General features: G+C 30.9%; 2 protein-coding genes across 2 annotated transcripts; one reads left to right on the forward strand and one right to left on the reverse strand.

Moving 5' to 3' along the window:
• Positions 1-48,589: 48,589 nt before the first annotated feature.
• Positions 48,590-52,515, reverse strand: LOC139426402 (uncharacterized). Its single transcript, XM_071185180.2, has 2 exons — positions 52,453-52,515; positions 48,590-50,536 (listed from the first exon to the last, which is right to left on the reverse strand). Exon 2 carries the CDS (start codon positions 50,479-50,481, stop codon positions 48,775-48,777), a length of 1,707 nt encoding a protein of 568 aa, XP_071041281.2. The 5' UTR covers positions 50,482-50,536; positions 52,453-52,515; the 3' UTR covers positions 48,590-48,774.
• Positions 52,516-60,000: 7,485 nt separating this feature from the next.
• Positions 60,001-121,552, forward strand: LOC107454369 (8-oxo-dGDP phosphatase NUDT18). Its single transcript, XM_087163907.1, has 6 exons — positions 60,001-60,293; positions 109,076-109,266; positions 109,843-109,963; positions 111,504-111,735; positions 120,418-120,523; positions 120,763-121,552. Exons 1-6 carry the CDS (start codon positions 60,182-60,184, stop codon positions 121,006-121,008), a joined length of 1,008 nt encoding a protein of 335 aa, XP_087020033.1. The 5' UTR covers positions 60,001-60,181; the 3' UTR covers positions 121,009-121,552.
• The last annotated feature ends 344 nt before the right edge of the window (positions 121,553-121,896 follow it).

Below are 121,896 nucleotides of genomic sequence, written 5' to 3' on the forward strand. Positions count from 1 at the left end.
TATACAAAAAAAAATATGATTTCGGATAATTTTACTGTATACGAAAAAAAATTATATAATTTCGGATAATTTTACTGTATACAGAAAAATTAGATAATTTCGGATAATTTTACTGTATACAAAAAAAATTTGATAATTTCGGATAATTTTACTGTATACAAAAACAATTATATAATTTCGGATAATTTTACTGTATACAAGAAAAATTATATAATTTCGGATAATTTTACTGTATGCAAAAACAATTATATAATTTCGGATAATTTTACTGTATACAAAAAAATTTGATAATTTCGGATAATTTTATTGTATACAAAAAAAAAATTAGATAATTTTGGAGAAATTCGAGAAATTTCGAGGACACATATTAAAAAATGAGAACATTCTCTGCCCTCAAAGAATTCAGTTTTTGCTGACAATTAATGAAATTAGAGGACTATTCCTAAAATTCAAAGACGTTTGTCGCCTTACTTTAACTTATTGTCATAATTTTATAACATAACAATTTATTTTTATAAAAAAATATCTAAAAATAGATAAAGATAAGGCAATACAGTCATTGCAAAAGCAAAAACGTTTCGAAACATATAATAGAAACGTTCATTTTACTTGCTTTGCACGTGATGCTGTCAGTTTGTCAAAGGCCTCGCGTATGCATGATCTGAGTGTTTTGGGTAACACGTGCGCGTTGGACAGTTTCTGACTTACCTCTTTTTACGACATATTTGTGGGAGATGACATTTTCCTCTTTTTCCACCATAAAAATGGAAGTGTCGATCAAATCTAAAGAAAATTTAAAAAGTGCACCGTTTTCCAGCATGGACAATTTTATCAAGATTTGATAGTATAATTATTTTATTTTATAGTCATCGTTAAACAACCGACCCAATTTTGAGTTTACGGCTACTAATGTTCAATGCCGTAGCCGGGTAATTTTGAACCCAATCCAGAAGACAAGGGAACTGCAGGATCAAGTCTTGGAAGATATTTTGCCATCGTGGAGGATTTTTTGATGGAACTAACCCGCATTTGCGTTACATGGAGAGGAAAACCACGAAAACTTCCCACGGTTAGCCTAACGGTACACTGTAAAAAATCTCGGTTAATGTTTATCCAATACTTGGTGCAAAGTTTGCTAATTGCACCATAAGTAGGATAAATCAAAAATTATTTTATCTAGGTTGCACCATAAATTGGAAAATATGATCAAGAAATGCGCTTATGGCACAATCGATTGCACCAAACTTTCGTACTATGACAGGCACGTGACCGATGACTTATTACGAAGTTGTTGACAAGATGGACGATTTTGTTGCTGAATCTTGATATAATTTCATAAAAGTTGTCTTTGAAATTGTCAATTTCTTTTGAAGGTAAGTAAACTTTTCTTAATTATTTGCATTAATTACAGTTCATTTCTTTAATATCAACTTTAAAAATTTTGTTGTCTGTTCTGAAAGTGTTAGATTCAAATTTCTTATAGGAAACTGTTTCGTTGTATGAATAATTAAATATTTTAAAATCTGTATTAGCTCTTTTTCAGTAAATACGGAGATATAACGATTTTATGTGCACAGAAAGTGCATTTACAGTTTATTTGGCTAAAGGAGCATAGCTTTCCGCCAAATTCATTGCCGGTGAAAATTTTCTAGGTTTGTGTTTTTATTTCATTCTACCGATCAAAAAAAATTCGTATGTGCTTTCTGTTAGGATTAAAACTTTTTATCAATATATCTGCTTTTGTTTTGATTTTTATGTTCTATTTTGCTCATTTTCGTTTGTAATGTCACATAATTACACGAATTTTGGTCGATACATTCTAAAGTGCTTCTGTTGTAAAATTTTCAATGCGAATTATTCACCTCAAATTAATACTAACCGTTGTCATGGAAACTAGATTTCTCTTTACGTTCTCTGAGCGCACGAGGTAGGAGAAAAACATAGTGGGTAATATTGGCGTTAAAGAAAACAAAGCGATATTTTTTTTTTAATTCGCCAAGAATACCTTACTGAAATTTAGAACAAAACACCGGCAAGAATAAGATTTGTTTTAGAACATTTAGAAATTAACTGATTTCTTATTATAATTTTTTCTTAAAATTTATTTTATTATTAATATTTTTTAACTAAGAGAAAAAAAATTTCAATGAAACAAAGTATTGTGTTTAAAAAGATAATAAATATATCTTTTTTATTAAATACATATAAAAAAATACTTTGATACTCATAGATACTCTGCTTTTGATACTTATTTTTCTATGTTTGTTTTATTTTTACTTATTTATTTTATTTTTTGTAGCTTTAAATATATTAATTTAGCCCACATTTGTGTTTTGCGGGTGAGGAGAAGGATAATATAGCCATGAAATTGAACGTTTTCATTGATCCTCAAAAATGTCATACGTATTCTTCATAATATTGGCGGATATTTACAGTTGTTTTTGTTTTTTTAAATAATTTTTTTTGAAAAGTTTCATTTTAATTATAAAAGTGAATTTTTTTATTCTGAAATATATGTGCTTCTATGAAACAAAAGACCTTTAGTTAAAAAGGCAATCCTCACAAACAGTATACATGTGGAGCTTTCATACTATCCACATGACTACTGCTCGTGTGTTAATCATCAGCCAGATTCCACCCTCTTAGACTCAACACGAACTCTTTTATCTATACAAGTGATGATCAATTTGTTCATTTATTATTTTAACTGTTAACAGTTCCTTCAGTAAATTTTTAACTGTGCCGCTCTGCATGAAATTCAATTCACAATTTTTCAAGTCGAGGAATTCTATTTTGGTGATTTAGCGCATTTTAACAAAAATAATAATAATAATATTTTAAAATATCAATATCTTTCATTCCTTTCCGGGATCTTTGTGGGTAAAAGGAGGCTTAAGATAAAAATCCTCCCCCCTGTATAAATAGTTGGTTTCGAAATTTTTGTTTCTTATGGTAGTGAAATGCTTGAAATTTTTTTTACATGAGAACTACAATTTCTCAATTTTCTTTACATTGTATTTTAAAAATAGTAATTAAAATATGACTTGCTTTGATTTATCTTTCCATGTTTTAAAAAAGTAAGGATTCAAATTTTATTTCTGCTGTACATTTTTTTAGCATAAATTACATAATTTTTAATCTTCTTTCATTAGCATAAAGATACCAACAACTTCAATGATTTTAATTGAGAAAGAGACACAGGAAAAAATATTGTTATACCCAATGCCGAACCAATTGATAAAAATATTTATTCTGCCAAAATCACCAGAATTCCAGAAGGTTATAAACAGTTTTTTCACACTTGAAAAATACTAGTTTCAAGAACAGCTTACAAACAAGGAATGTGTATAGTTTCAAGTTTTGAGAATGAAGAACCTGTGCTTGGAAAAACAATTATTCTTTTGTAAATTGGCTCCAAAATTTTATTTGTGTGTAATCTTTTTAAAACTTGTTGTGTTTTTACAATCAACTAAAAAGTGTGGTATAGTTAAAGTAATAGCACCAGAAAATCTATAATAATGAATATGTAATAAAAATATTGTTTTTTCTCAAATACTTACCATCATTTACTAATTTATTAAAAAAAATTACAGTATTTTTTTCCAAACTGTGGGAAATTTTACTCTTTTTATCAAGTAGTAAATTATGCTTGTAAAAAAGTAATTTAGCTATATTGTAGATTTTAATTCAGATGAGGCAGAATATATCAAGAAATTTAGTATCTTATTAAAATATAGAAAATTACTTTCAGATGATCCCAAATTTCAAAACTCCAAACATTGAGGCATAACATAATTTTTATTTTAAATTACTGTAAATTTAAAATAAGTTTGAATTGAATGCACTCTCTTAGTAACAAAAACATACTATCGATCATATTTCTGAGTGAATATTTTATATTTTTTTTAATGAATGCTGTGATATGTATAAAAAGTATAATATATTAAAATTTTAAGATTTTGCTTAAAAATTATTACATTCTGTCTATGTATACAAATATCAAAGTGATTGTAAATGAATAAATTATGTTTAAATATTGATCTGTATATTTTTTGTTAATATTTCCAAGTTGTTTCATTATTTTCACATTTCTTGATTTACTTCAAATTTAATGTTTCCATACGCCAATGTAATTAATATTGGAATGTTTCCTTAATTAGAGATTGGGGGTTGATCAATACAATATTCGTCTACTTTTTAATATAAATTTTTACTTGTGAAAGAAATATATTTTCATTTTTAAATAATAAAATAATTTCAAAATACATAGTAATAAAAATTTGATTCACCCTAAAATTAAAATTCTTTGTATTTACATGCGGTATTAACTCTATAGCATCTGTTCGTGCTTTAAATGAAATGTAAAAAATGATTCAAATTTTACATATATCAATTTGAAGAAAGAAAAAGTTTTTATATGAACGAAAATATTTTTAAAGCGCCAAAAAGCAGATAAAGTTAGCATCATTAATAAATATTTATAAAAAAAAGAGAAGATAATTTAATTCAAATTATAATTTAATTATTTAAATACATAAAAATTCAAAAAGCTATTTTTATTTTAGATGTATTATTTATATATATATATATATATATATATATATATATATATATATATATATATATATATATATATATATATATATATATATATATATATATATATATATATATTACATAACACATCTAAAATAAAAATAGTTTTATTAATATTTATAGATTTAAATAATTTAGTTATAATTTGATTTAAATTATCTTCTCTTTTTTCAGTAAATATTTATTAATGATGCTAACTTTATCTGCTTTTCGGCGCTTTAAAAATATTTAATAATGGTGCAACCTTCCTCGCCTTTAGTTCCCTTCTAAAATACCAAATCATGGTGCAACCTTCCTCCATTTTTAGTTCCCTTCAAAACACTTATTTTTGGTGTAACCTTTCGCCGCTTTTAGGCTCTTTCAAAATTCCGATTTTTGGTGCAACCTTCTCTCGTTGTTTGGAACTAGTGAAAGCACCAGTATATAGTAAAACTGAGCACGACTTAATGTAGCCAGCAAATGAATACCTATATTTGGTGCCGCATAGCTCGAAATTTTTTACAGTGTAGCGGGATTCTATAATAGAATAATTAAAAATAAACAGACCCACCCTTTCCATTGTCACTTAATACTCGTACATGTGCTGTTAGAAGTGGGTTTTCTTTGTAGTGGAAAGAAGCCCAAAGAAACATCCGGAAAAAAAGGACACGGGAAAAAGGCCCTAATAATCATTTCTTAGGAAATATTATTAATAAACTCTCGGTCCTTCTATTATATCTGTTTGACTAACGCCGTTTTAGAACATTTGAAAGAGAATGCTTTGTTCTACTGGAATAAATTTTTTTTCTTCATTTATTTAATTTTTGTAAAATTTTCTATCTCTAAAATGGAATGTTAGGTTGTGAAAAATGAGCATTTTTGATACTCCTTCTTTTTGGTTTTAATTACAGTTCTGTGGTCACAAAAGCTGCTCGTGATATTTGTGCTGTGTATGTAGATGTAGCCATAGCTGAAAGAACAGATCGTGATTGTTATGCAAAGTAGAAAAATGAAATTTTCAAACACGCTTCAAAAACGCTCTTCTGTTCTAGTTGTCCAGTTGGATTGATAAAAAAAATTCATTAATTCCATTTTTGCGAAAAAGTTCGCCAATGATGACAAGCCGGCATTATGCAAACGATTTATTTTTGAATTTACGACTATTAATAATAATATCTCCGTAGTCTCGTAATTTTGAACCCACCTAGTTGACAAGGGAACACCAGGATCAATCATCGGGACAATCTAGCCCTGGTGAAAGTCTTTTGATGATACCGACCCGTCTTTACATTACCACGAAAACCTCTCAGGGTTAACCCAACGACAAGGAGATTCTAACCCGTGATCCACCGATGCGAGGTAGGGGCTCTTATCTAAGAGCATACGGAGCCAAACTTGTCGCTAATTTAAATATTTCATTTATTAATTTTAACTTATCTTATTTATAAGTTAACATTCTTTTATGATCGCATAACATAATATTACACGTTTAAAAGGCTTGTTTCCGTTAATATTTTTGTTGTTTTAATTTCGTAAAAAAAAGTTAATTGTCACACAAGAGGTGTTTCATCAATCTTTGATACTTTCCCCCCATTTCAAAACTATTCTTTCTCGATAGTATCAAGAATAAAAACTTCTTTACCCAAGCAATTCCGAGTCGGAACAATTCAATCAAGGCCCTCTTTGCATAATCCCCTATTTAACAACAATCACTATCAACCATCGGTTGTTTGCTTTCCTTTTGAAAAAGAAACCAGCGAATCAAATCAGACACGAATTAGGCATTCAACACCAATCAGTGAAATAACTTCGAGAGCTTACTTGATCAAAAAGAACTTCCCGCCCATATCAAATCAGGCAGCTGATAAACCTTAGGGAAATCTAGTGGGAGCAAAAGAAAAAAGCTCGGAATCTAAACACAAAAATAACTTCCATAAAAAAAATCTCAGCCCTAAAAATAAAAAAAAAAGGAATTAATGAACATGGAAAGCACTCTCCTAAAAACTCACGCTGTTAGGTCTGTTTTTGGCGACTATCTTAAGAAAACAAATCTTGAAGCGAAAGCGATTTTTGTTATTCAAATAAATGGAAATCACATTTCCTCGCGCCTTAAGAACGACGACAAGATGAGACTACTAGCGATCTTTTTAGGAATTATGGCTTTTTTTGTTTTTGTTCTTCTCGCCGGCGGAGTATGTTAATGGCTCAAAAAAATGAAGGCGGTTAACGGGCTTGTTCTGCCATCTGTTGAGTTATTTCGTAACAAACTGGAAATAAAATTATTATCTTTATATTAATTAGAATAGAAATATTAAACACATTAAGAATTCTGAAATAAGAGTGCATTGAATAGAATAATTCCCCAGAATGATCTTTTACTGGTAATTTTCAATGACAAAACAAACTATAATCTAATAGTATAACTTAATCATTTTAACCCTATAAAGTCAACTGAACTTTTCAATTATAATATTGATTACTTTATAACGTAATAAATAATAGTCGATTAAAGCAATATAAAATTGTAACAAATGAGTTTTTCCAATTAAATATTATCACTTATTAAATGGTAATTTACCATAACTGATTTTTAAAAAAAATCGAAATTTGTTAATCGCATAAAATGAGTCTTGAGCGTTTATTCCATGTTCTAAAATGTGATGATAAATTAAAAAAAGAACTAATAACGTGCATTTTTCCCCCAATTCAAAATATATTTTATATAAACCTACAAATTGTGTTACGTCAGTCGACGACAACAATTTTTCATTACTTTCAGATCCCCCTAATATTTAACTAAGTACTACTCATTTACTTGGTTCCGCTTCTTTTAGTTCTTAAACAGTACCGTAATTACAAATTAAAATGTAACAGCAATTACAGATAAACTAACTAACAAATTAAACAGTGCCATTAAACTAAATTTTTTTAAAGTTTATTTTTGCTATAAATTATACTCTTTACTGTTTACCGTGTATTCTTTTAACTTAAAGAAATTTGTAACAGTTAACGTTCGTTTCGTTTTGGCGGGAAAAAACCTTACAAATGAAATTCATTGGTTCATAACTAATAATATCAAATAAATGCACTTGATTTTCACTAAGTTGCTAGTTTGATTTATTATCCAACAAAGGCACTATTGATATAATTAGCATATTTTTTTCATTTAATGTTAGCATAGGTTGTACTAAACATTTTAATTATAAATTCACTTCGTTGCCATACGAACATGTAAAATCCAAAAATTAAATTCACTCTAACTTGAATAATATGAGTTTATTATATTTATTGTCTTAATTTTTGACTGAACGGTTTTAAATCTCAAAATATTTGAAATTATAAAGTTTTAAAAAGGCAGACCAGTTGGTCACCGGAGACGTACGTTACAAAATTTAAAAACAAGAATTTTAAAATATTGAAATAAATCTCAACCTCAATTTAAGTAGTGCTCTTTTCATTATTTGTCTGTTTGAGACTATTTTAACTGTATTTTTTTTTCCAACGCGGGTAAACATATGGAACTTTTTCTACTAAAATAATTGAGCTATCTTTTTATTAAGGATGTTAGGCCTTTAGTTTCAGTTTATGAACGTATACAACTGTACAGAAAGCATAAAATTCACAGTTTAATAACATTTCGTATTTAATTTTTAAAATTTCTTACAAAATAATCTGAAATTAAATAAATGTATAGTATTTGCATTTCGGATTTTAGAATGGGGCAGGGATGTGTTCTTCTAACCATGATGAAAGAAATACAGAGAGCAAACCATAATGAGAATTATTGCTCTAATATGTTAAAACATCTCGATGTTTACGACCACGTGTATTATTATACACAATGACTCAAGATGGACAAAATTCTTTGGCTTCTATCAAAAACAGTTGTTGTTGTTGTTGACGTATGCCTCTTTAGGCAGAGGAGGTGCGATTGTTCCTGTTTTTCAGTGGCGCCATCTATGGCCAAGAATTTCAAAAACAGTTGATTTTGAGAAGTCTAAAACTGTTTATGTCTGCTAAAGCATGAAAAAATAAATGTTAATGTTTATACTTTTATACTTGATTGTCTTAAAGATTATGCTCAGTAAAAATATTACCTATAATAAATAAATTTCAGAACGTTTGAGGTGATATTCTCATTAATTAAACTAACGATCTTCTTTTTTAACTCAAATTCCATTTCTGAAGGGCGCTGTTTTCAGCATCGCCCGGGGCGCGAAAATGTCATTCACCCGTATTGGATAAATGTATAATATTCAATATCTTACATCAAAGAATTACATTCAAATTATATTTTGCACCTAAAATATGGAGTTATCATTTTTTTAAAGCTTTATTTTAGGAAATTAAACTTTAAAATTGTACCATTTCTTACCTAATATTTGCTTTTTTATAGTTGAAATTTTTGAGGATGATACAAACAGGAAATTTCTTTCAACTTTCTTCTAGAAATTCTTTCTTCTTTACCCCCTATCTTTTGCGTTGATTTTTTCCCCCAACAAAATTTCTGAAATTATTACTCCTCTCTCAGGGTATTTATCTTTTTCAAAAAGTTACGCTACAAAGAGTACTGCTTCCGCAACCCCGAGTGCCCCCCCCCCCCGACTGTTTTTAATCTTTTTTTTTTTTTCCTCTCCTTGCAAACGATTATTATTCTTATATACATTAAGTTTAATTTTGATCAGTGCCTATGTGTCTTCATGCGCCTATTACACCTTCAAACTCTACATTTGATTCTATACAATCAATTTCTTCGCAATTTTAACATTTTTAACGAAGATTAAAAAAAAATCTATTCATTAGAAAACAGTGTTACAAAATCTATTTGCCATTGTTTAATTTAATTGCGAAAAAACAAATTTCTGAAAAATTTCGTTTTAAATTAAGGTAAGGGTGTAAAATATAAACAAATTTTAAGTGCTATATAAATTATATTCTGTATATTTTTCACTTGTTATTTAATCGAATTATCATTCGATTGTAGTAATACTAGGATATACATAATATATTTTTATTTTAATTTAAGGAAAACTAAAAACGCTGATGGTTATGTTGGAATGAATTAATACTCGGCTTTACTTGTGTGTTTTCAAAAATCTCTTAAATAATTCCTCCATAGATTTTTAATTTCTCTCTCTTTCGGCGAGAACTTGATCTTCAAGTATTTCGTAACAATATACATTTTAAAAAGTTATATTTTCATGAATAGAGACACATACAAAAAATTTCCACTCATAAATGTCTATTTGTATATAAAAATTTATTCTGATTGGCAAGTGACAATCCGGGTACTTTCCTTGATAGAAACGAAGAAAAAAAATTTTATAAAAAAAAATGAAGTAATTTCTTTATATTTTTTTTAAGATCTTTTTTATAAACTACTTGACGAAAATTTATTTCCTGATATGAAGTCATTTTTCAACCCTCTAAATTACAAAGGGTAAAAGGATACTGTAAATTTCTCTGAATTATTTTTACCCCAAAACGATAACTGTCACAACACATTAAGGTCGCTGACCATCTAATTCGCCCATAGTAAAAAAAAAAAAGTGTTTTTTTGTTATTTCATGAAACGCGGAAATAAGTCCAAAATATCATATAGCTTTCTTTCTCATTTATTTTATTCCAGTTCATCACGGCTTTCCGCAAAGAACTTTTTTCGAAACTGCAAATCATATGTTCCAGTAATCACAATTCCATGACAAGGTCAAAGGTTATGACTCAAGGTCATTTACTTACAAACTCTCCCCTCTCTTCTACTCGTCGGCTTAAATCCGTTGTTATAAACCTATGGTTTTGTTCTTTCCAACCAACTTGCATCTCATCATTCAAGAAAGAAAAAGAAAAAACATTTTCGCTGTTGCCATTTTTACACGCTAAACTCTGAAACGTATTATCGTTTGCGGACGTGTAACAGCTTGTTTGCTCGAGAGCATTTCATTCAAGCAAATTAAGCAAATATAAAGTGGTTTTGAGAATATTTTTTTTTCTTTTTTCATGTCTAACTCCTAAGCTAGTTAAAATGAAAAGGAATTTAGTATTCTCAGAATTTTTATGCTTTCAGAAATGTTTATTATTGCCTCTTTCGATTGCAAATTCCATAATTGCTTAATTAGGGTTTTATGTTCTTACTCGGTAAACATTTTTCGCCGAGATTATCGTCATTTTCTTTTATATATCTTTGAATTATTAAGGATGTGCAAATAAGTTTTGAAACTTTGATTAAATTCGAGCACCTCAATTAAATTATTTTCGCAAATTATGAAAAGATTATACTTTTTTTTTTCTTGTTAAAATTGAGAGGTAGTTCTTATTATCTTAATCATTTCATTAATTATTTTGTCAATAATATAATCTCTAGTGATACGTATTAAAAAGAATTCCTTTTAGTTAAATATGTTTTGTTTATAAAAGAATTTAAAGCACTGCTTTTTTTTTATTTTAAGCGCAATTATTTCGTTATTTTATTCGAAAACTATGTTAGCGAAAATTTATTTAAATGTATTTTTTTAAGCGTGCAATGTTTAACTAAATTAAGTAAATACTAAGTATGTTTGTAATATTTGCTGAACAGTTTAGTTTTTATTTTATTCACAAATGATTGTCATGCTTGTTGAGTAAAATTGTGAAAGCTGGTGACAAGGTGATATATATTACGCGTTTCGGTTTAATAAAAGCATTTAAAATGAGCAATACAAATATTTTCATATTATTTATATTGCATATTTTTTATCTAATATTTTTCTTAAAAAAAAGATGAAAATGCTGTATTCTTCTGATCAGGGATTCGAGTCAGTGAGCTTCGGTGCTGTGTTTTCCCTGAAGATGTGCTTTCCCTGGAGCTGTGTTTTCCCTGAAGCTATGTTTTCCCTGAAGCTGTGTTTTCCCTGGAGCTGTGTTTTCCCTGAAGCTGTGTTAGTTTTCCCTGAAGCTATGTTTGTTTTCCCTGAAGCTGTGTTTTCCCTGGAGCTGTGTTTTCCCTGAAGCTGTGTTTTCCCTGGAGCTGTATTTTCCCTGAAGCTGTTTTTGTTTTCCCTGGAGCTGTGTTTTCCCTGGAGCTGTGTTTTCCCTGAAGCTGTGTTTGTTTTCCCTGAAGCTGTGTTTGTTTTCCCTGGAGCTGTGTTTTCCCTGGAGCTGAGATCGGAGCTGTTCATGTTCCCATGTTTCAAGGCAGCATTGCCCGTTAGCCAGGTTGCTGCAAGTAGACTATTTTCGACATTAAAATACATAAGAATATAAAATATGAAATTTAAAAGCATGCAAAAATGTAAAGTAAAATTCCCAAAAACTCAGCTGTGCTGTTGCTTTACCTTATTATCTGGAAGTAGAGCTGGAGCATCGACTCCGGGTCCCAGCCCTGATAATAGTTAACGATAGTTTAAAAATAAAATTTGTTTATATTGATAGCTAAAAAAGGAAATTTTAAATCAGGTTATGCCTTGTTCCTAAACTGCGAGTATATGTTTTTGTAATATAGCGAAACGTATTATAAAGTGAGTAAGTTAAATTACCCTATTTTGTACACTGGGTAATGGTGAAGTGAGACACTTTTTACAAAGGAAGGGATCAAAAGTACTGAAACATGTGTGACAGACCCTTAATAACTTATATAGACTTCATATTTTTAAATAAAATATTTCGAGTAAATTATTAGAATATAATTTGTGTCAAATAGTTCTTTTCAAAAATATATTGTTTTCATTTTATTAATTTTCTTAAAAGTTTTTATTGCGAGAGTTCGATTTTTTTTTTTTATGAAGACACAGTTTTTATACTATTGATGTACTGCGTTAGGAATAAATAATTAAATAAGTTCTAGGTTTAAAAACTAGGGAAAAGAAGCGTTTCTAAATAGGTAATTTCCATGAGATTTTGTCATTCTTCCCAAAATATCCTACGTAAATTTTTAATGCTTGGTATAAACTCCGGGATTTCTTAGGTATATTTCATTTTATAACCGTCGTTGAACTGACACAATTTATGGGTTTACGACTACTAATGTTCAATGGGGCCGGGATAGCCTGGTTGGTAGGGCACTAGGCCCATGTCCAAGAGGTCATGCTTTCGATCCCCTCCGATCGAAGATGGTGACTGATGCATGTTAAATCTGTCGAGTCTCAAAGTCCTCCATGTTCCCATAACAAATTATACCTTTGGGGGTACTGATCCAGGAGTTTTCTTGTCTTCTGGATTGGTTCAAAATTACTAGGCTACGGAGTTAAACATTAGTAGTCGCAAACCCAAAATTGGGTCGGCTGTTAAACGACAGTTATAATAATAATACTAAGGCTCAACAGCCGGGATAGCCTGGTTGCTAGGGCATTGGGCTCATGTCCAAGAGATCGTGTGTTCGATCCCCTCCGACCGATGACTTCCCGTGTAGTATATGGTTACTGATGTACGTTAAATCTCTCGAGTCTCAAAGTCCTCCATGTTCCCATAGCAAATCATACCTCTGGGGGTTACTGATCCAGGAGTTTCCTTGTCTTCTGGATTGATTCGAAATTACAAGGCTACGGCGTTGAACATTAGTAGTCGTAAGCCCAAAATTGGGTTGACTGTTCAACGACGGTTATAAAATAAAATAAAATGCTAATGTTCAACGCCGTAGCCTTGTAATTTTGAACCCCATCCAGCAGACAAGGCAACTCTTGGATCAAGTATTTGGAAAAATTCGCCCTCGTGGAGGACTTTTTGATGGAACTAACCCGCATTTGCGTTATATGGAGGGGAAAACTACGAAAACCTCCCATGGTTAGCCTGACGGCAAGGGGACTCTAACCCATGATCCGTTTACCACTGAAGATATTTTACGTCAGCACAGTGGTCGGTGCAAGCCGAATGCGGAATTCGTATCAACCAGCTTTTCTGGGATTCGAACCCAGTTCACCTTATTGGAAGGCGAACGCTCTATCACCTGGGCCATCACTGCTCTTTTAAGTATATTAAACCAATTTTTGTTGCCTACAGGTATCAAGTTGTGTTCAGATTAATTCCGGCAGATAAATTAGCGGCGACTCGAGACGCTGGTATTTGAAAAATTTATTTTTAATAAATATGAAATATCTCATTTTTTGCAAAAATTAATTTTAGAATTAATCTTCCAAACCTTCTCTTCTCACTTTATTACGTAAATGAAATAGAATAGAAGGGAGTAATCTTTATAATTCAAAAGGATTATATGCAAAATTTAAAATTTAATATGAGCCAAAATTATTAATCAAATTTAATATTAATAAAATTAGATGATAATATTCATCTAACCATTAAATGATTACTACAGGCCTTCTAGGGCTAATGTTGTTATATGAAATATAAAAATTAAACGACAGTTAAAATTTTAATAAAAACGTGAATTTTTTGTTTGTTTTTAGAAATTAAATTTGAAAAAGAAAATAAAATCCTCTTAATTTCAAGAACATAGGCATAAATCTAAAGTGTAGAGATTCATTTTCTAAGGAGCCTCGTAAAATTTTATGCCTGGGACCCCGAAAAGCCTTGCGATGATTCTGATTGTATTGTTAGGTTAAAACATTCCAGTCAATGCAAACGAATTTTAATTTTAAATCCAAATCCGATCTTTTTATATTTCGCTTCATTCCCTACTAACCAATATTCTCCCACCATTTTTTTTCATCCCACTCGCATTTTTTTTACTTTTTTCTGGGAAAAAGGAAAGTAAGTACTAAACTAGAGCGTCACGCAAAAACGTGTAAATGAGTTGTTATCGTGCGGATAGAAACCATAATAGGGCTTCTTGCATTCAGAGCGCCGTCTATGGCAGCTGCATGAAGGTGAAAACAAGAGCTTCATTTCCCACTGGGATGACACGCTGATTGGCTCCTTGAGGGGTTTCTATATTAATCATCTTCACCGAAATAATCTTATTATTACTACCTTTTGTTCTCGGTAATAGTTCTATAATTATGATTTGTCGAAAATGGGTTTTCAGAAAAATATAACTAGACATCTGAGAATCCTATTGATGCTCCGTTCTTAAACTATTTTTAGAACGTATTTTCAGGAAGACTATTTTTACAAAGAATATTAACTACTTTTGTTGTCATCGTTAAAGTCATCAGGGGATGAATAAAAAACGAAACACGCTTCAGAACTTTTCATCTAATTATCAGTATTTAGGTGCATTCCTAATGGATCTGAGGAATGCCTGATTTAGTAACCTAATTAATTTTTTTAAAACGATAATTTATAAAAATGATATCAGAAACGCAAACGTTCTTTTTTTGGATAAACATACCTTCTTTTCAACATATTAAGATTCTTTGGTATGAAAATAGGAGGGGGTATCCGAAACCTGGAAGATATCAAAGAAAGCGGTCAATCGCTTGGTCATGTTATTTATTTATTTTATCACTTTTCATAGTATTTTTTATCGTTTTTAGGCTGCAAATACGTGAAAGCACTCTGACAATCGGTTACAGCAGCCAAAATTGATTCGATGCTAAAGCGATTCTGCGAAAAGGCAAATTGAAAATGTTCCATTCTTGCTACTGGTTTGTTTAAAACCAAATTATATTTCGCAATAGCTAATACCGTGTATGGATGTATTTTAGTGTTTGACATTTGTCCTGCTATTTTGAGCAGTAATATTCTATTTATAGAGTAGAGAAATTTAGTAATATTTCTTTATTGTGGTTGGACATGACAACAAAAGAAAAGCCCCGTGTTCCAGATAAAGGGAATGTTTATAACTTATGAGGCAACCATATAAACTTTCAAGTAAAAACCTTGGTGTATGTATGCGCCCACAAATGTTTAACGTGCAAAATGAAAAGTTCACTTAAAAAAAATGACTGAACTTATTATAATATTCATCTTACAATGCCAAATCAAACTTATACGCTTTTGTGTGAATTTAAGAAAAAAATACAACTATCATGTAAACCATCCAAAACATGCAGCTATTTTTTAACAACTTTATGATAAAGCGGTAATCAAGACAATTAACCTTTCAGAGAAAAATCCAGTTAAAAGCACAAAGAACGCACATTTGACAAAATATACTTTAGTTCAATAAATAAAAGGAGTCATAACATATCAAAAAGCATTTAATAAGGCTGGAAAATATTCTAAAACTTCTACAAACCACGATCTTTTGTCAATTTTAGATGGTAAAAAAATCCCATGCTATCCTTCTTTTTATATTCTAGAATTTTTCAAGATCGCTTTTTTAATCAACCCCTTCCTTCTCGCTCCCGTGAAAATGACAGGGTGAGGTTTCGCCCTCTATTTCTCGTTCCCGTGATATTGACGGGCTGGAGTGTTCAGTTGTAACGCGCCAATAAGAATAAAACTAATTAATTTTTTAGCCCAGAAAACATTTTATTCCTCATTTTACACACTAGATGGCAGTACCAGGATATTTTTAAGGTAATTGTAGATAGTTAGTTTATTTTAAACTAGATGCACTAATCATATACGTTATGCAAATACAAAAGCCAAAAAAAATAGGCACTTTTATGACCGTTTTCTTGAAAATTAACCAATTGTTAAGGGGTTAACTGTGGTTTAAAAGTTACGAAGCTCGTTACGCTTTTGTATAACGTTTTTAAACCTACCATTCCTATTATCCGAACGTAAGCAGAAAAAATAGACTAGACTTTACTCGCCATTTTCTTATTAATCGCCAAATAACAATTCCCTCATGCAAATCACGTAACTGGATGTCCTTTGATGTTAGACATACGTCCTTGCTCTCTTTAACCGCAAAATGCTCTCTCTAATAACATCTCTGATCTCAGGTAAGTCAAAATTTACAAGATTGCCAATGATTGATAAGATAAATAATGATTTCATTTCCGAGAAAAAGAAATCAATGGACTTATTACCATACTATTATTCAAACAAAGCAAAAATTTAATTTATTCGCTTTTGTGCGAATTTTCAAAAACGCTTATCAACTGCAGCCATCATGTAAACCGTTCAAAAACACGGTGCTATACAGAAAAACAACATGATAATCACAGCAATTTCCCATTTAAGAAAAGATCCAATCAAAAGCAACAAGGAAAACAACCCCTGCCAAAACAAATTTCAATAGATAAAAAGAGGCATCACGTATCCAAGAAGCGTTTTATAAGGCTGGAAGAATATTCTACTTTTAACAAATCACGATCTTTCGCCAATTTTGGGTGGAAAAAAAAATCGCCAAGATATCCTTTAATCTTATAAACATATTCTAGCATATTTCACGATCACTTTTCAAATTAACTGTGAACGGCTTAAAGGTTACGAAGCTAGTTACACCTTTAGATATGCTTTTGAACCTATCATTTCTGGTATCTGAACCTAGACTAAAAAAGAGGTTTAACCTTCGAACGCTTAGAATCTTTTTTTTTTTTTTTTTTACTTTTCTTTTCGTTGGCGTCTGACAGAATCGAAATGATTTTCGAACTTCACGCTTTCTGAGCATTTTTTTCTTGGACATCTTTTTCGAATTATAGCTTTCTGGAATTATTCTATTCAGATTTAAACACGAAAGGGTTATTGTCCAGCCCCTCTTGGAAAGTTTTCATCACATTTTAATCTATTTGTCCATGTGGGTGCCAGCATAAGTTAGTTTTTTTTTTCTTTCTTCTTATACCTTGTTATTTGTTCAATGATGCTCGAATGATGATTCGGTGAGTTATGGTAATTATTAGGGTTATGATTGTTTCGGTTTATTTGATTTGAAATACCCATAATAGGATCGGAGATATTTGAAAAAGTAATAGTCTTGCGTGAGGGAGAAAGTAATACGTTTTTAATATATACTTACTTTTGTTTCGAATATTTCAATGATAAATAACATTCATCATCCTATGATATCCGTACCTTCAAGGGGTCTGCGCAAGTTCAAAATCGCTTGGAGTCCAAACCAAGATTTTAGAAGCCAGTGCATTATGTGATGGAAAGTAATATAATCATGTTTCCAAGTGTTTCGTGTTTTATGAAATCACGTCCAGTACAATATAATTATTTATGATTTAATATTATCTAAAAATAAATCAGTTTCAATCAAATTAAGTTTGATTGAAAAAAATGATAGTTTTGATGTGATTTTATTAAATTACACCACGCATGCATGTAATTACCGTAGAAGAATGTGATTTCTACGAATTGGAAAGAATCGATTACGAAACACAATAAAAGTTTTTATATCTTTAAGCCGTTTTCAAATTTAGGAAATTCGAAACTATTTATAGATTTAAAATTATTTTTTCAGAGTGTGCTGAAAAAAATAACTAGTTAAAAAAATTTGAAAGTTTTAAACTTTTTTTTTATATATCTTTAAAAAGAGGTCTACAATTGTTCTAATTCGTTTAGATTCAGGACAAATATTTCAGAATTTAGTATAATATGCTATGAAAAGTAGCATAATCGCGTTTTGCTTTTATGTTGATAAAAATACACAGAGACTATTATTATTTTTAATTTAATTTTCTTAAAATTGAAAAAAATAACTAAAGAAGTCAATGACCTATTTTGAATTAATACCAATAAAATTATATTTTTAATGGGCTTAATATGTTTTGTAAGAATCGTGGTGGCTCAGGGGTTAGAGTGTTCGTCTCCCAGAAAAGTGCCCCAGGTTAAAATGCCAGCGGTGGCTGGTTGATAAAAATTCTGCTCCCTGCTTGCACCAACCACGGTACTGACGTAAAATATCCTCTGTGGTAGACGGATCATGGGTTAGAATCCCATTGTCGTTGAAGGATTTCGTGGTTTTCTTCTATATGTAACGCTAATACGGGTTAGTTTCATCTAAATATCCTCCGCGAAGACTAGTTTGTCAGAATGCTTGATCCAGAAGTTCCCTTGTTTTCTGGGTTAGGTTCAAAAATAGAAGGCTACGGAGTTGGACATTGATAGTTATAAAATTATTCAGCCGGCTGTTCAACGCCGGTTTGAAAATAAAATAAGTTTTGTATGCATTTTTATTTATAATTTAGCAGAATCTACAAAAGTATTGTTGTGTATGGGTTAAATCAGAAATTCCGAACATCAGCTTACCGACATGCAATGTGTACACTTCCAGACGCGATGCGTTGCTCAATGGCATCACTTCAGTGGAGCAGACTGCCGTAACGAAAGGGTTAAGAAGAGGAATCTCTAAACATTTTTGATCATGATATAATTTTATCGTCCTCAATTGAAAACATTTCACAAAATCAAAAAATTTTTAAAACGTGTAATTTTTTTTTCAAAATTATTTTTTTAATACTCAAGAATGGGTACACTAAAACTATTGCTCACGAATGAAAATGGGGAGAAGTAGTACTTAAATTTGGGGTCAACAGAATCATACATCATAACCTATTTTGTGTTCCATAAAACAGTTTATTTTATAACCGTCGTTGAACAGCCGACCCAATTTTGGGTTTGCGACTCCTAATGTTCAACTCCGTAGCCTTGTAATTTTGAACCCAATTCAGAAGACAAGGGAACTGCTATTGGGGGAAATTTGCCTTCGTGGTGAGCATTTTATGGAACTAACCCGCATTTACGTTACATGGAGAGGAAAACCACTGAAATTTACCACAGTTAGCCTGATGGCAAGGGGACTCTAACCTACGATCCGTCTAAAACTAAACTCAGTGGCGCAGCAGCCCATAGAGGACCAGGGCCTACTGTGCCCATCTCAGTTTTCTTGACCTTGGGCTCTGGGGTGCAGAGGCAGATATTCCGGTCAGGTGGTCAGGCAAACGCGGAACTTCCAGTGTTTAGTTCCCAAGCAGGCTTGGTACTCATTTATCGACCCACTTAAGGGATGAAAGGCTGAGTCAACCTTGCCCAGCCCGAGGATCGAACCCAGGACCTGTGGCACGGGAGCACGAAGCGCTACCACTCAGCCACCGAGAGTAGACGATCCGTCTACAACTGAGAATGTTTTACATCAGCATTGTGGTTGGTGCGAGCCGGGTGCGGAATTCGAATTGACAGCCATCCCTGGGAGTCGAACCCGATTCACCTCACTAGAAGGAAAGTGCTCTATCACCTGAGCCACCGCGGTTTTCCATAAAACATTGGAAATAAAAGAAAAATTTAGATACGATAAATAAGAAATCAATAGTTTTGTTTTCAAAATTTTTATCTTTCTCTAAAGAATTTAGCCTTAAAAATTTCTGTTTCCCAACAAAGGATTTTTGTTTTTTTGCAAAATTTTCTTTGCTTTTTTTTTTCTTTCTTTAATCATCAGAATCATCTAGTTAAGCAGTTATTCCTCTAATCAGCATACTCATCTACTCCTTTAATAGTTAAGTCATCTAGTTTATCTATTTAAACTACGGTTTCAAATTTAACGACCTAAACTCATTTTCAAGATAATTACTTAGTATTTCATTTTGTTATGTACAATATTAATAATAATGAAACTGTATAATATTAATGATAATGAAACTCATATGTGTACTAATTAAAACCTAATAACCTAAATCCTGATAAAAATTTCGGAATTAACTATTTATGGAAGCGGTAGTTTTGCAGAACGATGAAGATTAAGTGATTTTACTCTACTTTAATAGTTAATCTACTCCTTTAATAGTTAATATAGTTTAACTATTTAAACTACGGTTTCAAATTTAACGACATAAACTCACTTTTAAAATAATTACTTAGCATTTCATTTTGCTATGTAATAATAAAACATTAATAATAATGAAACTGTATAATATTAATGATAATGAAACTCATATGTGTACTAATTAAAACCTAATAATCCTGATAAAAATTTCGGAATTAACTATTTATTGAAGCGGTAGTATTGCAGGAGGATGAAGCTTAAGTGATTAGCACCAGTTTGCCAAACAAATTACTTTTCGGTAACAATACAAATTGCCCACATTAATCACGTGAGCATAAGTGAATCTCAAACTCTTTTACCTAAAAGAGTTATTTTAGAAGAAACACTATCTATAGCTAAATGTTTATCTTAAGTTCCCTTAATTGTTTACATCAAGTTTCGTGTTTAAATGAGCTTCATTTCTTCGCCGGAGCTACTTTTCTTATTTTTGCAGACACTTTGGTTAGGGGTAATTAAGGAGTTAACTTGATGAAAGGGGAGGTTGCGGGAAAGGTAGCTCAGATTTTATCGGAAATCGTTCTTACTTTCTTTCCGAACTGCTTCTTTTTGTTTCGTGAATTATTTTTATTAGTGGAGTGACAATTACATTATCTTTCATTTTAGATTTGAGTAAAGATAAATGGTTTGGAAACGAAGATTCTCATCGGTGATGGAAGGAACGATTAAAGGTTGGAATTTATCGGTAATTTTATTTATTTATTTATAAATAAATATGCACCTGCGAAGGGAGCTCATCAGACTTTTAGAACAAAAGTGTAATCATCTAGTGGATATATGCCAACGAGCAGGCTGATTTTCTTGCAAGAAAGGGTACTCATCTACTTCAACCAAATTGCTCTGGTCTGCCCTGCCACTCTATAAGACTCTCTGTAAAATGTAGAACGAAAATTAGACTTCTTTCCAACTTTACGAGAAAGTATAAAGAATAAGAATTGGAGTAAGGCAGAAATCGACGCAATACTAGATAAGCTTCACCAAAATGTAGTAGCCTTTTTTCGACTTGTAACAGATCATGACTGCCTACGATGGTAGAAGACATATATTGTATGACCTAATCATAGATCGACCTGACAGTCTGTCTATGTCGGCGGTTCCCAAATGGTGCTCCACGGAACCCTAAAATTAGGCTTAGAGGTGAAGAAGTTCTACGAGTTAGTACTTTTTATAACCAGCGGTGATTTTTGAAACCTATGATTATATTTAGATCCAAAATAATTCATAATTTATTTATTTTTTCGGTTGCCTTTATGAAATTAATTCGCGTAAACTGCCAATGAAATGACGTTTCGTAAAGAAAATATAATATTTCTAATAACAATATATGGAACAAATTATGAACAGAACAAACATTTATAAACTATTGCATTAGTATTTCCCATTGCTCTTTTCAAATCAAAATGAAACAACTATGTTCTTTAATGAAGAAACATGTTTCCGTAATAACATTTATAGTACCTTTTTTTTTTTAGTTTTCATTTTGAAGTAAGCCATAATTTGGTTTATTCATTTTCAGCTACTGTATATACACCAAAAATAAATTTTTATAACTAGACTAGATACAGCGCAAGAATTGCAAATTTAACTGTCGGTCATAAAATGTAATTTAAGATCATGAATGATATAACGATGAAAAATCTTCATTCCTCTATTTAAATGTTTTAAAATTAATAGATTAATGCGTTCACAATTACCTTAATAAGCTTTATTTATAAAGTCAAGGTTCCGCTGAAAGAAGTTTGATTATTTAGGGTTCCATAGCCAAAAAAAAAAATTAGAAATTGCTGCTTTAAAGAACGTATGAATCGAAAACACGTCCATTGCTACAAAACACTCCACGAAGTTTATTGAGAGACGGCAAAAATTTAACGTCTGAGAGAGCTTCTGGAGCTATGACTTCTGTTTATCTTCTGTTGTTATTGTCGTAGGCCATTAAGGTAAGGGGTGTAATTGTTCTTGTTTTCCAGTAGTGCCATCTATGGCCAAAAATTCGACTTCGGCCACACCCATACGTCCCACCCGTTTATAGGGTGGACCCATTCATACATCAATTCATTCAAGTATTATGGGAACATGGAGGATTTTGTGAACCTACAGATTTAACACTCACCAGTCATCATTTACTACTCGGGAAATCTTCGGCCCGCTGTATTGGCTCTCTTGAACGTGGGTCCAGCACCCTGCCAACCAGACTATCCCGGCCTTCTGTTTTTCTTCTAAGTCTTGTGTTTGAATGCTTATTGTTCTTTCCTTGTTGTATTTGTTTGTATTTAACACTTCTTCTTCTTCTTCGTCAGCACCACAGCCTAGGGCAGGCCAAGGCTTTCTCAATTAGCTGCCTCCAGCTTCCACCTGTTTATTCCCAACAATTTTAAGTCCTTCTCAACACTGCCCAACCATCTTGTAGCTGGTCTCCCTCTTCTTCTAGTTCCTTCAATTTTCGAAAAAGTAAGTTTTTTTTTAACTAGATCCAAATCTTCACGCCGAAAAACGTGCCCCAGCCATCTGATCCTGTAATCCTTAATAACCCTCAAAATATTAGGTAATCTATATTTATTGTATATCTCATGATTATATAAACTTCTCCAAATATTATTTTCCTTATCTGCTCCAAAGATTGATCGAAGGATCTTTCTTTCAAAAATGAATAGTCAAAAATGAGTATTTAACACTATTGGAAAAAAGTATTCATTTATCATTTAAAAAGTCGAAAATATTTTTTTATCTCTAAATCACTTCCTGGTTAATCTTTTAAAGGGGTTTTTGAGTTTTCTTAGAAACACGAGGTGGGGGGGGGGGTTCAGTTAAATTTTAGAGACTAAATAAAAAGGAATTTTTAAAGTGTTATTATAACCAGTCTGAAAAAAACCCAACTCTCCCCTCCCCTTCATTCGGAAAAAAACGTCTCATGGAAATAATTATTTCCATCCTTTCTGTTAATTCAGACTATTAGTCCAATAAATAATTTATTTTTATTAGTTAAAAAACGAAAAACTAACAAAATCCATTTTAATTTTTCCTTTTTAATCTATTTAGAAAACATAATTTTAATTTTTTTTACAGCTTTTATTACTAACAATCGTGTTTAAATTTACATAGAGTTAAAAGTAACTAAACTTCTCTAGTATTTGCCTTTATTGTTACTTTTACCATCACTTTTATTTTTATTAGTTCCGAATTTATTTTAAATAAAAAAATTAAAAAAATTCCAACTCCGCCACAATTCATAACTCTAAGAAAGTTTCATCTTGACTCGACATTCGAGATTAATAGTATTTAAGGCAACTCTGATATGGGCTGAAGTTATCTACTAAACTATAGCAGAGCAGTGCATTGTGGGAGCCGAGCTTTTTCCCGATTTACTCAAATGAGATAAAGCTAAACAATAAAAATAGAATGCTCTACGAGATGGATGAAATTCGATTAAAGAAACAAGAAGAAACGGAAGAAAAAGGAACCATAGAACATTTCTACAACTCTTCGAAGATTACCATTCATCCGTCCTTCCATTACTATTCCAATCCTTTATAAACCTCAAACGTGATCTCGTTCTTTTGGTCGATGAAAATCGTTCTAAAACTCGATTGCGAATTCTTTTTTTCCCCCGATTGTAATGTAGGTCGCTTGAATTTGTATTAAGTTTATTGTTGTAGCCTGTTTACAACTACCCGGAATAATAGAACACTATTTCGGTTATTGATGCATCTGGCAATGTAAAGAAGGAGTCGTGTTTTATTGATTTTGATATTGACTTTTCAGCGATGCGTCAACATCGATGAAAATGTAATACTAGATAGAATCAACAGAAATTGGGATTTATTTTTCGGCAGACGATATCATTCGGAAAATGCAGCTTTTAGTATGATTGTGACTGAAAGGCTGGAGTTATTGATGTTGACATGATATGGTGATTGAAAAAAGATTAGTTTTATTTAGTTTTTAAACCATTCCGGTGAGTAAATAAAATATATCATTCGGAACACCAATAAATATGCGATGACTTTTTGTAGTCTTCTTTTATTTATTTATGTCCTTACTTATTTTTTTGGTTTGCATAACTTTTGGGGAACTGCCGTTTATATTTGTTATAAATGGTATGTTGTTAAAACAAAAATATTAAAGAATAACAATTTAAAAAGATCGTGTTAGCTTTGAGAATTTTGTTTCTGTTTGTTGAGTTAGCTTTTGCTCCTTTTTTTATATCCCTCGTTGAACAGCCGACCCAATTTTGGGTTTACGACTACTAATGTTCACCTCCGTAGCTATTGTAATTTTAAACCAATCCAGAAGACAAGGAAACTTCTGGATCCAGAGGTACTGATTTGTTATGGGAACATAGAGGACTTTGCGACTCGACAGATTTAATATGCATCAGTCAACATTTACTACACGGGAATCTTCGGCCAGAGGGGATCGAACCCACGAACTCTTGGACATGGGCCATGTGCCCTACCAACCAGGTTATCCCGGCCTCAGTTTTTTGCTCCTGACATTTTTGATCTCTGATTCTCAACTTAACATTTACAGTGCCTTTTATATTGCTAGTACTTTTGCATGAGTGATGCATTTACCGCAATATTTTGCATTAGAGTATCCATGAATTACCTCCATTTAATCCATGGGTGTGAGTTAATCGGGGAATTTAACAAGGAACGTTATTCCCCAGCCGAACTTATAATAGTGTAACCCATGGCTTTCATAATAAATTCTGACCCGCTGGTAATCTTCCGATTTTGGAGAGTTATCGGTGGGTTGCCGACTAATCAAGCACAAGGTAAAAAAAATTCGACGGTTCTTTCGCCGCACTCAAACTTTATGATCTTAAAACTGTAAAAACTGTAATAAAGAAGAGATAACTATGACTTAACAGTAAGAAATAATGATCTATACCATATCCAACAATAACTGAATTGAGAAAGTTAACAAAAGCCACCTGACACTTATTACTTTTACCTTTGTATGATTAACGAAAAAGTTTTGATATTGGACAAGGTGTATTGTAAACTACTTTTAACATTATGTGCTTCAATTACAAATTAAGAATAACACATCAATAGTCTACCTTCGTCAAGCGGTTTTTTTCCACTGATTCGAAGAAAAAGAAAATAATTTAACCTAATTTTCCTCAGTATTTGCTGTTCCAGTAATACAAAAACGCGAGAGGACATAACGCTACGCGTAGGATTTTCAAAAAATAAATTTTATCCCGAAAAAATATTATTTTGAAAAAAATTCTAAGAAGTGCTATAAAATAAGTTAAATTTTCAAGAATTCTCAAAGCCAGCAACCAAACTAAATTATCCCTCCTTACAGCGAAAACTATATTTATTGTGAGCATTGTGTCAAAATTTAAAGCAAATCTATTGAAAATTGTACCAATTTAGATATATGCAAGTAAGAGAACTTTAGTCGTGAGTAAATTGCTCTTGAAATTTTGTAATCAATAAATACATTAAATTTTGTAACCAACTATAATGCATGAATACCAGGTATGCATAAGATGTTTCATCTCCATCAGTTTCAGCATCAGCCTCAAGCGCTAGTCTACCCCATTTTCATGTTCATCTACCCTCACGTGACGCCTCATATGTTTTTAGAGTATCAGCTGCAATTCTGCGATCATCTTCATTTTGGCTTCAACATTTATTTCTAATTGTTTCAAAACTGTCAGCAATTCTTCATTAGAAATTATCGCAGCTGAATAAGTTGCAATTTCAACTATTTATATTGAAAGGACCATTAATTATTTTCTTTACACAACATAAACAAATTAATTCAATAAAGTAGTAAAAATGATAGCATCTTACTAAAACGTTTTGATAGTAATGCTAAAATCCACTAATCAACTGAGTGCACAAGTTCATTTGTTCATTCATCTACTAACATATCCAGCGTCACGCACCTCGCTCGACATATTATGCTACAACATTTACATATTTCCGAAAATCAGTTCAATATTTTGGTACAATAATCTTAAAAGAAGAACTATCGAAAAATATTTGACGAAAAAGGAAAAAAAAAATTATTGAAAAATATAGTCCCTATATCTAACGTAGTTAGAGAGTTGCGACAAGCAGCTTTAAAATTTATCGAAAGAAAGTGATGTCGGTTACCACTTTTGACGAAATTTTTCTGAAACTTTGCTTTAACCGAAAAAACCTGACATATTAGACAAAAGTTAAATTATTGGTACTTAAATTATTGGTAAACTGATTTAGATCTTTAAATATAAAAACATAACTTTATTTTTTGTCCGTTTGCATAATTTTATGCTTAAAATAACATCTTAACGGGAAAGCTAACATCCTTTCAAAAGATAGACAGTCTCTGTAGAATTTTGTTGTTGTTGCTAATCTCGGAATCGTCTATAGCGCTAGAGGACTCACATGAATCCGAACACCTCCAAAAAGTCCATAAAAAAAACTGGAGTCTCGCAGGACCTCATCTTTATCGAACCCCAAACAAGTCGAAATATACGCAGAGGAGGCCATGTCTGTCGAGCACCAATGACATTTGGAATAAGTTTTTTGGCCCCGGTTAAAAGTAAGGGATCTAGTGTGGCCACTCAAGAAGCGTGAAAAGGCAGTTTGATGAACTCTCGGTCTAAGAATGAAAGATTCTCCCAGTTTTTTTTCGAAATACCAAGAGTGGTTGGGAGGAGTTCTTATGGTCTTGTTTAATTTCATTTTTGCCAGGGAAGAAATTTTTCTAAAAGTAAGCTTCCCACAATTATCAGTGTCTTCTTTGGCAGTGGATTTGGCCAGGAAGTCAGCCCTCTCATTCCCATCAACCCCAACATGTGAGAGAATTCACTGAAAGTGTTTAGAATGGTTGGATGAAAGCCTGTCAATGAGGTCCAAAATATCAAGGCTGGTCTGATCTCCGACAATATCCCAATTAGAGATATGCTGGTTTGAGGCATGACTGTCAGTCAATATCCAAATATCTTGAAAATGATCTGTCCGAGCAGCAAATTGCAAGCCCTTTCTGATAGCAATAAACTCAGACCTAAATTCTTTAGAATGTAATAGCACAAATAACTTGATAAAAATGCCAAATATGGATATCATAGTTTTTAAAAGCTAGTTACTTCACAAAATATATCATTATTTAGCATTATTTTTGCATATGATAATAGACTCTTTGAATACTTGCCAAATTTCGGTCAATCTTGGATTGATCTAACCTAACTTACATAATTTCCACCAATCATAGATTGATCTTACCTAATCTCCATCAATCATGAATTAATCGTACCTAACTTACCTAGTTTATATCAATCATGGATTGATCGTACCTAACTTACCTAATTTCCATCAATCATGAATTGATCATACCTAACTTAGCTAATTTCCATTAATCATGGATTTATCTCAAATTGTGGTTAAGCTACGAAGAAGAAGCAAAAAAATGTCGTAAGCTCGTGATCACTTGATTATAACGGACTCGATTTCTGATCAAAAGCTTCCATTAATCATGGATTTACCTCAAATTGTGGTTAAGCTTCGAAGAAGAAGCAAAAAAGTGTCGTAAGCTTGTGATCACTTGATTATAACGGACTCGATTTCTAATCAAAAGCTGTAATCAGCTTTCCTGACACATTCAAATTAGAAATATTTAAAATCAGCCATAGTTTTAACATCTTTATTTCTTTATTTTTAAATAATATTAATTTAGTAATAGTTATAACTCTCTACGTAATTTCGTAGACGTAAAAGCAAAACATGGTTATGCTACTTTTGCATAACATACTGAATTTTAAAAAATTCCACCTGGCTCCTAGAAGGATGGAACAATTGTAGATCCCTGTTTCGAAATATTTAAATATTAACTTTGAAACTCAATTTTTTAGTCACTCATATTTTGCAACACATTTTTAAAAAATCCTTTTTCAAAAAATAATAGTTTTTAATTCCGCCCTATCACTTGAACGAGAAATTCTTTTCGTAATCGATTCTTATAAATTCATGAGATTCTTTTTTCTTCTTTAGTAATATCATACATGTGCGGTATAATTTAATAGTATCTTATCAAAACTATCGTTTTATTCAACGCTGACTTAAAAAGCTCTTCTTAAACCCTAAGCATTCTTAGATTTTTTTTATTTGAGATTATTTCCCATTTCTATTTAATATCACGATTTTCAGGAAATAAAAAATATCGAAAATAGTTTCCATTCTTCTTTTTCTGCTGTCGAATATAAAAAACGGACAAGAAATATGTCATCACAAAAAAATTGCATTATCCAACTCTTCGCTCAAACGACAAAAATAAGATACAATAAAAATAAGAAAAATAAAAATTTGAAGGAAATAAATATATATATGTGGCAACAGCTTGAATGCATTACAGGAATAAAAGTTCCAACCGAGTCAAGATGAGATGTTGCGTCCTTCTTCTGCTCCAGCTATTCTTTACCAAACGACATACTATACAAAATATTATTTTTTGCTATTTCAACGAACGTACGTTTGGCGAACGGGGTGAGATATATGTTGGGAATATGCGTTTACAGCTTGACTGCTATCATAAACAAATTGCGATCATTACATTTTTGCAAAACATGTTTTCTTTAGTTAGAATCGCAAACGATTTTTTTTATCCTCCTGAATGATAAATTGTTTTTATAATAAAGTATTTATAAAGCAAATATATAACCAAAATTTCAAACGATTTTTCTTTATTTTATGGATTTGAATATGCATAGAAATTATTTAATATCGAAGCTACGTGCTCATGACGAAAATCATTACAGTTCTAATTAATTAAAAGAATAATAAATACATAATTTCTTAATTTAATTGTAATCGTGATTACAAGTAGTCGTAATTTTCCACTTCTGTTGAGCATTAATTAAATGATTACGAATTATCATGTAATCATGAATAAGCCACGATTACAATTTTATATTGATTACTTGTCATCGCAGTTTAAAATTTTAAGATTCCCATTAAGATTCCATCTGTTTCAGCCTAAAGAAATATTTATGTCATAGTGAAAAAACTATTTAAGCAAAATTATATTTAATATACAACTTACACATCGCAATATATATAATTGTGTCTTACAATGTAATTGTAATCGTGACTTAAGAGTACTTGTAATCATGACAACATGTAACCATGAATGCTTGTAATCGCAAAACTAATATTTAAAAATGTAGATTCTGATTACTTAGAATTATGTTTACTCAAAACTATTGACTATAATTTTATTCGAAATATTAATTGCGTATAATCATGATTTGATCAGTTACTTGTACAAAAGACATTTTTTTTTCCAATCTCTGTTTCGAAGAACAGTTATCTAACGTATTTAATTCTAAAAGGAATAAGTATATGTTTAAAATGTGTAATGTTTAATGAGAAATGTTCAGTCGAAAAACCAAAATTAAAATTTATAAAACTCTTATTCTATCTGTATTGCTCTATGCAAGGGAAACATGGACACTAAACGCAGACACTCAGTGTACTCTTGGTGTTTTTGAAAAGAAAATCCTTAGAAATATTTTTGACCCAGTACAGGAAAGAGGCTGTTGGCGAATCAGATACAACTTTGAATTATATAGACTCTATGGATAGCCACAGATAGTGCAGGTCATCCGAAGCAGTAGATTAAGATGGCTTGGCCACATCTGGAGAGGTCCAGAAAACAATGCAGTACGACTAGCCACCTTTAAAAATCCTTCTGGATCTCGGGCCAGAGGAAGACCTCCAACTAGATCGCTGGATGACACTACTAAAGATCTCTAAGTAATAAAGATTAACAACTGGAAAAAAGTCGCCATGGATAGGAGGCGTTGGAGGCTACGCGTGGTTGAGGCAGCCAAGGCCTGTAAGGGGCTGCCGTGCTGAAGAAGAAGAAGAATGCTTACAATCATAAAGTTTTATAATTTCAACTGCTTGTTACTCATTAGAACCTGTTTAAACATGTTTAAACATTACATAGACATCTAATGAAGCGTTGCTTATTTCTTTTAATTAGGAGTAATAAGAACATAGAGTGAACAATAATCAAGGTTTCTTCATATTATAGATGAGGATTTGTGGTGCAAAAAGTTTCTAAACGCAAGGTTCTCCGAACTATGGCCTGCCAGCGTCACCAATTCTGCCCGCGATAACAAGCCTGAAATGGCAGGTATCATAAGTGGGACAAATAAAAATGATATCACATTCATTTTTCCTACTGAGGTGTACCAATGTGGCACCGAGATGGGATTAGGGTTTTAATAAATTTGTGATTTTAAAATCTATATTTACTTCAAATTCAATTTTATCATAAAGGATTTATGATTTAAAGCAAAAGTGAATGAGAGCAATGTTCAGCAAACTATGGCCAGCTAACGTCACCAACTCTGCCCGCTGTAACAAGCTTGGCATGCCAATATCAATAGGCATCATCAATAAGACAAATGCCAGGAATATTACAGCTATTTTTCGTACTGATGATGGTGTACCAACTGATGATGTCGTACTGATAATCAGATGGTGTTGTAAACTTAATGATTGTTTCCCAGTTAAAGAAAAAGTTGGGGTTTCTATTTATTTTAAATTTTGTAAAAGTTTAAAGAAAAGATTTTGCAAACTATAATTACTATTGCAAAAATTTAAATAATATATAAGATATTTGTTTATGTGAACTAAAACATTATAGGGATTTTGTTAACAAATAATTTAAGCACATTGTTACAGGTGACCTTAACTTAATCAGAGATGATTATTATTGAGGTTTATTATGGGACTTGGGACTTCGTTGGATTTTTAGCTCTTGATGAGTACAGTACTTAGTTAAAATGTTTTCTCTTGATTAAAGAGTTAGGCTTGTTTTCACATTTTTCGAAAAAGGACAGCACTGGAATTTTTTTAATTTCACTTAATTGCTCTCGGGGTCTGACTATTAGAGTTTTTTGGTAATTTTGAGGTATTGCATCATATTCTTATTTTGTTTTCCATTATAGGGCCTCGGGGCACAGTCAGTTTTTGGTTTAACCACTGACTACAGAAAGGCTCCAGCATGTCCTCTGATGAAGTACTATTAATGCTAACATGAGTATCTTAAAATTTTGTTTGATTTTCATTTAAATTCTCACATTTTTATTTAAATTGATGCTGTACCATCGAAACGCAATTAGGTTTTTAGCAAATTTTTCTATTTGTTATTTTAAAATCTATTTTAAGTCAAATTCAGTTTTATTACTAAGAATTAACCTCGTTACTGTAATAGCTTATATGGTTTAAAATTAAAAACTTTTCCTTTCACTCATAAAATGTCCTTTTTATTTTCTTTGGTGACCAGAGCTTCAAACAACCCATATAACCATCCCAAGACGGAACACTTCTTATCAGCTTTTTTTCCCCCTACAAAACAAATAACATTACACAGACATCAATCTGTTATGGGAAATATATTTAATCGAACTCATCCTCCATTAAAGTAATTGAAATAGATGGTGAAAGGTGATTGGGGGAAAGGGTCATCAGAATAAAGCCTGACTTCTACAGAAAATCAATCACGTCTGCTATTAATCAACTCTCAATCATTTATGCAGAAATTCATTGAGATAATAACTTGGCTTAAAAGTATGGCTCTTTGGCGACAAGTAAGTTAATGGACTTGGTCAGACTCGTGTTGTGACCATTAGCTTATCCGTCCAGAAACGTCTGGTAGTAATGGTTATTGTACATTTTAGGAGTTAAAGCGCCTTATAACAATGTAATCTTAACAATGTTAGTAATTGGACGCATATTACTAGGATTAGGTTTTTATTAGCGTTGAAGGTTTCGTGTGTGGTTTTGGTAATATTTATGGATAATTTAACTTTGATGTAGAGGAATTTAAAATTGAAGTTTATGTACTTAACTTCGAATTAAACTGTTTCGTCATAAAATTTGGGAAAGTAAAAAAAAAAATATATGTATGCAGTTAGAGCTACGAGGTCAATTTTAAAAGTAATGTCGGTTATCTGTTTTAAATATGAAATTCCATTTACTTTTTACATTAGGTCATTTTGAAAGTTGAACATTATTTCTTTGTTTATACAAATTCGTCACCTCTGCCGATGAGTTTTGCAGACGCTGTATTAGTTTTTGTATGTAACTTGTAATTTTTGTATTAGTTTTTGTATGTATTCTTAGCTTTGAATTAAACTGTTTCGTCATAAAATTAGGGAAAGTAAAGAACATATGTAAACAGTTAGAACTGCGAGGTCAATTTTAAAAATAATTTCTGGTATTTTTTTAATATAAAATTCCGTTTATTTTCTTGTATTATTAGGTCATTTTAAAAGTTGAGCATTATTTCTATGTTTATACAAATTCGCGTTATTTCTGTATTGTAGACACTGTATTAGTTTTTGTATAACCATGTCATACCCACTCACGCCATGTCTCTAAAAGCAAAACCTCATTTTTTTTTAGAAAAATAGACAAATGTTCAACCCTTTAAATAATCTAAATAGCATAAATAAACGGATTATTTTATTTCTAAAACAATTATGAGACCTCACTTTTAAAATTGTTCACGTTAAACAATTTAATAATGGGAAACTAAATGTAAAAATGCATAATTCAGCACTGTATTGTTGAAATTGAGCATTGGAACATAAATTCAGCATTGGAAAGAAAACTTCAAAATGAAACAATGAGGAATTAATGCAAATAATTAATGACAATTTATTAATCATCGTACGCTTATTAGATATTTTTCCATTGAGTTTTCTTCTTTTTTTTTAAATATAAATTTTTTTTAAGTATTGAAACAGTTTATAATGGAAAGTGCTCAAAACGTAGATTGTCGATATATTTTTCTCGTAGCTGTGTGAAAAGGAATAAAACTCAGAATTGTCCTCCGGCACAGAACTCCATCCGAAATATAAGCTCTTTAGCTAGTCGGAAAGTGGTAAGCATTTTGATTAGATATGAACTAAATTTGATGATAAACGCTGCCTAACTTGTAAAATGTGCAATAAACGAGTTGACTTGTACTTTCATCGAGTACAGTACACCCTTTAAAAATAGTGCATTCTATTTAGACAGAAAATGATTGAAATTTTCATTGGCAACGAACTCTGCTTTCAGCAAACGATTAAATCTACTTTCAGAAAACGATTAACGCTGCTTTCTGAAAATTAAAAAATAATTGGAATTTGTATAATTACCAGACACAGAATTTCAGTTATAATTTAAGACTAAATTAAATTCCGTTGAAATTCAAGAAAGAAAAAAAATAAGAGCCAAGGAAAAATAAATTCAGCTTTCCGAAAAGGAATGAAACTTGTGAGATTTTAAAAAGTTGATATTCAGAAAACGATTAATTCTGCTTTCTGAAAATCAGAAAACGATTGAAATTTGTATTGGCATCAGGAACACAATTCCAGATGAAATTTAAGAAAGTTGAAACTATAGGAAACAATAAACACTGTTTTATGACAATCAACAAAAAAAAGAAGAAGAAAAATTATAAAAATTCAATTTTGTATTATTGTGAAACACAGAGTTTACGTAGAAATTTAAGTCTTCATACAAGTCGAAAAGTGGTCAAAATTTTGGTTGCACGACGCTACGCTTACAGACACGAAAGCAAGTCAATAACGCATTACAAAGAACCCTCTCCCCTATTCAAGCAAAGGAACTTTAACTTTTGCGTACCACTACTATGAATATATTACTTGTGGAATGATATCACTACATGGAAGAAGTATATTTTGTTAAATGAAAGATGTTGTCCTTAATTTTAATACGTGGAAATAATTAACATGAAACGTTAGTCACAAGTTATTATGATACATTAGTCTGAAATATCTCATTACAAACTAAAAACTTAATATTAATCTCATAGCATGGCAAGTATAAGTCACATGATTTCGATTTTGCAAACGATTTGCTCGTGCTTGACTGCTGATTTTATATTTAAAAAATTTACTAATTACGAAACAGTACATGAAACGTTGGATATTTTAAACATGGATTTCCATTCACTAGTGCGTACCGGCTGAATCCCATCATTGGTTGTAGTAAAAAAAAGTAGTTCTCGCCATATCTCGAGAAATTTGTAAGCGAATTGAACAAAATTTTCTAACAATTATAAAATTCGTTTACCCAAAGATAATTCCATGCGAAATAGAACTTTTAGTAAACATTTATTATTTTTTATCAAGCTATTTAATTATATTTAATTTTATAACCGTCGTTGAACAGCCGACCCAATTTTTGGGTTTATGACTACTATTGTTCAACTCTGTAGCCTTGTAATTTAGAACCAATCCAGAAGGAAAGGGAACTCCTGGATCAAGTAGTGGGTGAAATTTGCCTTCGTGGAGGACTTCTTGATGGAACTAACCCGCATTTGCCATGCATGGAGAAGAAGACCACGAGAACCTCCCACGGTTAGTCTGGCCGCAAAGCGGAAACTTTTGAACTGTTACGAATACGATTTATTACATAATTTTAGGAACATAATTTCAAGTTGCAAAATACAAAATTTGAACCAAATCGGCTGAATAATTACTAAGAAAACGAATTTTAAAAAGACTACTTTTTCAAAATTCGATTTCTCAGGAACTATTCGACAGATTTAATTCAAATTTTGTATTTTGACATTTAAAATGATGTAAAATTATATACCTTGCAATTCAAAAGGTTTTCGTCTATTATTAAATAAAATAAATAGAAAATAATAAATATTTAGTAAAAGTCATATTTTGCTTGGAATTATCTTCGAATAAAAGAATTTTATAATTTTAGTACATATACTTTTCAAATCGCTTAAAAAGTTCTCGAGATATGAAATACGCTAAAAATAAAATTAACATTAAGGGGTTCAAACTTTGCACAGCTCTCCTGATCAAACTATTTTGACCATATTTCCCAGATTGCCGCTACCCTCTATATTTTGGGAGTCAGAAATCTAAATCCGTCGGAAAAAAAGTATGTTTATTCAGAGAAAGTCTTTTTTTGTGTCTGATTTTGTAACTTAAAATATCGTCTACACTAATTAATTAGCTTATTTAAAATTACCCCTTCGAACCATTAAGTCCTAGAACGCGAAGATCCGATTATTAGATCAAAAGTTATTCTGGGTGGACCCTTTTTTATTTTCTGATTTTGATGAGTAATTTGTAATGCTAAGAAGTTTATAATAAATTTATGTAAAGTTATTTACCATGTACATTTTAAGTAATCAAAAATATATTTGTTATAAACTACACATAATTTTCTCTACCTTCTTGATAGCGTTTCTTTAATTTGTTTCAAAATTATTTTTTTAAACCTATTTTTTTACAGTTTTTTCTTAAAATGTTACATCGTGAAAATGTTTATACAATTTGTTTCAACAAAAACACTTCAATAACTAAAAAAAAAAATTCTATTAAGAATAAACAACGCAGTTTATGGTCATTGGCGTTCACATGCCAACGAAACTCGCCAAGCGATAAGAAATAATGTTTAGGTAAAGACAATGAAGCACGCAAGACCCTAGTCCACATCGTTAAAAAGTCAACAAGAAGCTTCAAGCAAAAAGAAATTTCTTGGGAAATATTATAGTAATTCCCTTGTAAAAATTTTCACATGGGAATGTCGGTCATTATTCTTTCTCCCAAATATAAATATATCGTTATTTTTATATTTTTATAGACGATAAAGGTACTTACTTGTCCAAACTTCATCATGAGGTATAATCAATGGATTTTCTGAGTTGAAAGTTTAAAAAAATTTTTAAAGATAATTTGAAATAATTTTATATTAAAGGAGTTGCGAGGACATAAACTTATAAAAGAATTTCAGAAATACATATTAATTCCTAAAAAATATTGAATAAAAAACTTTTTCCTACTTAAAATAGGCGTAAACACGTATATAATATTAGATAAATATGATTTAAATAAGTTTACTTTTAACACTTAATTACGCTATGGGAAGTATACTTATCATTCACTTCCTTAATTTTTAAATTTCGAAGGAAACCGTTTTCTCTCGTATTATTTTTGTTGTTATCTGCAATTGCTGATAAATTTTTAAAAAAAATTTCTATGACGGGCCTTATTTACATAAATGTAGGTACCAGTAAATATTTGCGTGGGCTAAGAAAGATGCCAATACTAGGGAGCTATTTTCCCTTTTGTGTTTCTTTATTTGATCATTTCTCATTAAGTTTATTTGCTTTTATAATCACACAGAATTTATAAATTTGGTTATTTATAATCGGAGAAGTTTAAATTTATGGCCAATTTTTTACGTCATCATCATCCAACCATGGCCAAGCACCTATCCCCATTTTCAGAGATGTATCTTTTAACGGCCATGGTAGGAATGCTACGTAATTTGTTGAGTGGTCAGACGACGTGGACAGTGCCTGAGCTGGTACCCCTCTCTCCAAACTTCCACACCGCCACTTTTTAGTATACAGTAGGCAAAATTTTAAAAATCTTAGCCACCCCCTCCCATAAAATGGTTAAAAGCAATTAATCCTGTAAAGGGTTAAAGAAGTTTTTTTAGTAAAGTTTTATTTAGCATCTAAACACATACTTCTGCTAAGCAATATCAGAATTTTAATAGCGTGATATTTGTCTGGTGGTATCAATATTTCAAGATACATCGCAATATTTTTCTAATTAACTTTTCTACTTAATTTCTGATTAACTTTTCTATTTTTTTCGCTTTATGAAAGCTTTAATGTAAAGCTAGATGGGGTTCAAGCCACCATCAGGAATAGAGCCCGGTTCCTTAGTATAATAGCTCTACCTGTATCTGACAGTGCCCATAAGAACATTTGACTAATTGCTTAGTCATACAGAAATGACATCACAAAAAATTATTTGCTCTAATTTGGAACGAAATGCCACATTTTTCTAGTTTGTCGATATTTATTAACTCAAATAATGACCAAGAAATCAACGCATTGATTCAGTTTTTTTTTTCTTTTTTCTTTTATGTGTCTATCTTCTTTTGAATCATAAATTATTTTCGTTTTTCGGAATTCTGGTTTTCATTGATAAAGCCCTCGATAGTTAGTTCAAGACGGAGAATCTATAATGACTTACTTTTGCGGTAAACAGAGCAATAATGGAACAAAATGTTTAGACTGTAATTTCCGTTGCAGTTTCATGAATTTGTAAAGAGAGTAGCCATTATCCAAACAACTTAAGAAATCAACAGCTGTCAAAATTTATCTAATTCGGATGTATTTGTTCCTAAATATTTCCCATCATTCTTAACTAAACACATGGCCGAATTTGCGCTAGAAGAGATTTTTCTTCGCTTTAATTATCATCGCAGAACGTACTTAAAACAACTTCGGCAGTGTGGACTTGTTATTATTATTAACGATGATTAGAGGTTTTCAACGAGATGGTAGTTCAACGAACCAATTAGAAACCTCCCGTTTACGCAATCTCCAGAACATTAACTTTAATGCCGTTAAGTAGCGCCCTCTAGTGGTGAAGAGCCTAATAACCGAGGCATTAACAGCGGCTACTGTGGCTTTTATGATTGTTGGGATGGAACATCATTATCATCGATTGCACCTGGAACTGTGCTATCTGGCGAGCCACGGAATAATTTCGAGAAATAATTATTGCCGTAAGGTGGGAGGGAGTGAGATAGAAGCGTAAGAAGTGCTTTCCCTTAAAAGTTTCGCAGAGGCTTGTTTGAATGTGAGTAATTAAGATATGCTAGCAGAAGACAAACTTTGTGATATATTTTACAGACCTTGTGCTATTGTTCAGGGAAAAAATTTAGAAAAATTATGGTTTTATTTACTACATTTGATAAGGATCGTGTTATCATGGTTAGTACCACAAAAATAAACATTAAAACTTTAAAAATGATATATGGCTGTGAACAAAAGCGTACTTAGGATTTTAACCATCCTGGGTGAAGCAATACACAGCAGTCATATTAGCTAATGGACCTCACAGGCTTTAAAATTTTGGATTGGACAAAATTTAAATAGGTTCACAAAATTTCGTACCAAAAAAAATCCTTTTTTATTTCTTATTCTTGGCAAAACTCAACTAAGATCGAAACTTTCTTAGACTAATAGCTAAAAAAACTTTTTTAAGAAAAAAAAATTCAAAATAATGGGAGAATTTTATCATGTGTTATATTATAAATGCTTTTAAGAAAGAAAAAAAATCATAAAGCAAAAACACAGATTAATTATATATAATAGAACTCATAAAATAAGTTCAAAATGTAGAGAAAACAAGGGAAAAATTACAGAACAATGAAAAAAGGGGAAAAAAGACTTTTTTAAGCGCTTCTCACACTATTGTATTGATATATTTTGCTTTGGCTATATTGATGCAATATTAGAAAACACTCTTTTTTGCGGATATAATCGTGTGAGCTGATGAAAAGATTATATCTTTTATTTTCCAGATTTTTTAAAAATTTTTGTTCCTTTTTTTCCGGTTTTTTGTTATTTTTATTATTATTTTTCTTTTTTCCCCGTTTTTCCATTGTTTTGTAATTTTTCCCTTGTTTTCTTTACATTTTGAACTTATTTTATAAGTTATATTTACTTGCAGCTTATGCGCAATAAGTAAAACTTATTGTTCTTCTTAATTTTCTTCATGTTTTTTTGTTTTTAATTTTGTTTTTAAACGGCTTTTTAAATTTTTCTTTAGTTTATAAATAAAACAGCTTTCAGTTTTAGAACTGGACAGTTTTGCTTAAATAGTTAACATTCCGTGATTGATAAAAATCTTGGTAAACTATTTTTAAACTAAACTAAATGAGTTTTGGTATACTGGGTTCAGGTAATCAAATGAATATTACGAAGTAGTTTGTAAGAGCCCTGGTGGCTCAGGGGATAGAGCTCTCGTATTCCAATGAGGTGAACCGGGTCCGAATCCCAGCGATGACTGTTCGATTCAAATTCCGCACCCGGCTTGCCCTTACCACAGTACTGACGTAAAATATCCTCAGTGGTAATCGGATCATGGGTTTGAGTCCGCTTGCCGTTAGGCTTTCCGTGAGAGGTTTTCGCGGTTTTCCTCTATATGTAACGCAAATGCGGGTTAGTTTCATCAAAAAGTCTTCCACGAAGGTAAAATTTCTCCCAATACATACTTGATCCAGGAGTTCTCTTGTCTTTTGGATTGGGTTCAAAATTACAAGGCTACTAAGTTGAACATTGATAGTCGTAAACCCTAAATTGGGTTGGTTGCTCACCGACGGTTATAAAATGAAATGGTTTATAAATGGTAATAAAACTTTATGTGAAATTTTGAAATAATCAATAAAGGATTGAAATAATTTTGAAAAAATAAATAACAAATGTGAAATTTCGAAATAATCAATAAAAGATTGAAATAAATTTGAAATAATCAATAACAAATGTGAAATTTTGAAATAATCAATAAAAGATTGAAATAATTTTGAAATAATCAATAATAAATGTGAAATTTTGAAATAATCAGTAAAAGAAAATTTTTTTTAAAACTTAACAAATTTCGTTTAAAATAATAGTTTTAAACAGTTCAGGTGAGGAATTAATAACATTTGCTCCACAAATCATGAAAAAAATTCAATTTAAATGAGGTAAAAATTTCAAACGCTGTTAGCAATTAGTGGAAGTTTCAAATGAGGAAGGAATCACTCTGCATTGTAAAACACCGTGACAAAATGTAAACATTTGTTTTCCTTACAAGTAAAAATTTTTTTTTGATTATTATTAAATTAAATAATTATTAAAAGTTTCCTTTATACAACTAATTTTTGTAGATATAAGGAAGTAAAAAAATCAAATTAGCAGTAAAAGGATCGACCGATTTCCAATAGTTAAAATATTTGAACCAGATTTTCTAAATTGTGGCTTCATAATTTGAAGTCCCGCAGTGGACTGATCGTTAAGGCACGGTTCCCAGCAGATCACCGAAGTCAATCAATGACTGCGATCAGTGAGCGGGTGGGTGACCACTTGGATCAGTCTGCGTAGGGACCGAAGGTGCGCGGTATTGGTCCTCGTTAAACTGTTCTACCTTAAAGTGCTCAACTTCGAGTGCAGGTCGTCGGGCTACCAAAGCAGCGGTGCCATCCCCTCTGCAGAGGATCAAGATTGTGATGGCATGTCTTCGGATCATCCTCGGGAATGTTTTCCAGACCGTCATCAATAGCCCATAGTGCGGCTCTAGTGCGACGTAAATGAACTACAACAACATCATAGTTTGAGTCAAAAATATAAATCCGTCATAAAAAATCGATGCGTTTCTTTGGAGAAAGTACAGTAAAAGTTACTTTTATAACGAACCTCTTTTCCAACAATAAGCGGGAGGCTAAAAAAAAATTTCTCGCTATAAACATACAATTTTTGCATCTTTAACATTAGGATCGATTTTAGCGAGAAATTGGAAACTTGTCGTAATAGCGGATTTATCGTAATATACCGTACTCATTATATCAAGCTTTTATCGTATTTCATATGATTTCAAAATTTATTTATAACCTGCGGTTTTTAATTAGCTCAAATTAAAGTCTGCCACTTGAATCATTGAGATAGCACCGTTAGTGCCTACAAATATTTAGAATATTCTGCTTTGTATTTTGTTTTGAAATGTTTTTATTTGAAACTTTTACCGATCTCACATTCCATAAAAGCCCCCATTTCCATGATGAAACATCTATAGTGTCTGTTATATGTCCTTTATTTTCGTATATGGTTGCTAAATTTAGCAACTTTTTCCTTTTTGTTAAACCAAAACATACCGCTGCAAAACTGAAATTAAATTAAAGGTAAATAAGAAAAAAAGTAATAATTACCAAAAGTATGTTTTAGAGAATTATTAAGTTTAAAAAATTAAATTGACAATATATTTTATTTTATAACAGCCGACCCAATTTTTATGGGTTTACGACTTCTAATGTTCAACTCCGTAGCCTTGCAATTTTGAACCAATCCAGAAGACAAGGGAACTCCTAGATCGAGTATTGGGAGAAATTTGCCTTCGTGGAGGACTTTTTGGTGGAGCTAACCAGCATTTGCGTTACATGGAGAGGAAGACCACGAGAACCACCCACGGTTAGCCTGACGGCAAGGGGACTCTAACCCATGATCCGTCTACCACTGAGGATATTTCACGTCAGCACTGTGGTCGATGCAAGCCGGATGCGGAATTCGTATCGACTGGGATTCAAACCTGGTTCGCCTCATTGGAAGGCGAACGCTATATCACCTGAGCCATCGCGGCTCAAATTGGCAATATAGAACATTTTGAACAATAATAGTGGTAGGAAAATATTATATTTCTTGCGAAGAACATGCTGCGACGGATATAAATATTTTGCTTAGACAAGATAAATGCTGATTAAAGAAATATTTTATAACCGATGTTATACATCTTTTTTAAGAAATTAATATGCTGAGCTCTAAGGACTAGCCGCAGCGACTTTTTTTGCGTTTGAAAAGAATTGAAAATAAGAACATTTTAGTGTGTTACTACAGCATTACTTTATTTTATTTTATAACCGGCATTGAACGACCCCAACTTACGACTATCTAGGTTCAACTCCGTAGTCTTGTAATTTTGAACCCGACCCAGAAGATAAGGGAACTCATGGATGAAGCGTTGGGAAAAACTAGCCTTCGTGGAGGTATTTTTGATGAGGTCTACAACCAAACTAGCTTTTTTGATGGAATTAAACCGCATTTACGTAACATGGAGAGGAACTGTCAGTCGACGGCGAGGGAATTCTAACCCATAGTACGTCTGCCACTGAGAATATGTTACGTTAGCACTATGGTAGGTTCGAACCGGGAGCAGAATTCGTATCAATCAGCCACCGCTCGGATTCGAATTTGGGTCACCTTGTTGGGAGGCGAACACTCTATGACCCTGACCCGGGAATACTTGATCATACCCCTCCGCCATCTTGTAAGTACTAATAAACAAATGATAAATCTCAGGGAATAGAGCGTTCTCCATCCAATGAGGTGAACCGGGTTCGAATCCCAACGATGGCTGATCGGTACGAATTCCGCATCCGGCTCGCACTGACCACAATGACGTAAAATATTATCAGTGGTAGACAGATGATGGGTTAGAGTCCCCTTGCCGTCAGGCTACCCGTGAGAGGTTTTCCTCTGCATGTAACGCAAATGCGGGTGAGTTCCATCAAAAAGTCCTCCACGAAGGTAAAATTGTCCCCCAATACTTGATCCAAGAGTTCCCTTGTCTTCTGGATTGGGTTCAACATTGCAAGACTACGGCTTAGTAGTCGTAAACCCAAAAAAAATTGGGTCGGCTATTCAACGAGGGTTATAAAATAAAATAAAATCATAAATCCATTCCCCTTCTGGTTCTTTCGTAATATTTGAACTGCCACAAATTAAATATAATTTTTTTAAAATAACAATTAAAGGTTTGTTTTTGTAACAAATTTAGTGGGTTCTCAACCATCATTTAATATTTTCTCTTACCAAGCATGCTGATGTAAATTGAGCATAAATTTAAGCATTACCATGGTCTGTTTATAAATCAATTTTACAAATTTACTCCCTAAAACCAATATTTTGGAGGCATGAACATTTTTCACAAGTCATTCCGTCAAATGATGCCATACGCGTTTTTTTTTTTTTTTTTTTTTTTTTTTTGGTATAATTTTTTTAGAACTCGTAATCGAATCTTTCAATAAAAATGCTGCAAAAATATAATTTTAAACATTAGAAAGGACAGCTTAGACATTAATTGCACAAATTTGAACCTGCAGAACCCCAATTTTTCGGGCATGAATATTTTCTGTAAAAATCATTTTGTCTTATAATATCTTGTCCGCTCTTTTGTCTTGCTTGACTCGGGGCCTTGTGCCTTGAGAGTCTGAGATTGCTTGACTCTCTTGTGTTGTGCGGGGTTGCCTCAGCAAAACTTTTGCGTATGAGCCCTTGAGGCCTGGGTCGCGTAATTAAACTAACTCCCTTGTCATATGATATCATGCGCTTAGTAATTAAACTTTATCTCCTTCCGGTCTTTAATGTAAAATGTAGAGTTTCCGAGTAAAAATGTGACAAAAATTTTAAGCATCATGAGGTTCAGTTTTTTAAATTAATTTAATGAATTTGCATTTTAGTGAAACTTATAGTTTTTTGAGCATAAATACTTTCTATGAATGTAATGTTTTCCTGTAAAAAGGTGCTCTTTCTTTGAATCTAAGCTGTGAGTTTTGTCAGGCAGACAAAGCTTAAGTTTGTTTATGCCTATATTTATACATGTTTATTATCTTCACCAACAATCTCACAACAGCAACAAAAAAGTTTTCATAACCCTCGTTGAATAGCCGACCCAATTTTTTTTGGGTTTACGACTACTAAGCCGTAGTCTTGCAATGTTGAACCCAATCCAGAAGACAAGGGAACTCTTGGATCAAGTATTGGGGGACAATTTTACCTTCGTGGAGGACTTTTTGATGGAACTCACCCGCATTTGCGTTACATGCAGAGGAAAACCTCTCACGGGTAGCCTGACGGCAAGGGGACTCTAACCCATCATCTGTCTACCACTGATAATATTTTACGTCATTGTGGTCAGTGCGAGCCGGATGCGGAATTCGAATCGACCAGCCATCGCTGGGATTCGAGCAGTAAAAAGGTTTGAGGAAATTTTAATTTAAAATCATTTTTAAATAGTAATTAAATAATATTAAATAAATAATATTAATATAATATTATATCGTTGCTTCCATACGATATGGGTATCTTAAACATAGGACGCAAATAAACACATCCTCTGGAACCTGCATTGGCTCGTTATGACCTGGATTTCGTCAAACTACCATAAACACTTTTAATCTCCTCTCTTCTCCTTTATAAAAAATTTTTTTTTTACTTTCACAAGATATATTCCCTCGCCGTTTAACTCAACCATAGGTGTAGGTGGAGATAGAAGAAATTAAATGTGTTTTAATAATCTTTATTAAATTTTTACAACGAACCTGATTGCGAATATTTAGTCTACTCGTTGCGAAGTACAAGATCATCGCCCGATCAGAACAGAAGAGGGCAGAGTTTTTTTTTTTTCTGATAAAATTTTTTTAATGTGATTCCGCGATTTATACTTTTAGGTAGATAATTTAGTTGTATATAATTTTTTCTTCCTTTTTTGGAATTACGTACTTAGACGTATTTAGAGTCAGTCATTCACATTCAAATCGGTTTACATCTGTTTAAAGAAAAATAAAAATGAATGTTAAAAAAAGTCTAGAAATTAATAAATGGAGAGTGTGCAAAATAAAAAACGGAGCTCTTTAATGACTTTTCATGTAATGATAGGATTTAAACAAAAGTTAGCGACGATATTTTAAGTTTCGCAAGAAAAAACCCCAAAGCGAAATTTAAATAAAAATTAATATATTTCCGACATTTTTTGATTTTTGAACTTCAAAATATGGGCGGATGGGTGGTAATAAAGTCCCAATTGGATAGGAGTAGCTGAAAAAATCGTACGTCTTAATCTTCATTTTACTTTTTCCGTATTTCGCCATTTTTAAGAGATCGTATTTTTAAAATTTTATTTCTGAAGAACTATTTTTATCAATGCTCTTCAAATTTTTTTTTCACATTTGAAATCCCCTCTAACAATCTAAAAAATTTTCGACAGTTAATAAGATAAACGATGAAAAAATAATAAATAATTACCGAAAAAACACCATTGCAAAAAACATTTTAACACAATTTACAATGCGCAAAAAGTTTGTGAGTCCCTTAAAGAGTTATGGCGAAATACGTAAAAAGTGAAATTAAGGGATCCAATTTTTCGACCGCTGTCCTAATATAACATTAAATTATTAGGATCATAATTTCTAAATTACGACTTAAAAGTTTTTATTCTTTGTAAAAATACAAATATAGATAGCAGCACTTAACAGTGACTAATACGTTTGCTTTTAAACTTTGGATTTAAAAATCCTAGTGTATGGTAGCGACATCTATTACTGCATAATCAAAGTATTTAAAAAATCAAGATTTGAAAGAAGCTGTGTTAATTGATGATTAAATCAATTTTTCTAGGAGAATATCAAATTTAAAATTCAATAATAATTACAAAATTAAACAATTTATCTTCACAAAAGTATTCTAAAATGAGATAAAAATTAGTGTCTGAAAAAAATTTCAAGATTTTTTTTTCCTTTTTATAAAATAAAAATAATATTTCAATTTGCATTTTTATCTCAAAATTATATAATCTTTTTTAATTGATAAAATTCTTTAATGCGTGTCCAATGGTCGGAAATAGCGCACTGCAGATTTTTAAACTACTGTAGTCGGTACTTTTTTTTCGTTATCTGTAGTGTAGTGTGCTAGTGTTTCTCTTAATTTTTTTTTTTTTTAAGTAGTATAGTGAGTAGTGCAATATAAAAAATACAAAAACAATTGTTTGTATCGGTTGCTGGCAACTACTTTTAACGTTAGTTTAGAAAAGAAGCACTGTTCAATCCCATTATCACTAGATTGTCCAAGGTAGTCATTTTGACTGCTTTTTAATTTCAATTAGAAAAACAATGATGTATATAATGACACAATTTCTCAGAATTTTATGACTTTTATAATTATTTTTATTGTTGATATTTACTAATAATATCAAAAATATTAAAAATTTATTTTAAACAATTTTCTTTGTTCATTAATTATTCTTTCACAATGCAGTCATTTTGACTGCTTTTGGACAATATAGGTATTTTAATCTTTCTAGAGTTAATTTTTCGAATTTGAAGGATTCAAATCTTCACGGGTGCAATGGATGTAATGAAAATGAACCTGCGAGTTCAGCTTAAACGTTAATAGTAATTACGTATTTAAAATCATGTATAACTAATATTTAGACTAGCCATTACAAATACTATATAAAGATGAGTAATTATTTTGGCCACACTTTCACATGTAAATGCACACTCAAGAAATATTGATGTTATTTCAAAGGAAGGAAACGTATTTTCAAAGTACTTAATTTTTAAAAGAGCATTAGGGAATTTGAAAATACCAAGTATTTGATAATTTCGCATTTCTTAAATTAAATATTCACTGTTTAAAGAGGCATAAAAAGTTGAAGGTTAAATAAAAAAATTCGACAAAACTGCTTTGGAATAACGAACTGGCTCATATAAACATGAATATTTCTTAGATGTTTCCTTATGTTTATGTTTCCTTATTAAGTAAGCCAATTATTTATTGAAATAGATAGTTAAGCTACAAATCAGGCTTGCATCAATAATATGTTTTAAAATTTAAGCACAATTTTTATAGGTTTTAGAATATAATAAAATTAATATTGATTCTATATTTGGTAACCTACAAATAAAAATATTTTCAGTTACAAAAATTGCACTTTTCGAAATCTTGTTCTATTGGAGAATGTTCTTAATTCTGGGTCATCCATAATGCGCACCTCACAATTACTCATTTAATTCGTAAAACAATTACTATGATTATTGTTGGTAAATTTAGCATTAAACTTGTCATAAACAACCAAGATTTTAGAAAGATTCTTTTAATATCTTATAAAATATAACTAATTTTTATTTGATCATTCAATTGGGAAGAAAACCTTCATATTATTTATTTTTTTTAAGTATAGTGTAATAATTTCTGTATTCGTTTTTAAATTTTCGAATTAAATTATCTCTCCTTCCCTGATATAAGAAGAAATTTTGACACTAGATGGCAACACTATGATTCTAATACAGAATATGTACATCAAATCCTTCTTCTCCAGGAAGTGACAAATAGGAAATTTAGTATTTCATTTTTATTCATTTATTTTATTATTTATTTTGTTTATTTATTTTATTTATTTATTTACTTTATTTATTTTATTTTATTTATTTGTTTATTTATTTTTTTATTTTCTAATTAATGGGATGTTAACCAATAATGTTATTCTAAGTGTAACCTCCCTTCCCTTGCCTTGAAGAAATAATAATAAAAAAATAGTTAAACTATAGTGATAGCCATGAAAGATCAGAAATTATTCAAAATAATTATTTACTAATTTATGGTTCTTATTAAAGAATTTTAAATGAAGCATAAAGATGCTTAAGCTGTCGTTACTTTACTTACCTCTCCACCACTGGCAATCTATCAATTATCAATTAGTCAGATAGCCACCAGAGATAGCTTTCAATAACTAGTTGTTATCCACAACCATAAAATTACGATAATTGATTGATTTATTAAACTCAAGGATTTAGTTCAGCCTCTGCCTTGGACATCTCCTCTCTTACCAGGTAGCTTAGGTTCGAAGACCTGTCGGAGCTACATTGTTCGACCTAGAAACTGCCAGATTTAATCAAGATATTCATTGTTCAGTTATGTACTATGCATCGTTCCTGAAAAGCTATTGGTGTACAGTGTGCAAAATAAAAAAACGGACCACCCTGAGAAATTTTTTATCTAATTATCGGATCTGCACTCTCTAGGACTTAATATTAATGGTTTAAGAGAGTAACCTCAAATATGCCTCAATTATGATGAAGTTCAAGGGTGCGTACTCAAAGCCGTACTCAAGTTGGATGGAAACGATCACCCCACTCAAATTTCTTACAAAAAATATCGTGCTTATTAATTAATTTTTAAAAAAATAAATTACAGAGAATTTCCTTATATCTATATAAAAACTGCAATTCTGTTTATAGTGTTCTTCAAAAATTACATAAAATAAAAAAACAAGGCTCTTTGTTCTTTAAGGATAGAGTCCGCAATAAATTTTCTCGTAAGGACCGCAAAACCTTTCTTCAGGCTTACATGTAGTAATATTTTCCCTCCACTGCACTGCGACTTTCAAGAGCCCAGAACAGACTCACATCAAGGGGTAGGAACAAAAACCGGTTAGTACCCGGTCTTACCACGAGAGCAAACGTTATCAAAACGTGCTATTATTAAACTAAATCCTTATTGTTAAGGTGTTAATCTTTAGTAAACATATCATATAATAAGCTGGACTAAAAATAATTTTTGTATCTGTAATCACCCATAAATAAGGTTAGTTCAAAAGCTATATAATATTAGAAAGTTGACACAGTAAAACAAACTTATCAACACGAACGCAATTATATTACATTTAATTGAAAGTTATTTGTTGTTTTTGTTGATGCGTCGGCCATTAAGGCAAGGGGTACTGTTGTTCTTGTTTTCCAGTGGCGCCATCTATGGCCAAGAATTCGACTTCTGTCACACCCGTTTATAGGGCGGACCCATTCATAAATCCACAGATCGTAATTTTGACCCGAACCTGAGTACGATCAATCTCCAATTCAATACCAATCAGTATTAATTTGTTATGGGAACATGGAGGACTTTGTGATCCGGCAGATTTAACGTGCATCAGCCACCATTTACTATATGGGGAGCCATCGGCCGATTGGATTCGAAATCCCGTTCTCACAAACGTGAGTCCAGCGTCCTGCCAACCAGGCTATCCAGGTCTAATAATTATTCAATTCACAGTTACGATTTTTGATTGTAATTTAATTTTTATGGTCATCTTTTCACTTACAAGTAAACTTAAAACCACACTAACTTGCTCATTTACAACGCAATAGAACCACAGAATTTAAAGAAAATGCCCACTTTGAAGGCATAGGATGAATCTTTTATCTAATATTCAGTCTAATTTTATATAATATTCAGTCAATTTATCGATGGAAGCTTATTGATCTTTTTGGTTCTAAAGTTTGTTCTTTGGAAACTGTTTGAGCTAGAGCTAAGTACTCATCCCATTCTTCATCATCAGTAGGACCAAGTTCTTTTAGTACCTCAGTTGACAATTCAAGTGGAACATCTGTCGCACTCGGATATCGCTGCATTACTTTGCTTTTAAAACCTTTTCCACTTTTCTCAATGTTTTCAATAAATTTATCGCTTTGAACCTTTTCTTTATATCCAGGTAGTTCATCTACACCTAGAGTCGAAAGAAGTTCTTCAGAGGTGATAGAATCTTCAAGTAGATCCTTGGTATCTTCGTGAATCGTTTCATCTTTGGTTCCATCGTGGAATGATCTAGTCTTGGTTCCCACATGATCAGTTATACCACGCTTCTGTCGCTCGGCCGATTTAGGGGCATATTTGGTTCCAGACTCCCAGCGTTCCTGATTGTCGTCATACTGGGACGGATGCTTTTGTGGTGTTCGGAGAGTTCTTTTTGGAACTTCAAATCGATCTTTTTCTTTTTCATCATACAAAGTTTCTTGATAAACAGTTGTATCCGGACTTGCTGATGTTAGAATGCGAGATACTGGATATAATGCACTCATCCCGCTTGGAGGATATTTTTTCACGGTTTGTATTATAACAGTTTTGCAAACGAAATCGTTGCTTTCTTCATCAGCTTTTAGCTCACATTGCTGAGAAATCATGGCATCATGCCCAAGAGAACTTTCCATTATAGATTCAATTGACTCTATCCGCCTTCTTGCTAGTTCCTGAGGATTATCTACATGCCTTCTCGGAGGTGTATCAAGCCCGCCTCTGATGTCAGTGGGTTGTGGTTCGATGGTTTTCTGTTTCAACCTTCGTTCTATCATCTCATTCTGAATGTTTTGTAATTCCTCTTCGCGGTAGCTGTAATCATCTTTAGGTATCATATTTTCGTTGTAATTTCTTTTTGGTGTATAGTATGAGAAATTATCATACCTTTCTGATCGATTTTCTTTGTCTTGTCTTTTATTTCCAGAATTGCTATCTCTAAATCGAGTACTTTTATCTTCGTGTATGTCGTTTGAGTGCTTGTACTTTCCATAATTGAAACTTTGACTGGGTGATGGAAAATCAAAAGATCCCTCAATCAAATGCAAACATTCATCGGAACCCTTTGACATCCTTTTAGACATTTCTCCATTTCTAGAAGTTGGGTATTTTATTATCCTTTCAGAAGTCTCCATGATTCTAGAAGAGGCGAACATGGGATTAAATTCGTCCTCTATGTCACTTATCCCCTTTTCTAATTCTTCTATACTTTCAATAATGTGTGGACTAATTTTATAATCGGTATTAGTAATATTTGGATCGGAAGTGTGAGGAGAAATTTGCATGCCATCACGACTGTCTGGCTCAGAATTTCGAATAGTTTGACCAACTTCACCTAGCAAAGTCTGCAATTCCCTAAAAGAAGCTTCCTTTTCCTGCCTGCTTGAAGATTCTTCAATAGCTTCGACAAGAGCTATCACGTCTTCTTTAAATGGAATTCTTTTTCTATCGTGGTCAGTTTGGTAGCTAGTTACTGTTGTTCGCTCTCGGTTGGAGTAACCCTTTTGGTGGTTCGTATTTAAATTTTGTTGAAGATTCTGTCTACTCTGCCGCGCTGAATTCGATGCTTCGTTGTCTTTGCTGTGTTTGTAATCCATTTAAAGAAAGTTGAATCTTATCTGCAGCTCTTAATTTTTTTAATAAAATTAGTACCTGTTAAATGTAATAAAAATATTTAATACTATTATAAATGAATCGTTACATACAGAATCAGCTTATGTCAGGATTAATTTGTTTTCAAGAAGCTTTCGAAAAATAATATCTTATTTTTTCTATCAGCATGAAAAATCTGAATAATATGATGAGAGTGTACACTCTACATCTAGAACCATATAAATTTTTTTTGTTTTTAAATTTTTCCGAATGATAGGAAAAACATAGCATAGTTTTCTTTTTAGCTTTCTCAAAAAGTAAAATTTGAAAATTTGGAGAAAAAAATAGGTTTACTGTTTAAAGACATAAGCATATTTTTTGCTTTGAAAGCAGGAAAAAAAATGTCTTTTCAGCTTTCTCGAAAAAAATGGTTAGCAGGACTTAAACACTTTCTGCATACCGCGATTTAAATACTATTAAGAAAACTAACTTGTATATTATTTTAACATTGACATGCAATAATATTAATATATATGTAATAATGCAATAATATTCTGATTAAAAAAGAACATTTAGAGTAAACCAACCAGTGAAGGAACACTACCCAGTGAAGGAACATTTCATATATATTGATTAAAAATAAGAATTTGAAAGTTTTTCTTCAGATTGATTGGTAACAATAGCTTACTGCCAAACAATAGGAAGTCATCTAGCAATGTTTTGGATTACCTGGTCAAATAGACTTCTCTGGAAAAATTTTTGAATTTGTTATTATCTCTGCAACACCTTGTTTCTTTGAAAAAATTATAAGGTGAGTGTTTGTATTTTTATGTTTGAAGTGGAATTAATTGCATGTAATAGTTTTATTTTTCTCACTGTGAAAAAGAGAATTCAAAATATAGTTATTGAAGTTACGTTTTATTTTTTTTAAGCATCATAGCATAATAAAGTACTGAGATAAGGGGGTGTTTATTCACTGGATCACCAAACGATGAAAAACCAGTAAAGGAACAAGTGTTCCTTTACTGGGTTTTTTTTCTAAGTTAATGAAAATAAAAGATAAACTTTAATTTTCTTGTACATTTAGTGATGTTCCACCTCAAAAGTATGTTAAAAATACGAAAAACAACTTCTAACCAGTGAGAGAACAGGCATGTTCCTTTACTGGGCATATATTTCCCAGTGAATGAACAGTATGTGTTAATGTTGACACTTTAATTTTCAATTCATGATTACAAAAAAATGTTAACATTTTCCAAGTATTTATATGTTATAATTCCATGAATAGGCTTGTTTTTAAATATTTGTATAGCTTATAAATTCATAAAGAGCATTAAAAAATAACCAAAATTAAGTGTTCCTTTACTGGGTGTTCATTCACTGGTAAGAGCTGTTTCTTCACTTGGTCTTCTCACTACTTGTTATTTGAACCTCCAAAACTTTAAAACAATATTATGTAAGTTCTTTACAATTTTTTTACATAATTTGCAATTAGTAATAAATATGTTGACACTGTCATTTAACTAAAATTACGAATTTTGAAACTAATATGATTTTTTAAAAGGCAAGCGAAGCTTAAGTGTTCCTTCACTGATTAGTTTACCCTACCATGATTTCATGATAAAAAGGAACAATGTCAAGGTTTCCTGCTTTAAATAGCATTTATCTTGTGCTTGATTTCCTGATAAAACAAGCAGGCGTGAATATGTTAAGTGCCATATCCCAATTGATTGAATTTGAATTTGATTGCAGACCAAAATGTAAAATCTTTTAAAGGCCGTAAAAAGTTTATATTGCTATAAATAAAAATATTTAATATATCATATTGCAAAATATAAGATAATAAAATTCTAAAAACAAGCTTTTTAAAATTTACTCTGCTAAAACATTTGTTGATTGTTGAACCATATAACCATATAAATTATTAAAATATATTCTTAGATTGTATTCCAAAGCAATAGGAAAATTATACTTACTTTAAAGTTGAAATATTTAAATCTAGAAATCTATCGACCTACTAAACTGTTTTTTGTTTATTTCTTTCCATTTTTTAATTTTACAGCTGCAACAAGTTTTGCTAATGCAAACCAGTAAAACAGTTTAGTTTCTTTCAACAAAGAAGCTCCTAATCCAAGTCCAACCTAAAGAATATTGTAATTTAAATTTAGGGGAGAGTCGGGTAGCCCCGCCCACTTAAGGAGTATTGCTTATATTTCTGTATAATATTGAGCAATAATCAGTATTTTTGTATGTTTCTATTGTTTTACCATCTAATTAAATAATGCAAAAAGAATAAACCAAAGAAAGAATAATTTAACTTAAAAAAATAGAAATTAAAAAAAAACATGTTTTTCAGCTCTTTTCAAAATGTGTCGGGTAGCCCCGCCCAGTTACAAAAATTATGTTTTTTGACTGTTTTTTCAGGGGTAAATGAAAATGACCAATGTATTGACAATAGATGAACCTCATTTATCATTTTTATCCCAAAATTATTTTATTTATTACATATTTATATACTTTTAGTGAATTCTATCATTTAATAACAACAATATTTGTTGTTAAAAATGCATATAACATTCAAATTTGAAGCAATGAAATAATAATCTTTGCAACCGTGCATTTATCGACGAAATAAAATTGGGCGTTGATACCCGACATTCATGTGAGCGGGGCTACCCGAAATCCAATTTTTTTGTAAATTTGTAATTACTCGAACAATTTTTCACATATAAACTTCGTTCTTCGTGCAAATTAAACTTAAGACTACATACTTTAATGCTGTATGTATAGAAAAAATTATTTTTTTAGTATTAAATTGAAGTTTAATCGAAACCCTCTACCAATTTGTCTTAATTTCATGACTATACTGTATTCAACATATTTTCAAAACTATTGTTTTACCATGTTAACAGCTGCATAAATACTTGAAACTTTGAAAATAATCTTGTTTTAATATAACAATTAATGTCCGATGGCCCATTGACTTGAAAAAATATTCTATGCATATGAAATTGACTGTGGGCGGGGCTACCCGACTCTCACCTAGTGCTTATTCATAAATTTTTATGTTTAAATTGTTTATTACTTCAATTTCATTGTAAAAATAAATGATTATAAAAAAAAATGTCGTCGATGACTGTCATGCCAAAACTTGATCTATAATCGATATTCTTATTTAAACGTTTTCATTTAATTGCAAACTAATTCGTTCATTAATTTATCTGCTAATTATTTAGTTCGCCCATTCATATGTATACCAGTTTTCAAATTTGCAAATTTTAAAAATGGCATATACAACAAATTACATAAATAAATCTAAGATGGAAAATATTTTGCCGATATCGTGATAATCTGCAATGCTCGCTGCCGTGCTGGAGGGTTTCTGCAGCTGGGGGTACTAAGAAAATTTTAGTTTGGTAAATATGGTCACTTGGTTTGGTAAATATGCTCATCAAGATCCTTGGCGACACTTTTAGTGTAAATCGCCAAGTTAACTACAGGCATCACATCAGAGAACTCCGTTACGTGTTATCGAAAATGTTTCTTTGTAAGTATTTTTGACGGATACGCTTGAACTCTAGGCTGTGTGAATTACTTTTACGTGAATACATCATTCATTTGCGTCACACATTTTATTTTAAATAAGTGTATATAATGAAATGTAATTATAAAATTATGTAAATATCTTATTTTTATTTAACACTGATATTTCTATTTACAAAATATGATTGGCGATCACAGCACTCAAATACGCCATCTGTATGGAGTATACCGGGGCCAGTGTCCCTTGAACTTAAAAATAAAAAGCGTTGGGTGTACCAGGCAGTACCACCTAACTTTAAGAAAACATCAGTGTAAAATATAACCAGGAGTAGCACTTAACCTCAAAAATCATCAATGTAGGGTATACCGGGCTGTGTCACAAAACCTTAAAAAAATATATATCAGTGTTGGATATTCCAGGCAGGAACTTTAAAAAAAGGGATCAGTGTAGGGCAAACTAACAACGACACTCATATCCCTCGATTAATCTGATTATTTAAAATAATAAACAATGATCATAATAAGTCGCATTCCATACACTAATACTTTCCTTATTCTTTCGTAAGAAGGAGAGAAAAAGGAACCTCACCTATGGATGATGTTTTCGATATAAATGTAAACAATAACAATCTCGAGCTCAATACCTGCTCTAGTTCCGGTTACAAAGTTTGCAACTGCTTACTACAGCTTATTCTGCGAGGTGATATTTTCAAACGGATAATTTTGTTTTCAATAAAATAGTAAATTAGAAATTGATCTCAAATCTGTCATATTTCATAAGATATTAATGTTATTAAGTAATTCTGGTGAGTTTAAAGTAAAAATTTGCTTTAGTTATTTATAGATATAGTGTTAAAAAAGGTGACATGGTTGCTAGATTTCAAATAACTCGCTTTTTTGGCATTCCTGATTTGGCCTCTTTCCATTTGTTCATTACTGTTTGTTCCTGTTGCAAATTCTGCACCATCTTACCTTAGTGTTAGCACCTTTAGCATAGTAAACACGAGTATTGTTATCATTGTAAACACAAGTAATAAGTAATCAAATTCCACGTTTGCAAAAATCTCTAAGCACAATGGTCATGTTATGAGCCAAATGGCTTTGAAACATACCGGAAACAGTAACCCAGAAGTATAAACGGTGGTGTGGCGACCGCCACCTATCGTTAAATACTTACACTGCGCTGAAACCGTTTACCAGTTGTCACGTGCAATCATTATCTAGCCACGCGCTTGCTTTTTATAAAGAAAAACAATTATCGTTCTTTTTCTTGCCATTTTTTACAGATCTGTTATATTTAATAATAAAATTTGTTAAGTTTGTTTGTTATGTGAATTCGTGATTATTGATAAGTTAATTCACCTTCTGATCCATACTTACCACTTACTACACGAATTTACACTGGTGACCCGGACAGAGAATTTATATTGGTGACACGAACTGTGAATTATGCCGAACACGAATGAAAGTGAAACTGGCACTACTGAATTGGCTCGAGTTGCCGTAAAATGTCCACAATTTTGGAAAGATAATCCTATCATCTGGTTTTCGCAAGTCGAATCGCAATTCATTACGAGTGGAATAACACAAGACAATACAAAGTACCATATTGTCGTTGCATCAATCGAAACTGAAATCTTGGCGCAAGTAAGTGATATAATTACTTCACCTCCAGTTAATGATATGTATAAAACATTAAAAAATAGACTAATTGAAGTATTTAGTGATTCGGAAGAGAGACGACTTAAAAAACTCCTTCAAGATATCGATTTAGGCGATAAACGCCCATCTGCATTGCTTCGCCAAATGCATGATTTAGCTGGCGATAGTGTGGATGACAAATTTTTGAGATCGTTATGGCTGCAAAGACTGCCAACACAGATGCAAGCTATACTTAGTACTTCGTCTGACGAATTAAATAAACTAGCAATGATGGCTGATAAAATTGCCGATGTGTCAAATACAAATGAAATTCACTCTGCTACGGTAAAATCGACACTGCAGTCTGAAAACGAAATTGTTGGTTTATCTGACACTATAATTACCATGCAAACTCAAATTAATGAACTGAGTAAAAAACTAGATAAAGCATTGAGATTTCGTAGTCGTAGCCAAAACAGAGATGAATACAAACGTCGTGATCGCTCTAATAGCAAAACACGGATGTGTTGGTATCATTTTCGGTTTAGAGACAGGGCAAACAAATGCATTCCTCCTTGTAGTTTTAAGTCGGAAAACTAGGATGCCAGACGTCGTTGGTGGCAGGCGTTTATGGCAAAGAAAATAAATGCCGCTTAATCATCTGTGAGAAGACATTAGGTCTTAAATTTCTTGTAGATACAGGTGCAGATATATCCGTCCTACCACCATCTGTTGCAGAACGCAAAAAACAAGAGTCAATTGTAAATTTAGTAGCTGCTAATGGATCCAAAATTCCTGTGTATGGAAAACGTTCTTTAACTGTTGACATAGGTTTACGTCGTCTTTTTAAATGGACTTTCACGGTAGCTGATGTTTCCAGACCTATTTTGGGAGCAGATTTTTTGTCAAATTACGATATACTTGTCGATTTAAAGCGAAAATGTTTGATTGACAGATTAACATCAGTTTCCACTAGAGGTAAAATAAGTACAGACAGTTTACCTAGTATAACTACTTTAAAATCTTCTTTTGAACTTGATAGCGTCATCAAAAAATACAATACCGTATTTGATGATATTGAATATACGCCAAACCAAACTCAAACTCACGATACCACTCATGTTATTGAGACTAAAGGACCTCCTGTGGCAGCTAAGGCTAGACGATTATCTGCTGACAAGCTAGAAGCAGCTAAAGCTGAATTTTCTGTTTTGGTCCAGAAAGGGATTTGCAGCCCTTCTAATAGTTGTTGGAGTAGTCCTCTACATTTAGTTAAAAAATCAGATGGATCTTGGAGACCTTGTGGGGATTTTAGGGCATTAAATGCAAAGACAGTACCGGATAATTATCCCATACGTCACTTACATGACTTTTCATCGAATTTGTATGGAAAAACTGTCTTTTCCACTTTGGATTTAAAAAAAGCATTCCATCAAGTGCCAATGCATAAAGACGATATAAAGAAAACAGCTATCATAACTCCCTTCGGTTTATTTGAATATAACTACTTTACCTTTGGGTTAAGAAATGCCGCCCAGACCATGCAGAGACTCCTTGATCACATCCTTCAGGGTTTAAACTTCTGTTTTGTATACATTGATGACATACTCATCGCCTCTTCCTCTATTGAAGAGCATTTGTTACATCTAGACGAAGTACTCCGTAGGTTGAAGGCACATAATTTGAAGGTAAATTTATCTAAATGCGTGTTTGCTACTGACAAAGTTAAATTTTTGGGTCACTTCATTGACCAAAAGGGTATAACTCCACTTCCTGAAAAAATTCAAATAATTGAGAATTTTCCCAAACCTTCAACTGTTAATGAACTTCGTAGATTCCTTGGCATTATTAACTTTTACAGACGATTTCTTCCTCGAGCTGCTGAAAAACAATTTGTTTTAAATAGAATGTTGGGTGTCACAAAGAAAAATGACAAGACTCCTTTAGTATGGTCAGAAGAGTCAGAAAATGCTTTTACTCAGTGCAAAGAAGAGCTAAAAAATGTAACTTTTCTTGCTCATCCTGATTCTAAAGCAACACTTGCACTAATGTGTGATGCTTCTGATAAGGCCATTGGAGCATCGATTCAGCAAGTAACCAGTGACAATAGTTGGGAGCCTCTTGGTTTTTTCTCTCGTAAACTTAGCATGACAGAGCAAAAGTACAGCACATATGACCGAGAACTTTTAGCCATTTTTGCAGCTATTAAATATTTCCGATACATGTTAGAAGGAGTAAACTTCATCGTTTTCACTGATCATAAAGCTTTAACTCATGCCTTGAATCAAAAATATGACAAACTCTCACCTCGACAAATTAACCATCTAAATTTCATTGCTCAATTTACAAGTGACATTCGACATATTGACGGATCACAAAATCCTGTTGCAGATGCCTTTTCAAGAATCAACAGCATTAAGTTCCCTCAATCATTGAACTTCGATGAAATCGCTCATTCTCAAAAAAATGATCTCGAATTGCAACAAATTTTATCTGATACAAATTCTTGCCTTAAACTTCAACAACTTCCAATCCCCAACAGTGAAAATTTCATATTCTGTGATACGTCAACTAAATTCATTCGTCCATTTATTCCTGAAAATTTTCGTACCCAAGTATTTGACGCCATGCATAACCTTGCTCATCCTGGTGTTAAAACTACTGTGAAGCTAATTACTGATCGTTTTATTTGGCCAAACATGAAAAGAGAAATCGCAAAACTAGCCAAATCATGCATAGCATGTCAAAAAGCAAAGATTTCTCGCCATGTTCACTCGCCGCTGCAAGAATTTATTGTTCCAAGCAAAAGATTTAGCCACATAAACATTGATTTAGTTGGACCTATGCCTTCTTCACAAGGGTTTTCATATTGTCTCACATGTATCGATAGGTACACGAGATGGACTGAGGCAATACCGTTGACAAATATACAAGCCGAGACAGTTGCTCAAGCTCTTTACACTCATTGGTTTGCTAGATATGGGATTCCTGAAGGTATAACAACTGATCGAGGATCTCAGTTCAGAAGTGAACTATTTCGTACTTTAGCAAAAAACTTTGGTATACGTCTTTCGTATACAACGTCATATCATCCTCAAGCGAACGGAATGATAGAAAGGTGGCATAGGGTTCTCAAGCAGTCCATTATGTGTCATACCTCAATCCACTGGACTTTTGCTTTACCTGCTGTGTTACTTGGATTGCGCTCTGTGTATAGAGAGGATTTGGGATGTTCTCCAGCTGAGTTGGTTTATGGAGAGAATCTGCGTCTTCCGAGACAATTTTTTACCTCAGAAATAGAGAAGGTCGATAATATGTTTTTGCAAAAATTGAATCGTCACCTACACGATCTTAAGCCAGTTCCGACCTCTTCTCACGACAAAAGACATGTTTTTGTTTTCAAAGACTTGGTTGCTTGCACACATGTTTTCTTACGAGTTAATGCAGTAAAGCCAACTCTTCATACACCTTACACTGGACCCTATGAAGTTTACAGTCGTAACGACAAAACTTTCACTATCAGAATCAAAGGTAAAAACTGTGTAATGTCAATTGATAGAGTAAAACCAGCTCATTTACTCTCAGATAGTTCTGATTTAGCAGAACCGCCAGATATTCCTTCCAAATTGGTACAAAATGCTCCTGTTTTACGACCAACTGAAAATGATCGAATTCCTATAGCTATAAAAAAGACTCGTTTTGGACGAGTAGTACACTTCCCAAAAAAGCTAACTGAGGAATTTGAACTTTAATTATTTTTTTCCAGAAGGGGAGATGGTGTGGCGACCGCCACCTATCGTTAAATACTTACACTGCGCTGAAACCGTTTACCAGTTGTCGCGTGCAATCATTATCTAGCCACGCGCTTGCTTTTTATAAAGAAAAACAATTATCGTTCTTTTTCTTGCCATTTTTTACAGATCTGTTATATTTAATAATAAAATTTGTTAAGTTCGTTTGTTATGTGAATTCGTGATTATTGATAAGTTAATTCACCTTCTGATCCATACTTACCGCTTACTACACGAATTTACAGTATGGAGCTTGCAGCGCTTCCTAGTGTAGAAAACACCATTAATAAAAAGAACGAAACATGGAAATACTTTATATGTATTTTTGTTATAGAAAAATAAACGTTTATTTCTAAATTACGAAGTCGAAAATTACATCTTTCTGCAGAGTTCGTTAAGTTCAAAGCGGATATTGACGCAGATAGATGAACTGAAATCGTCCCGCGGTACTATTTGTTACAGTGAAACTAGTCTCATAAATATCAAGTGAGAGTCTTAACTACTAGGCTACCGCAAACCGGAAAATTCTCATCATCAAACGAAACTAACATCTCAACTCTGCCAAGATCACCGATCAGGTTGCCTTGGCGATCCGCGCTTGTCTGCTGAGACTGTCATCCAATCTCGGAAGCTGAGGAGTTGTTGTTTTGGTTCTGTGAAATAATGTTTATTAAACGCATCTAAAAACTACCCTTTTTTTTCGAAATTGTGTTAAAAATTCATATTCCAAATGGTTGACCGTTTGGAAAGTGGAATTGAAAAACTTTTAAGTGGGGCTGCGGTTGAAGATGAGTCAGCCGCTGTTGTGGATTACACCCTCGCTGATCAAAATGAAGATCTTGGTATTTATTTATAATTTTATTACTCAGTGCTCTCTATTTGCATGAAATAACTACATGTTTCTTTTTGTTATTGTGATATTTTTTACCAAATTGTTTTTTAATTCCTATTTTGACCTGTCAAGTTCCACTTCATATTGGCAACAATAAAACAAAAATATCTTAAATTACGACTTGTAACCTGTAGTTTAGTATGTAATTTACCAGTAATTTTAATTATTCTTGCGTTGACATGCATTTTCATGCAAAATAAATGTTTATTGCGTTTTATATTTATGATTATTTATATATTCAGACATATTTAATTTGAACTTCTAATGAAACATTGGTTTGTTAATGTTTTACTAAATAAACTGAAAAGTTCGTATTTAGATGATTTAATTAGGAACTGTGCACTTCTATTAATATTTTATTCTCAACACTGTTTATAGAATTTGTGTTTCATCCTGACATTAATAAATTGCAATGTCTTTCGGTCTAGAGGATAGGATATAGATTTTTCAATTATGCACACATTGAATTGAAATAAACTTTTTAAATAATTTTGTTTAATAATTTCTATTATTTAATATTGATGAAGGAAATATATAATTAGAGTTACTTTGGGTAGACTGATGTCAAAGTAAACATGTCATTTACTGCAAGTAATAAAATGTTGATACTAAACTTGGTCAGCTGCAGAAATATATTTATATATATATATATATATTGAATGATATTTTCTGATCACTTGTTTTTTCAGCCACTGTATCAAAATTATTTATAGTAATAGTCATCAACTTATTGTTGATGTCTGTTACAAATTGCTTACATATTACGTTCACATATTGCTTAAAGTAAGATATGAGTTTGTCGATACATAATTTTATTTAATAAAGTATCCCATTCTCAACCATTTAGGATTTAGAATTTTTGACATTATAATTAAAATATCACATTTTAATTTAATTCTCAAAAATATTTTTTTCTGTTAGCTTTCATGTTTCAGCTATTGTAAAACAAACATTACAGTAGGTAACATTAAAGGAAACAATCATTAGCAATCATATTTCAGCCACTGTAAAAAAAAAAAAAAAATTATTACACTAGCTAACATTGTAGGTAACAGACATGAGTGGTAACAATAAATATTAGTTTACTAGCATTTAAACTTAATAAACTGAATGAATTTTATTTATTGCTAATCTATGTTTAAGTTATTGTAAAATAGAGCTAATTTGATTGTGGCTGATCAGGGGTCTGTTTAGAAGAAATTTGGGTCCGTTAACGGACCCTTCACAAAATATCTTTTCATAAAAACGGACCCTTCACAAGACATTTTAACTTTAAAACGGACCCTTCACAAAATATTTTAACTTAAAAATGGACCCTTCACAAAATAATTTATCTTTTAATCGGACCCTTCACAAATTTATTTATCTTCATTATTGTTTTGTTAATCGAATAAACCCTTCCCTGGTAGGGGTGAGGGAATAAAGGCAGATATAAACGAACTAAATTTTGTCTTCGAGATTCAGCAGTAAATTCTGCGTTCAGCAGTATAGGCTAAATACCAAATATTTGTATGTTGAATCGCTAATTTAGTAGTTGCATTTGCTGTTTATTTTTTAAAATTTTATTTTTTTAATTATAACTTCACAGTGTTGAGCATAATCTTGTATGTCTTTACAATTTAAAAACTCCTTGAAAAATTTTTTTTGCAATAACGGACCCTATTTTCACAAATTCACAAAAGCGGACCCTGGTTGAACGAATGTGACTTAACGTTTATTTTATATTCACAAATTACGAGTAATTTTTTCACAATTTTACCGAAAACGGACCTTTCACAAAATGTCTGGACAGACCCCTGCTGATAACAAATTAAATTAACCCTCTGAGCATTAGTACTGTTTTTTTCCGAATTTTTAGTTGCAATCATTCCTGCATCAAAAAACCTGTTTTTCCCATGTTAATCATTGGGAGAGTAGTACATAGCAGCAAAGTTTCCATGCAATTTTACCCATGGGCTCAACACTTCAAAAATTGACAAAGTTGACATCACTTATACCAATGGAGATAAACCTATGATGCGCAAGTGAGACACTAATCCATAAAACGACTTATGTTAATTTATATAATCTTTTTTTTTTTTTTTGTAGTAAAGAAAGTAAAGTAACATATAATTTAAGATATTATTTAAACTACAAATATGTTGAGCTTCTCAAAGAAATGTTTTTAAGTGAACCAACTAATTTTCCATTGTGTGTCACTGCTCCAGTATATGATAATTAATCGTAACCGAGCTCAAAATTAACCTTAGTCTTCCGTTATTTGTAGTGGTCACAAAGAAACATCTCCATTATTTGTTTTCGATTAATTGTCCATTATTCTGACCATCATAAAATTATCTGTGAATCCCAGATCCAACAATCAATGTAAAAGAATAGTATACTGTTTTAGTTAAATAATTTTTTAGTCTGTTATTGTTACCTATTTTGTCATAATTGTGATATTACACACTTTTTGTGTTGTGATTTTTCTTCTAAATTCACATCATTACCTTTTCTTAAAAAACAAATATAACAGAGACTTTTAAACATATTAGTAAAAAATGTATCAAGACCAGTAACATGCTGTTTCTTTGAACTGCAACTAAGCTTTCTTGATTTAAACCCCTACATAAACTTTGCTTATTGCCTTCATTTTAGACAACCATAGGGGCGGGGCTAAAGTAAAAACATAGTTCATTATGCTTTATTTATTTTTTGTTTTTATTTTTTTATTCTTCTTCTCATTGGCACGACACCCCCACCGAGGATGGGCCTTGGCCTTCTCAACAAGCCTATGCCAAGACATTGTTCCCTTAGCCAAGGTTCTCCAGTTTATAATCCTTAAAGCTTGTAAGTCCTTTTCAAGGCAGTCTAAAAATCTTAGATTTGGCGGTCCTCTTTTTCTTGTACCTGTTGGCCTGGCACTGAAAACCTTTTTGGTTTTCCTGCTATCCTCCATTCTTATAATGTGGCCTGCCCATTTAATCCTTTGAATTTTGATAAATTTAGTGACATCAGGTTCTTTATATGCTTTGTAAAGTTCCGTGTTTGATCTTCTGAACCAGGTACCGCTTTTACTTATTCCACCAAAAATGCTTCGCAGTATTTTTCTTTCAAATCTGGCTATCATATTTTCATCTCCACGGGTCATTACCCAGGTCTCACATGCGTATGTAAGCATTGATCGTATAAGACATTTATAGAGTAACACTTTTGTTTTTCTTCTTATTAGGCTTGACTTAAGATATTTTCTTAGACCATAAAAACACTTATTCTCGTGTGTATTTCTTCTGTAGTGTCGTTTTTGTCGTTAATCTTTGATCCCAAATAGGTGAAGCTTTATTTTTTTATTATACCTAATATTTATTTTACTTAATCTTTTATTATATTTATTTTTTAATATATTGTTTTTTAATATTAGGTATTATTTTTATGCTTTAATTTTTTATTTTCCCTTAATTATTTGTTTGTTTTTGCTCTTCTCTTCGGAACAAAAAAAAAAGATTTATGAGGAAATGGAGGCTTTTTTCAAGTTGTGCAGCTGACTTAGTGACTCACTCAATATCATTTAAAAAATAAAATAGACAATCGACCCATACCTAAATAGGTTCTCGCTGGCATATACCATATTCATATTATAGATTTCCTCTTTCAAAGAGTTATCATAGGTTACAATTAATGATGGTTGAATAAGTGTGTTTTCTATGACAGAGGCGGTAAATTAATTATATTTAAAAAAAGATGATTCAACAACTTTTTAACATAAAATATAAAGTTTACTCTTAATAATAAACTTGACTTTAATGTTCTCTTTTGGTAATTAATAAATGACTGTGATTTAAATGGTTCCATCTCATCATTAATTTATAACTATTTACAGTTGAAGATAAACACTTCTGTGCCAGAAGAATAGTCAGGTTTTAACTACGGCTGTCCAATGACACAAATAAAACGACTAAATTAAAACATGTCAGAAATATATAGTTTGTGGGGATATTTCCATGTTATGATCTGCCGCGGCAACTACATTTGCCAAGGTGCCAAATTGATTTTAAATAGGAAAAGAATTTTAAAAAATTTGTAGAAACTTGCTCGGTGGTGGCCCTTCAAGTTGGATCCCTTTCTTTGATGTTTTTATTTTCCTGGGTTGCTGCCCAGAAGTTGCCAAGACTTGGCTATTATTCTGCTGCAGATCATGATATGGAAATCTCCCCTAATTTGTAGTCACCCATTGGCAAGCCTCTATATTTTTTAATTTGTAGCACTAACTGAACAATGCCACTTTGGCGCCTTGGCATTTACGTTAGCACCAACAGTTTCTGATTTGGAAATATCCCCTATAGTAATAAAGGAATAATGTTCTTACAATATGCAATTTTTTTATCTTTGTTTCCTTTTAAACTATTAATTTATAGGGGGTTGACAGACATTTGCTTTTGGACATTCTTTGATGGTTTTTTTTTTAGAACGTTATAATCTTGTCTATCGCACTCAAAACTATAACATTTTGTAGCCAATGAATTAAACACTTAATTACAATAACCATATCAGGGTTCGTTGATTTAAATCACGATTTAAATCATGATTTAAATCAAATGATTTTTTTTAAAAAAATCATTGATTTAAATCAACTAATTTTTTTTAACTATATATATTGATTTTAAAAGTTAAAAAACAGTGTTTTAAATTTTTGATACTTCTATTATTTTCTTTTCTTAGTATTAAAATTTAATTTAAATAAATTGCTGCATTAATTAATTTTAGTTAACGAAATTACTACCTTGGTCTGTGTTAAATTCCCACACATTTGAAATTACATTTTTAAAAATCTTTTGATTCTTGAGATTGAAAGTACAGATTAAAGTAAATATTTAATGCTGTCTTAATATAGACTTGCATAGCTGTAGAAAGTAATTAATAAACATGAATTTTTTTCAAAAAATAATACAAACAATGTTAATTAAAATTCTACCTTTTGAATGAAAAAGTGTGAATTAAAATCTACATCATATTTTATTGGTGGAAAATGCATATTTCTGAAGCTTGAGGTTATATTAAAAAGAAATTACCCCTAATATGCCAAAAACAGAAAAACAAAAAAAAAGGGGGCTGATGAATTCAGATGTTTTTTTTTCCTAATAAAGTGTCATTCTTCCCTTTCAAACTCTTTCAAAGTCTATTTGATGCAGTAGGGTTATTAACTGGTATTTTTTTCTCATAATATGTTTACAGTATCTTTGACATTATCTGATTTTCTATAAAGAAATTTTGTGAAAAAAAAATTCCAATGAATACATAGATTTTCTAATTTTTTTTTAGCTTAACTTATCTATTTTGATATAGAATTAAAAATGAATATTTTAATATAAAAATATATAGATTAAATGTTTATTTATTTTTCAATGAATGACTACATTTATAAACACAATCTGCAGGGGTCTGTCTAGGTTTTTTTAGAGGTACCTATTTTGTGAAAATATAGACATAATTTATGAAATTTAAAAATTATTTTAAAAAATCAACACAAAAATACGGTAAAATAAGCAAATATTTTTCGAAAATATGTTAAAAGTATTTTGTAAAACTACCGTTTTTCTTAAAATTGAATTTGTGAAACTACCGTTTTTCCTAAAATTGAATTTGTAAAACTACCTCTTAACGGCAGTAAATTTGCCCCGGACGGACCCCTGATCTGCTACATTTATTTTGTCAAAAAAAAAAAAAAAAGTAATCACAATTTTAAATTAAAGTTATGGTTTGCTAACTGAAACTTTGTTTTAATAGTTAAAGCACAGGGGTCTGTCCAAGCCGGTACCTTCACAAATTCAACTTTAGGAAAAATGATAGAATAATCACACAAAATACTTTTTCTTAAAATTGTATTTTTGTGTCTCGTGAGAAACAATAAATCCATATTTTTACTATATTTGTGTTGATTTTTTAATATTATTTTTAATTTTTACAAAATAGGTACCTCTCAGAAAAACCCAAACAGACCGCTGAAATATTCTTTAAATTCTCTATTTCTTCTAGTCTTTAAATTTTAATCATGCATTTGTTTCAAAATGGTTGCTATGCATTCAAAGCCATGTATTATAATGAAAAATTATTTTAGTTAGATCTTCTAAAATATTGTTACAATGTAGTTTTAATATTAAGTTAATTTGATTAAACATTTATAATTTTTTTAAATCATAAATTAAAGTTCATACAGTGTATTTGAATAAAAATCAAAAAAATCTGATTTAAATCAAAAAAATCCGATTTAAATCAAAAAAATCGGATTCTTTTGATTTTTTTAAAAAAAATCAAAAAAATCACGAACCCTGAACCATATGACACCTATTTGTGGCAGTATGTAGGAAAAGTTATAATTTTATTATGCCTTCTCCATGTTATAAAGGGGTAAAAGACAACAAAAATAATTGTTCAATTTTATATTTAATATTTTAATTAATGTTCTTATCTAAAATTATTTTATTTTGTAAAAATACTAGTCTTACCTTGATTAGATTATTAGATATTTGCTAGAAAATTAATCAATGCTAGTCTGAGGGTTGGCAAGATTTTGTCACATTTGGGAGAACCATGGTAAATACCGGTAAAAACCGTCCTGGCAAAAACAGGTTTTTAAGCAAATTGGCAAAAAGTGGCAAAAACCTATATTTTCCAAGATGAGAGGACAAAAACACATTTTTGATACAAAATTATTCCTAAAATTGAAATGTGTACTATGTATAAATATAAATAATTACAAAAAAATTAACAAGATTATTATTCCATAATTAAATCATAATTTAATAATATATCATTTTAGTAGTTTAAAACATTATTGATTGGAAAATTTGTGATTATTTTCTTTTTTCCAGTGAAATGAACTTGTTTTAAATTAATATAACTATAATTTAAAGCATAAAATATCTATCAACATGTGTAGTTAATTATTGTACAAATAATAATTTTTTATAATCAATAATAATAATTATATTATACAAATAATATTTATTTATTTGTAAAAAAAACATTTACCTAAGGATTCTAAAATGAAAAGAGGTCAAAAACTTTCAATCTTTTAAAAATTATTACCCTTATATTAATTATTAATATGTTAAAAATAATTTTTTCATGTAATGTATCAAAATTATTATTCCTTATGATTGATTTAAATTTGTTTCAAGTATTTTGTAATATTTAATCAGCAATTTAGATAATTTGGTTTTTGCCGGTTTTTACCAGGTTTTTGCCACTGTCCTGGCAAAAAAAAACTTTTTGCCGGCAAAAACTCCAACCCTGGCTAGTTTAATACTATAAATTAGTTTATAATAATCATTTGAGTTTAATTGTTAGCAGTTTACTGTACATTTAGCATTTATTTTTTTAAAAAATTGATTAATTTTTATCTTTAACTCTCTTATTATAAGAGGTTGAAATTTATTGAATTGAATAGCAGCTGTTTGTTGACTTTTTAAAATTCCTTTTTTCATTAAAGATAGCAGTTAAGTTTTCAACAAATGCTTTGTTAAGCTTCTATGTTACAATATTTGTAATGTTTTGATTCTAAAGGTTAATTTCCAAATTACTGTTTTTTTATTATTTTCAAATGACAATTGCAATTATTATTGTATATTGAATATTTATCTTTAAATGTGAATTTTAAATCAAAAAATTTCTCAGCTTTATGTAGTTAATTATTTAATATTTACTCTAATTTTTAATAACTTCCCTTTTCTTTAAAAATTTTTACATGTACGTTAGGCTTAGCACATTCAGTAAATGTACTTACTGTATATTATTCCATGATAGAGCATAAAACTTAGTAATAAGAAGAGAGTGTGAGCTCTTTAAATGAAGGGAAACTTTTGAAGGCTGGCAGACAAATGCTTTCCAGTGTTCAGCCGGAAAGAAAGCAAAGTTTGATAAAATTATTCAACTTCCACCAATACAAAATTTCCGCCCATATTTATAAAGTAAAACAAGAGACTTAGCTAAAAAGAAAATTTCTCTTACATACCAATGAGTTTTTTAGTAAGATGTATGCTATCAAATCTCTTAATTACTAAACATAAATCTTCCTTAAAAATGATGATGTAAACAATTTTTCTCCAGGATTTTTTAAACACTAATATACAAAACAAATCACATACAATATATCTTCCATTCAAATCCAAATAATATACAGACTAAGTGTAACAAGTTCTATTTTTTTTTTTACCAAAATTCACTTGATAAATTTTATTGTTGAACATATAAGGTGCGTAAAAAAAACTCAGACAAACAATTTTTAACATTATTAAAAAAAAAAATTAATAAAATATAACGAATAATAATTAGAGTAGACTTATACTAATGAATACATTTAATTGGTTTCTATTAATAAATAAATTTAATTGCTCGTAGCTCAAACACATATTGAAATTTTCAACAATGGGCTGCAAGTTTTCGACCTTTTATCTATCCCATTCTGGCCGAAGCGATTGCTTTAGAGAATCTAAACTTTTGTGTGACTTACTGTAGGCCCTTGACTCCAAAATGGAGTATACAATATAATCCTACCAATTGAGATCTGGCGAGTAGGATAGCCATTTTTCAGGTGATATCATGCCCCGAAAATGCACCTTGCACCACTCTTGTATCTTTTTGACCTTGCCAGCTGGTGTTGGGTCTTGTTGGAGCATCCAATTTACATTGCTGAATTGCTTTTTGACCCACTAGAAGTACTACAGCTTCTAGAATGTCTTGCTGGTACACTTTTTTATTTATTTTTTCATGTCCACGTTGACAAAAATGAGAAGTATTTTGCTATTTTCGCAAATTCTGATCCCGTCTATGACTGACTTTTGATTTTGGTGATGTTCAACTATTTCGGAATTTTATAAGGTGCTTGGAGCATCTATAAACCAAATCCTATCCGAGCAGGCTGCAAGACAACGCTAACTTAAGCCTTCTGCTGAAAATTTCAACTCTGCATCGCTACAAAAGCTGGCCACTATGAAACCAAACAAATAGATTTATTAGTAAAAGTCTACTCATATTATTATTTGTTATTTACTGTTCATTTATTATTTATAATAAATGAAAATTAAAAACTGTTAGTCGAGGTTTTTTTTGTCGCATCCTGTTTTATGAAATACAAAAATTCTCAACGAATTAGATTTCAAATTTTTTTTTCTTTAAATATTCTGATTTATTAAGTAATAATTGCATTGCCGATTATAGGAAATTTTTTTTCCCTTGGATTATGTGAACCTAGTTTGTTTTATGATTCTTCTTTGATTAAATAAAGATAAGGGATCACAGTGGCCTACATTAAAAAGTTATTTTAAAGGTCAGCTCCGTGTAAATCAGCAAATCCTTGTAAAATTATTTTCCATGGTTGACTGGCGTTGTAAAACTAAATTAATCCGAAACAAATTAATAACAAATAATGTTTATAAAATGCTAATTAATCTAAAAGAGGATGCGGATTATTTTAATATGGAGGTTATTTAACTTGCTGAGTATTCCTCATTCTATTTTTGAGAAAACAATATCTTTAATTTTATTAGTTTGCTTTATCAGATTTTATTCTTATTTTCAAAACTAGATTTTTTTTTAAAAAATTCGAAGACTATAAATCAGAAAGAAAAAAAAAGAAATATACGGAGTTAATTTTCCACTGGGACATCAGAATGTAATTTTTATTTTACGTTCACAACTCGCTTTAATAAGTGATGTAAAAAAAAAAAAATCGAAAATAAATTTAGTATAATTAGTATTGAATTCATTTTTATTTAGTTTTAAAACTTTAATTTTCAATTTGCTTTTTAAATAATTGTTCTACACGATTCTGAAATCTTTCCTCCCTACGAGCAAGATTATCATATACGATATGTTTAAACCTTGGCCAAAGGATGTTTAAACTAATCCCTTACTTCAGTGTTTCCCAAAGTATGGTACGCGCACCCCCAGGGGATACGGGACCGGTTTAGCGGGGGGTGCGCGTACTTATGCCAAATATCTTGCAACAAACGAAAATTTCAAAACATTTTTATTTAAAAACAAAGCTAGCCATGAAAATTTATGATTACGTATTTTTCTATTGGATATTTTTTGCAGAGTTAACAGTTAATAATTAGTTATGTGAACAGCCAGTTGTGATTTTTAACCTTAGTGCTATTTTTTAATAGTAAAAAATACATTCATTTTTTATTAGTGGTACACATCGTTACGAAAAATTTATAAAGGGTACACAAAAGTCATATGTTTGGGAAACACTGCCTTAGTTGTTTTAATTTTAATGTTATTTGCTTTTTTCTTTCTCTATACGAGTATGCAGGCATAGGGAACGAAATGATGCGATATAAATGAAATCGAAAGACTAAACCGGAATGTATAATATTACATCAAAAACAGTGTACAAGGGGCACAAAATACCATATCGTGTAACATAACTCCAAAAACAAGTAACTTGTTAATTAACTACTTGGTTACTTGTTAAATTGCGTAAAAAATAATTGCTGAATATTTTTAAATATTTGTATTATTCAGCTGCGAGTTAATGAACACGTGTTGGTTCGTTAGACAAGGATTGAAGTTGGGTGAAAATTTGTATTACACACTTAGAAAAAAAAAATGCGTAAACTGATAACCTATTTTTTTTTCTTCTTTTAAATCATTAACATTAACACCTACTTTTATCTCGTCATTTGTTTTTCTTTGATGAAAGCACAAATCCCGGCTTTGTGATTGGAACCAACTCAGAATTTGTCAAGCTAATGATGTCCGTTATGATTCTTTATAATGGCGTGTAAGGAGAAAGTGAAAATTTAATGATGATGAAGAGCGATTATTGCGAGTTTAGAGATAGTACTAACGACATTTAATTGAATTTTATTTTCTATCCGTTTTCAGTTAATGATTATTTCTTTAAATCAGGGAAAACAAGGTACGCTTATTCAGTGTCAGTGTGTTCAGGATATGTTAAAATTCTTTTTTTAATGATATATCTAGCTTAGTGCTTTGCATTAGCTAACCAATTTTATCGATTTTTTTTATCAGACAAAAATAACTACTTTATCTTTAGACTGTTTGTTTTTAGTCTTGTTTGTAGTTGTAATTTTCAAAATGAAAATCTAGTGCTGAACATCTCAATTTAACTTTTTTACAGTTTTAGAAGAAAATAAAAATTGCTGTAAAATAAAGTTCATTACAAACGCTGTTTAAAAAATGTTTTGTCGTGATAAAAACGCTGATAGAAGGAGAAGTTAATTAGAAAAAATTGTTCGTAATTCCTAAAACAAAACGTTAACTTTGAAAATCACAGTTTTGTATGTTACAGATAATCTGTATTTACAATGCAGGAAAAAAGTTACAACAAACGAAGACTATGTGAAGCATTCCATTAAAATTCCGCTCTATAAAGCAAGAAAGGGAAAGGGGGGGAAAAAAAACAATCGTTCATAATTCTTAAAACTAAAAGCATCGGAAAAATGACAAAATCGAACTGTAATTAATGAAACTATAATCACGAAATTTGAAGAATTGTGATCTAATTATTCATAATAATTATTCAATATAATACATTTCAACAATAATTATTCACAATAGTCTTCAAATTATTCTTCATTATTATTCTATTATAATATAATTATTCTTTAAATTTCGTTTTTCCATTTGTCTTCTAGAACATGAATTTAAAAGCTGTGAGCTAGCACATGAATTTTAAAACTTAACGAATATGTATAAAAATTATTTCTAATAATAAACTATGCTATATTTAATATAATTAAAAATCGATTTTAGATTATTCTTTATTATATCTATCCAAATTCACCCCCCCCCCCTAAAAAAAACTTAGAAAAATACCCTTTTTCAAATACTAAAAATAATAAATATTTGCCCCATCGTTCGACCAACTGAATTTTTGTCAAAAGGACCAAATTCTGGTTCTATCCTTAATTTTAATGCAATAATATTGCAACATGAAAAATTCACTAAGTGTAGGAAAACGGGTATTTTTAAACTGCTCGCAATTTGTAATTTTGATTTCAATTTTTCGTTGCTTTAACTATTTTTTTCTCAATGACGAGCGTTTACTATATGAAAAACCTAATAATTCAATAAAAAGAAATAATATCTAAAGTATATTTCCAAAAAAGTATTGTATCTTATTTTGAACTATAAGGTTTTGTTTTTTAGATTTTTGTTTAAGTTTAAACCTTATTAATTTTCTTCATTTAAAATATTCTATTTGAATTTATGTTACTTAATATGTGTTTTATTATTTTTTTTATACTTTCATTCTGTGAGTATTGCATTTTTTTGTTGTTAGAATTTATTTTAAAATGAACTTTTGTATTGCGTGATATGATTTAAAAAAAAAAACTTTTCTTTTCTCCAATGTTTATTTACTTCTTACTTTATTTACTTATTTATTTTTAATATGATAAAAATGGAATTTATTTGTTTTTAAAAGTATTAGTTTTAGTACGAACTATAATAATTAAAAGTATTTAATTTTCTGTTAATATATTACTATCATCAACGGTATCAATATTACTATCAACATGTCTAAATACACATGCGGCCCTTCGATAGTCAACCTGCTGTGGAAGTGGCCCTTCACTCCAAAAGGTTGTGCACCCCTAATGCTTCAAAGTGTAATTGTATCAATGTAAACCCTATTGCTTTCTTATAAGTAGAGCCCGGATTTTGATGACCTAAAAAATCTCAACTAATGCCCTTAAAAAGTGCAAAAAATGCCCTTAAAAAGTGCTAAAAATGAGAAAAATGCGCTAAAAATTATGACATGATATAAATAAAGTAAAAATATTGAACTAAAACATTGTTTTACTCTTTAAAATTATTATGAGTCATTTCAAAAAATATAAAGCAATGCAATACTTGTTCTACGTTCATTGAAGTTTGAAAAATATGTTTTATATCCTAAAATAACAACAAAAAAAAAATAAATAAAAAAGGAAAATGTATTTACTCCAAAACATTTTCATTTTGTATAGAAACTTTAATGAATATAACAGCTTCCATCTCATAATATTACTAAATATCAGAATTACATTGGATTATTAAATGATTTTTGATATTTTGAAATGTAAACGAGCGTCTCTTGTCTGAAAGTTTTATACGTAGAGAAGCTTCTTTCAACGTCTACTGATGTTATTGGTGCTTACTTGAAAAACACGGTCTCACTTACTGACAATTCTTCTTCAATTTGAAAAGATGTTGCGTCACCTGTTAATATCCTAGAGATTTTCTTCATTGTTTGGAAGCCAGTGTTCTTCTCCAAAACTTTGTTCAATTTAGCTGCTACACTTTGTGCTATCTTTCCCCTTGCTTTTTGCAACACTTGACTCACTACGTCAATATAATTTATTGCATCGAAAAGTTCCAATTCTTGTTTCTCCAAGCTTGTAATTGTCGAGGACACAATAGCAAAGTTAGACTTGATAAATGATAAGTTTCCTTCGATTTTATCAGAGGCCAGCACGTTTCGCGCTATCTTAATGGATGCAGCAGCTTCTGAATCAAGATAAATTATAAGACAAATCTTGCATTTCATGTAATAAAAATGCCCCAAAAAATAATAAAAATTTGAAAAAAATTAACATATAACTTAAAAAATGCAAAATACGCCCAAAATTAAAAAAAAAATGCCCTATAAATATAAAAAAATGCTCTAAAGGACAAAAAATGTCCAAAAATGCAAATGTCATCAAAATCCGGGCCTTACTTATAAGCATTGTTTTACGTTAAGATTTTATGTTTTAAACATTGTTTATTTTTACTAATTTTTTTAAAGTGGTTGCAAACATAGTAGTCAATTGAGGAAACTAGAGCGTATTTCATTGATAACAATATTGTTTCGTCACACTGTTTAAGTGACATTTTTACGTGAGGTAACTAATAATTAGTTTCCAAAATTGAATATATTTGGATGAAAATAATATACATCAGCTTAATTTAAATCCATTTCTTTCCAAAGCCGGTTTCAAACTTGTGATTAACAGCAGAAAAGGCTCGGAAAAAGAATTTCTGAAACCGAATGAGAACAAATTGACGGAATGGAAATAACAGCTTCAGGCTAACTTTTTTTTACTTCCGTAACTCTCTTAGATTATCTTTTTTTTGTTCTTTACCGAAACAAATATACCTACTCGATGATAATCAGAGTTAGAAGAAAACGTGATTGGAAAAGGAAATGATGTTAATATTGTCCGGTTGTTGAAGTAAAAAATTTTTTTATTCTGTTCTCGTTCATATTCTGCCTCAGGATCACTCATTCGAGTTCGTAATTAAAACTATCCCCATTCAGGAGTGAAAGTTGTAGTCATTGTTTTAGGGATAAATGTGAAAAAGCTTTAATAAAGAGAAGGTATTGATAGATTTGTTTAAAATTCTCTGTTAGTTCCTGGATCTTAAATGGAGCAGTGTGTTATTTAGCTAAATCATAATTTGTATTGTTTTTTTTCTTTTGATGATTATTTAAGACTCATGTCTAAATGTTAAGTTATATGAAAGCATTGCTCTCTTATTTCGTTTAAGTTTATTATTTTTTAAACTGTTCTTTTGCTAACTGATTATTCCTGGAAAACGATTGGTTTTGAACTTTGAAAATAGTTTTCATTTACAAATCTTTTTAAATAAAAGGAAAGGGGAAAGAAAAAAAAAATTTTTTTTAGCAAATTAGTTTGTGCGTTTTGAACATAGCTCTCTGGTTTTCATCTCTAAACTTTTGTTGAGGAAGAAATAAAAAGGTAGAAACAACAAAGCTTTTGAAGATTGGCATATTTTATAGAAATCAAAAAACAAAAAAAAACAAAAAATTTACATTGTCATAGAATAACAGTCATAGCAGTTGTATGTGACTTTAAAAAAATGGAAAAAACAATATTAACATATAAATTTTTTTAACAAAAGTAAGAAGAGATGTGACACACACTCTCTCTATCCCTAGTGAACTGGTCTAAACGCCGCCATCTGGCGGGCATGAGTAAAAATAGTTAAGCTTTTGAACTCTTTATGATAAGACTGTGTTTACCTTCCGTCTCCCTTTTCTGATTATAGTATCTGTTTGTAATTTTGTATGTAACTTAACCTCATAACATTAAAATACTGTTACATAAATGTAGGCAGCAGCAAAGGTTAGTGTGGGATCGAAAAAGAGGCCAATACTGGGGAGCTATTTTCTTTTGTTTGTTATGTGTTCTTTTTTATTTGATCACATCTCATCGTGCTTATTTGTAGTTATATATAAAGACAGAATTCATAAATTCGATTGTTTATCTGCTCAGAAATTTAAGCTTTTGGCCAATTCTTTCCTGTAGGTAAAATTTTTTAACTTTCATCTTCCTGTCAAAATAATTCCTAAAAATCAGATTAATTCTAGACAATAAGCTAAATGAATTTATTTTCACGATTCAATGTCAATCCAGAAATATTTTAACATAACATTGATAGAAAGAAAAACGACCCTATAAAGGTTAACCTCCAACTTAACAATTTTGGGTTTACTTCTTCTCAAATTGTATTAAGTGTGGAATTTTTTTAAAAATGAGATAGAATGATAAAATAACTGCTTAATTATTAGGATCAAAAACAGATGAAGCGGTGTTGAAATTATTGCGTCATCACAATACTAACTACCGAAATATTTTAACATAACATTGATAGAAGAAAAAAACGACCCTATAAAGGTTAACCTCCAACTTAACAATTTTGGTTTTACTTCTTCTCAAATTGTGTTAAGTGTAGAGTTTTTTGAAAATGAGATAGAATGATAAAATAACTGCTTAATTCTTAGGATCAAAAACAGATGAAGCGGTGTTGAAATTATTGCGTCATCACAATACTAACACAAAACATCATATAATTACTGCTTTAAAGAAATCAATATCCACCCTAGTAAACATCTTGAAAGAGATTTTATCAGACAGAGCCTTTCTTCAACATTCACGCTTGACTAACGTTAATGTTTTATTATTTATTTGGAGGAAATTTTCCGTTTCCTTTCTTCTTTGAATTCTATGGTGGATTAAGAAGCTACGCGTGAGAAGAAGCTGCGAAAAATTGCAGATGTGTTCAATGTCGTCTATGTTTTTTTCAATTTTGCTTGAAGTCACTCAATAAATTTTGTATTTTCACAATTTAACCTAGTTAGAATTTAAACTAGTTTTCGTAATTTTAAACCTATTAGAGTATTTTCTCAAAATTTGAATTCGAGACTAATCTGGGAACGATTTCTTTGTTTTATGTATTTTTTTCCCTTCCAATTCTATCAAAATATGTCTTATACGATCAGTGCTTACATACGTATGTGAGACCTGGACAATGACCCGTGGAGATGAAAATATGATAGCTAGATTTGAGAGAAAAATACTGCGAAGCATTTTTGATGGAATAAGTAAAAACGGTACCTGGTTTAGAAGATCAAACACGGAACTTAACAAATCATATAAAGAACCAGATGTCATTAAATTTATCAAAATTCAAAGGATTAAATGGGCAGGCCACATTATAAGAATGGAGGATAGCAGGACAACCAAAAAAGTTTTCAGTGCCAGGCCAACAGGTACAAGAAAAAGATGACGGCCAAACCTAAGATTTTTAGACTGCCTTGAAAAGGACCTACAAGTTTTAAAGATGTAGAACCTTGTAAGAACCTTGCCCTTACCAAGTCCCTTAGCCAAGGAACTGTAGAACCTTGGCTAAGGGAAGAATGTCTTGGCATAGGCTTGTTGAGAAGGCCAAGGCCCATCCTGGGCTGTCGTGCCAATGAGAAGAAGAATAATTCTATCAAAATGCGTAACTGATCTTAAATGTCTTCCAATTTTTTCCCAAGGTTGTTCATTTTTCTTATTAGCGAATTGTCCATAATATAGACTAGGTTATTGCCCAGAGAATAAAATTATTTTGTAAGAACATTTAATTCCTGAATAGATAGAACAAATTATTCGTGTAAGTTATGAAATATTGCATAATATTAAATCCGGATACCTTAGAATAAAAACCATGATTCGTGAACTGTGTTGTCTGTTTCATAAACTCATGAAAGCATGATTTTATTAAAGAATAACAATATTTATTTAATTTTTTGTTAGAATACCTGCAAAATTTTAAAAAAAAATTGCTGTTTAGTCTTCAGCAGCGCTAAACACAGCTCTGAAAAAATTTTAGAATAGCACATGACTCTTAAGAAATAATTCTTAACTCCGTCGGTCTTTTGCATACGAAGGCTTTATTACCATAATCACCCAATTTTATACTAGTTATTCTTATTTTATTTTAAGGTAAGATTAATTAATGGAAGATTAATAAATGAAAAGTTGTGCTTGAAATAACCATGCGTTTAAATTTTATAAATTTAAAAAAAAAAAAAAAAAAAAAAAAAAGCTTGTTTACTGATTTCCAGTTTATTTTTACTGACAGAGAGCACCACAAATCAAGCAAAATAGGAAAAACAATACATTATTAGATTTTAAGGCTCCATATCTTTAAAAAAAATCTTAAGATCTTCATATATAATGACACATATTTTAAATTATGTTATGGGCAAAGGCTAAATTAATGTCCCGTTTAAATTTCAGCCATAGACTGACAATTTTGTTGTTTTAACATTTTTTGTTACTGATTTGCCTTTTAGAATTTTATTTTATCACCGAGGAAACGTCAAAGCGAACACATAGAAATTGAGGTTGTGCGTGGTAAGATTTCCCCTTTTTCAACTATTTGCTGAACGTCCCACTAACAAGACAAAAAAAAAAAAAAAAAAAAGATGCTGGCATTAAGAAAAAATAATTGCAATTGTTGATGCATTATATACATTTATAAAACTTCGTCCCTGGGCTGATCGTCATTTTAAATTTTCAATAATAAATCTCAGATTCTATGGCTCATAATCAATCAAAAATCAATTTTAGAGCACATAATTTATTATTAGACTTCGTATCTGAAAATTTGAAGCAACATGCAAATCAACTCGTCAACTCGCCTCAGTCCGTATAGACAACAGTTAAGACAGTTTTAAACGAGTTATTTCGCTTCTAGTCCATCAAACGAGGCTTGGTTTATTGCATTTTCTTACTTACAAGTAATTACTTTTTATAACTTGGAATTTAAGTAGTTTTGCTTCAGTACTTTACGGTGTAATAAAATGTCTGCATTTCTCTGAAAATATTTTTTATATCATTGTAATAGCATTACGGAATCAATTCTCTTTTTTTTAAAAAATGTAATTCATTACCATTGGTTTTAAATGATTCAACAGAGTTTTAATCTTTTGCTTTTTTTATCTATCACATTGAAATTATGACTGCCTTAATGAAATGTCCTAAGCTCTCACTATTGTCGCTATATATGAACTTAGCTTAAAAACAATAGCCTCTGAATTTTGTCTAGTCATTAGTATTCTCAACTAGGCTGAACAATATGTCGTCTGCTTTTGTTATCGCATAAGCTGTTGTTTTCTGTGATTCATTTAGAGGTCACCTTCGTTAGCTATCTTTCTTTGACCATTGTCAGAAGGTCATTGTCAGGTGCTGGCCGACCTAAACGATTCGATTAGCCATTAATCTTCAACTCTAGGTGTTAAGGTTAGATTGTTATTCTTCCGTATACTGATGAATTGATAATAGCGTAGCAATTTAACATGACTTAACTTCGTCTTGATTATTGCACTTTGTGGAATTTTTTTGTTTTATCAATCGAAAATAAATCCTCATTCTGTATCAAATTTAACTAAGAAATCATTTAAACTGTTTCTTTCAACCTGATTTTTATCGATATTTGTGGGCGGTTTGAGCTTTTATATTAAATAGCTAAGTACAAAAGGTATATAGAATTGCGAAATTCAAAATTATTACTAATTCAGACATTCAGAGCCGCGATGGCTCTGGGGATAGAGCGTTCGCCTCCCAATGAGGTTAACCGGGTTCGAACCCCAGCGTTGACTGGTCCATACGAATTCCGCATTCGTCTTGCACCCAACACAACACTGACGTGAAATATCCTCAGTGGTAAACGGATCATGGGTAAGAGTCCCTTTGTAGTCAGGCTAACCGTGGAAGGTTCTCGTAGTCTTCCTCACCATGAAACGCAAATGCGGGTTAGTTCCATCAAAAAAGTTCTCCACGAAGTCAAATTTCTCCCAATACTTGATCCAAGAGTTCCCTTGTCTTCTGGATTAGGTTCAAAATAACAAGGCTACGGAGCTGAACATTAGTAGTCGTAAACCCAAAAATTGGGTCGACTGTTCAACGACGGTTGTAAAATAAATTTTAGACTTTCAATCACTTGTAATTGATTGATAATTATGAATAATGATCACGATCAAAATGAATATTATGGGTTTTTATATATTATATATATATTATGGGTTAAATAAATATTATGGGTTTTTATATATTATATATATATTATGGGTTAAATAAATATTATGGGTTATATGAATATTATGGGTTTTCTTCGTTGAACAGAATATGTACTTTGAAATCTGGACGTTTTTCATTGGTGAGCAAAAAAAGGAATAAGTAATAGGATTTTCGAATTGAGAGAAGTAGAAATACAGTGAACTCTCGCTACTGCGATATCCGATACAACAATAACTCCCTCTATTACGATAATGTTCCGTGGTCCCGCCAAACTTGCATATGGATTAATGTTATCTTCCTCTCAATATAACGATATTCTCTGAAGCAGTAAACCTCTGTAAAACGATTTTTTTTCAAATTTCAGCATTATTTTCCTTTTTTTTTTACTGGTTTTCAAATAATGTAAAATGCCTTTCTGTCATCTTTTACCATTTTTTTCATCTTTTCTGATAAAAGGGTCACTGCTGGTTATGATCTTTCACCCCACTGTTATTTCTTTGCACATCAGAGAATGGCTTTTGTATTCAAATTTCATTCCCCCACTGTTGAGGTACTTAGATTACCCTAAGAGCTTCATGTTTTAGAATTGCCTCCTTCAGTTCTTAAGAAATCACCATTGTAACATCATGAGTCATAAATGACCACACACATCACAGTAACACCTGCGACTCTGAGAAGGTACTGTTTCTGTAGAAGGTGGGTGGAGCACGTTTATTGAAATTGAGGAGGAGAAAAAAATGTATACTGACCATTGGTCATCGTTCATCACTGTCACTTAATCCCTGATTTAAACTACACCTGGTGTCTTCATGAGCTAGCGCAAATTCTACGATCAGAACTTTTCGCATTTAGTGCTGCTAACATTTTCAGCTTGGTGAGTCTTCAGTGTATTGGATATTTTTTACTAGTGTAATGGCAGGGAGAAAGCAACTTTCATTTCAAGATAAACTTAACGTTATTAAAGATATTGATGATGGAATGAAACAGATTGATGCAGCTAGAAAATACGGATTATCTCAATCTACAGTTGCAACGTTTCTAAAGAAAAGAAAACAGATCGAAGATACTGTAAGTTCAAATTTAATTAATACAAAGCGTAAACGACTAAAAGTCGCAACTAATGAAAACATTGATGCTGCCGTCTTAAAATGGTTTCAAGAGATGAGAGCAACAAATATCCCGATAAATGGTCCCTTGTTATGCACACAAGCACGTAAATTCGCAGTAATGCTAGGGAACGAAACTTTTAAAGCTAGCAATGGTTGGCTAATGCGTTTTCGGGATCGACATGGAATAACTTTCCAGGAAGTTCACGGAGAGAAAAAATCTGCTCCGATTAACGAAGCAAATGAATGGAAGCAAGACAAGATGACAGATATTCTTCAAAAGTATAAACCAGAGAACGTTTATAACGCAGATGAAGCTGGGCTGTTTTTTCAACTCCTTCCCGATCGAACATTGGCATTTAAGGGTGAAAAATGTTACGGCGGAAAAAAATCAAAGCAGAGATTGACTGTTCTTCTGTGTGCCAATAGCACAGGGACACACAAAATTCAACCTCTTGTTATCGGCAAATCATTGAAGCCGAGGTGTTTCAAGAATGTGAAAAGTCTTCCAGTGGAATATAAAGCCAATAAAAAAGCTTGGATGACTTCTAAGTTTTTTTCTGAATGGTTGTTGATGTTAGATAAAGAAATGAAAAAGAGGAAGAAAAAAATTGCTTTATTAATTGATAACTGCACCGCTCACACCTCAATTCCAAAACTACACAACGTCGAAATTGTTTATTTCCCGGCCAACTGCACTTCGATTTTGCAGCCACTCGACATGGGCATAATCAAGTGTTTCAAAGGATACTACAGGAAGCGTTTGGTTGAATCGATACTTGTCAACATCGAAAATAAAGTAGAAGATCCTTTTAAAACTGTGAATGTCAAGGAAGCATGTGATATTATTGCTGGTAGTTGGTGGGAGGTAACAGAAAAAACTGTTCAAAATTGTTGGAAAAAGGCCGGTTTGTGTGTCTTGGAAGATGAAATTGTTTCTAATAGTGAAGAAAATTCCACAGACAGTGATCCTTCAGATAATCAAGAATTAGTTTTGAATCTTCAAAAATCTTTATCTCAACTTGAGGAAAAAATGGGTAAAACATATGGTGTTAACGTGGAGGACTATTTAACTGCGGATGACGATCTCACAATTTTCGCAGGAGTTAGTGATGAAGAGATTCTCTCTGAAATTACGGATGAAATGGAAAATAATGATGAGGAAGAAGATGGTGATGATGATCCATGTGTATCACAGTCCGTATTGTCACCCCATGAAGCTCTTCAATCCGTAAAATCTCTAAAGACATTTTTCTCAAGTCTTCCATTTACAAATGAAAATCATTTTCGGGCATTGGACTCTATGCATACTTTGTTGGTTGACTTAACAGTCAGAAAAATGAATAAACAAACAAAAATATCTGATTTTTTTCAATAAAAATGTTTTTTTAAGGTAAGTTTACAATCTTATGTTCTGTATTTATATCCATTGTTTTTAATGCTTAACCGTAATAAACACTTTGCAAATTAATTTTTTCGATAATATATAAATATATTTATAGTTAATGAATATATAACATTAAATTTCAAAAAATCTCATTGCGTCCCAGAATTATGTGGGCCCTCGATATAACAATATATCCCTCTACAACAATATTCTTATTTGGTCCGCAAAATATTGTTGTAGCGAGGTTTTACTGTACATATTTGTAACTACTAAAATGTACTTTGTTACTTTGAAAGGAATAGCATCAAACTGAATCTATACAAAACTGCCAATATCTGAAGTGATTTTTCCGATAAATGTACCTCAGTGGTAAAAAACAATTAAATTTCTTCAATTTCTTATAAATTTGTTCAGGCATTTAAAAACATTACATGAAGATAAATTAATTTTTTATTTGTTCGCAACTGCTTATCTTTACAGCTAGAAAGAAATCTTCCACAAAGAGTTGACAGATATGAAAATATCTCGATTTAAGAACTTTTGAATTAGTTTTTATAGCAAACGTTTAACTTAAAACATTTTTCTCTCAAACAAAACCGATTCTTTAGAATTGTTTGCTCAAAGCCTACGTGTACTTTGCAATTACATTACTACTTAATTTGGTTTGCAGTTAGAAATGATTGATGAGAAATGATTGCAAGATCCGTCACAAACTTATTCCCCCCAAAATGAACAAAAGGCATTGTAAGGAGTGTTACAAAGGAACACCTGCTACTAAATGATGGTCAAGATGACCCACCTAACACGCTGAAAATGTTCCCCCCACAGACTATAGGGTTATCCTTTTTAAGGGTATGTTCTGGCGCGTTTGATAATAAGCCGTGAATATTTTAGCTTTCCCGTTAGAGCCATGAAAAGAGGTTAATATAATATTTTGGCATGCTTGTAAATAATGAAGAGGGAAAATTTTTTAAGAATGAAAGAAGCGAAAGAGCTGTACCTTGACTTACCGCCATTTCATGAATAGCTTATCTTGTCTAGCGAATTGAAATAGATTTATGTAGTGTTTCTGCAATTTTAAATAAACTATAAAATTAAATAAAATTTCAATTATCAGAACATTTTTTTCTAAACGTTGGAAGTCGTTATTAACAATCGCATTAAAGAAATATTTGAAGTCTTTAAGAATTTTTTTAATTGTAGTTCAAATCTAATTTTTCATTGAGTACAATTAAGTCAATTAAATTTAATGAAATCGATCATAATGTTATTATTATTATTATTAATAATTTTAAACCATAAAATTTATCGTCTGTATGAATGAGGTTTGAAAATGCAGCACATATAAGAATTTAACATAATATAGTAACTGCACCGTAAAAACATAATTAGAAAAAATAATTATTTTTCTCAAGATTTTATGGGATAATGATTGAAACTATTTCTATGTATTGATATTCAAGCCGTGATACAGACTTGCGAACTAAATTAAATTCATGTTCAGTACAGAACTGAGAAATCATTCAATAGTCTTTAATGGTATTAACAAAATATTTTCATGGCAATTTTATTTATTATTATTAAGCACAGCATTGTTAAATGCGGTTTTATAATTAACTCTCCTTTTTTCCCAAATCCAAAGTTTTTTTCTTACTTTTTCAAAAATCTTGATCTTGAAGCTTTTCTTTTTGAAACTTAGTTGTTCTTTTTCGCAAATAAATTTTTCGACAATGTATTAGCTTTCAGAAAAATCACCTTTTACTAAAATAAATTAAATGTAGTTAGTTGGTTTTGTCATACGAAATGAAGGAATGTAAATCAATTTGCTCAATCCAAAAAAATTTTTAAATTTAAATGAAATTATATTTTATACAAAAAGAAAAAAAAAAGTACAGAAAACTTTTTTTACACATAGAATATCTCAATGAACAACGCCTGTAAACTACATTTTTAAAATTCTTTTAAAAGTAAAGTTGAACTTTTAGTTTTTATTAGATGCCACAAAATAGCATTGAATCATGGAAAAATCTAATAAAAACTGGACCAATAATTTATGTGGTAGGAGACATTGAAAAAAGTTTGAATAGCAGAATTAAAAGAAAGTAGTTTAAATCCAATTAGAATTATTTCTCAAGAAATACTTTAGTCGTGTTTAGTTCATGAAATTTCTCATACTTAAAAAAAATGTTTCAAAGCTTTCAAAGAACAGCAATGAATTACAAACGAAAACAAGTATTTTTGAACACCCTATGCCAAAAAATAAAGCAATTAATTTGAATGAAAGATTGAAAAAAGATTGATGATGGATAGATGAAATAAAAGATTTTAATTTGCATTGATAACTTTGGTTGTTATTTGCAAATCCCTCCATACTTAAAATTTTAATAAAATAGTAATTTTTTTCTTGTAACTTTTTGGGCTATAACTCCGCAGATAATCAACGAAATTTTCGGAACTATTTTCAATCACTATTGAAATTGCTATTTTTAAGTTTATATAAAAAATTGTTAAAAATTTCTCAAGATATGGGGCTTTAAAGTAGTTTTTTCAGACTATGCATGCGCGGAATAATTTTAGAAATGTTTTTATATATTTAACATTTTCATCCATTTAACATTTTTATATATTTATTATATATTAAACAGGTGATTAAGAATTTAATGCATTCTTTAAAAAGTATCCTCCTTTAAAAAGTAAAGCTCCTTTTCTATCGAAGTGCATTGAATGGTTTGAAACTATGTATATGTAAAAAGAACTGCTCGTGCATGCCATTATCGCAATAACCTGCCTCTGCATATGCAAATCGTAGGATGGAACAGTTCGTCTTAAGAATCACTCTCACAGGATAAAAAAATTCTGCGTTAGTTTTTCTACTCATGTTATAAAAAACAGAATGTCAAATTTTTTATTTCTATTTTGACTGCCTTTCTTTAAAGGTAATGCTTTACACCGTGGTAAAAATTTTATTACTGAAGAAACTAATAATAATAATGGTAAAATCTAAATTGCTGCGCCGCAGGGCCGGATTTAAGCTTGGCGGGGCCCCAAGTTACTGAAAGAGACGGGATTAACATTATTATTAGAAAAATTTAATAATAATGTTAAGAAAAGAGAAAGGGGAAAGAATTAACATTAAATTATTAAAAAAATTTCTTTAAGTTACATTTTGCTTTGCTGCTCAAAATCTATAGACTTAGAAACACGTTTGTTTCGATTTTGTAAAAGCCGAAATGAGTAAAATTTCTCCAAATAAAAAGAAAATTCAGATAGGTGATATTTCGGTATTTACTTTCAAAATCCTTTTTTTGCTAATATCAAATTTCTTAATATTTTTGATCTTTATTTCCTTTAAAAGATTTCAAGATTATTAAAACCTTTAAATAAAATAAATCTCTTGGTAGAACAATATTTAATTATACTGATATAAACAAAAATTTAGGGAGGATTAATATATCCCATTATGAATGTCACAAAGGATGATCTTGAACATATTATTACTGGTAATTTAAATAATATAGAAAACTGAGGAATTTAATGATAAATTCATATTTACTAATTATTAATCTTTATCTTATTTTTGCATTTTTATGGAAAAATTATACTATTAATATTACATTTGTTTTTAGATTTATTGATGATTTCATTATCTTTCAAGATTATACTTGCTTATCGAATAATATTTACCCCGAGGATTTCTTCTTGCTTCGTAATCATGATAATAATATTGATTTAAATTTTTTTGATTTGGGTATAATAAAAGAAGAAAATATTTGCTCTATTGCTTTATACGATAAAAATTTATTTGTTAATTTGTATATTTTTCACTATGTGCAAATCAATTCCGGGCAAATCCATGGTTAATTAAATGTGCAAAACACGCAATTCATTTTTCATTCTCCTTTCTATAAAATTTTTTTCTCAAATAACTACACTTTTATTTTTCCATTTAAGTGGGTACTTTATAAACATCACACTAGTGCTGCATAATGGGTTTATGTGCAGGCAAAGTTGTCAACACTTTCCAAAGTCTCCCCTGAAAGATGTAATTGAAATTTTTTAATTACTTTTGAGATCGGGATAAAATTGTTTTCTTCATCAACTGTCGAAATTTAAGGACGATAGCTCAAACGATTCTGGAGTTATAACGAAGACCATCACACATAAACTCTTCGTTTTAATTAAATTTTCATTTAAAATTTTTGAAAATATATTTAAATTTCTTATCTTCAAAGTGAAGGTTAAGAAAGTTTAATTTTCTGCTTTTCAACAAGTACAACATAATACAAATCAAATATATTCCGAATATTTACAAAATATATTTTTAATAAAGCAGTAGTATAATTGTAAACTAACGAATAAATAAATCAAGATGATAGTCATAAAAAATAAGTTTGAACTAAATTAAACTTAACTAAATTAAACTAGATAACTACAACGTAAATTAAACTAAATAACTACAATTAGAAGAACTTAACATTCTTAAGTTACAATCGAAATAATAATAATAAAAAAAAAAAACCTTAACGCTTTTAACTTATTAGGGAGCTAACACTACACTTACTTATGCCAACTGGTATAAGCTGAGTATCATAATTAAGAAAAATTTAAATATAACAAAAATTTAATTAAATAACTGCAAACTAAAATTATTAACTAACATTAAGTTATAATTCATGGAAATGTATGATTTTTAAAACACCATTTATATGAAGTGATAAATATAGAATTATTTTATTTCATTTATGATAAAATCTCTGAAATTAAATAATTTAAACTTAAACCATGAATAAGTTTTTGACATTTTAACAAAATAACTTTTATAAAAGCACGTGCTAAGCTTTTAGCAGCACATGCTTTCCTCTATTAATCATCATTATTATCAGCTTGTCACCTCTTATATTCCAGAGTATAGATTGATGATGCCATTGCATTCTGAAATTTACTTCGATTTCATTTAAAAGCTGTTTGGCGATAAACATCTTGAAAAAAAATGATAAACGTTGCCACCTGGATTACACTGTGAACATCATTTGCTTGGCGTTAGTTTTAAGTCAAATAATTGGCAAGTAAGAAGCGATAAAGGATAATCCTCTAGCACCCCTCTCCTAGGTTCATCTTAGTCTTTCACCTCTCCGATTTTCCTTCTCCGATTTTGACAATTGAAGATTGATTACTGATTACGCCCACTGAAGAGGGGGGAAAAATCTGTGACGATCGAGCACAGACGCGAAATGTATAGATAAAATAAAACAAGTAAGAAACATTTGTAAGCGCAATGTCGCCGAGTATAGTTCTGATAATCAACTATGCTTTTGTCTTGAGCTACTTTTGTCTCGTTGATGAATAATTTTCATTAGTATGTGGGAATTTCGTTTTGCTTCTGATTTATTAATGCACGAAAGCAGAGATATAGAACAGAGGTCTCTTCAAGCGTAGCTTTGTGCTACAGTTCATGCAATTCTAAGAAAGAAATGAATTAAATTAGGGTTTTTAGACGATTTGTCACTTATGCAGTTTTGCCAACTGCACACAGATGTTATGGCAAAATTACATTGAAACTTGATTTGCATGCATTTTGGAAAAGTACAATTTTTACAACTTTTTATACGGGCCGTACAAACACTATGCAAGTATCTTCTTGGTATTTTTTTTTTTTTAACTCCCCTTCTGTAGAATCTGATAAAATTATTAGCCACTAGATGGCATCTTAATTATGAAAATGTAATTCCGAGCCACTAGAGGGCATCTTAATTATGAAAATGTAATTCCGAGCCACTAGATGGCATCTGAATTATGAAAATGTAATTCCGAGCCACTAGAGGGCATCTTAGTTATGAAAATATAATAGAGTGTTTTAAGAATTCAATGAAGGCAGATGTATGTCTAATGTATCGAAATAAATTGTTGTTATTGTTTTCATCGAGAACTCATCTTTGAATTTTACACCTTCCCCCTGTAATCAAAAATAAGCTTACTGAAATTATGCTTACATAAGATTTTGAACTAAAGCAATAATAATCTAATTTTAAGAATTTTTTTATAGTACAGTAAAACCTCGCTACAACAATATTTTGCGGACCAAATAAGAATATTGTTGTAGAGGGATATATTGTTATATCGAGGGCCCACATAATTCTGGGACGCAATGAGATTTTTTGAAATTTAATGTTATATATTCATTAACTATAAATATATTTATATATTATCGAAAAAATTAATTTGCAAAGTGTTTATTACGGTTAAGCATTAAAAACAATGGATATAAATACAGAACATAAGATTGTAAACTTACCTTAAAAAAACATTTTTATTGAAAAAAATCAGATATTTTTGTTTGTTTATTCATTTTTCTGACTGTTAAGTCAACCAACAAAGTATGCATAGAGTCCAATGCCCGAAAATGATTTTCATTTGTAAATGGAAGACTTGAGAAAAATGTCTTTAGAGATTTTACGGATTGAAGAGCTTCATGGGGTGACAATACGGACTGTGATACACATGGATCATCATCACCATCTTCTTCCTCATCATTATTTTCCATTTCATCCGTAATTTCAGAGAGAATCTCTTCATCACTAACTCCTGCGAAAATTGTGAGATCGTCATCCGCAGTTAAATAGTCCTCCACGTTAACACCATATGTTTTACCCATTTTTTCCTCAAGTTGAGATAAAGATTTTTGAAGATTCAAAACTAATTCTTGATTATCTGAAGGATCACTGTCTGTGGAATTTTCTTCACTATTAGAAACAATTTCATCTTCCAAGACACACAAACCGGCCTTTTTCCAACAATTTTGAACAGTTTTTTCTGTTACCTCCCACCAACTACCAGCAATAATATCACATGCTTCCTTGACATTCACAGTTTTAAAAGGATCTTCTACTTTATTTTCGATGTTGACAAGTATCGATTCAACCAAACGCTTCCTGTAGTATCCTTTGAAACACTTGATTATGCCCATGTCGAGTGGCTGCAAAATCGAAGTGCAGTTGGCCGGGAAATAAACAATTTCGACGTTGTGTAGTTTTGGAATTGAGGTGTGAGCGGTGCAGTTATCAATTAATAAAGCAATTTTTTTCTTCCTCTTTTTCATTTCTTTATCTAACATCAACAACCATTCAGAAAAAAACTTAGAAGTCATCCAAGCTTTTTTATTGGCTTTATATTCCACTGGAAGACTTTTCACATTCTTGAAACACCTCGGCTTCAATGATTTGCCGATAACAAGAGGTTGAATTTTGTGTGTCCCTGTGCTATTGGCACACAGAAGAACAGTCAATCTCTGCTTTGATTTTTTTCCGCCGTAACATTTTTCACCCTTAAATGCCAATGTTCGATCGGGAAGGAGTTGAAAAAACAGCCCAGCTTCATCTGCGTTATAAACGTTCTCTGGTTTATACTTTTGAAGAATATCTGTCATCTTGTCTTGCTTCCATTCATTTGCTTCGTTAATCGGAGCAGATTTTTTCTCTCCGTGAACTTCCTGGAAAGTTATTCCATGTCGATCCCGAAAACGCATTAGCCAACCATTGCTAGCTTTAAAAGTTTCGTTCCCTAGCATTACTGCGAATTTACGTGCTTGTGTGCATAACAAGGGACCATTTATCGGGATATTTGTTGCTCTCATCTCTTGAAACCATTTTAAGACGGCAGCATCAATGTTTTCATTAGTTGCGACTTTTAGTCGTTTACGCTTTGTATTAATTAAATTTGAACTTACAGTATCTTCGATCTGTTTTCTTTTCTTTAGAAACGTTGCAACTGTAGATTGAGATAATCCGTATTTTCTAGCTGCATCAATCTGTTTCATTCCATCATCAATATCTTTAATAACGTTAAGTTTATCTTGAAATGAAAGTTGCTTTCTCCCTGCCATTACACTAGTAAAAAATATCCAATACACTGAAGACTCACCAAGCTGAAAATGTTAGCAGCACTAAATGCGAAAAGTTCTGATCGTAGAATTTGCGCTAGCTCATGAAGACACCAGGTGTAGTTTAAATCAGGGATTAAGTGACAGTGATGAACGATGACCAATGGTCAGTATACATTTTTTTCTCCTCCTCAATTTCAATAAACGTGCTCCACCCACCTTCTACAGAAACAGTACCTTCTCAGAGTCGCAGGTGTTACTGTGATGTGTGTGGTCATTTATGACTCATGATGTTACAATGGTGATTTCTTAAGAACTGAAGGAGGCAATTCTAAAACATGAAGCTCTTAGGGTAATCTAAGTACCTCAACAGTGGGGGAATGAAATTTGAATACAAAAGCCATTCTCTGATGTGCAAAGAAATAACAGTGGGGTGAAAGATCATAACCAGCAGTGACCCTTTTATCAGAAAAGATGAAAAAAATGGTAAAAGATGACAGAAAGGCATTTTACATTATTTGAAAACCAGTAAAAAAAAAAGGAAAATAATGCTGAAATTTGAAAAAAAATCGTTTTACAGAGGTTTACTGCTTCAGAGAATATCGTTATATTGAGAGGAAGATAACATTAATCCATATGCAAGTTTGGCGGGACCACGGAACATTATCGTAATAGAGGGAGTTATTGTTGTATCGGATATCGCAGTAGCGAGAGTTCACTGTATTAGTAAATTTTTACACTTCAATTAATTTGTATAAAATTGAAATTCTGTTTTGTCAAATTTCTGAATCATAATTTTTATAAAGCATAGCTTTTATTTAAAGTTTTAACATTGAATAAAAGCTATGTTTTTTTTTCTCTTATTTTTCTGCTATGTTTTTTTGTTTAAAGCTATGTAAATAATTTTATGCATTTACATCAATTCAGCTAATGCCGGAGTTTGATCTAGCCATTTTTTTCATGTCCATTATTAAAGTATTTACTAACATCTATGATATTATCATAATCTCTTCGAAAGGAATTAGGTCCAACTTCTACATTGATCCATTCCGCTTCTTATATATATTACCAATTGTATTTTACGAATTCCATTGACTATATTCCTTTTCTTGGGAAATCATTTATATTTGAAAAAACCAAGAAAAATAATGTTGGACTGAAGAAAATAAATATCAACATTATAGTTTTTTCTTCAAATGTAATATCTTTTTTAATTTTACTCATCGATCCGGTTTTCATGACGCCAATACAAATAGTATTTCTGCACCAAGAAAATGACGCTGACTAAAATTAAAATCGTTTGCTAAAAATCATGCACCTTCGGTAGCATTTTGAAGTCGTATGGAAGTAACCCCTAAGAACGACCAACCTCCATTAACGACCATTTTACTGTGGTTCAGTCGCTTCTTGCATATGTTACCGTGATTGACCGAAATCAAGAGAATGTCGACTTTCACCGGTGAATGTCAACAATCACATAGTCGCTTTGGTGAATGTCTGAAATATTTGTTATATCCAATTTGATATTAATTTATTCGTTACCATTATTCTATTTATTCGATATTTTAATACCTGCTGAGGATAGATTAGGAGAAACATCAGTGATTGGAGTATAGTTAAATGCCTACTGTTCGCTGTGACACTGAAACCAAGCGGTCAGCAATAGGGACGAATATTTCCTTTGCGAGGGAGGGGGTGAGTAACGAATGATTTAGTAGCAGTTTTCACCAAGGACATGTTCATGCTCGCCTGAAATAGAGACATTTTTTAGAATTCAGACCCAAAAATATTTTTTTTTCTATTGTAAATTTAATTACACACACATTGGGGAAAATTTTAATCTTAGAGCGCTGTGTGCCTTCATTTATAAAATGTGAGGGGCTAAAGCCACCTCTGCCCCCTTCCAATTCTTGCAGCTATCAGTCAGATTGCTGAATGAAACTAAGAAGGTATTATTTGAATATCAGACATTTATTTGTGAATGGAATGGTTTAAGTACCTCTTCGTATGTATGGTCCAATTTAGTTTTTCTAATATAATTTAGTATCTTTGTTAAATTTACAAATTTAATGTCTCTGTTTATTAACTTGCTAATTACTGAAAGAACTACAAATTTGTGTCTGCAGTTAACCAACATAAAAGTTGACTGGACATGCTAATTACTGAAAGAACTACAAATTTTGTGTCTGCAGTTAATCAACATAAAAAGTTGACTGATCAAACTAAAATGTTTGTGGTTTGATCGACCGCCAAAGTATTGTTGTGACCTGAGAATGTTCGAAATTATGTAATCAGTGTAGTAACTCACTCTCTATAAACCATTTATTTTTAAGTATTCCAGTGACATTCGAAATCCAAAAGTGTTTTCAGGAATAAACTTTTCGCTCGAATAAGCTTGTAACAAAAATAACGAGAGAGAGAGAAAATAAAATAAAAACTAGAAAATGATCTCGGCATACTTTCACGATTTTACCTGAACCAGAACCTTACGCAAGTTAATGCTTCTCAGAAGATGTTCGATTCTTTTTTCTTTTATTTCTACTTTAAAAAAAGAAGAAATCGCCTCAAGGGAATTTTTGCTTTTTCTTTTTTACACGTAATTTTGATGGTTAAGTTTTTATTTAAGAAGAAAAAAAAACCCGTCTTGTTTACAGTTTGTTTTGCTGTGACAACGCGAAATGTGTGAATTTTCATTATAAAGATGGAAAAATGAACAAATTGCTCGTCGGTGAGTTTTTAAATCTGGACACAGCTAGAAATGCGTGTTTACGAAAAAGAGTACAGTTTAAAATGACTGTACGAAAAAATGGACACTGTAAAATACATGCATATTTAGCTTCCAATCAAATTTAACAACTAGACGAGGAATTCCTTGCTTTATTTTACATATTTAAACATTGAAGATTAGCATTACGGGGCAACTGCGGGCTAAGAGTGGCTAGGTATATTACTGATGTAACTTTTCAGGCGATATCCTCGTATTCAGAACTGTAAATGATATTAAAGTGAGTTTTAAAATTCAAATTCCTACAGCGTAACTTTACTTCCTCTATTATAAATTCATAGTATCCGTTCATAGTATCCGTTCATATTCATAGTATAATTCATAGTATAATTCATCAACCTTGTAATACCAACTGTTATTAACTTTCATATCTTTAAAAAAAAAAAAAAAAAAATAACTAATTTATTAAAATGTAAAAAGTGATTTATACAATTAGGTGATATCCCATCATGAATTTATTTGAATTCATAATTATTTTTTTTAATACTTATACAGGATGCGTAGCGTATTGGGTGTTTTTAAAAAGTGCTTAATTTTCCCTTTTCGAAAATGAAATTTTTCCTTTACCGTATTTATTTTCGCTACGAATTATGCAAAAAGACACATTTCACATTGTTCTATTCAACGTTTTCATAAATAATTCATCCCCAATCTATTTCGACATATTATCAGCTCGTAGCGTATAAAAAGGTAGTACGTTTTACATGATTCAAAATTTCATGATTTTTAACAATTGTCAAAAACAATGCCAAAAGTTTTTTTTTGGCATGACGGTTAAAACAAAATAAAACCGTCAATTGCCAGAACTTTCCAACGCTGTCTAATTATGATATGTTTTTTAAAGTGCTTAAAAATATTTTTTGAGTGCTTAAAAGGTGCTTATTTTGTGTTGAATAATTTGGCTACGCACCTTGTTATAAAAGAAGTTTGGAAAACTGAATCAAATGTTATGTCCATTTTCGAAAACACGTATTTCTAGTTATTGAGCCCATTTTTGTAAACTCACGTTTCAAGCTGTATCCAGATTTAAGAACTAATCGACGTACTATTGATAGCAAGAGTCTAGACCAGGGGGGGGGGCAGATTTTTTAATTGGGTTTATCTACTGAAAGTCCAATTTATGTTTCTTTGGATACATTTTTGGTTTTGTAAACTACAGGGTGGTCCATATTTATGAGGCGAATATGATGCTTGTGAAAACAATTTTTATTTATTTTCTTGCTATTCTTTTTTTAGATTTTTAATTGCAGCTTGGAGAATTTTAGGAAATTTAACTTCGCATTGTTTAAAAAACTTTTTTTATTTTTAAATACCAATGGAGATGACAGAATTAGCCTTGTTTCTCTTAACAAAGAGTGAAATTTTTAGAACTTTTTTTTAACTACGCATCTTTTAAAAAAACATTTATTTTTAAATACCTATGGACGTGACAGAATTAGCCTTGTTTCTCTTAACAAAGAGTGAAAATTTTAGGAAATTTAACTACGCATTTTTTAAAAAACTTTTTTTATTTTTAAATACCAATGGAGATGACAGAATTAGCCTTGTTTCTCTTAACAAAGAGTGAAATTTTTAGAACTTTTTTTTAACTACGCATCTTTTAAAAAACATTTATTTTTAAATACCAATGGACGTGACAGAATTAGCCTTGTTTCTCTTAACAAAGAGTGAAAATTTTAGGAAATTTTTTTTTAACTACACATTCTTTAAAAAACTTTTTTTTTATTTTGGACGTGACAGAATTAGCCTTGTTTCTCTTAACAAAGAGTGAAAATTTTAAGAAATTTTTTTTTAACTACGCATTTTTTAAAAAACTTCTTAAAAAATTAGTGCTTGCTAATTGTTGGATATTTTTCTTTCTTCCTTTCTAGACTCATTAATTTTGTGAAGAGAGTCTCTTAAAAAGCATGAGTAACGTCAATTTCGCAAACATTTTTACAACCCACGCCCGGAAATGTCAGACACACCAAATATCCCATTTTACGGCACTCGCGGAAACTTACAATTGTCGTAAAATTGACACTCCTCGCACTTGACATTTATTATTACTAACTCCTTCACTTGTTCCTTCTTTCTTTCTTTTTATTGTTTGCTGAACTGATTCTGAAATAATAAATACTTTTTCCCTTTACACTCTTTTATATATTTCATTGTATTGCTGCTTTCAATATTCTAAATTATGTTTCATTTTATCACTTTGATATGACATCTCTTGTAGATTACTACAAAAAAGAGAAGAAAAAAAGAAAAAAAACAAAGAAGAAAAAAAAAATCCCATTCTACTGCCGAAATTGTTCTTTGCTAGTGCTAAATATCTTGTAGTCGAATTTATGAATGTTGATCTGTAATAATGATTTTTTTTTTAAACTTAAATATTGTTGGTCAATTATAAAGTATTCATCATTACAGATTTTCATCCCTATGCATATAAGATCAGTTTCTTATTGTGTAATGGAATGTGAACATTTTTAAAAAAAATATTTGTCCCTTTTTTGGCATTTAAAAATAAAATAAACATTCATATTATTCACTATAACTCGGAATAAGTACAGGGCTATTCATAATTCCCTCCGGGTTTCGAAGCGTTATAGTAAAAAAACGAAGACGAATATGGCAAAAAAGAACATATGAAATTATTCCGAAAGTATTCAAGTTTTAATTCAAGCAGTTGCCGGTAGATGGCAGTAACATGTACCACTGAAGCCAGTTGTAGTAAAGAAAAATGGCGTTTACAGGCGGAGGGAATTATGAGTAACCTTGTATAATGACTTAGTCCATTTAGGAGTCCAAACTTTGAACCGCTCTCCTGACCAAACTATTGAGACCATATTTCTTAGAATGAGTCCACCCCCTACATTTTGGGGTCAAAAATTTCGAATCCGCCGAAAAAAAGGTATGTTTATTCAAAGTGTCTGATTTCGTAACTTAAAATGTTGACTAAAACCTAATTAGCGTGTTTAGATTAATGCTTTGTATGTAAAGATCCAATCATTTGATCAAAAGTTATTCAGGAAGATTTTTGTTTGCACATTTATTGCACTTTTTTTTGGGGGGGGGGCGCGTGCAATGGGAAATTACCCTCTACATTTTAGGGTCAAAAATTCGAATCCGTCGAGAAAAAGTTTATGTTTATTCAGTGTCTGATTTTGTAACTTAAATAGTTAACTAAAACCTAATTAGCGTGTTTAGCTTGAGCCCTAGTAAGTAAAAATCCAATAATTTGATCAAAAGTTAAGTTATTAAGGATGATTTTTTTTTTGCACGTTTATTGCACTTTTTTTTTTTGCGCGATGTGAGTTTACCCTCTACATTTTGGGGTCAAAAATTCGAATCCGTCGAAAAAAAGTTTATGTTTATTCAAAGTGTCTGATTTCGTAACTTAAAATGTTAACTAAAACTTAATTAGCGTGTTTAGATTGAGCCTTAGTATGTAAAGATCCAATAATTTGATCAAAAGTTATTCAAGATATTTTTTTGCACATTTATTGAATTATTATTATTACTAGTAAAGTACTTTTCATCATACTATGCGACACAAAAGGAATTTTATGTAACACTGATTGAAAATTAAATAAATAGATTTTTCTTCCGAGAAATTTCGATTCCTTTAAAGAATAGAAAAAAAATTAAGATGCTCTATATAAGCAAATGTAGAAGATGAAAATAATAAATTGTCGGGAAATGTTTTTAAGAACTTTCAATCTTAGCTTATGAACAAAACAAAAATGGACGTAAGAGATGACGATTCATTTTTTTTTTTTTTTTAAAGACTTCGTTTATTTTATACTAGGAGGCTTCGCCCCCTGCTCGCTAGCGCTCACCAACCCCCGGAACTGCTTTCGCAGTTCAGTTCGGATTGCTTCGCAATCCAATGCTCGCTTTGCTCGCTCATTGGATACGTTCTTGACGTCTAGCTTTTGTATACTTTTTTGAATACTGAAGTTCCGAAAACTTTTCACTGTAGAAAATTCTAAACCTGTACATTTCAATATTAATTGGAAATTGCAAACAGTTCACATATTTTTCTTAATCACACTATTCTAAATTTCAGTTGTTGAGAAAAGTAACTGTTGTAAGTTTTGCTTTAAAGTCTTTCCCACCAGAGGGCTAAAGCCATGTGTTGTAAAACAATATGAAATAGTAGTCTGCCACTGAACGCCGGATGTAAAGCATCGGCTTTGATGAAGATAATTTTGTATTTTTAATTCTCTGAAGGGCGCCACCTTAGTAATATGGAATTTGTAAAATAAATGTATATATTTTTGATTGTTGATGAAGCCCATCATTTTGTGCTTTCATCAGGGTTCAGAAGCAGAACAACTAAGTTTTTTTATTTTGTCACAAAAAATAAATTGTATAAAAAACAAAGAAAAGAGTAAGAAAATGAGTATAATCATAGAAAAAGTTAAAATTATAATATAGTATTTGTCTGTTAAAATAAAACTTTTTGTTTAAGTCATTGCTAACAATTCAAATTTCTCCGAGGCAATTCTAAAGTATAAATTAAGGTAGTATTGTTAAGTTGAGACACAATATTTTTAGTTTTGATGTCAACAATACAATTCAATTTTTCACAAAAACGATTGTTTCCATTGTTAAGTTCAATGTCAACAATTCAAATTTTTCTGAGGCAACTCTTAACCTCTAAATATTATTTTTTTATGTACACATTTCTAAATTTCAGTATTCAACCACAAAACAACTTAAAGTCCTCAAATTTAGCATGAAGTTGTAAAATGTAATGAAAGAGGGTCATAGCAATAATGAAAGTAGAAGTAAAGTTAGTACTGTAAAATTAAAACAATATTTTTAAACAATGAGCCAAGTTCTTCAAGAAGCAGTTGTAGAAGTAGGTTGTTTATTTAAAACTTTTTATAGAATTTCTTTAAGAACACAATTGTTAATTTGGGCATTTGGCGATACAACACTTTTAGAATTGAAGGATTTGTTAAGTCAAGCGCTCAGCTGGTATCATAATTTTGATCTAGTTGCGCTTCTATGTCATTTTGATTTATGTTGCTAAGTTAACTTTCAAAAAATTCTATGGCTGGCAACAGCATTTTTATTTTTTAAGTTGTTTATTTTAGAATTCGTTATTTTTTTAGCGAAATGTTTTTTAACCTAACAGAATTCTTTGCCGACTGTTTTCTCTATGAATGAAGAAAATAAAGTAAATATTTAACTGTTGTGAAAAGAATCTTACTTAGTTGTACAAAGTACTTCAGCCAAAATTTGGGAGCCACGTAAGAGAATTATATATATTAGATCAGAAACGCATCATTAAAAGGCAGAATGCTTTGGTGTTTTCAAAACAAAGCAAACGTTGCCACCGGCGGAAAAGAAATACAGCCAAAATTTGGGAGCCACGTAAGAGAATTATATATAATAGATTATTATTATTATTATTATTTTTTTTATTTTGCTCAATGGGAGTTAACATTTTGGGGTCAAATATTCGAATCAGTCAAAAAAAAAAGTTGATGTTTATTCAAAGTGTCTGATTTCGTAGCTTAAAATGTTGTTAACTAAAACCTAATTAGCGTGGTTAGATTGAGCCCTAGTATGTGAAGATCCAATCATTTGATCAAAAGTTATTCAGGTTGATATTTTTTTTAACACATTTATTGCACTTTTTTTTGGCGCAATGGGAATTGTATTGTTCTCATTCTTAAAAGTTCCAGCTTTTGTATCTCTAAAAAAAATCTTTTTAAATCGCTGATATAACCATAGTGCCCATATCATATGAACCCGAATATAATGTAATTATATACTTATTTAAACATAATTTGATATCTTTTTTATAAAAAAAAAGTGATTAAAACACAAAAGTGTAATTTGAAGTCGACTTTAAGGAACTTTTAATACTTTACACATTTTTAATTGTAAATGCAATTACATAATATAGCACAACAGTATTATTATAACTCAATTATCAATTAACATTAGTCACACAGGTGGTTCATCTTTTGATAAGTTAAAATTATTAACAAAAATGATACAGTATTTTAATTTTATACAATTTTTTTTAATACCAACTAGTAGAAAAAGTTATATTTGTATATTATTATATGTATCGCAATACAATAAGTGTAATTATTGAAATTAAGAAAAAAACAGTTATAATCTTTTTGTTAAATAGCATGAAGTGGGCAAAGTTCCTTTTTGTATATGCTTTAAAGTAATTCTTATATATTAATAGATTTTTTTTTAAATCTTATTTCATTCGAATAAAAGCCACCGATCTCTGCCGGGTTGCCCTTGAGGTCCCAAGCTCCATCGCCCAAATTAAAACTCAGGTTAAATTATATAGCATGAAGCGCTGGGGGCTGGAATGGCGGAGTTCCGAGAAAGGGAGACAGACATTCAAATTTTTTAAAGACCCGAAATTAAATAGACTACAAGCAAACTTCTATCTCAATCAATTTTTAACAGGCCACGGAGTGTTTGGAGAACACCAATATAAATTATTCGACAAAACTCCAGAATGCAATTACTGTGGTGAATATCAATCTATTGATCACTTGTTAATAAATTGTTCTCAATTCCAGACAATCCGGGGCAATAACTTTAATAATATTGGCCAACATCAATGCTATGCTAACCTGACTTGTAGAAATATCATAAAAAAGATTATTAAACAAACTTTAGAGGATGTATTGGGGGACGGTCTTTAATGTCTCGGAACTTGTTCCTTCCAGCTTGGGTGTCTCATTTTTTTTTTACTATGTCTTTTATAAACTATTCTTCTTTTACTTGCTCCAATTTTATTGTTATTTACTTTTGTACTATTTAATTGGTTTTAATAGTAATGCTTTTAATTGTTTTACAATATTGTTCTCTTGTAATTTTTGCACGTTTATCTTTTAAATTGCTCTTTTAAATTATTCTTTTAATTGACACTTTTAATTTATTGCTGTTTTAATGTTTAGCACCTTACATGATTTTAGCTGTTCTACGCCTGCCATGTTCATGGGCTGTTGCCATGTCTGATGTGTATTTTATGTAATTTATGTTTCTACTGTTCTCTGGATATTTTTTTTTTTTTTTTTTTATTTTAATAAACATTTACCCGTATGCCCTAAATAAGGGCGGGTCGGGGTAAATTCTTCCATTTCATTCGAATAAATATTTAATTAAATTCTGGCTATCAACAGGCTAATTGAATCAGTTATTAAATTCAATAATTCAATAATTTTTTTTTCGCGTTTTTTTTTCTAACGTTTTTTTTTGGGGGGGGGGGCTTTTCTTCCAGTATTTTTTTTTCCCCAACCAAGTATTTGAATTTTAAAATATCTCGTTTCATGTTCTATTGCAAATTCAGATTTTCTATGTGTTTTACGACTTTTTCCAGAGAGGGATTCAACTAGGTTACATGTCATTTTTAAAACCACATAAAACAGAAATTTAAGTACTGAATATCTAACCGTGCAATCCACAGTGTTGATCTACAGGCAGACGCAAATCCTGACAGGGCAACTACCTTATCTTGAGGAATGAGTACAGAGATTTCTTTTTTTTTTCATCCAACATCCTGTTACATTTATTTCCGAAACTCAAGACACCCCCAGCGGTGAAAGCATCTTCTTAATTTAGGAATTTCTGCGTAATTAACCTTGACTACACTTCAAAACGGAATGCATCTCAATCTTTGAATTTTTATTCATTATTCAAAATGAGGTATGTTGTTTGCAGGAATGAGTAACATTTTTTTTTACCATTTAAATATCCTTTTAAAATTTAAATTGCGTTTCCCCCCCTGCTTTCTTCCTGAACTCTGAGATACTGAGAGCACAATTTGTTTTACCAATATCCGTCTTTTTTTTTCTTCCAATTCCAACTATTAGTTCAAACTCTCCCTATATATATTTATATATCTTCAAATTTTCGATCGTTAATAAAATACCTTTTATTTATCCACTAAAGTTCAAATACATTTTTTTAAACTTGTAGAGGATGAAACTTGATGTTAATACCCTTTTTTAAAAATTAATTCATAAATTTAAATTTAAATTATTAATTTCAGTTTAATATATGAGAAAGAAATTTCTCTCATATAACAGGGTGCGTAGCGTTTTTAAAAAATGCTTAAAGGTGCTTATTTTCGTTTTTTAAAAGCCCTTAAAGGTGTTTTTTCATTTGGTGTTTTTAAAAAGTGCTTAATTTTCCCTTTTCCAAATTGAGATTTTTCCTATACCATGTTGATGTTCACATTGTTCTATTCAACGTTTTCACAATAAATTCAACCCCAATCTATTTCGGCGCATCGTCAGACCGTAGCTTATGAAAACGACATTCGATTTACATGATTCAAAAATCTTGACAATTGTCAAAAAAGAATGCCCGAAAGAAAAAAAAATTTTTTTTGACATGACTGTTAAAACCAGATAAAACCGCCAATTGTCAAAAATTTCCCAACTCTGCCTAGTTATGATATTCTTTTAAAGTGCTTAAAAATATTATTAGAATCCTTGAAAAGTGCTTAAGAGGAGCTTATTTTTTTGTTGAATACTTTGGCTACGCACCCTGTATAAGATATTTAGCAGGATATAAATTTAGGAATAAATACCGTCTGTGCCAAAGCTGTCATATGTATGCATGATTCTGTCAAAATGTATATACATATTTATATTACTTGTAATTTTAATAAAAAGGTCAACTTAGGTCAGCAAAGAAATTTTTTATTTTAGTTACTCTTTATTAAATAATTACAATTTTTCCTCCCATATGAAACTAAAATTAATGAATTAAATTTAATTAATGAATTAATATTTGAAAAAACTGTATTTACGTCAAGCATCATCCACTACAAGAACAAAAAAATTTAATTGAACTTGAGTCGATGGATAAAAAGTATTTTATTAACGATTGGAAATTTGAACAAGATATATAAATATATATAGGAAGAGTGTGAACTAATAGTTGGAATTGAACAAAAGAAAAAAGGCCCATGGTATCATACAACTATAAAAGTATAAATTTCGTGACGTTTTTGCTACCATATAATGTTCTTAATTGAATTTATCTGAGACAGCGAATATAAAATAATTAAATATATAATAATAATTAAATGCATAATAATAAATACATAATATTTTTTGAAGTTATACTTCTTATGCGACATCCAACAGGGTTGCGTTAAACGTTTAACGCTACATTTTTATTGGCCGGGAAATCGCGTGGTAGGATCCAGTTTTCCCTCATTCATTTCCATATTGTTTTGGTTCTCACTAGCATAAAAGTCATAAAAGTATTGTTTTTCTATAAATATTTTTTTAGTTTGTTTTGATACACATATAATTTAATAGGGTAGTATTTTTTATTTTCAAATTTAAAGGATAACAATTGGGTATAATATGAAAAAAACACAACTACTTCGATTTAGTAGGAACAACATATGACGCAATGCTAAACGAATGGAATTTAGTTGTTGTTTATTTAGTTATTGTTATTAGTAGTTGTTGTTATTTGTTTTAGTTGTTGTTTATTTAGTTTCAATAACTTTTCTTTATAATGCAATAAAATCTGGCGAGCAGCTATTTAAACGATCGAACACTTCGTTTGTTTATTTGTGGCTTGAAGTTAGGCTCGCAGAAAATGCCGTTCATGGGTTAAATTTAGGAGGAACAACACAACCTGTGACGTAGGCTATATTATACCCAATTGTAAAAAATGAATGAAAACAATTCCACGGACAATGCGACGGATTTAAGGTTATGTCAAGGTACGTCTCTTGTGAATATCAATTGATTGTTAGGTTTTCTCTTCTGAAATTACATTATGACGCATTCACATACATTATTAATACAAATACATTCTCCAGGGCGAGACGATGAGGCAACCACAAGCACTTCCACTGGTTCAAGAGGTCCACGAGGGAAAAATGTACAATATTACCGTGATTACAGAGCACGGAAGCGAGCGGAGCAGGAAAAAGAGTCGTTGAATAGAACTAGTGATCCTTCTACGACTGCTGATTCTTCTACAATTAACGTCGCAGGTTGCGAAGTTTAACTTCTTCCGCGCGGAGGGACTCCTAGCACTATTTTTTTTCTAAATCAGTGATTTAAATCGCAGATTTAATCATGACAACCCCTTGCTGTTCCTGGAATTAGTACAAACTACTGCTTTTCAATTATTGCCAACAACGTTTGTCGAAACTATGTTACCTTATCTGAAAAAGTATTAAAAAAATTATCCATTATTCTTTAAAACGAAATTTTATTCCCTTGAACGCGTCTTGTCTCAAAACTGAATAAATAGCGGCATTCTATAATTACTTCTAGAGAAAGACGTTTTTAGTAATCATTATTAACTTTTTTTATTGAACAGTAAATGTTTAGAAATCATCTTACGGATGTAACAGTGTAAAGTATTTCTTGCCCTTGAAAATCAATGTTCAAAACTCGATAAATAGCGGCATTCTATAATTGCTTCTAGAGAAAAAGACTTTTTTAGTAATCGTTATGGACTTATTTTATTAATCTGTAAATATTTAGAAATCATCTTACGGATGTAACAGTGTAAAGTAGTATATCTCTTGCCCTTGAAAATCAATGTTTCCTATCTGTGATCTTAATTTGATTTTCAATAATAGTAAGTTTGTTTTGCTGTCATTTGTAGAGAATTTTGTGAAGCATGACATCTTTATTTCTTTACTGGAGGGATCGTACTTTAGAAACAATAAACGTGTTTTTATCTAAAATAAATTAAGGGTAATTAGTTTTTTACTGTTTTGACCCGGTTTTTAAGTATTCTATAATTTTTTTGTAAACATAATTAGTTTATTTATTTTTTTTACTTTACTTGAGGCTGTTTTTATATCCTTTTAGATAAATATTTATAATTAAAGTGACACTGATGAAAAAATGACAAAAATTTCAAATATCTATATATTATATAAAACGCTAATACGTATGTATCAATAAAACCGATGATATTTCTTTTCTCGGGTTGGCAACAGTTTTCATTTTTAATTGATAGGATTCGGCGCGCAAGAGCACGTAGTGAGCATCATATGTCTAATCGGGTGAATTCTCACCGAATTATCAAAAAAATTATCTTCATCGAAGCCGATGCTTTACATCCGGCGTTCAGTACTATTTCATATTGTTTTACAACGCATGGTTTTAGCCCTCTGGTGGAAAAGACTTTAAAGCAAAACTTACAACAGTTACTTTTCTCAACAACTGAAATTTAGAATAGTGTGATTAGGAAAAATATGTGAACTATTTGCAATTTCGAATTAATATTGAAATGCATAGGTTTAGAATTTTCTACAGTGAAAAGTTTTCGCAACTTCCGTGTTCAAAAAAGTATACAAAAGCTAGACGTTAAGAACGTATCCAATGAGCGAGCATTGGATTGCGAAACAATCGGAAATGAACTGCGAAAGCAGTTCCGGGGGTTGGCGAACGCCAGCGAGCAGAGGGCGAAGCCTCCTAGTTGTTTTAAAATGAACTTTTCTTTATTAATAGAACTCTCCCCTTTTTTTATATGAAATGGGCTCTATTTTAGTATTAATGGATAATTTTTCAAAAATTCAATTAAAAATCTTGTTGTTTAAATATTTTTTGTCTTAATTTGATAGTGTTAATTAATATAAAATAAAACTTTTAAACAACTTTTCATTTTTGCATTTTCTCGGAAATAAAATGCACCTGAAACCATTATGATAGCCAGTTTAATACTTAAATTATTTCGTAATTTATTCTAAGCAGTTTTATAATTGAATTATTTCAAAAATAAACTTCTAAATCGTTATAATGGTGTTTGTATCTTTTTAATTTATTATAAAAAAGTAACTATATAGTGATTTTTTAGCTATAACCCTGGTAGCATAATTTAGAAACTCAATTTGCGACACAATTTTCATAAATTCAAATCCATCGGTGACCCTAACACAGTCAGACAGAGACTATTATTGTAAGAATTAGGTTTAATCTAACATGTGTACAGTGCGAAAAATAAAAAAAGGGACCTCCCAAAATGACTCAATCTTAACGGACTCATGACTCAATCTTAACGGTTCCAAAGAGTGATCGCAAATATGTTAATTAATTAGTGCAGACGATATTTTAAGTTACGAAATCAGACACAAAAACGTTCTTTCTCTGAATACTGTTTTTTTTTCCTCGATGGATTCGGGTTTCTGACCCCACAATGTTGGGGGTAATCCTGAATCTGGAAAATATGGTCTCAATAGTTTAGTCAATATCTCGATAACTTTTTAAGCGAATTGAAATATCCATGCTCACAATTATAAAATTTGTTATTCAGAGAAAGTACGCTTTGTGACTGATTTCGTAACTTGAAATATCGTCTGCACTACTTAATTAGCAATGAGGTCATCCCCTCGAACCATTGAGATTGAGTCCTAGAACGCGAAGATCCGATCATTAGATCAAAAATTATTCCGGGTGGTTCGTTTATTTTTTTGCTCACTGGTGCAACAACACAAAAATTTGTTAAAAAATTTTTTTTTAATTAAACTTTTTTTGTACCTTTTAAATGATTAGAATAATAAAACCATTGAAATTTTTAAAAAATTGAAAAATCCCTTTACAGTTAATAATTATTATATACATTAACAAGCAACTGGAGTTTTAGGAAATTAAGAATTTTTTTTATTAATGTTTTTCTTAATTTTAATTTCTTTTTTTTTTTAATTTCAGTTAATTAAAGAACATTGTTTGGAATTTTTAAAAGTCATTACTATTCTTTTGCTAATATATCTGCAGGTTAGGAAAAAAAGTTTAGGAGTTGAAAATTATTTTCCTGTTTCTCCTCTTAGTAATATTTTAGGCTTTTTCAATAAATCTATGATAAAAAAAATCTGCAGATGCTCTGATAAATCTGCAGCTCTTTCTGGAGGATTTCTGCTACCTGAGCTTAACTACAGATTTAAGCATGTGTTTTCATATTCTTTAAAAGAATAATAATAAATAAATAAATAAACATTTGAAGGCTAGCTTGTTTTTGAAAAACATATTGCAAATTATCATTTCCTTTTTTTAAAATTCCTAACATACTTTTCCACTTTTCTTTCTTCCTAATTTTCCTTTTCTTTCTCTTTTTACATTTAAAAAATGAACTGAACGTAGAAAATAACTTTCACAAAAAACCATACCTTATCGCAAATAAGCATTAAAAATAAATAATTCTTACTTTATTTGCCTTAATAAAATATATTATCCCTCGTTTTCTAAAACTTTATTACGACCATTTAAAAAAAATATTTTTGATATTAGTAAAATAGGAAAAAATGCAATGGTACAAGGTAATTACAAGGAATGTGGAAATACTTCTACAAAAAAGAAGAGCATAACAGAGCACAATAAAGCGCTATGTAGTAGCTATTTATTTATGGTTATTACCGACATACTGTATAACCTTTAAAGAGAGAATTATGGATGTTTTTACGTCGTCACGGACGATTTGCGCGTCTGAGGCAATTTTAGAAGTTTCATCATCAATCTCCGAATATTACCATTTTTCTTAGTTCATAGACGCCATATTTTCGTTTTATATATAATATTTAATAAAAATTGGTCATATTGCAGCATTAAAATAATGGGTTCGTAGAATTATTAGTTCTATTTACTTTTTAAAATAAAATTTGCGTCAGTCCTGTCACGGTTCTGAGAAGAAACTAAAACCCAGCACATTTAAACCTTTGGAGATTAATTCATACAGGTTTTTCCATGATGAATATAAATTCTTTACATATTAGGTTAAATTTTAAGTGAAGAAAAAGAAGAGCGTTATCCAAATTCGGCGAAATAAAAAGACAGAAATTTTGATAACCTCCTTCTTATTTTACACGACAATCAAATTGTGATTTTTATTTTTAATTCCGTCTGCCTGAGCCGCAATGGCTCAGGAAATAGAGCTTTCGCCTTCCAACGAGGTGAACCGGGTTCGAATTCCAACGATGGCTCATTGATACGAATTCCGCATCCGGCTTACACCGACCACAGTGCTGACTTGAAATATCCTCAGTGTTAGACGGATTAGAGTCCTCTTACCGTTAGGCTAACGGTGGGGGGTTCTCGTGGTCTTCCTCTCCATGCAACGCAAATGCGAGTTAGTTCCATCAAAAGGTTCTTCACGAAATTAAAATTTCTCGCAATATTTGATCCAGGAGTTCCCGTTGTCTTCTGGATTGGGTTTCAAAATTACATTGCTACGGAGTTGAACATTAGTAGTCGTAAACCCGAAAAATTGGGTCTTATGTTCAACGACGGTAATAAAATAAAATAATAAAATTCCGTCTACCTTAATAGTAAATTCGCCAGAGGTTCTTTAACATTTTTTTCCTCGATTAAATATCAATTTGTAACTCGTAACGCTTTTATGATTTTAAGTTTTTCTTACAAGGAATCTAAAATTATGTATTAAGGGTGATGAATACGGAGCACCCTGACATTCTGTTTCACTACATTTTTAATATAATTTCGGCAACTTGAATATTTTAACATTTCGGGAAAGAAAAAGTTTTCTTAATTTTTATCTAAAGGAGTTCTGGTCTGATAAAAGCAGTTGGAAATCTTATGGCATTAACAACGTTTCTTGAGTTAACAAAGTCACATAATTTATCAAATATCTTTCCTGTATTCAATTCTATTTCATGTTTCGTGAAATTTTTATTCAATTCCTGTCTTCAATTTGTTTAATTGGGAGCAATGCTTTTCCGAGTTTCGTCTCAATGTGTATACATATTATTTGCTTTCAACCATTCTGATATAGTCAAACTTGTCTAAACACTACTTTTCAAAAATTGGAACTAGCTTTTTGAACAACCAAATATTTGTTCGAATATATTCAAAGTTACGGGAATATTTTCATGAATATGTTGAAAACTACCTGTAGAATGTCGCCAAGCGGCCTATGTAGGGGTTAGGGAACTGCCCTTGCCTCAGAAAGGTTCTGAAATCTAATCCCGAGTAAGGCATGGATGTTCTTTCCTTCTCTACACTATCTATCCTTACTGTGGGAGCAACGTTGGCTTACCTAATATGGTACCCTTGAAAGAGAGAAAAACAAAATTGCCCTGTAAGTGCCTGAATTGACGAAAAATGTTAACACAGGTGGGCATTGGAAAAAGCAAAAAAACCTGTAGAATGTTTTAAAATGAATTCTGATTGTCAACTCTACATTTTCAGAAATACTAACTGTAGTTTCATGCCTTCAGTGGTTGATTTGTTAAATTTGATATATGAGTTGATATAAGGAAAGAAAAGTACTACATTTAATTGCAAGCGTTAAAAACTGTTCGTAAAATGTTTAAAAATGTATTGATTCTATTTAGCATTTCCAAAAATACTAGTTTTAATTTCAACGTTTTGAAAACATTAGTTCAGTGGTAACCTTACGGCATCATGAGCTCAAATTATCTTTTGATCTCTTAAATTATGATTCTCACATTGGTTTAAATCTGTATTCCTATTATTTTGTGATTCTTAAATCATCATTTCTACCTATAATCCTGCCTAAATAAATGAGCCGACAATTTTAAATGAGCTGTATCAGACGCTTAAGGTTTCCCAAAACGTTTACTTGCTTCATTGCGTGCTCAAACATTTGAAAGGATATATTCGCACATTTTGCCCCCGAAATTCGAGTTCGTCACGTGAAAATAACATTTAAGGTCGTATTTATCTAGGGTTAAGATTTTTTTTTAAAGCATTTGTAGACTTTAAAATTTTTGTGTAACTGAACTGCAGAAATGAAAATAATTAGAATAAATAGAATAAAAGGTATAATGTTTGTAGTTGAATAAAATTTTATTGTGTAAAATAGGTACAGTGTGCAAAATGAAAAACGGACCACCCTGAACTTTTGATCTAATACATAATCGGATCTTCACGTTCTAGGACTCGATCTTAATGGTTTGAAGGGATGACCTCAAGCAAATATGTAATTAATTAGTTCAGACGATATTTTAAGTTACGAAATCAGACACAGTAACGTATTTTCGTTGAATAAACATAAAAAAAATTTCGACGGATTCGGATTTCTCTGATCCTCGAAATATAGGGGGTAGCCGCAATCTAGGAAATATGGTCCCAATAGTTTGGTCAGGACAGCGGTCCAAAGTTTGGATTTTTATTTTTTTAAGCTTTTTATTTTTTAGTGTTTGTTTTTTATTTATTTAGCTTAGTATATATACCTTCAGTTTTAATTTTGTATTTTCATAATGTTTTTGTTAATTTTATTTATTTTTTTTTAATTTTCAGTTTCAAGAGGTCTGGAAACCTTGTCACTTTCTGATTACAAACCTGTTGTGAAAAAATCAGTTTCCTATATTGTAGCTGCTGTTCTAATCAATGAAAAGAATGAAGTGCTGATGATGCAAGAAGCTAAAAGTGCCTGCGCTGGTACTTGGTATTTACCTGCTGGTAGGGTTGAACCTGGTGAAGATATTCTAGTGAGTAATTTTATTATAGATTGATATTTGCAACTGGTAACATCAGGGTTTTAATTATTTTCCACTCGCACATGAGATGCTCCTTGAAGAAAACAATTTTTGATATCTTACATGACTCTATGAGGATGCTATATACCTCGGGAGAAATCCTTCATGGCAAGTTCTCTGTCATGAACATAATTAAAGTATAGAAAAGGTCAGTTCAGGTAAATATAATGTTTTAAAAATTGTTTTTGAAATATCAAAAGGCGAACAAAGTATGACAAAATTACTTCCCCAATGCTTAATTCTAAGTTGTTCTAATAGTAGGGGCAGTAATTTTACCATAATTTGTTTGCATTTTGATATTTTAAAAACAATTTTTAAGCATTTGAAACTTTATGGTTTACCTGAGCTCACTTATCTTTTAGCTCTTTGACGCAGATGGGCTACTGGTAGCATTTCCATGAAGCATTTCTTATGTCCTTAATATCAAAAGCTTTCTTTTTATTTCAGTTTATGTAGAGATTTTGATTGTTTAGTATGCTGATTTTATTGAGTTATAAGTGTTCAGTATTTTCACTATTATTTTTCCAGGATGCAGTCAAAAGAGAAGTTTTAGAAGAAACTGGTCTAGAATTTGAACCTTCTACATTACTTCTAGTTGAATGTGCTCAAGGTCACTGGTACAGATTTGTCTTTACTGGCAAAATTACAGGTTCATACAATTTTTTGTACAATTTTCCTTTATTGTATTAATTTTTCTGTTTCTTTTTAGAATGATGCTCTAAAAAAAAGGCAATGCAAGTAACATGCTATTTTACTATAAAAAATGGGAATTTAAGAAATGGAATAATAAAAAACTTGTGTTTGTTTCTGGCATTTAGTGTTTTTTATGATTTTAAATACCAATTTTTCATTTCGATTTGTTTAATCGCATGACATTAGAAAGAAATTTATAAAGCTATTTTTTTTCCTGATATTTTATCTCTAAATTTACTAGCCACCTTTTAGAGACCAGCTTGGTTACCCTTCAAAATTATCTTGTACAACATATGAACTTTAATAGTTACCAATTTAATATTTACCAAGCGAATGTACAGCGCTACTGTATTTATATATTCTAGTTCTTTGAACCCTCCTTCAATCCTAACACCTAACACTTATACTATATATTAACCAAACGTTTTCACTGTCTAACAGTAGGCTGTGTCTTTGCCTATGTGCAAGTATATTGACTTCAATTTTAACTGTTTTCAAAACCTGTCTGTTGTTTCAAGAAAGAAGTTCTTTTTGTATTGAATTTTAGAAATGATTTAAAATCTGTTCAGCTGTCATTAAATTACACAATCTGTCATGTCACTGCGAAATGTCAGCATAGTAGGCAGCAGAAGTATTGAAATTATTTCCATCTCCGTCGTGACATAAGACAGAAAACTCATCCTGATCTTCAATTTGCTGAACTACTTCCTCACGCACCTCTCAACCCATAACTTAAGTACTTCTTACCGTATATATGTGATATTGCTCGAAAAAGGCAAGTTCTGTCACCAATGATTGGTATAACAGTAAGCTGCACTGTTTACGCTTAAAATTTTTGCAGCCATTTTGGAAAAGATCAGAAATAAATCTAAATAGTTACTGCATTAAGTTTAGTCTTAGTTAAATTTTTATTTCTATAAAGATGCAAAATTATTCTAAATAAATACTTAACGTGTAGCTAACTATTCAACACTACTTAAATTTTTACTTAAGACAACCTAGCAAAATGAATCTTAATGCATACTTAACCTGTTGTTGTTGTTGTTACTTTACGTCGCACTAGAGCTGCACAATGGGCAATTTACTTAACCTATAACCAATTTTTTTACACTACTTAAATTATTGCTTAAGACAACCTAACAAAAGGAATAATGACTATGTTGCGAATAGGTAGAGATTGTCCAAGTTTATGGTGCTACATAAGAGAAAAATATATAAAGATTATTATGTTTTCAATTTCTGAAAGTGCTTTTTTTTATGTAATTTAAGAAAAGTTATAAATAAAAATTCTAACAAATTTAATTAGAAAATTCTAGAATAATTTTTTTTTTTAAAAATATTTTTACTTTAGCAAAAATTCTTTTTAATGAAAACTAAGGTACAATTAAGTTTTAATACAAGCGTCTCTGTAAAAAAAAAAAAAAATTTTGTTGTTATTTTTGTGCTTCAATAAATTATATCTTTTAATATTTTAAATTTAAATCTCTTTCATTTAGGGGGTGTAATTAAAACAGTAGCCAGAGCTGATGCAGAATCATTGCAAGCAAGTTGGATTGATGACCTGAATCAGCTCAGTCTACGGGCTTGTGATATACTACCTCTTATTGAACGAGCTAAACAATTTTACGCAGAGAAACCTGAAACATGGCACCGTCCATTACTAACTGCTGTTTATCCTCACAAGCACCTTCTCTTTCGTTTAATTATTGTGATAAGAAAAAAATCCAAGTAAGTTAACTTCTGAAAGATTTTATTCTATTTCATAACCGGTTTTGCAAAGCCAACCCAATTCTGAGTTTATGATTATCATAACCTTGTAATTTTAAACACAAAAGAGAAGGGCACTTCTTTATCAAGCATTGGGGCAAACTAGCCTTTGTGGAGGACTTTTTGATGAAACTAACCCACATTTGCCTTACATAACAACAGCAACTTCAAAATCATTCTACAATCAGCCCAACAGCAAGGGGATTCTAACCCATGATCCCTCTACAACTAATTATATTTTATGTCAGCACTGTGGTCAGTGCGAGATGGGAGCAGAATTCATATCAACCAGCCACCTCTTTGATTCGAACCCGGACCATCTCATTCAAAGGCCAATGCCTTATTCACTTAACCACCGTACCTCACTCCCAAAAGAATTTATTTTATAACCGTCATTGAACAGCCAAACTGATTTTGGGTTTACGACTACTAGTGTTCAACTCCCTAGCCCTGTAATTTGGAAACAAATTGCGAAGACAAGGAAACTCTTGGGTCAAGTATTGGGAGAAATTCTTTAAATATTCATGCATTATAATCATCTTCTTTTGAACTACGTAACATTTTATATTTTATTTTATAACCGTCGTTGAAGAGCTGACCCAATTTTGGGGTTGCGACTACAAATGTTCAACTTTGTAGCCTTGCAATTTTGAACCAAATTCAGAAGATCAAGTATTGAGAGAAATTGGACTTTGTGGAAGACTTTTTGGTGAAACTAACCCGTTTTTGCCATATATGGAAATGAAAACCATGAAAAATCTCCCACGGCTGGCCTAACGCATGATCCGTCTATCACTGGGGATATTTTAAGTCAGCACTGTCTTCGGTGCGAGCCGGGTGCGGAATTCGTATCGATCAGCCATCGCTGAAATTCAAATCTGGGTCACTTCATTGGAAGGTGAACACTCTGTTCCCTGATTCACCACCTCTCTACTTCTAGAAGATTGAAATTTTTCAATTGTTTTTAACATAATAATTATATAAATATATATTTGGAGTGTGTAATTAATTATTCTGGTGCCGGTGATAACTCTTACTTTCTTACTGAATTCATGAATTTATTGAGAGGGTTAAGCATAATTGTAAGAATATTAAGAATTGGTGGAAACAGTGGCCCCCATCCCCCCCCAAGCTCTTGGGCGCATTCATCCCCCCCAAAAAAATTGTTAACTTCCCCCTTCCATGTTAGCTTGTTCGAAATAGTGCTACTTTGCTCGCATTCTACACATAATATGACAAATGCAGACCTTGATCCTGATTGTGAATGCTGAAAATACGTTTAAAGCAAAAATAAATAAATTAAAAAAGACGGCCCAAAAAATAATTGAAAATGGGCTGACTTAAACTATTACAATAAATGATAAATTACTGATGGCACCTGTAGATTAATGAGCTCAGAAGTTTTAAACTATTAATTAAAAAAAATATGCTTATTGAAGTTACCAAACAATACAGCAAATGGCAAGCAGCAATCATCACAAGAGTTTGAATTTTAGCACAATTAACCCTTTCAGGCAAATTTAATGGACATGATTTCGAGATTTTTTTTAGCCCTGTCGATCGCCGTTTTTTAACAAAAAAATTATGCAAATGGTTCTTTATACCGTTAAGAATGTAAAGATTTTTTTTTAAAACAAATTTTCATTACCCATTTTTAAAAAAAAATAATTTTTTAAAAATTAAAAAATTTCAAGATTTATTGATTCACTGCAAACATTTTTAATAAACAAAAAAGTTCATACTTATTGGGTTTTTTTTCAAACTGTAAAAAATTTTTAGGCATATGTAAGTCTCATTCATAAGCAATGTACAAAAGTAACCAAAGCAAATGATGCATTTGTTGAAAATATTTGTTAATTAATAAATAAACATTCGCATTATATTTTACAGAATTATTTCATTATATAGATAAGCATAATTTTTTTTTTACATTTTTCCCTTAATTTGGTAAAAAGTAGCACAGAACACACAAAAATATTTGTCTTTGATCGCTGAATAAAGATAGTGACTGTAAGGGTTAAAACGTACACGATACATCTAAAAAAGTCTCAACAAATCATATTATTGCTGCTTTAGTCAAGAGAACTGGCTGGTAATAATAATTTCTTTAAAACTTTCGAGCTCATGGCAAAAGTATCAATAATATGATCTGTCGACACTTTCTGCAATATATCCTTTTCTGCAGCAATTATCAGTAAGCTGTTAAGACGCTTCGTGCCAGTGGTAGACCGCAATCTATTTTTGATGATTTTAAGCCTGCTGAACGCTCTTTCGGCGGAACAACTTGTGACTGGTAGAATGGTCAAGATCTTATAAATGCATGTTATTGTAGGAAATGCGGAAATTTCGAAAGCTACTTTCAGTGGGGGAAAAAATCCACACTTCCTCCAATCCTTATAAGGAACCGCCATATCTGATTCGTCAATTTCAGACTGTGAGCTTTCTTTCTCTGTGTCCAGTGATGCTGCATTTTGATATTTCTTATGAATTTCACTGTCATCTTCTCCCAATTCAAGATAAAGATCTCTAAAGTTCTCCAATTCATTAACGGCTTCGTCAGCATCGAGACCGTACTTATTGCATAGAAAGCCTATGTCATCTTTTGTAGCTTTGAATGTCGAAGATCTTAAACTTTTTTCGCTAAAAAGACTCATTTGACGGTATAAAGTCAAATTTTTTTCCGGAAAAAGATCTTCAAGTTGAATGCTCAAACCATCCAAAGCCACAATATATAAACTCGTTTTTAGTAATTCTTCTCCATGAAGTCTTTCATCCCGACAATTTTCACCAGGCATGTGGGGAACTCTCCTTTGTCTCCGATTGATCTCGGTATCAATGCCATGAGTTTCGGAAAATGTGCATGACAACTCCCATATTTTTTTCCACGATGTGTCCACATTTTCTCTTAATTTCCTGATGCCAATCTTGCAAATTTCAAGCAACTGGGCTGCTTGGGTCAGGTCGACTGCAACTCCCTGCATTAATATTGTCACAGGAGATGTAATGGTAAAAATTTTATCCAGTATATAGAGAGACACAACAAAGTTGATATCTTGTACTCTGTGCAGCAAACCAGTCGCTTTAGTGATGGTTTCATGTTCCATGTGCGGATCTCCAATTATTCTTTTCAATGTAGAAATTACAGTAGTAAAAGTCTTTAGTATAGTAGTTACAGCGTCTTTAGTACTGCTAAATCTCGTTGTCTGGACTCGCTTTAACGACCGACATTGTCCATTTCCTTGCTCTTCTACGAAAACTGCATTCCGTTTAAAGCCAGACATAAAGACGTATAAGTCTTGTAGCATATCAATGGCTCTTTTCATTTCAATCGACGATTTACCGACTGCGTTTATCGCTAAATTAAAACGGTGACTACTGCACCAAATATATTCAGCCTTTGGTGCAACTTCCTGGATCAGTGTTTTCAAACCTTTGAAATCGCCACGCATATTGAGAGCACCATCGTAGCTCTGCCCAACGAGGGTTTCTAGCGGAATTTTGGATTCTTTAAGAGTCTGAAGAACTATTTCCTTCATAGCTACTCCTGTGGATGATTTGAGTGTTAATACTTTCAGTAGACGCTCAACTACTTTTGGTGGTTCATTTTGATTCGATGAATTCTCTAGGTAGCGAACAATAATAGCCATTACCTCTTTCTTGCTGACGTCTTGAGTGCAATCAATAATGAGTGACCATACCTTGTGTAGTTTAAGACTCGGAACAATTTCATTGATGATGCATAACTCCATTGCCTGGATAAGTCTGTTTTGATCGCGCCAACTCAGGAGGTTTGACGCAATGTGTTTCTTTTTTTCGCGATCAGCGTCTAGTTTATCCAAATAACTTTGTGCATAAGGATTATGCTTCGCTATAACCCTGAACAAGTTCAAAAATTTACCTGATTTTGAATCGTGTCCTTGAAATGCCATCATTTCTGTTGCAAGATATTTCGCGCAATCAATCATGCAACTCACAACATGGCGATTTTGCTCTACTATAACGTTTTGAATTGTTGCATTCCTTCTATCTATGCGCTCCCCTCGTAACCAGCGGATAACTGCCTTTTCAGCATCAACATGTTCAATGTTTTTTTCATGTCTCGTGATATCTCGCAGCCCATGGTCCATATCACAAAATCCACTTTCAGTCCATACGTTGGATGCTTTGGGGCCACCAAACATTATGCAATATATGCAGTAGGCCTTATGAGTGGCGGGGCTATAGGATAGCCACTTTCTGCATTTTTCGGTTCCATCTGGTAGTTTTGCTCTATACCAGGTAGTTGAAAATTGTCGGCCACTTACTCCGGAGTCTAAATGTAACTCTGTTGGTTGACATGCACCAATTTTCAACAAATGCGTTATTGAATATGAGTTCAAACGCTTTCCAGCAAAGCATATTGGGTCATTTTCTGCCCAGATATTTTCAGCCCCAATCGTACTTTCGTCTTCACTGTTTGAACAAGGCGTTCTAGGAGCAAATATTCTTTTTGAAGATGACGATTCTCTCCGTTTGGGTTCTTCTGCTGCATTGAGTGATATGCTTGCTTTGGTACATGAATCGGCTGATTGTACCAACTCGGGAGATTTCGCCGGGATTACTTCTACTTGTGATGCTGTATCAATTGGTGTGTCTCTTTTGGCACATGAATAATCTGATTCTACTAACTTGGGCAAATTTACTGGCAGTAAATCTATTTCGTTAGTATCCTTAGTACTTGGTGCGCTTTCTTTGGTGCATGGATCGGCTGATACTACAAACTCTGCAGATTTCAAAGGTACTGCTTCTGTTTGGGCAACATCTACAGTTGAATCAGCTTTTCGTGAAGATGAGCCGTTTTCTTTAAATATGGTATCAACTTTCTGCCATTGCCCATTTGCATGTTTAATTTCCAATACTTTTCGCTTTATTTCAACACCACTATTAAATTTAAATTTGTGAGCTTGTTTGCAATGAGTGTTCCATTTGTCGCCCCTGATAATTTTATGGCACAGTAATTCTAAACATTTGTATTTGTATACATTTTTCTGAATCCTTGGCATGATCTTGCTTAAAACTGTAACCCTCAATTGACTATCCTAGAGATACGAGTAGATCTGTCTCCTTATTTCAAATGGAATGTGCATCAGACCCTGAATGAAAACATATTTTAATTTAATTCCCTTGAATTGAATAATTTAATTATTTTTATTAAATGAAGTTAATAATAATATAACTTATATATATTATTATTTTTAACTCATAAACTAAATTTTCATTTAATCTACAACCTAGCTACACAGGAAATTTCTGTCTGCAGAAAGGAGAAAGGTGTTGATGTGTATATGTGCAAATACTTTTCAAAACCCATGAAAACGTTTAATCACTAATTAGTGATTAATTATAGATGAGCATAATTTATGAGCATAATTTAATGAAAACCGAATAACTGCACACCATTAACTAATGCAAGAAAAAAAACTAAAATAAATAAATTGTAAGCATTACATTCAGTAAGAAATAAAAAAACTGAAAGGAACACTTTAACACTGCACTGAATTATTTATTTTTTTATTTTTATGTAATGCAAATATTATTATTTTTTAAATCTGGATTATAAATACAACATTCTGGATATTAGTTTATAGTCATTTAATTTTTTATTTCATATGAAGATAATTTTTTTCTCTGGATATAAGATTTTGGAATACTTTGGAGTTGCTTTAACATTATAGCATGTATTATATAATAAAATTACAAGATCCAGGATTCAATTCAGGATTTTTATAACCATCAGAAGTTTTGTGATCTAGTTATATGAAAATATTTTACACCAAAAATAGAAACAAAAATTTTAAATTGAAAAAAATGATTTAAATTAAAAAAGCACTTGCATTAAATCGTGATTTAAATCAACGAACCATGCTCAAGAGAGCAATTTTGTTTTAGCAAAATATAGAAGCAGAGTGTAGGAAAAGGTGTAAATATGGACTAATCATACAAAAGAACTACAATTTATAGGAGATATTCTTTAAAAAATGGCTGGCTTCGTTTGTGGAATTATGTTCATTTCTTATTGTTACGATTTTTTTCATTGGGGGGGGGGGACCCATTTTAACTCTTTATCTACCGACGGTACTTAAAAGTACAAGATACATTAATTTAGTATTATGGCTGGTATTTGAAAGTACCATTCCTTGTACTTTTCTGTGAGGTGGACTAATGATCCTATCGTACAAATTCTTTGTACAAAAATGGGCAAAATGTTTTTACTCTAAAAATATGTTATTTGATGTATTTCCAACTAAGAAAAACAAAAAAATATACATGAAAAGTCATCTGCAACATAATGCGATAGATAAAGGGTTAAAATGGCCTGAAAATAAAAGCATGATATTTTTGTAGGAAGCAAAGCAAAAATTTTTCAGATTAAAAATTTATTATTTTAACGATGATAATATATATATATATATATATATATATATATATATATATATATATATATATATATATATATATATATATATATATATATATATATATATATATATATGTAAATAACATATATACATATATATAACATATAAAAGTGATAATTTAACGAGAAAAAGATGCATGGACAAAATTATTATTCGAAAAGATTTATAATTCGCTCATTAACTATATGTATATACAGCATGGTCTAGTAATAAAAATATGACTTTTTCTACGAAATAGAGAAAACTTTTTTTAGAATAAAAATTTAATATTTTAACGATGTAAATATATCTATATGTAACAAATAAGTGTAATTATTTAATGATAAAAAGAAGAATGGGCAAAAATATTATTCGAAAAGATTTAAACTTGACATATTTAAATATACAAACAGAAAAATAAAGAGCAATAATAAAAGTATGACTTTTAAAGAAAGAAAAGCTTTTTATGAGTAAAAATGCAACAAGTATATTAAATAACAAGCTTTAAGCTTTTTTAATTTTGAAAGTTAAAAATATTTATAAACTCACATACTATTGAAAATACAGGGTGGAGCAGAACTATATGTCAAAAATGCAAAGGCAGGTAAAGTAAAATTGATATTCTCTATGATATTAAAATAGTGTTAAATTTTACTATTATTATTAATATTCGAAGTTGTATTTAGAAATTAAAAAAAGTAAATTAAATGATCTCATGTAATGTATACGTAATTAATGCGTACACATTAATTGTTATATTTAGATTTTAGAAAATATAAAAAAGTAAATTAATGTCTTTTTAGGTGTTCTTAATTTATTCTAACATAACGTATTATTTTCGAGAATTTTTTCTCTGCCCTAGCTGGGACTCGATCTGCAATGTCTATCCACTACACAATAGTTAATCAATAGAGCAGAATTATAAATGCATTTGAAAAAAAAAATACTAGCAATTTAAATTTGACAAATCAAAACTATCTATATATAAGAACAATTTATTATTCAACATATTAAACTCTAATTAAATTTGCTACATATTTTTTTAAATTTATCAATAATTAACAATCAAATAATTATATTACTATCTACCAAATTATTAATCAGATAATTAATACACGAGAGAGATATAAGTAACTCAGGACTAAATGAAATCGAAACAAAATAACATTAATTTCTTACCCTTTTAATTTTAGCAAATGACTTAATAATGATCGCATTGAGCGGGAGCTGGTCCCAGAAATTAAACTAATTAGTTGAAATTAACACTGTGGTGTCGTTGACATTTTACAAGCACAAGAACGAAAACACGTTAGCACTCGCTCAAACATAACATGAACAGAACAGGAGAAAACGAACTCAGCTGATTAAAGCGTGAGGAAAGAAAAAGTTACTTTTTAGCTTTTTTAAAAATAGTGGTGACTCCTTGAAAACAATAATAAATTAGAGAAATAATTAAATTTAAATGAATTAAATGAAATGAAAATGCTGCCATCTAGAAACTGAAATTTTACAAATACTAAAATTTTAAATATTAATAATTCAAATTAAATGAAATAAATATAAATTTATATTTTTTGCACTTACCGAAATCAATCAATTTCTTCAATCTTGATACTCAGTAGAGTGACAGTTGATACCATTTGTCAAATGGCCAGTTGCTTCTTTTATTTATGTACTATAAATTCTTCTTTATATTCTTTTATTTATAAAGAATATATATAAAGAATAAAAGTATATATATTTTATATATATATTTTCTTGAAATATATTCTTTTATTTATGTACTATAAAAAAAAATTCTCTCGTCTAAATTCCCCCCCCAAACTATTCGTTTTATTTAGTGTAAAAATTCCCCCCCCCAAGCTTTAGGTGGGCGCATCGTGCGCCCACCTCCCCCCCTGGTGGGGGCCCCTGGGTGGAAATTTACCTTCTCATCTGCAAAGAAAATAGCAGAAGTTTGGGCTTCTGCATTTAAATTAAACTTTAAGTGTGACTTTCATAAAATTATGAATTAAATTCCATGGTTCTCTGTATTTTCTATAATTAATAAATCCTTTCTCTCTACATAACTTGATTTTGTATTTTTTGAAGATTCAAATTAAAATGAAATGTTTCTTTAATCTTTCTAACTAAAATTTGGTTTACTTAAAAAGCAGAGAAAATAAGGGAAAAAAAAGCTGATTGGTTTTATTATTTCTAATTTCAGTAATAGGATTCATGTTTTGATATCAGAGAAAGGAAATGTTCATTTCCCTACTTGTGAAATTAACCCTGCCAAAAGCATCCACTCAACACTAAGAAAATATATTCAGGTGAGACAATTAATAATATTAGCAAACATTTCTTTATTTTAAGACAGGGCATGAAATTTTAGTTCTGAAGGTACTAGTCATTTTTGCTCACCATTATTTGCATGAAAAATATGAGCAAAATTTAAAATGTTAACTGATGTAGTATAAAGAAATGTTAGGCATTTAAAAAATTCATTTTATTTACATGCTTATGCAATGTATATGAACAATAAATTCTAATCACAACTTAACATTTTTAGGTACTATTTGGATCAAATCCTCCTCCTCACAAACCCCATGGAATAATGTCTGTTGAACATTCCGCTCAGCCAACTGGTGAACATGACGGCATTTGTCTGAGCATCTTAATATCTTGTAAATCTGCCCTTGAAGATGTAGCTGTTTCACCCAATTACGCATGGATGGAAATACGCAAAGACTTGGGTGATCGTCTATTGGGAAGGCTTAGTAAAAATAAATGTGTCCTTCTTAATGTGATTCGATAGAAGTTGAAGTTGCAGGTGAATTAATTTAACATTATTGTAGATGTCTCATGGAAAAACTCATTGTTTTCATTACTACATTTAACATTAATGCCAACATTCGATGATAATAATAATATTGAATGGTTGATTTTCTATTTGTAAATGCATGTCTACAAAAGCTTATTGTTTTAATTGCAATCATCATTTTTTATTTTTTGCTATTGAATATTATGTGTATTTTATCAAAAATTCATATGTGATACATTTACATTCTGGTGATTCGAAATCCAACCTAAATTTTGTTCATTTATGGATATTAATTAAATATTTTTAGGTTATATTTAATTAAATATTTAGCTCTAATCTATTTCTGGCAGCTCTGAAGAGATAAATGTTTTAAGACTCTGAATAACATTTTTGGCTTAAAGCAATTCTAAGATATATTTTACAAATTTAGCTCACATTTGAAAGAAGAAAAAAAAAGCATTTACGAATGTAAAATTTTAATCTGATTTATATTATTTGATATACATTTTTAGCTAATTGTTTTGAAATCTGGAGTTAACATATATATATTTTTTTCAGTTATAAAATGGTTGCTATTTTATTTGAGAAATTTGCCTGTGGATCAAAACATAACCAATAAATATTAATTATAGGCCTATATATACAATAGCATTAAAGTTAGCTTATTTCAAAGCTAAGTGATATTTGCAGTTCACCTACTAAATAATCTTCTAATATTGTTTAATCCTGTGACATTTTTTAATTATGTAAAACTATACATATTCCTTTTTGAATAATTGACTGAATGATGACTTTTTAAATAATGACATAATTATAAGTTTTAATTATGAGCATATTAGCACTTTTAATTTAAAACAATACATTTTGCCTTTTATTCTGGTA

The sequence above is a fragment of the Parasteatoda tepidariorum genome, chromosome 5, assembly GCF_982258835.1.
Source record: "Parasteatoda tepidariorum strain Cologne lab strain chromosome 5, Ptep-v5.0, whole genome shotgun sequence".
In the NCBI taxonomy this organism is placed as follows: domain Eukaryota; kingdom Metazoa; phylum Arthropoda; class Arachnida; order Araneae; family Theridiidae; genus Parasteatoda; species Parasteatoda tepidariorum.

Coding starts and splice junctions, on each gene's coding strand:
- LOC107454369 (XM_087163907.1), top strand. CDS start 60,182: ATGGTTGACCGTTTGGAAAGTGGAATTGAAAAACTTTTAAGTGGGGCT. Junction 60,294..109,075: donor TGATCAAAATGAAGATCTTG/GTATTTATTTAT, acceptor TTTAATTTTCAG/TTTCAAGAGGTCTGGAAACC. Junction 109,964..111,503: donor CTTTACTGGCAAAATTACAG/GTTCATACAATT, acceptor TCTTTCATTTAG/GGGGTGTAATTAAAACAGTA.
- LOC139426402 (XM_071185180.2), bottom strand. CDS start 50,481: ATGGATTACAAACACAGCAAAGACAACGAAGCATCGAATTCAGCGCGG.